The 144,179-nt window shown below is 44.6% G+C and overlaps 1 protein-coding gene across 1 annotated transcript; it reads left to right on the forward strand.

The window, feature by feature from the left end:
• Window positions 1–52,561: 52,561 nt before the first annotated feature.
• On the forward strand, window positions 52,562–108,212 carry phf24 (PHD finger protein 24). The gene is made up of 8 exons (XM_072593291.1): window positions 52,562–52,851; window positions 59,493–59,993; window positions 75,338–75,523; window positions 88,161–88,239; window positions 91,190–91,392; window positions 93,481–93,647; window positions 104,049–104,150; window positions 105,301–108,212. The coding sequence occupies exons 2-8, from the start codon at window positions 59,625–59,627 to the stop codon at window positions 105,395–105,397; spliced, it is 1,203 nt and encodes a 400-aa protein (XP_072449392.1). The 5' UTR covers window positions 52,562–52,851; window positions 59,493–59,624; the 3' UTR covers window positions 105,398–108,212.
• The last annotated feature ends 35,967 nt before the right edge of the window (window positions 108,213–144,179 follow it).

The following is a 144,179-nucleotide window of genomic DNA, read 5'->3' on the forward strand; positions in this document are numbered from 1 at the left end:
CTGTTAATGTGTAGGGGGCATGAGTAACATCCCGCTGAAAATCAATAATGAGTTCCTTGGTTTTGACAGCATTGAGATCTAGGTTGTTCTCAGTGCACCATTTTTCCAGGTCTTCCACCTGTAGTCTGTTTCGTCACCATCTGAAATTTGATCTGACTATGATGGTGTCATCAGTGAACTTGTAAATGGCATTAGTCTGGTATTTGGCAACGCAGTCATGGGTATACAGTGAGCACAGTAGGGGGCTGAGTGCGCACCCCTAGGGGGCTCCAGTGTTGACTGTTAGTGATGATGAAATATTGTCCCCAATCTTCACTGATTGTGGCCTGTGGGTTAGAAAACTGAGGATCCAGTTGCAGAGAGTGGCGTTTAGTCCGAGATCACTAAGTTTAGTAATCAGTCTTGAGGGGATAATAGTGTTGAAGGCTGAACTGTAGTCAAGAGTAGGATTCTTACATAGCTATTCTTGGTGTCAAAATATTCTAAGGAGGAGTGAAGGGCAAGTGATATGGCATCTGACATGGATCTGTTGGTCCGTTAGGCAAATTGGAGTGGGTCAAGAGGAGTGGGGAGGCTGGAGTTGATGAATGTCATGAGCAGCCTTTCAAAACGCTTCATGACCATCATGGTTAGGGCCACTGGGTGGTAGTCATTGGGACACGCTGTGTGGGCCTTCTTAGGCACAGGGATGATGTTGTAGAATACAGGTTGGAGTAGGATCTCTACCAACACCCAGCCAATGGGGATACATCCAAGGCCAATAATCCAGGTCCAGGGGTTAAAGAGTCCCTCAGCTCAGGTCAGAGGCCAGGGGTGGGATTAGCAGCACAGATCTGGGGCAGCATGAGGCCAATGATTTCTGCCCCAGCTCATCACCATCTGCTCAACAGAGATTGGTCCGAACTGTTGGTCCTACCAGTAACATCCACTTCCTTGCATGGGAATGCTTAAAAGAAATTATAGAATTATAGAACTGTCTGATAATATGGGGCGGCAAGGTGGCTCAGTGGTTAGCACTGTTGCCTCACAGTGCCAGGGACCCGGGTTTGATTCCAGCCTTGGGTGACTGTCTGTATGGAGTTTGCACATTCTCCCTGTGTCTGCGTGGGTTTCCTCCCACAATCCAAAGATGTGCAGGTTAAGTGAATTGGCCATGCTAAAAGTCAGGGGTAAATATAGGGGAGGAGGAACAGGTCTGGGTGGGTTACTATTTCGAAGGTTGGTGTGGACCTGTTGGGCTGAAGGGCTTGTTTCCATGCTGTAGGGATTCTATGAATGATAGAACTTTGCAGTACAGTCAGAGGTCATTCGATCCATTGTGTCTGTACTGGTTCCTGCTGGAGTTAACCAGCTAGTCCCATTCTCCAGCCCTACATCTGTAGTCCCCTGAGAAAGTTCTCCAGAGAGCATGTTATAAAATAAAATGTCCACAATAAGGGTGTGAAATGACTGTCTGACTGCGTCAAACCATAGAATTTGGCTCCAGGATGAGATAAGAGGAGCCAGCTAATGCCCAGCTGTAAAGAAGCCAGGGACAGCCATGATTGATAGCTTGTCTCGCATTCCACATCATTACTTTGCTGTCTACCCATTTCTCTCTCAAACCTATACATCTAACTGTCTGGTGATACATATTGCTATTGATCAGTCCAGCACTCAAACTGTCTTTTCCTGTGTTCATTAATTTATCTAGATCTCTATCTATCTACTTTTCCACTTATTCAAGTTATTGCATGGGATGTTGGAGTTGCTGGCTGGGCCAGCATTTATCCCCGTCCCTAATTGCCCTGGAGAAGGTGGTGGTGAGCTGCCTTCTTAAACCGCTGTCAACACTGTGCTGTAGGTAGACCCACAATTCCCTTAGGCAGGGAACTCCAGGATTTTGACCAAGTGGCACGAAAGGAACAGCGATATATTTCCAAGTCAGGATGGTGAGTGACTTGGAGAGGAACTTGAACATAATGGTATTTCCATGTATCTGCTGCCCTGTCCTTCTAGATTGAAGTGGTCATGGGTTTGGAAGGTGCTGCCTAAGGATTTTAGTGAATTTCCGCAGTGCAGAATGTGGTCCCCTTGTTCAAGAAAGGGAGCAGGGATAGCCCGAGTAACTATAGGCCAGTGAGTCTCACTTCTGTTGTGGGCAAAGTCTTAGAGAGAATTGTAAGGGATAAGATTTATGAACATCTGGATAGGAATAATGTGATCAAGGATAGTCAGCATGGTTTTGTGAAGAGCAGATCATGCCTCACAAACCTTATTGAATTCTTTGCCTGGCATGGTAGGAAGATCGTATGAGGAAAGGCTGAGGCACTTGGGGCTTTTCTCATTGGAGAAAAGAAGGTTTAGGGGAGATTTGATAGAGGTGTACAAGATGATTAGGGGGTTAGATAGGGTTGACAGTGAGAACCTTTTTCCGCTAATGAAGTCAGCTGTTACTAGGGGACACAGCTTTAAATTAAGGGGTGGTAGGTATAGGACAGAGGTTAGGGGTAGATATTTTACTCAGCAGGTTGTGAGTTCATGGAATGCCCTGCCAGTAGCAGTGGTGGACTCTCCCTCTTTATGGTCATTTAAGTGGGCATTGGACAAGCATATGGAGGTTATTGGGCTACTGTAGGTTAGGTAGGCTTCGGTCGGCACAACATCAAGGGCCGAAGGGCCTGTACTGCGCTGTATTTTTCTATGTTCTATGCATCTTGTAGATGGTACACACTGCTGCTACTTGAGCATTGGTGGTGGAGGGAGTGGATGTTTGCGGATGTGGTGGCAATCAAGGGGGCTGTTTTGTCTTGGATGGTATTAATCTTCTTGAGTATAGTTGGAGCTGTCCCCATCCAGGCAAATGGGGAGTATTCCATCACACTGCTGATTTGACCCTTATAGATGGTGGACAGGCTTTGGGGAGTCAGGAGGTGAGTTACTCGCTGCAGTATTCCTAGCGTATGACCTGTTTTCATAGCCACTGTGTTTATATGGCAAATCCAATTCAGTTTCTGGTCAATAGTAACACCCAAGATGTTGATAGTGATGGATTCAGAGACAGTAATGCCATTGAAATTCAAGAGATGATGGTTATATTCTCTCTTGCTGGAGGTGGTCGTTATTAGATATTTACACATTAGACCACCTGTTTCATTATTTCCTCTATCTGACCAGCATCCAGCAACATAGATATCAGTCATCTTCTTATCTGAATTTAATGCCTATTTGGTTGTCTGGCCATCCTCAATCGGATATGAACTGAAATCATTGTATGTAATAATTATTCTTTAGGTCATAATTACAACTCCTCTTCTACAAACAATGGCTTCTTATTCTTTATAAAAGTAAATTACTGCGGATGCTGGAATCTGAAACCAAAACAGAAAATGCTGGAAAATCTCAGCTGGTCTGGCAGCATCTGTAAGGAGAGAAAAGGGCTGACATTTCGAGTCTAACTGACCCTTTCTCTCTGTCACTTTGCACCATCACCATTCCTTTGGTCATTTTATCAGTCCTGGCTTCTCCCTGATTACACACCCTCCTTTTCATTCCCCCTCAGAACCCTGATCCCTCATTCTGCATTTTGTACTCACATAATACCTCCTCCAACTTTTTGACTTCCACTGAATGGCCATGACCTAAGACACAGCTCTGCTTTTTCTCTCTTTGCCTGATCCTGCCTGATCCTCTGAGCATTTTCCCTTTTTAATCCCCAATCCAAGAGGCCTAGGAGAGTTTTGTAAAGTGAAGATGGCAGTGTCGCTGAACTAGAAATCCAGAGGACCAGAACAATGGGGGATTGGGTTCAAATCTCACCATGACATGAGATGAATTTAAATTTAATTGAAGGCTATTGAACTTGAAATTGCTATTGATACTGTTTGCTGTAAACATCAATCTAGTTCACAAACATTCTTTAAGGAAGTGGGCGGCACTGTGGCACAGTGGTTAGTACTGCTGCCTCACAGCGCCGGAGACCTGGGTTCAATTCCCGCCTCAAGCAACTGACTGTGTGGAGTTTGCACGTTCTCCCCGTGTCGGCGTGGGTTTCCTCCGGGTGCTCCGGTTTCCTCCCACAGTCCAAAGATGTGCAGGTCAGGTGAATTGGCCAGGCTAAATTGCCCGTAGTGTTAGGTAAGGGGTAAAATGTAGGGGTATGGATGGGTTGCGCTTCGGCGGGGCGGTGTGGACTTGTTGGGCCGAAGGGCCTGTTTCCACACTGTAAGTAATCTAATCTAAATCTGCCATCCTTACCTGGTATGGCCTACATGTGACTCCAGACCCACAGCAATGTGGGCAACTCTTAATTGCTCTCTTAATATGGATGGACAATAAGTGTTGGTCTTGCTGGCGTCACTTGAAAGAATAAAACATTTAAAAATGCTGCATCGTTTTGTAAGTTTTAAGTTACTTATGGATAAAGATAAGGCTTGCCCCCAGGGTGAAAGTGCTAAATTGAGGGAACAATTCTAGGCAGGAACTCGGGAATGTAGATTGGGAATGGGTGTAAATCCACATCTGACATGTGGAAATCTTTGAAAGGGTACAAAATTATGAGGGGCATGGATAGGGTAAATAGGCAAAGTCTTTTCCCTAGGGTCGGGGAGTTCAGAACTAGAGGGCATAGGTTTAGGGTGAGAGGGGAAAGATACAAAAGAGACCTACGGGGCAACTTTTTCACACAGAGGGTGGTACGCGTATGGAATGAGCTGCCAGAGGAAGTGGTGGAGGCTGGTACAGTTGCAACATTCAAGAGGCATTTGATTGGATATATGAATAGGATGGGTTTGGAGGGTTATGGGCTAGGTGCTGGCAGGTGGGATATCTGGTCGGCATGGATGGGTTGGACCGAAGGGTCTGTTTCCATGCTGTACATCTCTAGGACTCTATGACAGTTGATCAGAGTTCAGGACCAGCATGTTCCTGTGAAAATGAAGGACAAGATTCATGAATCTTGGATGACAAGAAAAATTGAGAGCTTAATCAAAAAGAAAATGCAAACTCAATAGAGATAGAGCCCTTGAAGAATACAAAGATAACAGGAAAGAAATCAAAGAAAGAATTAGAAGGACATAAAATGTCTTTGGCAAATAGGATAAAGAAAAATTTCAAGACTATTTATACATATGTAAGTCGCAAAAGGGTAGCAGGGGAAAGGGTACACAAGGACAAAGGAAGGAATTGATGCATGGAGCCAGAGGAAGTGAGTGAGGTCCTTCAGAATACTTTACATCAGTATTCACAAAGGAGAAGGACATGGTGGATGATGAGTCTCGGAAGGGACATTTTGGTATTCTGCGGCATGTCAATATAAAAAAGGAAAAGGTGTTGGATGTTTGGAAAAGCATTAATGTAGTCAAGTCCCCAGGGCCTGATGGGATCTATCCCAGAATGCTGAGGGAGGCAGCTCAGAAAACCGCTGGGGCCTTGTATGAAATCTTTATTGACAAGAGAGGACCCAGAGCCCTGGGGAATAACCAACATTGTTCCTTTGTTTAAGAAGGGAAGCAGGGATAATCCAGGAAATTACAGGCCAATGAGCTTCACATTAATGGTAGAGAATTACAGGAGAAAATTCTTAGGGACACGATTTACTCATACTTGGAAAGATGTGGACTTATTAATGATAGGCAGCATGGTTTTGTGCAGGGAAGGTTGTGTCTCATAGATTTGATTCAGTTTTCTGAGGAAATGATAAAGGTGATTGATGAAGACAGTTTATGAAGTTTAGTAAGGCCTATGACAAAGTCCCTCACAGCAGGCTGATACAAAAGATTAAGCCACAGGGGATCTGTGGTGAGCTGGTAAGATGGATGCAGAACCAGGTTGATCCTAGAAGACAGAGAGTAGAGATGAAATGGTGGAGATGTGTGACCAATGGTGTTCTGCAGGGATCCCTATTTTTTGTAATGTATATGAATGAATTGGAGAATAATGTAGGTGGTCTGATTAGTAAGTTTGTGGATGACACAAATGTTAGGGGAGCTGTGGATAATGGAGAGGATTGCCAGAGAATACAGTGGGATATCGATAGGCTGGAGGCTTGGGTGGAGAAATGGCAGATAAATTTAATCTGGACAAATGTGAGGTAATGCACTTGGAAGTTCTAAGGCAGGAGGGAAGCACACAGTAAAGGGAAGAACACTTAGAAGCATTAATATACATAGGAATCTAGGTGTACAGATCCACAGTTGCCTGAAAATGGCCATGCCAGTGGATAAGGTGGTCAAAAAACATATGGCATGCTGGCCTTCATTGATCAGGGCATAGAGTATGAACATTGGCCTGTCATTTTGTAGGTTTGGAACATTGTGTACAGTTCTGGTCACTCCACTACCAGAAGGATGCAAAGGCTTTGGAGGGGATACTGAAAAGTTAGCAAGCATTTGCCTGGTTTGGAGGGTATTAACTATGAGGAGAGGTTGGACAAACTTGGCTTGTTTTCACTTAAATGTCAAAAGACAAGAAGTGACCTGATGGATTTTCAAAGGGAGGTTAAGAAATTGATGTAGTACTGGGTCAGATGTAGGCCAGACTAGGTCAGGATCTAAAAATTATGACAGGCACAGACAGAATGAATAGAACATAGAACATAGAACAATACAGCGCAGAACAGGCCTTTCGGCCCTTGATGTTGTGCCGACCTGTGAACTATTCTCAGCTTGTCCCCCTACACTATCCCATCATCATCCATGTGCTGATCCAAGGATTGTTTAAATCTCCCTAATGTAGCTGAGTTAACTATATTGGCAGATAGGGCATTCCACGCCCTTACCACTCTCTGCGTAAAGAACCTGCCTCTGACATCTGTCTTAAATCTATCACCCCTCAATTTGTAGTTATGTCCCCTTGTACAAGCTGACATCATCATCCTAGGAAAAAGTATTTCACTGTCTACCCTATCTAATCCTCTGATCATCTTGTATGTCTCCATCAAATCCCCCCTTAGCCTTCTTCTTTCCAGTGAGAACAGACAGAAGTTTCTCAGCCTTTCCTCATAAGAGCTTCCCTCCAGACCAGGCAACATCCTGGTAAATCTCCTCTGTACCTTTTCCAATGCTTCCACATCCTTCCCGAACTATGGGGACCAGAACTGTACACAATATTCCAAGTGTGGCCGCACTAACGTTTTTTATAGTTGCAGCATGATATTGCGGCTCTGGAACTCAATCCCTCTACAAATGAAACCTAACACACCATATACCTTCTTAACAGCACTATCCACCTGTGTGGTAACTTTCAGGGATAGCCGGGATCTTTTTCCCAGGGTAGAAATGTCAATTACGAAGGGATAAAGTTTTAAGGTAATGGGGGTAAGTTTAAAGGAGATGAGAGAAGCAGGTGTTTTATACAGAGGGTGATAAGTACGTGGAATACTCAGCCAGAGGAAGTGTTAGATGCAGATACAATAGCAATATAAGATATATCTTGACAAATACATGAATAGGCAGTGAATGGAGGGCCATGTAGAGGCAAAAGATTTTCACTTTAGGAAGGCATCATGTGTCAGTGCAATGTTGGTAGACCAAAGGGTCTGTTCCTGTGCTGAATTGTTCTCTGTTCTATATGAAAGCAAGTACTTGTCATTTCAATTGAAATTAGATTCCCTATAGTTTTGGAAACAGGCCCTTCAGCCCAACAAGTCCACACCAACCCTCCAAAGAGTAACCCAACCAGACTCATTTCCCTACATTTACCCCTGACTAATGCACCTAACACTATCAGCAAGTTAGCATGGCCAATTTACTGGACCTGCACATCTTTTGGAATGTGGGAGGAAACCAGAACACCAGGAGGAAACCCACGCAGACACAGGGAGAATGTGCAAGCTCCACACCGGCAGTCACCGAGGTGAGACTCCAACCCAGGTCCCTGGTGCTATGAGGCAGCAGTGCTGCCCTCATGTTGTGTTGTGAGACCTGAATTAGCATTAGCATCTTTCAGGAACTGAATCCACAATTTAAACGAGAACCCCCGTCCCTTCCCGCCCCCAGACAACTAACAACACTTGGGCCAACCTTAATCTCATTCCTGAATGGACAGGCCCTCTCTAGCTCCAGCCCTCCCAGCTGCTGGTTCACTCTGGGTAAGAGCGATTCTATCTCCCACCTTTCCAGAGATTTGGGAGCCTAACTCTATTTCAATGAGGCTGAATTTGGTTCAGGTCTCAGTAAAGCACATGCGCAGGAGATTCCTTCTATCCTGGCCCTGTGATCATGCCAAACTCCAGCACCCCTGACACATTACCCCCTCTTTGCTACCCATTCTGATGCCAACTTCCCAATGGCTAGTGAGTTGAATCGTTTTTCCACAAATGACTTTTTAAAAAGTATTAATGTCTTTTCACTATTTATCAACGTTTTCTTATTATTCTGCGGGATGTTAGTGCCGCTGGTCGGATCAGTGTTTATTGCCCATCCCTAATTGCCCTGTGAGCTGCCTTCAAGAACCACTTCAGTTCATGTGGTTTCTGAAGCAGCTTGATGTAAACTCTGTTTCTCCCTCCATTTATGCTGCCCGACCTGCTGAGTTTCTCCAGCGTTCTCTGTGTTTGTTTCAGATTTCCAGCTTCTGCAGGATTTTGCTTTTATTATGATGGGATTTGAGCTCATTTCTTTTAGGGAAGGACATCTGACATCCTTACCTGGTCTGGCCTACATGTGACCCAGTCCCTTAACGATTTCTTAACCGCCCTCTGAAATGGCATGGCAAATCATTCCATCCAAGGGCAATTAAAGATTTGAGTCAAATGAGGACCTTGCCAGTGACATTGACATCCCACAAAGGAAGGAAAAAATGTGGGGGTGTATTCCTTCAACCGGTCTGGCACCTGATACGATCCCTTCCTCAATTCCAACCATCCATCAGCTCACACTGGTACTGTCCATGGTGCTGAAACCAAATCTGCCTCCATTGGAACAAGGTCAAAAATCACATAACACCAGATTATAGTCCAACAGGTTTATTTGAAAACACAAGCTTTTGGAGTCTCGCTCTTTCTTCAGCTGTTAGCTATTGTAACAAACAGCAACAAACAAACAAAGGATTTGAAAAACATTCCATGTCCCTCTGCTCCAAACTTCTCTTCAGCGTTTTACAACCAGCACTAATTGCCAGGACACTCACCTATTATCGAGCTCAAATAGCAAACAGCCCATTAAGCTTGGAACTTTGACAACAAAATTGTTTCATTATTTATCACTCATGTGGCACCACATAGATTTGCTCCTGATGGATGACCTTCTCTAAAATAATGAAAGGGTCTGATGGAGTGGACACAGAGAGAACGTTTCCTAGTGTTGGGAAAAACAATGATCATAAATTGACAGCACAAGATGGTCGCCATGAAATCCAATCGGGAATTTAGAAGAAACTGCTTCGCCTGGTGAGTGGTGAGAATGTGCAGCTCCAGGGAGTGGATGAAAGAGATGGAAGAGGTACATTTTAACGGGAAACGAGATGAATATCTGAGGGAATGAGGATGAGAAGGTAGGTGGGAGTGGTGCTGGAAACGCACAGCAGGTCGGGCAGCATCTGAGGAGCGGGAAAATTGATGTTTTGGGCAAAAGGTCTTCATCAGGATGCTGCCCTTCATTCCTGATGAAGGGCTTTTGCCCAAAATGTCGATTTTCCTGCTCCTCAGATGCTGCCTGACCTGCTGTGCTTTTCCAGCACCACTCTAGTCTAGACTCTGATCTCCAGCATCTGCAGTCCTCATCTTTGCCTATATAGACAGGGGAAAATGGGAGGATGTTGGAGTGGAACACACACACCAGGCTGGAGTAATCGAATGGCCTACTTCAGCAGTATATCTGATTTCATCCTGTGTTCAAATAAGACTTCCCAAAAAGTAAGGTGCCTGGGTTTAGACTCACTTTCCCTAAGATACCAACAAAGTGCTCAAGTCCATGAGACCCCCTCTATTGCCTCAGCATCACCTACATACTCGGGTTTGGGGGATGCAGTAGGTGTGGTCTCCAACACTTTTCCAGGTAACCCATTCAAATTGATTGTGAATTCACTGCCACCTGATTAGGACATGTACAAGCTATAGAGTGAAGTAATTCACCCTCAAGGTATGTCATCTTTCATACTCATTGCAAAAGGATCAGAATACGAGAGTAAATAAGTCTTACAGCAATTCTGCAGAGGTTTATTGAAGCTGTACTTAGTCTTATGCTTGAGGAAAGAGAGATTTGTTCGAGAGGAAATGCAACAAGTGGTCACCAGCCTGGGTGCCTGGGATAAAGATAATTATCCAGTTAAGAGAGCTTGAAAATAGAACTGCACAGCACAGAAACAGGCCCTTTGGCCAATAATGTTGTACAGATCATGACACAAAATTAAATTAATCCCTTCTGCCTACCCTTGGTCCATATCCCTCCATTCCTTGCACATTCATGCACTTATCCATAAGCCCCTGGAACTCCCCTATTGTATTCACCACCACTGCTGGCAGCACATTTCAGTCTCCTACCACTCTCTGTGTAAAGAACTTGCCCCTCACATCTCCCTTGAACTTTCTCCTCACCTTAAATACATGCCCTGTACTATTACACATGTTACCTCTGGGAAAAAGATTCTGACCGTCAACCATATCCATGCATTTTATAATTTTATTGACTTCTACCAACTCTCCCCTCAGCCTCCACCACTCCAGAGAAAACAACCTGAATTTTTCTAGCCTTTCTTTATAGCTTACAATCTCTAATCCAGGCAGCATCCTGGTAAACCTCTTCTACACCCTCTCCATAGCCTCCACATCTTTCCTGTAATGTGGCGACCAGAATTGAACACAATGCTGTAAGTGTGCCCTAACCAAAGTCTTATAAATCCGCAACATGACATCCTGACTCTTGTACTCAATTCCCCAATCAATAAAGGCAAGCATGCAATACACCTTCTGTACTGCCCTAGCTACCCAAGCTGCCACTTCAAGGAGAAGGCCTATTGCTCCCTGGAGTGGAGAGGAATGAGAAATGCTCTCACCCACGCAAATGGGACTTCTAATGGGGCTTTGACTGGATAAATGGTAAGAAACTGTTTCCCCCAGCTGGGAACTCCTGATCACAGCAACAGCAATGTTTAGTTGTATATCAGCTTTACAGAGTGAAAGGCCCAAAGGTGCTTGAGAACTTTGTGGAGATATTTGCCAGGGAGAGAGTGCAACAGATATACCCAGACTGACTGCTGGGATTCTCAGACTGTCTAATGTGTCCTCTAGAATTTCAAAGCATGAAAGCTGATTGTGTATAAAATTACAAACCTTTTACAGGGTAGATATAGATCGAGAGTTTCAGCTAGCTGGGAGTTTCGAATCAGGGGACACAGCCTCAGGGTCGAAAAGTGTGGTGGTGGAAAAGCACAGCAGGTCAGACAGCATCCGAGGAACAGGAGAGTCGACATTTTGGGGCTATCACCATTATTATCATCATGACATAAGAAGTCCCATCATTCCTGGTGAAGGACCCATGCCCGAAACATTGACTCTCCTGCACCTCGGATGCTGCCTGACCTGCTGTGCTTTTCCAGCACCACACTCTTGACTCTGATCTCCAGCATCCGCACTTTCTCCTCAAATAGCCTCAGGTTAAAGGGTTGAATATTTAAGAGTGTGATGAGGAGACATTTCTTCATGCAAAGTGTGGTGAAGCTTTGGAATTCTCTGCCTTAGAGCTGTGGAAACTCAATCATATGTTCAAGACTGAGATTGATAAATGACTAAACTTTACTTATATCAAGACATTCTTTTTCATTTATTCTTTCAGGGATATCAGTGTCACTGGTAAGACTAGCCTTTGCTGCCCATCTCTGATTATATTTAAACTGAGTGCCTCACTCGGCCATTTCATATGGCAATTAAGAGTCAACCATTTGCTGTGGGTTTGGAGTCACATGTAGACCAGACCAAGTAAGGACGACAGATTTCCTTTCATTGTGAATCAGATGGGTTTTTACAACAATTAGTGACAGTTTCATGATCTCAATTACGAAGACTAGTTTTCAATTTTAGATTTTATGAATTGAGTAGAAATATCTCTACTTGCTTTAGCAAGATTTGAACCCACATTACCAGAGGATTACAGAAATCGCTGGCAAAATTCTTCAGGGCTGGCAACATCTGTGAGGAGAAAGCAAAGTTAATGTTTCAAGCCCAGTGACTCTTCATTCTGATGATTTGAGTTTCATCAGCAATTTCTGGTTTTGTTTGAGATCTCCTGCATTGGCTATTCATTGTTTGATACAGCAGAGGATCTGCTGTGAGTCTGGATCACTGACCAAGTGAAGGTTCGCACTCGGCCATCACCTCCACTGGAACTAGGGGAGAAGAGGCAGTGGAGGGATTGAACAGAAAGATGCCAATGTAGATGTTGCTTGACTAGGAGCCAGAGTGGGTTAGTGAGCGAGGGAGACTGGAATTTGCTGTGAGGGAAAATACAGGCAACAGAGTTTTTTGGATGACCTCAAGATTATGAAATGTGGGAGACCAGTCAGGAATGCATTGGAATTGTTGTTTTCAGAGTTAATAATGGCATGGATGAGAGTTTCAGCAGCAAGTGAACAGCAACCGGTTTCAGGCTGGGGTAACGTTCCAGAGGTGGAAACAGGCAAACTTTGTGTTGTCATGAATACGAAATTCATCTCAGAGTCAAATGCAAGATCAACCTTGCCAGCAGACTGGTTTAATCTCCAATTGGTGCAAAGAAGAGGGGCATGAAAAATTACACTGTGTTCTCAGGTAATTGCGCTGAGGAGTTGCAATTAGCTCAGGAAAAGCAGAGATCCAAAGACCTATCATTATGTTTCACAGAGATAGCAGTGTGGGAGCAGGAAGAAAAGGTGACTCCCAGTTCAGTGGACAAGAATGGAAATTGAGGACCCATGGCTGGACAACAGTGGAGATGATTCCCGAGGGCATGGAAAATTGGGGAGGTGCAGGAATGTCAAACTGAGGTTAAGATTAGATCAGCTATAATCTTATTGAATGGCAGAGCAGGATTGAATAGCCAAGTAGCCTACTCCTGTTCCTTGCTTTGTTTGTAGGTGCTGGAAGTGGACGGGGAGTCATCATGTCATAGACTCTAGGTGGGTCAAGGAGGACATAGAACGGAAAAGTGACATTTATTACAGTCAACTTGGATGTCATCAGTGACTTTGACAGAACCGTTTGAGGACACGGACAGAAATCTGCTTGAAAGGATTTAAACAGAAAAGCCCGGAACAGTATTCGGTGGCAAGCCCCATTTAGCAAATTTGAAAAGGAAATGTAGGAATGTAATATAATGTAGTAATGTATGCAGGAAATGGGATGATAGTTCACAAGGACAATAAGGTTAAAGATTGTTTTCTGAGAAGAGGCAGATTCAAAAGAAAAAAATCAAACATTTGAAAAAAAGAGAACAGTGAAGCACAGAAAATAGATGCAGGAGTAGGCCATTCAGCCCTTCGAGCCTGCATCATCATTCAATATGATCGTGGCTGACCATGCAATCTCAGTATGCTACTCCCGCCCTCTCCCCATACCCCTTGATCCCTTTAGCAGCAAGGACCACATCGAACTCCCTCTTGAATATGTCTCATGAACTGGCCCCAACAGTTTCCTGTGGGAGAGAATCCCACAGTTTCACAACTCTCCGAGTGAAAAACGTTTTTCTCATCTCAGTCCTGAATGGCTTATCCCTTATTCTTAGACTGTGACTCCTGGTTCTGGAGATCCCCCAATATCAAGAATATTCTTCCTCCATCTAGCCTGTCTAGTCCCACGAGGATTTTATATGTTTCTATGAGATCTCCCCTCATTCTTCAAAATTCCAGTGGGTACAAGCCCAGTCAATCCAGTTTTTCCTCATATGTCATCCCGGGAATCCGTCTGGTGAACCTTCACTGGACTCCCTCAATAGCAACAATGTCCTTCCTCAGACTAGAAGACCAAAACTGTACATAGTACTCAAGGTGTGGCCTCACCAAGGCCCTGTATAACTGCAGAACCATTTACATTATCCCACAGAATAAAGGGGGAATACAATTTGGGTGGGAAGTTGAGGGAAAGTCTCTTCATTCTGAGGGTCATAATTCTTTGGAACTCTCTAACTCAGTGAAACTTTGATGCTCAATTGCTGAGTACATTGAATACAGAGATGGATCGGTTCTAAAGGCTAAGGGAAGGACAGGAACAGTGTGGGAATTGGTCAAGGCTCAGTCATGAGCTTGTTGAATGGTGGAACCACCTCGAGAGGATTAAAGGAATGCCACTTGGTCCAATTTTTTAGTTTCTTATGTTCCTTGCCAAGCCATCAAGAAAGATATCAGCCAACAAGCCACTCACCAAGAGCTCTTTATTGCCTCTGCAAAATCACAACATTGTGAGTACAAGCAATTAATAGATATCAATAGATGTGCTCAGAATTAACCAGTATCATCAAATCACAAAATAAATGGACAGATTTACTGTACTCAACTATATAAGGTCAAGCAGGCATTTCAATGTATTATTGTCAATTAACATTAATGAGCATTGAATATCAATTATACCACTGATCACAGTTTAATATTCTTATAACTGATGAGGTAGGGTGAAATCTCGACATGGATGATAAGTTAATGACATTCCATAGTCAGTATACCATACAAGTAAGGATCTACATACGGGAAGACTAATATTTCCATTGACTTCATACCCTTGCCCTTATGACTGGGAGTCAATGTTAGAGTCAACAGCGTTCCTGCTCTGGGATGCAATTGTTGGCTTCTGGAGCTTTAGCCGTGAGGTTATCTGCTCTACCCGGGTCTCTGACTGTGGCCATAACCAGCTTGCACACTGACAGTTCTGTCTGAGTCAAGTGGAGAGCTATCACCTTCTCTCATCTCAGCCATCTGCATAACAAAGTGACAGTTCACTCTGTCTGACAACTATTATCTGACAGAGAGGTTCAGTGGACTTGGCTGAGAGATTTATCTTAGAATCACAGCTCTACACCCACCTGTAACCTTTATTCATTGGCACCTTATCTTCCCATCTACCTCTAACCCTGCCCCCCGCCACCCCCCCCCCCCCCCACTTAACGCGCAAGTTCTCTCAGCTGCCATGAAAAGTGGCGACAGCACCTTTAGATGGCAGAATACTGCAGCTAACACTGCAAAAGGGGGTGTATGTTCAGCAGTAATCCTCTTTGCTGCTGACTGAAAGGTTCTTCCACACTGCGAATGCTCCCAGGCCAAAGGTTCACCTGAGGAACTTCACAAAAGATAAGCTGCACATTTTTAATCTGATCGGGGTCAAAGCGGGGATTGTGTCCCAATAGATTGGCTGACTCGGACCAGAAGATATGGACCAGGAGGATGTGTGATTTGGAGGGGAATCCTCAGGGAGGTGATGGTCTTCCCATGCATTTACTGCTCTTGTCCTTCTAGCTGGTAGAGGCTGTGGGTTTGGAAAGTTGGAGGAAACTGTGTGAATTGGTGTGATGTATCTTTCTGCTTCTGAGCATCAGTGGGAAAGGGAGTGAACATTGAATGTTGAAAAGAGGATGCCAATCAATCAGGCAACTTTGTACTGAGAGGTGCTGAACTTCTTGAATATTTTTGGAGCTGCACTTGTCTCCATAAGTGGGGAATATTCCATCTCACTCCTGACTTGTGCCTTGCCGATGGTGACCTGGGCTTTGGGGAGTCAGGAAGTGAGTTACTCACCGCAGTATTCCCAGCTGCTGACCTGGTCTTATCCCACTGTATTTATACAGCCGGTCCAACTGAGGACTAACAAAAGAGGTTTTATACCATCATCTTTCACTGAGTCATTAACTTAAAATGTTCAGAATGAGTTGAGATTAAAATCTTTAAGTATTAATGTTTCACTACCAGACCTTCAGTTCAATACTTGATCAATCTTTGAGCTAAAATCCCATTTCAAACATATACAAGGTAGCTCAGCACCATCTTTTCCAGAGCAGTGAGAGGTAGACAATACCAGTGGGTGCAGTTCCTCCTTGTTAAAGTCCGCATGTGAATGTTAAATGGGGCAAATTCCTCTCCAGCCGCTCCCATTATAGAGAATCTGTACCTCTCGCTGTTTAATCACACATATTGAGATTGAACAAATGAACTCTTTCCCCTTTCCCTTTAGATCAATGAGTTAGAATTTCCATAGATTAAATCTCTTCCCATTGTGCAGAATTCCAGTGATCTAGCTCATTTCCATGTTCAGCTAAATTCTATGGGATAAATGGACAATTCCATTTGGTTTTGTGAAGTGGATTCAACACCATGTTTGAACAGCATCATCTGATTAGTTGTGAATCCTCATTTGACTCTACAGGATGTACTTTCTTCTCAACTTCACCTTGAAGTGAGTGGACTATTTGTGTGTTGGATCACACTGTGGTGAGTTGTGTATGATGCTTGTTCACCATCTGTTCTTCCTGCCTACACCGAATGCCTGAATGAATTCTTAAAGAATTGCAGGAAGAGGGTTTGTAAACTCGCTCCAGTTTTGTGAAACAGAAATACATGCCACAGGTGGAATACTTGTGTGCAGTTCTTCTCTCCACACTATCAAAATTGCATGATTGCACTGGAGAGGATACAGAGGATTTTGCCTGGGATGAAGAAACTCAGTTATTAGGAGAGACTAGGGTTTGTTATCAGCAGGGGAGGCTGGAGGGCAGGCACTGATTGAGGGATATAAAATTATGAGAAGCATAAATTGGTTAGACCGCGAGAATCGATCCCCGTGGCAGATGTGTTTGAGACGAGATGTCATAAGTTTAAGGTGAGGAGCAAATGGTTCAGAGGAGATATGAGAAAGAATTCTTTTACCCAGAGGATGGTAGAAATATGGAATGAGCTGCCTGAGATGGTGGTGGAGGCATTTGAAAAAATTTCCTAAAGCACTTAAAATGCCAGGGCACAGCAGGTGCAAGGTTTTATCAAATGCAGGTAAATGGGATTAATGTAGTTTGGGGTTAGTGCGTCAGTATAGACTTGGTGGGCCGATGGGCCTACTTCTATGCTGTATGACTCTATTTTCACCTAAATCAGAAGTAGGAAAAGGCCATTTGGCCCTTTGAGCTTAGTCCGCCATTCAATATGGTCATGGTTGATCCTCTACCTCAATGTCATATTCTGTCCAAACTCCTTGATGCCTTTAAAATCTAATAATCTACCTCCATTTTATGACCTGGCCTCCACAGATTTTGATGCTTGAGAATTCCACAGGTTCATGACCCTTTAAGTGAAGAGATGTTTCCTCATTTCAGTCCTAAAGAGTCCACCTTAATTCTGAGGCTGTTACCCCTTGGTTCCAGACTCCCCCCAAAACCAGGGGGAAAACATAAAACAAAGCAGCAATTACTGGAGAAATTCAGCAGGTCTGACAGCATCTGTAAAGAGAAAAAAGAACCAGAGTTTACATTTTGAGCCCAGTGTCCTTTCATGATAGAACTCAAAATGTCAACTCTGCTTTTATTTCTCCACAGATGCTGCCAGACCAGCTGAGACGCTCCAGCAATTTGCTTCAGATTTCCAGCATCAGGAGTTCTTAGTTTTTATTTCAAAGGAAACATCGTCCTTGCATCTAGACTGCCAACCCTGTTAGAATTTTATGCAATGTAGGTCAAAGTTGGGTATTTATTTGAACACTGTCATAGAGTCCTAGAGCACGGAAACAGACCCTTTGGTCCAACTCATCCATGCTGACCAGGTTTCCCAAGGGTTAATAGTGTTTTCACACACCAATATATGTGTTGATCTAAACTCTGACAGTCACAATCTCATTGCAATGAATAACTATCAGAATTACAACAGCCAATTGCTACTGAGAGCCTGTTAGGGCCAACCTCAATCAACCTGAACCCTTAGACCATCAACAAATCTGGGGGATTTCTAGTCACTGTTGTTTCTCGCCTCACACATGGTGACGCTGAAATGAACATCATTATTACAGTGATAAGTCTACAAAGATCAGGGACTTACTCATTACTGGTATATTAACCCAGAAGAAATGTAAATGTAATAGGAATAAACCTACTTAATCTTCAGGGATAGATTCACAATATCAATCTAGGAAAGAACGTACATTGCAGTAACAACTGGGGAGAGATTCATTACAGAATAGTAATATGAAGAAACACTGATATTACTCTCGTAAATCTGTTCTAACATCAGTGGGACGTCGTGCTGGTTCTAGGAGTGTTTAATATTTCCTGGGGTGTGGGCGTCACTGGCAAGGCCAGTATTTGTTGCCCATCCCTTGGACTGGCCTTGATCTGTGGGTCTCGCTCAGCCATCTCAAGGGGCATTGCTGTGGGTTTGGAGTCACATGTAGGCCAGACCAAGTGAGCGCAGCAGATTTTCTTCCCTAAAGATGGGCTTTTACAACAATTGATAATTGTTGATGATTGGTCACCATGAGAGTAGCTTTATAATTCAGTAATTAACTGAATCGAATTTTAACCAGCTGCTAGGCCTCAGAGAGGCATCTCTGGATTCCTAGGCCAGGGACATTACTGCTTCATTATCATCAAGCAAACTTATATTTGTCTCACATCCATACTGTACATTAATCAAGAGCAAACTATGGACCGAGCAGACATTTATTTTCTATTTAACCCTATACTTATCCCTGTCCTAGAAGCTTTTAATGGGGACAGTGTAGACAGACCTTCATATTTAACCCTATGCTGGACCTGTCCTGTGAGTGTTTGTTGAGGACAGTGTAGAGGGAGCTTTACTCTGTATGAAACCCCATGCTGTCCCTGTCCTGGGAATATTTGATGGGGACAGTCGAGAGAGAGCTTTACTCTGTAACTGACCCTGTGCTTTAACTAGGAGAAAGTGAGGACTGCAGATGCTGGAGATCAGAGCTGAAAAATGTGTTGCTGGAAAAGCGCAGCAGGTCAGGCAGCATCCACGGAGCAGGAGAACCAACGTTTCGGGCTTAAGCCCTTCTTCAGGAATTCAGGAAACGTCAATTCTCCTGCTCCTTGGATGCTGCCTGACCTGCTGCGCTTTTCCATCAACACATTTTTCAGCCCTGTGCTTTAACCATCCTGCGAGTGTTTGATGGGGATAGGGTAAAGGGATTTCTATTCCGTATCTAACCCTGTGCTGTATCTGAACTGAGAATGAGTAATGGTCAATGGAGAGGAAGTCTGACTGCAATGTAACCTCTTTGTGATGAATGCTGGAGCAGATTTCTGACTTTAATCGCAATCCTTCATTTCCAAGCCTTGACATTTCTAGTTTTGAGAAGCTGCTAACTGTGAAAGGAAATGGAAGCTGCATTGACTTGAATGGTCTAGCTTTCTCCTCAGTCCTAGTGATGAAATACAAGCATTATAGTGAAACACAAGTGGAATGCAACTCATCAGTTACTTACACTTCGTCCAAGATTTTTAATCACTCTGTTAGCTTGTACAATAAGCCTGCTTAACGTGCCCCTCTTCCCATTAGTTTCACAGTAAGGCCTGTGGAGCTCCGTACAGTTATGCTACTTGATAATTGGTGGCTCTGACTTCCTACACCGTGGACCAATATCTCTAGCATGCTGCCATTGCAGAGGCTGTAGGAATTGCCCCAGTTTTGGGTAACGGTTAGTGACGGTTCCCTGGCAACATTCCTCTCCTTGCCGCAATAAAGGCCATTCAGCCCTTCCAGCCTGTGCAATTAAACTGATCTTAGCACCATCAAAGAACAACTGATTCAACCCTTCCTGGTCCCTGAAGAGGGATACTGGACTCAAAACTCTGTTTCTCTCCCGACAGACCTGCTGAGTTTCTCCAGCATTTTCTGTTTCTGTGCTATCCCCTCCTGGTGTTGCCCTTTCCTCCTGATCCTCAGCCCCCACCCCACCCCAAGCTTTCTTAGGTAGAGAAAGTTTTAGATTTCCATTTTATGGCCTGTTGTTTGTGATAAACTGGCTGTACTTGAGGATGATGACATCAGCTTATACGAGGGGGCATAGCTACAAATTGAGGGGTGATAGATTTAAAGCAGATGTCAGAGACAGGTTCTTTACTCAGAGAGTGGTAAGGGTGTGGAATGCCCTGCCTACCAATGTAGTTAACTCAGCCACATTAGGGAGATTTAAACAATCCTTGGATAAGCACATGGGTGATGATGGGATAGTGTAGGGGGATGGGCTTAGATTAGTTCACAGGTCAGCACTACATCGAGGGCCGAAGGGCCTGTTCTATGTTGTATTGTTCTATGTTCTATGTACCCCCCATTTTAAGCTCCAGCTGGGGGTTGGTATCCCTATCACTGCTCCAGAGTCAAGGGTAGAGTTGTAGTCCTGTGCTCATGATTTTGTGTTGAGCCTTTGGAAACAAAGACAGTGGGTCAGATCGCGACTGGCAGAGCTCTAATGAAGAGTCATTGCGACTCGTAACATTAGCTTGCTCTCTCTCTCTCTCTGTGGACACTGCCTGACCTGCTGGGATCTCCAGCACCTTTTTTTTTGTTTTCAGCCCAGATTCCAGCATCTGCAGTCACTTGCTTCTCCAGGATTCTTAGGGGACTTGATAGGATGGATGTGGAAAGGTTGTCCCTCCTGATGTGGGAGAGTCTTTGAGCAGAGAGAATCATCTCAGAATACGGGGCTGCCCATTCGAGCAGAAATGAGGAGGAATTTCTACTCTTTACTATAGAGGGCTATCAATGCTGGATCATTAAGTAATTACAAACCTGAGAGATTTTTAATCAGTAAGGGAATCAAGAAGTATGGAGAAAAGGCAGGAAGGTCAGGAGCTGAAGATTATCAAGTCAAATTATCAATGATCTCATTGAATGGCAGGACAGTCTTGACGGGTTCAATGGCTTACTTCTGTTGCTACGTGTTATATTCTTATTTCTTTGTTCGAGAAGTATTTTATATCTTTGCCCTTTTCACTTGATCATTTTACGAATGGGAACAGTTTCCCCCTATCCGCTCTGAGCTTTTGAAAGCTTTTATCAAACCTCCCAGTAATAAAAATAAAATCATCCATGGTGATTATGGTAATTTAACCCCTGACCCAACACAGGGGTCATGACTATCAGAACAGAAACGAAGCTTGACAACATTTATGACAACATTCCTGAAGAAGGGCTGATGCCCGAAATGTCGATTCTCCTGTTCCTTGGATGCTGCCTGACCTGCTGCGCTTTTCCAGCAACACATTTTCAACATTTATCTCGGGTTGGTGACAGAAAAGTAATTGAAGAGAAAACACTGCACCACAAATTCAGGTAGAGACTATACAGCCTGTTTGGAAATGTGGGCACTACTCAAATGAAAATTGCTGATACAATTTAAGGAGATGGAAAGATTTATTATTTGTTGAGGAATGAGCAGTTATAGGTTTAAATTCTATCGAATAAAAACTCATTTTGGACAGTGTGCAAATCAGAAGGAGTAATTAAGCATTTTTCTCATTTGAGATTATGTTAGGTTCACGTCATCAGTTGTGGGTCTAATTCCAACCACACATCATAAAACTAGAATTCATTTCTGCTCTTTTGTTCTCCAGAATCAACAACAGCGCTACCACTCACAGCAACAGCAAGTGGCTCCCCTGAGAACAAAGCAGAGGCATTGTATTCATCTGGTCAAATATTAGTCATTGAGCAGCCGGACATAACTGTCAGTTATTGTGCACACAAGTGGCACTAATCAGTTACTGAAGCAGTCAAGGACAACTCCTTTGTGATGACAGTTAATTAGGATTTTTCACAATGTGATGATCGCTCTATCATTTCACAATCACTGATATCCGAGGAAGAGAGGGTTGAATTCAGCTGCATTTGAAAGATTGGTTGCTCTCTTCCTCAGGCCACCTCCAATCCAAATACAAACTCATTCAGACCATTAGACCTAGGAGCCAAAGTAGGCCATTCAGCCCATTGAGTCTGCTCCACCATTCAATGGGATAATGTCTGATCTGATAATCCTCAATTCCACTTTCCTGCTTTTTCTAAATAATCCTTGATCACTTGACTATACTTAGTGACCCAGCCTCAATAGCCCTCTGTGGTAAAGAATTCCACAGATTCACTCCCTTCTCAGAGAAGAAATTCCTCCTGATCTCTTTCCTAAATATGTGATCCCTTATTCTGGGATTATCCCCTCTGGACCTAGACTCTTCCACAAGGGGAAAAGTACATTTTTGAAGTGTAGATGCTATTGCAATGTAGGATAAAGAGGTGCAATAATATTTAAAAAACACAATAACCAGATAAATATAAGAAAAGATGAAACATATTAGGCCATTCGGCCCTTCAGGTGTCTTTATCATTCATCAGAGTGACAGCTGATCCAATTGTGGCCTCAATTCCACTTTCCAACAACCTTCCCCCTCCATCCCCCAACCTCCACATCACCCCAAAACATTTGGGTCCCTTGTTGACCAAAATCCCATCTGCCTCAGCCTTGGTAAGATTTAATGATCCAGACATTGTTCTGTCTGTCAGAGAACTCCAAAGACTAACAGCTCTTTGTGAAAAGAAATATCTCTTCATCTCTGTCTGGATGAGGAACACTTTCTTTTGCAATTGTGCCACTGAGGTAATCACCATATGACCAGCTGCTGGGAAGATAGTCCATTCTGGTAATGTTGATGGAGTGGGATTTACTGATGCTGGGGGGAATCTCCCAGCTGCACAGTGAAATAATAACCAATGCCATAAGACCATAAGCAAGAGGAACAGAAGTAGGCCCCTCAAGTCTGCTCTGCCATTCAATAGGATCCTGGCTAATTCAACATTCCTCACATGCACTTTCCTGTCACTTTCCTTTAACCCTTGATTCTCCGATTACTCAAGTATCTATCTGTCTCAGCCTTAAATGTACACAAGGACTCTGCCCCCACAGCTCTCTGTGCCAAGGAGTTCCAAAAACTCTCAACCCTCTGAGAGAAAAAAATTCTTCCTCATCTCTGTCCTCAATTGGCGCCCCTTTATTCTGAAATTATGCCCTCTGGTCTTAGACTCTCCCATGAGGGGAAACACACTCTCAGCATTTACCCTGCCAAGCCCCTTAAGAATCCAATACATTTTAATGAGATCGCCTCTCATTCTTCTAAACTCCAACGAATAGAGTCCCAACCTGTTTAGGCTTTCCTCATAAGACAACCCTTCCATACTGGGAATCATCAAGTGAACTGTCTCTTCTCTGAACTGTCATTGTCTACAAGTTTACTACCAGAGGACCGGAGGATTGCAAATGTTGTGCCCTTGTTCAAGAAGGGCTGTAGAGATGACCCAGGTAATTATAGACCATTGAAAGATTTATAAGAGATAGGATTTATAATCATCTTGCAAGCAACAATTTGATTTCAGATAGTCAACATGGTTTCATCAAGGGCAGGTCGTGTCTCACAAATCTCATTGAGTTTTTTGAGAATGTGACCAAGCATTTGGATGAGGGTAGGGCAGTTGACGTGGTGCACATGGACTTTAGTAAAGCCTTTGATAAGATTCCACATGGTAGGCTGTTGGAGAAAATGTGGAGGCATGGGATTGAGGGTGATTTAGCAGTTTGGATGAGAAACTGGCTTTCTAAAAGAAGGCAGCGAGTGGTGGTTGATGGAAAATATTCAGCCTGGTGTGTGATTACTAGTGGTGTGCCACAAGGATCTGCTTTGGGACCACTGCTGTTTGTCATTTTTATAAATGACATAGACACGGGCACATATGGATGGGTTAGTAAGTTTGCAGATGACACTAAAGTCGGTGGAGTAGTGGACAGTGTGGAAGAATTGCAGGTTGCAGGGAGACTTGGATAACTGCAGAATTGGGCTGACAGGTGGCAAATGGAGTTCAATGCAGATAAATGTGAGGTGATTCACTGAGGGAGAATAACAGGAAGGCAGAATACTGGGTCAATGGAAAGATTCTAGGTAGTGTGGATATGCAGAGGGATCTTGGTGTCCATGTACATAGATCCCTGAAAGTTGCCACCCAGGTTGATAGTGCCATTTAAAAAGCATACGGTGTGTAAGGTTTTATTGGTAGAGGGATTGCGTTCTGGAACTGTGATGTCATGCTGCAACCATACAAAATGCTAGTGCGGCCACACTTGGAATATTGTGTACAGTTCTAGTCGCCCCATTACAGGAAGGATGTGGAAGCATTGGAAAAAGTACAGAGGAGACTTATCAGGATGTTGCCTGGTCTGGAGGGAAGGCCTTACGAGGAAAGGCTGAGAGACTTGGGTCTGTTCTCATTGGAAAGAAGAAGGCTAAGAGGGGATTTGATAGAGACATACAAGATGATCAGAGGATTAGATAGAGTAGACAGTGAGAGTCTTTTTCCTAGGATGATGACGTCAACTTGTATGAGGGGGAATAGCTGTAAATGGAGGGATGATGGACTTAAGACAGATGTCAGAGGCAGCTTCTTTACTCAGAGAGTGGTAAGGATGTGGAATGCCCTACCTGCCAATGTAGTTAACTCAGCCACATTAGGGAGATTTAAACAATCCTTAGATAAGCACATGGATGGTGATGCGATAATGTAGGGGGGTGGGAGGGGGGCTGTGATTGGTTCACAGATCAGCATAACATCGAGGGCTGAAGGGCCTGTTCTCCACTGTATTGTTCTATGTTCTACGTTCTAACTGCCTCCACAGAGATGATATCTTTCCTTAAATAAGGGGACCAAAGCTCCTGACAGTACTCTAGGTGGGGGCTCCCTAGTGCCCTGTACAGTAAGATGTCCCTACTCTTATATTCCAACCCCCTTGAACTAAGAGCTAACATTCCATTAGTCTTCCTGGTTACCTGTGTACTAGCTTTCTGTGTTTCATGTACACGTAACTCTCGAGTCCCTTTATGTTGCTGTTTTCTGCAGTTTTTCTCTAAGCAGATGGGTCCTTGGCTTAATGACTGGGCTGAACACAATGACAGGATATCCTGTGAATTCTTTAGCCCCTCAAGTTGGATACTTGAATCAGAGAGATTAGTGCTCATTAAAAGAGCTGAATTCCAGAGGTGAGGGGAGAGCGATAGCTCTTGACGTCAAGGATGCGTTCGACATAGTGTGGCATCAAGAAGCTAGACTGGAGTCAATGACCATCGGAGTTCTCTGCTGAAGAGAACAGCAGTGTCTGGGTCATTAAAATGTATCAAGGGAGAGGTAGATGGGATGTTGATCCATAAGGGAGTCAAAGGCTTTGGGGAGATGTGGGGTTTGGGGAGCGGAAGGGGGAGGGGTGTGGGAAAGTTGAATTGAGGCCACAATCCACCCCCCTCCTGCCCAATATTTCATCTGTTCTTACAATTATCTGGAGTTGGAGTCAGACCTGACACGTAGGAAGATGGTTATGACTGTTGGAGGTCAAACAACGCGCAAATCTTCAGGACCACCTCTGTCCTCCGAAACAAAACTACCTCAATTTATTCTCATCAAGACAAAGGTCCTTTAAGAGAACTGGCAGCTTTCCTGAGCATCCAGTGCTGTTGTTGCAATAATAGATTGTAATGGTTTGCATGATGTTTATCATTTGAGAGTTAAGAGCTCTAAAAGGAGAAAATGATTACCTGCAACAGGCTGCAATTACAGCTGGGTTTGGGGATGTGTTTCATATCCCATTGTTATGTAAGTTGTGAGAGTGAATCAATCAAATCAACGAAGTGGAAGAGCTTGTGTTCCAATTCCCAACCCCCCTTAGAGGAAAGAGTCTCAAAGTAAAGAGTAATTTTCCAGGTCATACTCAGAATTATTCCCCTCTCACAGTCTATTAAATGGCTCATCTCCGCCAGTTTCTTCATATAACCATCGGGGGTTTTCAAATCAAAACTCAGCAGTGAGGACTCACTTCTTACTCATGAATAAGATTCTAAGAGGATTTATTTCCTGATACCACCCTGAATGGACTCACTCTAATTTTCGGACTACTGTGGGCTGTCTTGCCCATTGTCCATATCCTGCTATTCTGAGGAAGGGTCACTCGACCCAAAATGTTAATTCTGATTTCTCCCCGCAGATGCTGGCAGAACTGCTGAGCTTTTCCAGCAATTTCTGATCTTGTTCCTGCTATTCTTCTCCATTGAAAACCAATTCCAATTCCCCAGCTTATCCTTTTGACCACATCCTCCAAATCCCAAGCTTTGGATTTTGAGGGCAGGTTACAGAAATTTGACCTGTGTCCCCAAATTCTTTTATCTTTCATCGAATGTGGCCGGCAATTTGCTGCCCATCCTCAATTAGCCCCTGAATTGAGCACCTCACTTGGCCATTTCAGAGGGCAGTTAAGATTTGGCCACATTGCTGGGGGCCTGGAGTCACATGTAGGCCGGAGTGACAGATTTCTCTTTCCTGAAGAATACTCGTAAAGAGGATGGGGCTTTTACAACATGGATGCTGCTTTCCTGGGCCCCTTTACTGTGAATAGTTTTCAGTTTATGAATTGAATTTACATTCCACCAGCTCTTATGCTGGGATTCAAACCCGGGCCCTTCGGAAGTCTCAGGATTGCTGATCCAGTGACATTGCCAGCAGAAGGTTGAGGCGTGATTCTACAAAGGTCTTGAAGCTAAGGAAGCAGAGCTGAAAGAGTATATAGAGACAAAGTCTTTCCTGTGCTGGGACAGTCCACAATAACCAGAAAATTAGAGTGACCCCAGTTGGGGTGATATCAGGAAAGTGATTTAAGAAAGTGAAAGGAGTTAAAGGAGCAGTTATTCAAAGTGAGGACAAGCTAGACTTGGCGGAGAAGGGTGGTGGTGGATCCTGATGGTTCAGGCATTTTTTTTGAGGAAGAAGTGGAGACCCCTGAGACCACCCTGATAGAAAATGGGTGTCTAAAGGGATTGCTTGTCTATGGTAAAGAGAAGGCGGCTGGAGTCCGCAAACTGGAAATTCTGAAACTGGCGTAAAGCATCAGAGGAATCGCGGATTAAGTGTGGAGGGGAGCAAAATATAAAGTCAAGAATAAGAAGGGCTGAGTCCCGTGGGACAGGAACATACAGAATCCATGGGTCAGCTCAGACTGTCCTGTTTGTGGATTTTGGGAAGGAGATAGAAATGAGTTTTGTGGGCTTGGGAGTTCACCAGAAAACTGTCATTGTAATGCTGCAGCAAGGACACACACCCAGCTCATGAGCTGCACGAGGCTGTATCTCCAGGCTCCTCTCTCTCACTGTCATAGCACTCACCTCACTCTGAGTCTGTCTGGAAGCCTGCACTGGCTTTTTGCCCCTTGTCCCTCGACCAGAGATACCAGTCTCATATTACTGCAGCCTCGCTGTTGGACATAGACACAAAATCAGGAAGCTTGTTCTGTTTGGCATCTGGTTTCACTCAAGACAAGGAAGAGAGTCTTTGCAAAGGGCATCCTGACACAATGTGTCGGGGGCAGCCTCGGACACCAGATCAGGGGCTTGAACACAGGCAGGCAACCACTCACAGTGCTTAAGAGGCCGGGTCCTCTCGACTTTACAGGTGAGGAGTGATTGTCGGTCAACATATCCCCGACCTTGACGCTTCCTGCCCCACTGGGGGCTGTTTCCTCCTGGAAGGAGAGAGAGAGAGGCAGGTTTTAAGGGAGGTGAAAATGGGGGCTGGGGTGGAGGGGTGCACAACTGATACTGTCAGTGCAGGAACTGCTTCCCTCAGTTGCACAGATTTGGAAAATTGATCAATTTCTCTTCCAATTTCAGCCCATTCTCACCTTCACCTGGTCCATCGCTGACTCCTCCCCTCCCTTCCACAGCATCTCTGTTTCCATTTCTGGGGAAAGACTGGCCACCAATATTCACTACAAACCCACAGTTACCTTGACTACCCATCCTCACACCCTGCTTCCTGTAAAGGCGCCATTCCATTTTCCCAGTTCCTCCGTCTCTGTCATATCTGTGCCAATTATGCCAACGTCAACAAGGGGATCTCCAAACTGTCCACCTTCTTCCTCAACCGAGGATTTCCCAGCACCGTTGTAGATAGGGCCCTCAGTCGGGTCTGATCCATCTCCCACACTTCAACCCTTACCCTCTCTATTCCCTCCCAAAACAACAATAGGTCCCCTTGATCCTTAGGTAAAAACAATGACTGCAGATGCTGGAAAGCAAATACTGGATTAGTGGTGCTGGAAGAGCACAGCAGTTCAGGCAGCATCCAATGAGCAGCGAAATCGACGTTTCGGGCAAAAGCCTGATGAAGGGCTTTTGCCCAAAACGTCGATTTCGCTGCTCGTTGGATGCTGCCTGAACTGCTGTGCTCTTCCAGCACCACTAATCTAGTACCCCCTGATCCTTACCTATGATCCCTCAGCCCCACAGCATCTTCCCCTGCAACCGCTGAAGGTGTAACACTTTTCTGTTTACTTCCTCTCTCCTCAGTGTCAAATGGCCCAAACACACCTTTCAGGGGAAGCAGCATTTCACATGCACTTCACTCAATCTAGTCCACTGCATTCGCTGTTCACAATGTAGTCTCCTTTACACTGGGGAAACGAAATGTAGACTGGGTGTCCACTTCATCCATGGAGCAGGAGAATCAGCGTTTCAGGCATAAGCCCTTCATCAGGAATGAGCACATGACCCTCATTCCTAATGAAGGGCTTGTGCCTGATTCTCCTGCTCCTCGGATGCTGCCTGACCTGCTGGGCTTTTCCAGGACCACACTCTCGACTCTTAGCTCCAGCATCTGCAGTCCTCACTTTCTCCTGAGCGTTCACTTCACAGAACATCTACATTCTGCCACAAAAGATCCCAAGCTTCCTGTGGCCACTTTAACACACCACCCTGTTCCCTGGCCAACATCTCTGGGTTTGCTGTAGTGCTCCAGTGAGGGTCAACACAAGCTGGAAGAACAGCATCTCATTTTCCACATGGGAAAGCTAAAACCTTCTTAACTCAATATTGAGTTCAACAATTTCAGGGTTTGGGCAACTTTCCCTGACCCCCACTTACCAGGTCTTGTTATCACATGGTCTGCTATTATACATAATCCATTGTTAGCCATTAAGAGTCCTCATTGGATCGTAGACCGACGGTGTTGTACAACACGGAAACAGACCATTTGGTCCAACTTGTCCATACCGACCAGATATTACAAATTAATCTACTCCAATTTTTCAGCATTTGGCCCATATCCCTCGAACCTCTTCCTATTCATATACCGACCCAGATGCCTTTTAAATGTTGTAATTATAGCAGCCTCCAGCATTCCCATTGGCAGCTCATTTCATACACGCACCACCCTTTGTGTGAAACAGTTGCTGCTCGGGTTCCTTTCATACCTTTTCCCCCCCCTCACCTTGAACTCATGCCCTCCAGTTTTGGTCTTTGCTTTCCTGGGGAAAAGACTTTAGCTTTTCACCCTATCCATGTCTGTCATGATTTGGTAAACCCCTGTAAGGTCACCCTTCAGCCTCCAACGCTCCAGGGAAAATAATCCCAGGACACTTTTCAAGGTATCGTTATTTGTTTCTCCAAGTTCTCTAGCATCCACTGATGCACAATACCTGTTTATTATCTCACCCGTGTCCTGCGGTTCCACACTTAGATGGTCTTGTTGATCTTTAAAAGGTTCTGTTCTCTCTGTAATTACTCTTTTGCCCTTAATGTAATTGTGCAATCTCTTTGGATTCTCCTTAACCTTATTTGCCAAAGCTATCTCATGTCCCCCTTTTGCCTTCCTGATTTCGCTCTTGAGTATTAGCAGCTATTCATTCTCCTAACCTGACCACTATCCACTTCTTTGTCTGTCTGTTTAACTGTTTTTTTTCTCCATGGGCTCCCCACCTATTGTTCACTCCTTACCCTTCCCCCCACCTTATCTTCTGCATTAATAAAAACAACCTTTTCCTAGCTACCATCAGTTCTGAAGGAGGGTCACTGGACCTGAAATGTTAACTCTGCTATCTCTCCACAGGTACTGTTGAGTTTTTTTCCAGCAATTTCTGTTTTTGTTTCAGAATATCTTCTCTGGTTGAGGAGTCTAGAACTAAGGGTCACAGCCTCAGGATAAACCATTTAGGAGTGAGATGTTGAAACATGTCTTCACTCAAAAGGTAGTGAACCTGTGGAACTCTCTACCCAGAAGGTTGTGGTGGTCATGTCATTGAATATATTCAAGAGATACATCAATTTTTAACTTTGAACTGGACTAGAAACAGCAAATCTGCCTTCTCCCACCACAGATGCTGTTAGATGTGTTGAGTTTCTCCAGCACTTTCTATTTTGTTCCTGTCTCTCTATGTTTCTTTCCTGAAGTAAGAAGTGGGGATGTTTGCTGATGACTGCGCAATGTTCACCACTATTCGTGACTCCTCAGATACTTTACAGCTGATGACCGAATGATGCCCCAAGAAGTGATGGAGGATGTGTCAGAGGGAGAAATTGAAGCAAATCTGCGTATTAGGAAAGGAATTGTGTTAGAGAAATTGGTAGGATTGAAAGCAGATAACGCCCAAGTGCCTCATTATCGACATGGCAGAGAACTTCAGCAGGTGGCCTGAGAAATCGTGAGTGTATTGGTGGTTCGTTTTCAAGATCTTTAAATTTTGAAACATTACCTACAGATTAGAGATTAGCTAGTGTAATCCCATTATTTGAAAAGGGAGGTAGACAGAAAAAAAGGGAATTATAGATTTGTGAGTGTAAGTCAAATGTAGGGAAAAAGCTTGAGTCCATTATCAAGAATTTTATAGCAGAGCACTTAGAAAACAGTGGTAGAGTCAGAAAGTCAGCACAGATTTACAAAAGGGAAAACATGTTTGACAAACCTACTGGCATTGTTCAAGGATATAATAGCAGAGTCAACTGGGAAATATGTGGATATGGTTTATTTGGACTTTCAGAAGGTTTTCAACAAACACCCATATAAGAGATTGATGTTTAAAATTAACACATATGGGATCGGGGATAGAGTTTTGAGATGGATAGAGAATTGGTTAGCAGACGGGAAACTAAGAATAGGATTAAGTGGGTTTATTTCTCAAAGGCAGGCAGTGACTAATCAGGTACCACAGGGAGTGTACTAGAATCCAACTCTTCGCAATGTAGATGAATGATTCAGCTGAGGGACCGAAACACAATATCTCACAATTTGCGAGTGTCACTGAAATAACTGCTCAGGGGCCTGTATCCATTCACCAAGTCACCCTTTATTTACGTGTAGGCAATCCATGACACTGATCCAGCTTCCTCAGGGCCATCTCTCAGAGTGAACAGAACCTCCAACCCTCCTGTTTATATCCGTCAGCCAGGGCTCATTGATTGGTCCAGGTTAACAGCCCCAATCAGGGGAATCATATTCTATGAGGTTCACCTGACTGACCTTGTTAAAATCACTACAGTCACACAGCTGGATGGAAGGGCAAGGCATAAGAAGGATGCAGAGATGTTGCAGTGTGATTTGGACAGGCTGAGTCAGTGAACAGATGCAGAACAATGTGGATAAATGTGAGGATATCCACTTGAAAGCAAAACTGGGAATGCAGATTATTATTTGAATGTCTGTAAACTGAGAAGGAGTGGGGGGGAATGTTCAACAAGATCTGGGTGTCCTTGTGCACCAGTCACTGAAAGTAAATGTGAAGGTGCAGCAGACAGTAAAGGAAGCAAACTGCATGTTGGCCTTCACAGTGAGAGTATTTGAGTACAGAAACAAGGATGTCTTTCAGCAATTATACAGGGCGTTGGTGAGGCTACACCTAGAATACTGTGTGCAGTTTGGTCTCCTTATCTGAGGACAAATGTTCTTGCTATAGAGGGAGTACAGTGAAGGTTTACCAGGCTGATGTCTGGGATGGCAGCACTGATATATGAGGAGAGATTGAGTCTTGTTAGCATTATATTCCGGACTGGAGTTCAGAAGAATGAGGGTGGGAATTTCGTAGAGACCTGTAAAATTCTTACAGGACTAGACAGGTTAGATGTAAGCAGGCTACTCTTGATGGTGAGGGTCATAGTTTAAGGATACTGGAAACATTTTAGGACTGAAATGAGGAAAAATGTTTTCACCCAGAGAGTGGTGAGCTTGTGGAAGTCACTGGCATACAAAGTAGTTGAGGCCAAAACATTACGTTTTCAAGAAAGAGGTAGACATAACTCTTGTGGCTAAAGATGTCAAGGGACATCCCTCAAAATTGTCACCCAAGTGGATAGGGTTGTTAAGAAAGCATATGGTGTTTTGGCTTTAATTAACAGGGGGATCGAGTTTAAGAGCCGTGAGGTTTTGCTGCAGTTCTACAAGTCCCTAGTGAGACCACACTTGGAATAATGTGTCCAGTTCTGGTCACCCAACTATAGGAAAGATACAGAGGCTTTGGAGAGGGTGCAAAGAAGGTTTACCAGGATGCTGCCTGGACTGGAGAGCTTGCCTTATGAAGAAAGGTTGATTAAACTCGGACTTTTCTCTCTGGAGAGAAGGAGGAAGAGAGGAGACCTGATTGAGGTGTACAAAATAATGAGAGGAATAGATAGAGTCAATAGCCAGAGACTTTTCCCAGGGCAGGATTGACTGGTACGAGAAGTCATAGTTTGAAGATATCAGGAGGAAGGTATAAAGGAGACGTCAGAGGTAGGTTCTTTATGCAGAGAGTTGTGAATATATGGAATGCGTTGTCAGTGGTGGTGGTGGAAGCAGAGTCATTGGGGACATTTAAGCGACTGCTGGACATGCACATGGATAGCAATGAGTTCAGGGGTGTGTAGGTTAAGTTACTATATTTTACATTAGGATTAAATCTCAGCACAACATCGTGGGCCAAAGGGCCTGTTCTGTGCTGTACTTTTCTATGTTCTATGTTCTATGATACTGGGGGGAGGTTGAGTCATGTCCTTACACTTCAAAGTCCGTCCACCATCTACAAGGCATAAGTCAGGAATGTGATGGAATACTTCACATGTGCCTGGATGGGGGCAGCCCCAACCACACTCAAGAAGCTTGACACCAGCCCCTTTGATTGGCACCACATCCACAAACATCCACTCCCTCCACCACCGATGCTCAGTGGCAGCAGTGTATATTATCTACAAGATGCACTGCAGAAATTTGCCAAGCCCACAACCACTTCCAACTAGAAGGACAAGGGCAGCAGATACATGGAAACACCACTCCTGCAAGTTTCCCTCCAAGCCACTCACCATCCTGACACGGAAATATATCACCATTCCTTCAGTATTGCTGGGTCACAGCCAAAATACAATTGGAATGGCAGATAAAGGAAGTATGAATGCTGCTTGCTTGTCATGAATCCCATCAGGTTCACAAATATCTTTAGGGAAGAGAATGTACTCCACCTATTCAATCTGAGTATACAAGTGACCCCAACCTTATACCACTTGGTGAAACCATGATGCTCTCTGTGTTTTTGGCACAAGCAGAAATTGAAGTTTAAGTGTGTCACTGAGAGTCTGACAACTAATAGAACAAAAAGTTAATGTGGGAACAAATTAATCATCTCACTCACTGGGTTCTGGTGAGGGTTATGTTTGGAGGGTAATATTCTACAGCTGCTATAGTAAGGTGAGAGCTGAAATGCATTTTCATGCTGTTCCCAGAGACTTAGAGTCATAAAGTCATAGAGATGTACAGCACGGAAACAGGCCCTTCAGTCCAACTCATCCATGCCGACCAGATATCCTAACCTAATCTAATCCCTTTTGTCAGCAGTTGGCCCATATCCCTCTAAACTCTTCCTTTTCATATACCCATATGCCTTTCAAATGCTGTAAGTTTACCAGCCTCCATCAATTCCTCTGGCAGCCCAATCCAAGCACCATCCTCTGTGTGAAAAAGTTGCCCCTTAGATCTCTTTTATGTCTTTCCCGTCTCACCCTAAACCTATGCCCTCTAGCTCTGAACTCCCCCATCCCAGGAAAAATACTTTGTCTATTTATCCTATCCATGCCCGTCATGATTTTATAAACCTCTTTAAGGTTACCCCTCAGCCTTTGACACTCCAGGGAAAACAGCCCCAGCTTATTCAACCTCTACCTGTTGCTCAAATCCTCCAACCTTGGCAACATCCTTGTAAATCCTTTCTGAACTCTTTCAAATTTCACGACATCTTTCTGATAGGAAGGAGACCAGAATTTCATGCAATATTCCAAAGGTGGCCTATCCAATGTCCTGTACAGCTGCAACATGACCTCCCAACTCCTACACTCAATGCTCTGACCAATAAAGGAGAGCATAACAAATGCCTTCTTCATTATCCTATAAACCTGCCACTTCACTTTCAAGGAACTATGAACTTGCACTCCATGGTCTCTTTGTTCCGTAACCAATATGTGTATAAGTCCTACTTTGATTTGCTGTCCCAAAACACAGAAGTCACATTAATCTAAATTAAACTCTATCTGCTACTCCTCAGCCCATTGGCCCATCTGATCAAGATCCCATTGTAATCTGAGGTAACCTTCTTCGTTGTCTACTCCACCTCCAATTTTGGTGTCATCCACAAGCTTAGTAATAATGCTTCTGGCATTTTTGGAACCTGGCATTGGTGTGGAAGGGTGCAATGCTGACCTGTTAAAGATTGATTCCCCAACACTAACATCCTTCATCTTGATCAGCACAGAATTCGTGTCAATTTGTCAGAAGGTAGCCATACAACAAGAAAGGGAAAGACTTGAAATCTCCAAAAACAAATCAACCAACTTACATCTTTAGTGAGAAATCTCACCAAACAGTTAAACGATTGATGAGTGTTGTATCTGGTTTACGTTAGAAAGAGAAATCTGCCAACCTTACTCAGGCTGGCCTATATGCGACTACAGAGCCCACTGTAATGTGGCTGATTCTCAATCACCTTTGGAAATGGTGCTGTTCAGTTCAAGCAAACAACTAAGAATAGGCAATAAATTCTGGGCCAGCCAGAGACACCAATATCTTGCTCTTTAATGAAAGTAAAAACTTGGTCAGACTCCGGTTTCTTCCCACAGTCCAAAGTTGTGCAGATTAGGTGAATTGGCCATGGGAAATTGCCCGTAGTGTTCATGGATGTGTAGTTAAATGCATAGTTCAGAGGAAATTAGAGTAATAGGGTAGGGGAAAGGGGCTGGATGGGATACTCTTTGGAGGGTCAGTGTGGAATTGTTGGGCCAAATGGCCCGTTCCACACTGTAGGAAGTCTATGATTCTATGAAGTCACATAACACCAGGTTATAGTCCAAAAGGATCATAAGGTTTCAGAGTGCTGCCCTTTGTCAGGTGGAGTTCACTTCACCTGATGAAGGGGCAGTGCTCCAAAAGCTTGTGATTTCAAATAAACCTATTGGACTATAACCTGGTGTCGTGTGACTTCTGAACTTGTCTTCCCCAGTCCAACACCGGCATCTCCACATCAATAAAAACTTGAGCAGTGAATGTGGAACCTATCAGCTTTTTCGTGTGTGTGTGTGTGTGTGTGTGTGTCAGTATGTCTGTGTGTAGTTGGGGGGGGGGAGAGCAGTGGGGATACTGAGGTTAAATCAGAAGGCAAGGATGAGTCCAGACCCTGAAGGGATGGAGATCCAAGTGCGAACAGCGAACTCGAGAAGCCTGCAGCGCCAATCCTTTGGCCGGATTGTGCTTTGTCAATCAAACATCTCCTCCCCCCATTTCAATGCCCCTTGCATTTCAATGACAGAAGTGGTGTGTTGTCAATGTCCCATTGATTCCATTATGCCTCGTGAATGCTGGAATAAGAACAGGCTGTTGAGCTCTGTCCAATTTATATTGAATTTGTTTTGTGCTCAGATTGTTCTCCTTCCTCCTAAAAAGCTGAAGTGCATGATTTACCTCAGGGTGTGTGCCAGCTGCTGTGACTGAGAGATTATAAATATCCGCTAAGCGTGAATAATGGCCACCTCAGGGTTTATACTGACAAATTACACACTTCAAAATGGAGGCAACACTTAAAGGGGCACTGTCAAGACAGGAGGACGAAATGCCTGATGTCCTGTCATATTTTGTACATACAATGTACAGAAATATATTAGTTCTGTAAACACAGAGGATGTCACAAATAATGTGGCTTAAAAAGTTAGGGAATGCAGGATGAAGTGAGAGGGGCGATCTGAAGAAACCAGTTATCATAGAAATGGTGTTGGGAGTTTGATGGGATTAAAGGGCGATAAATTCCCAGGGTCCAGTAATCTACTTCCCAGAGTGCTTAAAGAAATGACCCAAGAAATAATGGATGCAATGAGAGTCATCTTTCAAGATTCGATAGACTCTGGAACACCTCTTACAGATCAGACAGTAGCTAATGTAACCCCATTATTTTAAAATAAGGAGGGAGAAAACAGGGAAATATAGATTGGGTAGCCTGACTTTGGTATTTGGGAAAATGTGAGAGTCTATTATAAAAGATTTAATAGCAGAGCACTTTGAAAACAATGACAAGATTGGACAGAGTCAGCATAAATTTACAAAAGGAATTCATGCTTGACAAATCTACTGGAGGTCTTGGAGGATGTAACCCATAGAGTCAATGAAGGGCAGCCGGAGTATGTGGTTTACTTAGACTTTCAGAAGGTGTGATGATCCCTACAGGGTTCATGAGGAATCACTTATTAATATCCCCATTGAGCTTCTATGAGTTCCCTTGGTAACAGGCAATGGCCTACCCAACTTGGATTCACCACTCGAGCTCATTAATCCAGAAATTCAGCTAATATTCTGGAGACCCAGATTGTAATCCCATAGTAGATGGAGGAATTCAAATGCAAGTTCTAAAAAACACAGACCCAGCTCAATTCAATTTTGATTTAGCCCCTTGCCAATCTGCTTACCTCTCCTTCACTGTTGACAGCTTGCTTTGCTTTGCAATAGACTTGCCTGTAAATATTTAATTAGCTACACCCTATCCATGTTCTCATTTAACATCACTGGTCTATTCACTAGTGTAACACTCAAGGAAGCCATAGGGATCCGCACTGCAGCACTATATGATGGTAAGCTCAAACCTCATCACCATTGTGTAAAGCAGGACTCATTGCAGTAATGATCTTGGTATCTTGGGGTCTAGGTTTGTTTTAAAATCACCCGATTGGTTATCATTGATGGTGTTGCCATGGGATCCCTGTTAGGCTCAGCTCTTGCAAATGTCTTTGTTTGATTCCAAGAAAAACGTGCCTTTGACAGTATAGAAACATAGAAACCAGGAGCTGGAGTAGGCCATTCAGCCCTTTGAATCTGATTACCATTCAACACGATCATGACTGATCTTCTAATACAAAGCCATATTCCTGCTTTCTCCTATATCCTTCAATGCCTTTAATATGCAAAGGTATATCGATTGCTTACTTCAATATACTAATTCTGTCTCCAAAGATTTCTGTGGTCAAGAATCCTACAAGTTGATGGAAATGTTTCCTTATCTCATTCCTAAATAGTTAGTTCTGTATCTGGAACTCTGCCCTTGGTTCTAGATCTAATCCGCCACTGTTTGGGGCATATGGCTGACATACCTGGCATTACACTGGCACTGAAAACCATATAACATAAAAATACAACACCTAACCTTGCGGCTTTTGCAGATTTCCAAAGTGATGATGATGCATTTGCTATGCTTGAATTTGTAGCTTCATGTAAGAATTGCCTGACCTGTCTTAATCAGTTTTATCTTTTGCTCAAGTTTATGTTTGAAATGGAACAATCGAATAAACAGTCAATGTCTTGCTTGAGAAATCTGCCAGGGTCTTCTCCACTATTGTCTACTGGAAGCCCAGTGTCACTGGTCAATACATACCTTGGAATTCCTCCAGGTCCATATGCTATAAGATAGGCCTTATCAGCAACACTAAATACGGCTTGAGCCATTGTTCACTGAGTAAGTGAGATGCTGAAATAAGCCATTCTACAAACCACGACAGGGTTCTGGGCCCTGACAACATTTGAAGCGAAAGTGAGGATTGCTGATGCTGGAGATCACAGTTGAGAGTGTGGTGCTGGAAAAACACAGCAGGTCAGGCAGCTTCCAAGGAGCAGGAGAATCGACGTTTCGGGCCTAAGCCCTTTATCACAATGAAGCCCTTCCTGATGAAGGGCTTATGCCCAAAACGTCGATTCTCCTGCTCCTTGGAAGCTGCCTGACCTGTTGTGCTTTTCCAGCACCACACACTTGACTGTGACCTCCAGCATCAGCAGTCCTCACTTTCTACCAGTCTGGGTTCTGTGCCAGAGCCACCCAGCTCCTGACCTCATTACAGCCTTGGTTCAAACCTGGACAAAAGAGCTGAATTCCAGAGGGGAGGTGAGAGTGACAGTCCTGGACAGCAAGGCTGCATTCGACCGAGTGTGGCATCAAGGAGCCCAGCACATCCCTGCAGGAGTTCTCAGGGTAGTGTCACTTACAGGATCTGTATCCCTCTATTCCCTTCCTATTTATGTAATCATCCTGGTGTTTCTTGAATGCTGCTACTGTGACTGCTTCCACCACCTCCTCTGGCAGTGTGTTTCAGGCACTCACCCACCTTTTGTGTGAAAGCCTCATTTTGCACATTTCGTTTAAACCTACCCCTTTGCAAAAAGCCTCATGCTCGCCATTCTACCCATACCATTCACAAACTTATAAACTTCTGTCAGGTCACCCTAAACTTCCTGAATTCCAGTGAAAACAAACCCCGTCTATCCAACCTTTCTTCAAAGCCAAAATTCCACAACATCCTGGTAAACCCTTTCTGTACCCTCTCCAAAGCATCCACATTCTTTCTTAGGGACCAGATCTGTACGCAATATTCAAAGTGTGGCTTAACTAAAGTTCTGTAAAGCTGCAGCATAACTTGTCTAGCCTTATACTCAATGCCCCTTCCAATGAAGACAAGCATGCTATAGGCCTTTTTTCTACCTTCTCTTCCTGTGCTGCCAATTTCAGTGTAATGTGGACCTGCACACCCAGATCCCTCTGCATATCAATACTTCAAAGGGTACAAATCCCAGGCAATGATCATCTCCAATAAGGGATGATCTAACCACTGCCCTTTGACATTCAATGGTGTTTCCTTCACTGAATCTCCCACTATTGATTGTCCAGAAATTCAACCGGACCCACCATATAAACACAATGGTTACAAGATCAGTTCAGAGGCAAAGTATACTGCAGTGAACAACTCACCACTAAATGACCTTTAGACTCCTCAAAGCCTGTCCATCCTCTATAAGTGATGGAATACTCCCCACTTGCCTGGATAAGTGCAGCTCCAACAACACTCAAGAAGATTGACATCACTCAGGACAAAGCAGTTCACTTGATGGGTACTACATCTGCAAACATCCACTCCCTCCATCACCAACGTTCAGTTGCAGCAGTCTGTACTATCTTCAAGATGCACTACAGAAATTCACCAAGGATCCTCAGACAGCACCAACTACTTTGGCAGGGGGATGGGAACCAGAGCTCCATATCTGAGCAGGCGGTAATTGTAGATGGGGCATTAACAGAATGTAGTGAATCTATCAGGGAAATTTCTCATATGATAAAACAAAGGGGTCACTTAAAGTGTGTCTGCTTTAATGCAAGAAGTGTCAAAAATAAGAGTTATGAATTTAGAGCATGGATCAGTACTTGGGACTATGATGTTGTGGCCATAAGAGATGTGGGTTTCACAGGGGCAGGAATACTTGCTGGATGTTCCAGGGTTTAGAACATTTAAAGAGTACGGGGGGGGGGAAGACGAGGGGGTGTAGCATTGCTAATTAGAAAGTGTATCACAGCTATAGAAACGAAGGTTGACGAGGATGGTTTGTCCACTGAGTCAGTATGGGTGGAAGTTAGGAACAGTAAGGGAGCAGCGACCTCAGTGGGGGTTTTCTACAGACCCACTAATAGCAGTAGGGAGATTGAAGAACTCATAGGCTGGTAGATTTTGGAAAAATGCAGATATAACAGGGTTGTTGTTATGGATGACTTCAACATTCCCAATATTGACTGGAACCTCCTTAGTGCAGATGGTTTGAATGGAGCCATTTTTTGGGTGTTTGGTGTGTTTGGGAGGGTCTACTTACTCAGTATGTAGACAGGCCAATGAGGGGAGAGGCCACTTTGGATGTGGTGCTCAGCAATGAGCCAGGACAGGTGTCAGATCTTGCGGTGGGAAAAGACTTTGGTGACAGTGACCGCAACTGCCTCACATTTGCCATAGCCATGGAGAGGGAAAGGAGCAGTTACCAAGGGAAGATATTTAATTGGGGAAAAGAAAGCTATCATGCTATCAAACAGGAGTTGGGAAATACAGATTGGGAGCAATTGTTCCACAGAAAGGGCACAGCAGACATGTGGAGACTGTTTAAGGAGCCTTTGTTGTGAGTGATGCATAAATTTGTTCCTCTGAGACAGGTAAGATTGGATAAGATTAAGGAACCTTGGATGACGAGAACAGAGGAGCTTCTCGTCAAAAGGAAGAAGGCAGTTTACGTAAGGTGGAGGAAGCAAGGATCTAGCACAGCTTTAGAGGGTTACAGGCTTACTAGAAAGGAGCTCAAAAATGGACTGAGGAGAGCCAGGAGGGGGGAACAAAAAGGCTTGGCAGGAAGGATTAGGGAGAACCAAAAAGCATTTTACTCATACATGAGGAATAAGAGAATGATCAGAGAGAAGATAGGGCCGGTCAGGGATAGCGTAGGGGACTTGTGCGTGGAGTCTGAGCAGAAAGGGAAAGCCTTCAATGTGCTTTTTGCTTTTTTTTTCACTAAGGAAAGGGACCTTGTTGTGAATGAGAACTTTGAGGCGGTGGGAAACAGGCTTGAACAGATCGAGATTGAGGAAGTTGATGTGCTGGAAATTTTCGCAAACATTAAGATTAATAAGTCCCCAGGGCCAGACCAGATTTATCCTAGGTTGCTCTGGGAAGTGAGAAAAGAGGTTGCTAAGCCGCTGGCGAAGATCGTTGCTTCCTCACTCTCCATGGGAGTCGTACCGAAGGATTGGATGGAGGTGAATATTGAACTTATTTTCAAGAAAGGTAATAGGGGAATTACAGACCAGTCAATTACATCTGTGGTCAGCAAGGTTTCGGAAAGAATTTTGAGGGATAGGATTTATGACTATTTGGAAAAGATTAGCTTGATTAAAAGCAGTCAGCATGGCTTTGTGAGAGGCAGGTCATACCTCACAAATCTTATTGCATTCTTTGAGGAGGTGATGAGACAGGTTGATGAAGATCATGCAGTGGATAGGGTGTATATGGCCTTCAGCAAGGAATTGAATAAGGTTCCCCATGCTAGGCTCATTCACAAAGTCAGGAGGCATGGGATACAGGGAGATTTGGCTATCTGGATTCAGAATTGGTTGGCTGACAGAAGGCAGAGAGTGGTTGTAGATGGAAAGTATTCTGTCTGGAGGTCAGTGGTGTCCTTCAGGGCTCTGCACTTGGGCCTCTGCTCTTTCCACTTTGTATAAATGACTTGGATGAGGAGGTTGAGGGGTGGGTTAGTAAATTTGCCAATGACACAAAGGTTAGAGGTGCCTTTGATTGTATTGAGGGCTGTTGCAGGCTGCAGTGTGACATAGACAGGATGCAGAGCTGGGCTGAGAAATGGCAGATGGAGTTCAACCTGGATAAATGCGAAGAGATGCATTTTGGAAGGTCAAACTCGAATGCTGGATATAGGATTAAAAACAGGATTCTTGGCAGCGTGGAGGAACAGTGGGATCTTAGATTAGATTACTTACAGGCCCTTCAGCCCAACAAGTCCACACCAACCCTCCGCAGAGCAACCCACCCCCCTACATTTACCCCTTCACCCAGCACTACAGGCAATTTAGCATGGCCAATTCACCTAACCTGCACATTTTTGGACTGTGGGAGGAAACCGGAACACCTGGAAGAAAACCACGCAGACACGGGGAGAATGTCCAAACTCCACACAGACAGTTGCCTGAGGCGGGAATTGAACCTGGGTCTCTGGCGCTATAAGGCAGTAGTGCTAACCACTGTACCACCATGCCATGATCTTGGTGCTCAAGTGCATAGATCCCTCAAAGTTGCACCCACGTGGATAGGGTTGTTAAGAAAGCATATGCTGTTTTGGCTTTCATTAACAGGGGGATCAAGTTTAAGAGCTGCGAGGTTTTGTTGTAGCTCTACAAAACCCTGGTGTGACCACATTTGGAATATTGTGTCCAGTTCTGGTTGCCCTATTATACGGAAGATATGGAGGCTGTGGAGATGGTGCAAATGAGGTTTACCAGGATGCTGCCTGGACTGGAGGGCTTGCCTTAAGAAGAAAGGTTGAATAAGCTTGGGCTTTTCTCTCTGGAGAGAAGGAGGAAGAGAGGTGACCTGATCGAGGTATACAAGATAATGAGAGGTATAGATTGAGTCAATAGCCAGAGACATTTCCCCAGGGCAGGATTGACTGCCATGAGAGGTCATAGTTTTAAGGTGTCAGGAGGAAGGTATAGAGGGGATGTCAGAGAAAGGTTCTTTACGCAGAGAGTTGTGAATGCATGGAATGCGTTGTCAGCTGTGGTGGTGGAAGCAGAGTCATTGGGGACATTTAAGTGACTGCTGAACATGAACATGGACAGCAGTGAATTGAGGGGTGCATAGATTAGGTTAATTTATTTTAGATTCCTCGGTACAACATCGTGGGCAAACGTTCTGTGCTGTACTTTTCTATGTTCTATGTTCTAGCACCTTCCAAACTCATGACCACTTGTCTCTAAAAGGACAAAGGTAGCAGATACATGGGAACACCACCTCCTGCCAGTTCCTCTCCAAGCCACTCCCCATCCTGGCTTGGAAATATTTTGCTGTTCTTTCAGTGTTGTTGGGTCAAAATCCTGGGAATTCCCTCAGTAACGGCATTGTGGGTCTACCTACAGCACATTGACTGTAGCGATTCAAGAGGGCACCTCACCTCCACTATCTCAGGGAAAGTTAGGGATGGGCAATAAATGCTAGACTCACCTGTGATGTCCACATCCCATGAGTGAATAAAAAGGAAACAATGACTACCTTGATCAGATCATTTCTGACTGCATCTCATGCAAACATGCTTCAAGCCACCACTCTTGATTCTGCAAAGTGTCCAGTCTACATTAGAGGATCCTGGAGCATAAGGTGTTTCAAATGATTAAGTAACGGGTGAAGTTAGTTGTTTCACACTGTTCCTACACAGTAGCAACAGGAATGGTGCTCACCACTAACAGCATTCTGCCTATCACAGAAGTGAATATTGTGGGAAATGAATTTCATAGATGCAATGTCATGTCAGGAATGTGGACTGATGGGTCATATCAAACAGGCGGAAGTGGGTACTGCAGATGCTGGAGATTAGAATCAAGATTAGAGTGGTGCTGGAAAAGCACAGCAGGTCAGGCAGCAACCAAAAAGCAGGAAAGTTGACGTTTCGGGCAAAAGCCTAATGAAGTGCTTTTACCTGAAACATCGATTTTCCTGCTCCTTGGATGCTGCCTATGCTTTTCCAGCACCACTCTAATCTTGGTCATATCAAACAGCATGACCCATTAGCTGTTCAAAACAAGCAGTGTACAGACTGTACCGAACCAGGCAGCCCTTATAAAACTCACAATATAGTGTCTAAAATTAGACCTGATTCTGCAATTGGATAACATTTACTGGATTATCCTGAGTGTGTAAAGAATTACACTGACTACCAATTCAAGATTGTCAGTCAGACTGTCACTGTGGCGTACGTATGTGTACCAGAAGCTAAATTTATGAGTTCCCAAGGGTTCTGCTCCTTACAGTCAGAAATGTCAAATATGTCACTGTTTCAACTCAACAAAATAGGAGACAGCGATAACTTGGTTAATATCTTCGGGCAAAGCCCTAACCAATCAGAATCAACCTGCCTGGTTTAAAATCTAAACTGAGTCTGGCAGTTAATTGTCAATCCTCATTAACTGTTACATTCTCAATAGCAATATGGACCCCCTCAGAGTCCAGTTACCAACCAATCAGGACTCTCTTCATTCAGTGAAAATGTTGGTTTTCTCTGAGAATTGTCATTCTTTTGAATTGTCCTGATGAGTGCAAAATGGAAAGCTTCAGCAAAATGTGTCCTTTTTGAGTAACACGCCTTTATTTTCCATGAATGAGTCCTTAGCATAGCTGGCTATTGGGAAAAACTATTGTGTGTCTGCTGATGAGTATTATTAAATCAGCAAAACTTCAGAATTAAAGAGGGAGTCATTTGTTTGCTGTGATTGATCATTCAGTGCCTAATGATCGACTGCACTAGACAATGCAGGGTGTCAGATATTAATTTGCAAAATCAATCATTTCAGCTCACAATAGCAGTGCTGAAGAAACCAAAGCATTATCCTCTCCAGCTCTCCTTCTCCTACTGTCTCCTCCCGTCCTCCCCCCTTGCCCTGTTCTCCCCGCCCCTACTCTCCACTTCCTCACTCTCCCTTCCTCTCTTCGCTCCTCCTTCCTTTCCTGATCATCATTCACCTCCTTTCACCCCTACCCTCAACTGCCCTCCAGTCACCTCGTTTCCCTTCCACTCTCCTCCATTGTCCTATCCTCAATTTGCTTCCCTCTTTTCTATCATCCACCTCTCTCCATTCTCTCTTCCATTTCACCCTCTTCCCTTCTCTCTTACTATCCATTCCCTTCCTGTCATTTCTCCTTCCCTCTCCTGTTTCCTATCTGCTCCATTCCCCTCCCTCCTGTCCTTCTCTACCATTGGTGTGTACAGCTCCTTCATCTGCTCTCTCATCTGGATATAAAACATCCCATCACTCTACGTTGGAGAGGAGTTGTGAGGGTCTGATTCACTAATATCTTTCAGGGAAGGAAATCTACCATCCTTACCTGGTCTGGTCTACATGTAACTCTTGACCTACAGCAATGTGTGACTGGCTATTAACTGCAATTAGGGATAGGCAATAAATCCTGGGCCCGTGTCCCCCAAATCACATGAACCAATGAAAACAAATATTTTCCTTGCTGTTCTTGGCAATAGCTCTCCTTCAATCAATATCAAGTAGGAAGATTGTCTTGTGGGAGCTTACTCTGCACAAATTGGTTGCTACATTTCCTGGTGTGAGAAGTTAATATATTTATTTACATAGCATGCTTATTTTTTTTATTTATACAGCACTGTTGACACCCTCAGGGAGATCTCAAAGGGTTTTTCTGGCTGGAAAAGTATTTTTCTTTGATGCACTGTCACTGTTGTAGGAAAAAGCTGCATTCAGCAAACTCCCCCATACATAAAACCTAGATAATCTGATTTGTCAATATTAACCACATTAATACTAGACGTACAAATGCAGTGGCTAGAAGAGTAAATCAGAAACTTGAAATACTGTAGTGATTAGATTAGATTCCCTACAGAGTGGACACAGGCCATCAAGTCCACACTGACCTCCAAAGAATAACCCACCCAGATCCATTTCCCTCTGACTAATGCACCTAATACTATTGGCAACTTAGCATTGCGAATTCACCTGACCTGCACATCTTTGGACTGTGGGAGGAAACCCACGCAGACACAGGGAGAATGTGCAAACTCCACACAGACAGTGGAGACAGACAGCCCTAGGCTGGAATTGAACCTGGGTGTTGTGAGGCAGCAGTGCTGACCACTGAGCCACCGTGCCGCCCCTAACTCACCTCCTGCCTCCCCAAAGCATGTCTATTGTTTACAAGGCTGAAAATGTGTTGCTGGAAAAGCGCAGCAGGTCAGGCAGCATCCAAGGAGCAAAAGAATCAACGTTTCGGGCATGAGACCTTCTTCAGGAAAGGGCTTATGCCCGAAACATCGATTCTCCTGCTCCTTGGATGCTGCCTGACCTGCTGTGCTTTTCCAGCAACACATTTTCAGCTCTGATCTCCAGCATCTGCAGTCCTCACTTTCTCCTATTGTTTACAAGGCACAAGTCAGGAGTGTGCTGGAATACTGCCCACTTACCTGGATGGGTGCAGCTCCAACAACACTCAAGAAGATTGACACTGTTCAAGACAAAGCATTCACTCCTTCCACCACCAATGCTCAGTAGCAGCAGTGTGTACTATCTACAAAATGCACTGCAGAAAGTTACCAAAGATCCACAGACAGCACCTTCCAAACTCACAACCATTTCCATGTGGAAGGACTAGGGCAGCAGATACATGGGAACGCCACCCCTTGTAAGATCCCCACCCTGACTTGGAAATATATCACTGTTCCTTCACTGTTGCTGGTTCAAAATCCTGGAATTCCCCCCCTAAGGGCATTGCGTGTCCACCTACAGCACATGGACTGCAGTGGTTCATTAGCCAACTCACCAGCATCTTCTCAAGGAGCAGCTAGGGACAGGTAATAAACACTGGGCCGAGCCAGTCACAACAACACCCCATAAGTGAAAGAAAAATAAATGGGGGGGATAAATATTGCACTGGATATGCTGGAGAACTCCACTCCTCTCATCCCCATGGTGTGTTCTAACGAGGCATCACTGGGCTGAAACATTAACTTTGTGTCTGTCTCCACAGATGCTGCCAGACCTGCTGAGTTTATCCAGCATTGTCTGTGTTGGTTTTAGACCTCCAGTATCCACAGTGTTTTGCTTTTTTTATACTGGGGAGAACTCCCCTGCTCTACCTTCAAACAGGGATCTTTTACAGAAGGAAAATGTGGCGCTGGAAAAGCACAGCAGGTCAGACAGCATCCGGAGAGTTGGTGAGTCAACGTTCTGGGTATAAGTCCTTCATCAGAGGTGGTCCCGATGAAGGGCTTATGCCCAAAACATCGACTCTCCTGCTCCTTGGATGCTGCCTGACCTGCTGTGCTTTCCCAGCAACTTACTTTTCGATTCTGACTCTCCAGCATTTGCAGACCTCACTTTCTCCTCGGGATCTTTTATACCTATCTAACATTGAATTGAAAGGGGTGATACTTCTGATAGGCAAAAGCGAGTACTGCAGATGCTGGAAACCAGAGTTTAGATTAGAGTGGTGCTGGAAAAGCACAGCAGGTCAAGCAGCATCCGAGGAGCAGGAAAATCGACGTTTCGGGCAAAAGCCCTTCATCAGTCCACTGCACGGGGAATTGTCAGTTTGGGGTTTGGAGCTGCAGCTCCAGAATGGGTCTCCAACCCTGTTCTCTAACACAGCAGGACGTCTGCTACCCCATCAAGTCACGGCTGAATGATGACATTCTCTGCTTCTGGCTCTCTTCAAAGCTGGTGACCTCCTCAACCTTCAACTGCACTTGTCAATGTGAATAGGGTTATTGATTGAAATCCCTGAAACAGCAATGATCGCTACAGAGAGAGAGAGAGAGAGAGAGAAAGAAACATTTGGCAAACTACCAAAAGTGGGAATGTTAGCATTAAGGAGCAGAAATTCAATTTATGTTAAAAATACATCACAGTGTCACAAAGATATCATTACATTTCCTGGATGTAAGTGTTTAAATGTTTCCCATCCCAGAGATAAAGTTAAGTTCATACAATATTGAAGCTTGATGCAGAATTCTCACTGTACAGTAAGCTCACTGGCTGTACACTGGAGAGTGATGCACCTAACACCATGGACAATTTAATCATTGCCAGTCCACCTAACCTGCACATCTTTGGATTGTGGGAGGAAAACTTATGCAGGCATGTGGAGAATGTGCAAACTCCACACAGACAGTCACCCGAGACTGGAATCAAAGCCAGACCCCTGGGACTGCGAGGCTGCAGTGCTAATCACTGAGCCACTGTGTCATTTCATATCCATCATGGGACTCTTTATCCTGCCATGGTGGGATTCGAACCCAAGTCCCCAGAATGTGATCTGGACTTCTGGATTAATAGTCGGCCAATGCTTCCAATAAAGGCTTTGAAGTTAGGGGATTGGCGCAGTGAGACAGTGATTAGCATCGCTGCCTCACAGTGTGAGGGACCTGGGTTCAATTCTACCCTCATGCGTATGTCTGTGTAGAGTTTGCACATTCTTCTCGTGTCTATATGGGTTTCCTCCCAGAATCCAAAGATGTGCAGATTCAGTGTATTGGCCATGCTAAATTGCCCATAGTGTCTGAGGATATGCAGGCTAGGTAGATTAACCATGGGAAACGTAGGGTTACAGGGATGGGAAGGGGTCTGGGTGGGGTGCAAATTCAAGGGTCAGTATGGGCTAAATAGCCTGCTTCTGTACTGTGGGGATTCTATGATTGACAACACTGGAGAGAGCTTTGGGACATCCCAAGATCATGTAAGATGTTATAGAATTGCAAATTATTTGTTTGTCTATCTTTTTTTCCAATCAGTGCCTTGTGACTGTGATACAGATTAATTGTGCATCGCTTTCTGACCAAAGCTTTGTGATGTGATAGGCTGCTGCCTGGCTTTGGGAAGGATCAGGTGATATTTGAATGTTACAGTAACAGACATGGCCTACACTCTCGATTGATGAAGGTTAGTGCACTTTCACTGGCAGGGTGCCAAGTTATTCTACCTACCTTCCAGCCTTTCCTCCAGATTTCCTCATCCAAATCATCAACCCTCTCCTCACCAATCCTGGCACTCAATGCAATGCACCATCCCTACTGGGGATCGACTGAAACTTTCAAGATGAGGATTTTTCTTTGGGCCGTACTAGTGGAAACATCTTCTCCCTGTCCTCTCTCTCCAGGCCTCTCAGTATTCTGTAAGTTTCAGTCAGATCCCCCCCCTCATCCTTCTAAACTCCATTGTGTACAGACCCAGAGTCCTCAACTACTCCTAATATGAAAGCTCTTCACCTGCAGGATTATTCCTGTAAACCCCTTCTGGGCCCCCTTTAATGGCAGCACATCCTTACTTAGTTAGGGGGCCGAGAGCTGCCCACAATATTCTAAATGCAATCTGACCAGAGCCTTATGCAGCCTCAGTAGTCCATCTCTACTCTTGTATTCTGGCTGTCTCAAATTAAATGCTAACATTACATTTGCCTTCCTTACTATCAAATGACTTTGAATGTTAACTTTAAGATAACCCTTAACTAGGAATCCAAGTCCCTTTGTGCTTCAGATTTTTGAAGCCTTTCCCAATTTAGAAAATAGTCTACATTTCTAGTCTTCCTACCAAAGTACATAACCTCACACCTTCCTACTTGTATTCCATCTGCCTCTTCTTTGCCATCCTCCTAGCCTGTCCAAGTCCTTCTGTAGCCTCCCCACCTCCTAAACACTAACAGTTCTTGCACCTATCTGTGTGTCATCAGCAAACTTAACAACAATGTCCTTAGTTCCTTTGTGCAAATCATTAATGTATAACGTGAATGGTTGTGGTCCCAAAATTGACCGTTATGGAACTCCACCAGTCACCGGCTGCCATCCTGAAAAAGACTCCTTTATCCCCACTCCCATCCTTCTGCCAGTCAGTCAATCTCTGACAATGCCAGTATCTTTTCCCTAACACCATGGACTCTTTTCTTACTTAATAGCCTCCTATGTGGCACCTTGTCAAAGGCCTTTTGGAAATCCAAATAAATCACGTCTAGCGTTCTGACTTGGAAAAAGGGAAACAGAATTAATTCAAATAAATCTCTTAAAACCCAGTCAGAAACGCTGGAATTATTTTGCAGGATAGTCAGTGATGGAGGAGAAGAGATTGATTGATATTTTGGATGTGAATCACCCTTTTTTTCTGCTAAGGAAAGTTACTATCTATTTTTCCAACAATTGTCCAATTTCCTTTTGAACATTTAGAGTCATAGAGATATACAGCACAGAAACCGACCCTTCAGTCCAGCTCATCTGTGCCGATCATACATTCCAATCTGCCCTAGTCCCATTTACCAGCATTTGACCCATATCCTTCCAAACCTTTCTGTTTGTATACCCGTCCAGATCCCTTTTAAATATTGTAACTGTACCAGCCTCCACCATTTCCTCTGGCAGCTCGTTCCATACCTTCCGTGTGAAAAAGTTGTCCCTTAGGCCCCTTTTAAAATCATTCACCTCTCACCTTAAACCTCGCCCCCCCCCCCCCCCCCCCCCCCTTTTTGGACTCCACTACTCTGGGAAAAGACTTTGCCCTAATGTCATGATTTGATTGAGGGTTAATATATTGCAGTGGATTCCTCTGTTCTTTGTTGGACATTGCTTTGCTGCTTTTTGCACCTCATACCACAGAGGGTCACTGACAGTCCAGTGCATTGCTGACCTGGAGACTCCCACCCCTAAAGAGAGGCCCATGAGGGATTAGTGTCCCTCCCACTAGGCTGCAGCTGATACCCGCATAGTTGCTTTCAGTTCTGAGGTTGCTTTAAGCTTTGCACTAGAACAGTTTGAAATTACAGGATTCCCTGTTCTCCTGGGGATAATGATCAAAGGTCAGACCAAACAACGAGTCGACTGCATGGTGAATAATAACAAGATGAGAGAGAGTGTGATAAGGTTGACTGCTGCAAAGGGTGAGAAAACATCACACAGAATAACAGAGAGCGTCCAGGACTGATACAGGCCATTCAGCCCAACAGATTCTGCTGCTGTTCACACTCTACCTGAGCCTCCATCCATTCCAGTCATTCCTCTTCATCTCATCCATCAGCATATCTTTCGATTTTGTTGCTGGCTTGAAGGTTTATTGAGCTTCCCCTTATATTCATTCAATTCCATTTCAGTCGTTGAGCCTGGTTTTGACTTTTGTAGATTTTGGAATCCATCATAGGTCAATATAAAAGATGGGGGAGAATGCAACCATTTTTGTGAATGGGTTATCACTAAGCCATTCTGCTGGAACACCTGCAATACAAAGTGTATGATTTATTTATGTTCTAATATTATTTATTTTAGAGTTTGGATTTTGATCCAGTGGCATGTGGATTTGTTATTTCATGATTAATCTCTAATTATTTCTGTAGCTGTGGGGATTTCTTTTAAAACACTGTATGACGAGGAAATGTCCTGGAATGCAATGGGTTTTGTTTCCATTGAGTGAGTTTTATGAGTGAATAGAATAAACAATTGCACATTAGACTTCAGGGAAAAGGATCCAGACATTGCGTTTTAAACCAGGGGTTACGTTTATAGCTTACGGAAAGCTGTTTTATTTACAAGTTTGCAATAGCCTTAGCAGAAGTTGAATTAATTTGGAACTGAGATCTAATCATCAATGATGGAGACCCTGAAAAATCCATTGATCAAAATAGAAACCCATCTGATTCACTGATGTTCTTCAGGGAAGGAAATCTGTCATCCTTACCTGGTCTGGCCTCCATGTGACTCCGGGGCCATAGCAATGGGGTTTACTCCCAAATGTCCTCTGGTATTGTTGAGGGAGACACGCATTCAAGGGCAATAAACGTCAGTGACACCCAAATCTCCTGAAAGAATAAGTTAGAAGAAGACAGAGACTATGAATGTTTGCTTGAGGACAGAGAAGGTTCCAGAAGAGGTTTGGAAGCAAGGAGGGTCTCGATTGGGAAAACTGGGAAACATTCTGCCTTCTGGATAACAGGCAGACATTAACTGGAATCGCTGAATTGTTTCAGTGCAGAAGGAGGCCATTTGACCCATTGTGTCTGTGCTGGTTCTATTACCCAACCCCAATCTCCTGCCTTCGCTACCGCCCCCCCCCCCCCCCAACAACCCTGTACACCATTGGGCGGCACGGTGGCACAGTTGTTAGCACTGCTGTTTTACAGTGCCAGAGACCCAGTCCTATCTCAGGCAACTGTCTGTGTGGAGTTTGCACATTCTCCCTGTGTCTGCGTGGGTTTCCTCCGGGTGCTCTGGTTTCCTCCCACAGTCCAAAAATGTGCAGGTTAGGTGAATTGGGCATGCTGAATTGCCTGTAGTGTTAGGTGAAGGGATAAATGTCGGGAAATGGATCTGGGTGGGTTGCTCATCGGAGGGTCGGTGTGGACTGGTTGGGCCGAAGGGCCTGTTTCCACACTGCAAGTAATCTAATCTAATGATTTCTATCCAAATAAAAGTTCAAATAATTGGGGGAGAGGAGGAGAAAGGAACTGAGGAGTGTTGGAAGGATGGTTAGCCGCTCATATGAGGAATTTCTGACTCCCAGCATTAGGAGGAAAACCTGGGGTGGCGTTGATTGAATAGTGGTAAAAACAATGACTGCAGATGCTGAAAACCAAATACTGGATTAGTGGTGCTGGAAGAGCTGGGCTTTTGCCCGAAACGTTGATTTCGCTGCTCGTTGGATGCTGCCTGAACTGTTGATTGAATAGTCCCTGGTGGTACGGTGGCTCAGTGGTTAGCATTGCTGCCTCACAGCACCAGGGACACGGGTTTGATTCCAGCCTTGGGTGACTGTCTGTGTGGAGTTTGCACATTCTTCCCGTGTCTGCGTGCATTCCCTTCGGATACTCCAGTTTCCTCCCACAGTCCAAAGATGTGCACTTCAGGTGAATTGACCGTGCTAAATTGGTCATTGTGTTAGGTGCATTAGTCAGGAGTAAATACAGGTTTGGGGGTTGGGTCTGGATGGTTTACTGTTTGGAGGTCCAGTGTGCCTGTTTCCATACTGCAGGGAGTCTAATCTTATCCTCCACAGAACCAGCAAGGCACTGACGGGCTGAACGGTCTCATCTTGTTGCTGTAAGATTCTGCTTTGTGATCCTGGGGATGAGGGGGAAACATTACCCCAGTGTCGCCCCCTGTGAATATTCACACCGCACAGCCTGTTCAGTCAATTAGGGGATGGAGGGGTGGATCTAGCTCTTGTGAAAATGGGATCTTCCCTGAGCCGCAGTCAACGCTACTGTCAGTGAGCAGTGTCGGAGTGGGAGTGCAGGGAGCTAACACTTCATCAGTGTGTTGTGTTGCAGAGGGACAGAGGGAGGGAGGATACGTTTCTCCAATTAGAAAACGCCTCCCTCCTTTGGAATCGGTGCAGACTGACCCCCAACTTGGATATAAAACTGAAGCAGAAACAGACCAGTTCAGAACTGCCCACCTCCTGCATAATAACAGAATGGGATTTACCTTTTAATCGGGAGAAAAGAGGCAGCAGAATCACATTCGCTTGGCTCAACCCAGCAGGACAGGACAAGGAAGAGAGCTGTAAGTCAAGCTTGTGCTGTTAGATTTAACATGCATAGAATATAAATGTTTAAGAAATGCCAATTTATGTGAACAATTTTTGATTTCCTTAAGGATCTCTCTTCAGGGTGAAAGTGACAAGGTTACTTTCAACTTGGTGACTGGATCGAACTCTAAGTAAATGTCACAATCTCTAAGCCCACTCGTTAATTTAACACTGAAGTGATTATCCAGCAGAGAGTTGGCCGCGTGTATCGATTATTTATCGAACGGGCTCCCAGGAAATGAATAATGAACAGAAATATGTAACTGCTTTGAAATGGATGCTGCCCTGAGGCTGGAGCTGTCAGGATGGGTTTGGGGGCGGGGGGCAGTTCTGTAAGGCAGCCAGCAGAGGGAGATGGTCATAGTGTGGCTGGGCTAGGAGAGAGGGGGTAAGGAGGTGTGCAGGACATTGGGTGGGGAAGAGTAGGGACTGAGAAAGGGAGAGGGAGGTGGAGGAGGAGGAGAAGGGGAGAGATGGGGAAGAGATAGTGAGAGGGGGAAGACAAGAGAGAGGAAAAGACAGATAACGTGAAAGGAGGTTCAGAATGCTGTGGGAAGGAGGGAATGAGATATAGGAAAGAGTGGAGAAGAAATGGGGAAGAGGGAAAGAAAGAGAAGAGGAGGAAGAAGATGGGGGAGAAAATGAGAAGTGGGCAAATGGGGATAGGAGGGGAAGAAGGAGCGAGACAGAAATGAGGAAGGAATGATTGAAAAAAAAATCCGGCAAAGTTTAAAGAGGAAATATTGACAAGAATGGATTGCCACTCACTGGGAGAAGAGCTGTTATAAAAGAATCCCCGTTTTTGGAAAGAGCAGAAATGATTTTGAATTAAAGTGAAGCAAATCTGAGAGATATTTCTGCCCAAGTTATGACTTCACAATGTGAACAATTCTCAGGAATAAATATCCCATCATTCACACCAAGTGTTTGGAAAATATATAAATCTGAGATTAATCCACCCCAAAATATCGTAATTTTCTTTTATTCACTCATGAGATGTGGGTATCGGTGGCTGGGCCAGCATTTATTGCCTGTCCTTAGTTACCCAAGAGAAGATGGGGGTGAATTGCCTTCTTAAATCATTGGTATGCTGTGAATTGACCCAAAATATTGGTTGGGAGGGAGCAGCAGGATTTTCACCCAATGACACTGAAGCTGCAGCGATGTATTTCCAACTCAGGAAGGTGAGCGGCTTGGAAGGGAGTGTGCAAGTGGTGATGTTTCCATGTATCTGCTGTCCATGTCCTTCTAGATGGAAGAGGTTGTGGGTTTGAAAGGTGCTGTCTAAGGATCTTTGGTGAATTTCTGCAGTGCATCTTGTAGATAGTACACACTGCTGGTACTGAGTGGAGGGAGTGGATGCTTTGTGGATGTGGTGCCAATCAAGTGGCTGCTTTGTCCTGGATGGCGTCAAGCTTCTTGGGTGTTGTTGGACCTGCACCCATCCAGGCAAGTGGGGAGTATTCCATCACACTCCTGACTTGTGCTTTGTAGATAGTGGACAGGCTTTGGGGAGTCAGGAGGTGAGTTACCCATGGCATTATTCCTAGCATCTGACCTGCTCTTGTAGCTACTATGTTTATATGGCAAGTCCAGTTCAGTTTCTGGTCAATAGCAGCTCCCAGGATGTTGGTAGTCTGATTTCCCTTAATTTGTATTGCTAGGGACCAGTCAGTTTTCCTACCCTTTGCTCACAGAAATGGTTTAGGACAGTGGACCAGATTGGTAGCCACTGGTATTGGCACAAGTTCTCACTATCCTGACTAAACAAGTGTTGTTAATGCATGAGTCTGCGCTGATGAGATGTTAGACTTTTAGGGCAATTACTCGATCTCATCACTTGTGTCCTCTGCATTCCCCTCACCAGTCACTAACACACCAACTTGTATTCACATAATGCCACTCATTTAGTGAAGTGCCCAAAGGCACTTCAAACAAAATTTGCTTTTGAGCTACATAAGATGATGTTACAGATGTTCGTCCATTGTAGAGACTCTTAAAAAGAAAAAAAACACAAAGTGCTGGAGAAACTCAGTCGGTCTGACAGCCTCTGTGGGAAGAGAAACAGAGTTAACATTTCGAGTCTGGGATGACTTTGTTTCAGATTCCCAGCATCCACAGTAGTTTGTCTTGATTTGATAGTGTATCAAAACAAAGGGAAAGTGAATGCGTGAAAAGGAGAAGTGTAGAGAGGGATTTCTTGATCTCCAGCCAATCGTAAATGTTCAAGGGAATGTTCGAGGGAGTGCAGAGATCTTGGAGGGTTGAGAGGCTGGGGAAGTATACAGCGATTTTAAAAAAAGAGGGCAAGGGGATGGAGAGGTTTGCAAACCAAGACGAGAATTTTAAAATTGCAGTGTTGCCAGACCCAGAATCAAGCTATGTCCATAACTGTAGCTGACAGGTGAAATCATAACTGAAATATTGGCCTCTTTCTTGAATGGGTTGGATTACAAAGAGTTGGAGGCTGTGTAATGATTAGATAAAGGTCTATTTAGAAGCCTATTGAGAGGCAACAGTCAGCTCTGCTACCCATCATTGATCAGGAAGGAGAGATTGGCTTTGGAGTTGGCCCAATGTAAGTTCAGAAGAATGACACCTGGGTTTACTGAGCACAGGGTGCATCACATTGTGTTCAGCTCACTGTAGGAAAGTATTGTGGATCAGCTGTTCAGGCAGGTTGCCACACACCTCTGCGACAGGTGGGACTTGACTGCAGGCTGAGAGGCAGGGACAGTACCACTGTGCCCCAAGGATCCTCTGCTCGATATAGAAAGTTAACACCTTCCGAGGTTGGTGGGCAGCACAGGATGGGGGTCACTCATTGACGCAGATAACATTGTTTTGATTTGATAAGTTCCTGTTCTATTCCTATAATTCCTGTTAATGGTTTGGTTTGTTTTGCTGTTAGTGTCGGACTGATAAAATGTTAAAGTTTCATATTATAAGATTAGAAAGTTAAGTGTCACTATTAGTGACAGAGTAATGGGGTATAACATTGAAATTAACACCTGTCTGTTCAGGCAAGTCTTCATCACAGGGATTCATAGACACCCGACAGTGTGGAAGCAGGCCATTTGGCCCAACAGGTTCACACTGACCCTCCAAAGAGTAACTGTCCCAAACCCATTCCCCTACAACTCTACATTTACCCCTGACTAATGCAACTTACCAACACATCCCTGAACACCGTGGGCAATTCAGCACAGCCAACTTACCTAACCTGCACATCTTTGGATTGTGGGAGGAAACCCACCCAGACATGGGGAGAATGTGCAAACTCCACACAGGCAGTTGCCTAAGACTGGAATTGAACCCGGGTCCCTGGCGCTGTGAGGCAGCAGTGCTAACCACTGAGCCACTCACACTTGGACATTGCCATCTGTCTCCTTGTAAAACAGCTGAAGGCTCTGAGTTCAAATTTCAAAATTTTGAGAAGGGTAGAATTATAACTGCAGAAGGCAACTTGACCTTCATCGGTGGGTACATAAAGTGAGAATCTAACTAAATGGCAGACCAAACTTCAGGGCCCTCTTTCTGTTCATATCAACAGAGAACAGGAGCAAATACATAATAAGGAACAGGAATAGGTCACTCAGCCCCTCTAACCTAAGCTGCTATTTAATCACATTGTACCTGACCCGATTGCCTGCCCATCACTACCACTCACCGCCCATTTATCTTTCACCCCCTTGGCTATTGGGAATTGTGAGCTGTGTCTCAATTACCCAGCAGAGAGTTTCTGAAGTGGACTCTATTTATTCACTCAAAGGATGTGGGTGTCATTGGCTGGCCAGCATTTATTACCCATATGTGACTGCCCTTGAGAAAGTGGTGGGGAGCTGTCTTTTTGAACCATTGCAGTCCATGTTCTGTAGGTTGATCCACAATGCCATTAGGGAGGGAATTCCAGAATTTTACTTCTGTGACACTGAAGAAACAGCAATATATTTCCAAGTCAGGATGGTGAGGGACTTGCAGGGGATGCTGTCCCCATGTATCTGCTGCCTTTGTCCTTTCAGATGGAAGTGGTTGTGGGTTTGGAAGATGCTGTCTAAGGATCTTTGGTGAACTTCTGCAGTGTAAATTGTAGATAATACACAGCTGCTGCTACCCAGTGCTGGTGGTGGAGGGAGTGGATGCTTTGTGGATGTGGTGGCAGCTAGCTGCTTTGTGTTAAGGATGGTGTTAAGCTTCTTGTGTTGTTGGAGCTGCACCCATCCAGGCCAGTGAGGAGTATTGCATCGCATTCCTGACTTGTGCCTTGTAGATGATGGACAGGTTTTGGGGAGTCAGGAGGTGAGTTACTTGCTGCAGTATTCCTAAGCTGTGACCTACTGTTGGAGCCACAGTATTTACGTGGTGAGTCCATTTGCGTTTCTGATCAATGATAGCCTCTAGTGCTGGGCTTGAGAACAACAGGCACCAAGATTGAGCTCTGGGCTTTCTAATTGGGCTAAGGTTCTGCTACAGAGTGGGGTGGACATGGCAGACCAATCCCCAGCTGAGCTTCCATATGTCAACACCATTTGTAATTCCACCAGTGTCCTTCTTAATGCCCCTGGTGACAGCTGCAGTTTCTACTGTTTGTGTCCACGCCCTGAGCAGACGGTTTGGGAGTTCTAGTCTCCCATGAACACTTAAGCTCATCCTCCCAGGCTGATACGGTGGTGCAGTGCTGAGGGAGTGCCACATGAGCAGAGGCAGTGCTGAGGGAGTGCCACACAAGCAGAGGCAATGCTCTTCAAGCGAGACCGTAAGACCGCAAGGTATCGGAGCAGAAGTTGAGTTTGCTCTGCTATTCAATATGATCATGGCTAATCGTCTGTCTGAATGGCACATTGTCATTTCTTACCCATATCCCTTGTTCTCTTTAAAATATTTTTGAAAATGTATCCATCAATTATAGGGTCATATAGCAAGAAACAGACCCTTTAGTCTAACCAACCAATGCTGAACATAATCCCGAGTTAAACTCGTCCCACCTGCCTAGTCCTGGCCCATACTCTCCCAACCTTTCCTTTTGATGTACTTAGCTAAATGTCTTTTTAAACATTGTAACTGTGCCCACATTCACCACTTCCCCAGAAAGTTCATTCCAGAAACAAACCATCCTCCATGCAAAAATGTTGCCCCTCATCTTTTTTTTTAAATTCTCCCCTCTTACCTTAAAAATATGCCCCCAATCTTGAAATCCCCCAGCCTTGGGAAAGGACACCTTCATTAACCCTATCTATTGTCATGATTTTATAAGCCTTTACAAGGTCACTTCTCAACCTCCTATGCTCCAGTGAAAAAAGTTCCCAGAATTTCCAACCTTTCTTCGACAGCAACAATCTGGTAATTCACTTCTAAGCCCCCTCTTGAGTTTAATAATATCCTTCCTATAACAGAGTGACCAGAACTGTACTCCAGAAGAGCCTCATCAATGTCCTGTACAATCTCAAAATGACATGCCAACTCCTGTACTCAAAGGTCTGAGCAATAAAGGCAAGAATGCTAAATTTGTTTTAACTACCCTGTCTACCCGTCTCATAAACTTTAAAGAATTATGTACCTGAACCTCTACGTCCTTCTGTTCTACAATACTGTTCAAGACCCTAGAATTAATTGCATAAGTCCTGTCCCTGTTTGTTGTACCAAAATGCAATACCCCACATTTAGCCAAATTGAACTCCATCTGCTGTTTTTTAGCCCGTTGACCTATTTGATCAAGATCCCTTTGTAATCTTAGAAAACTTTTATTTGCTGCCTACAATGTTGGCAAACTTACTAAACCTGTTTTCTATATTCTCATCCGAATCACCCGGTCTTGAAGTAATGAAAGGACAAATGAGAGATTGACCATGAGCTGAGCTGAGATGGGGGCAGGGTGGGTGTGTTGGGTAATGCTGTAGATGTGGAAATAAGTGTCTTGCTGAGGGTGTGGACATATGTCACATTTAATTCTACACAGCACACAGGACATTCATTTGCAAGTCATTTTTGTTGTTGTTCGTTCACATGATGTGGGTGTCACTGGCTGAGTCAGCACTTATTGCCCATCCCCAATTGCCCAGAGGGCAGTTCAGTGTCAACCACATTACTGTGGGTCTGGAGTCACATGTAGATCGACCAGATAAGGTCCTGAAAGGACATTAGTGAATCAGATGAGTTGAAGAACTGAAGGAGAATCACTCTAGATTTGAAATGTTAAGACTGTTTCTCACTCCGCAGTTGTTGCCAGACCTACTGAGTTCCTCCAGCAATGTCTGATCTTAATCTCCAAGATGTTATTCTGACCTGGCTGATTTACAACAATCGATAGCAGTTACACGGTCACCATGGGTTATCTTTTTAAATTTCAGATTTATAAACAGATCCAATTCAGATTTCACCACCTGCCACAGGAAGGGTTTGAACTCACGCATCCAGACCATTAGCCTTCAGTTCCAAATTACCAATCCCATGCTTTACTACAATGTTACATCTCCCCAGAGTAAGAGCTAGGACCAGGTCTTATTTAATTGCTCTGTTGAAGAACTAGCAGAGGCGCATTGGGCTGAATAGTCTCTCTCATTGAATGATTCTAGGATGTGGAATAAATAATTACTCTCTTTCTGTTTTTTTTAAACAGGTGGCTATAATAATTTTATGATCAGTCCACAATATCGACGGGATGATGGTGTAACTGAGCAATTTGTCCAGTCTTTATAGACACATGGTGAAGTAGAGTAGGTCTTGGTGTGTGCTGCCCCTCAGACTGACTATGGGTGTTCTAATGTCCAAGAAGCAGACAGTGGAACAGGTGCAGAAGGCCAGTGTGGTGGTGTCGGCTTTCAAAGACGGGCTGAAGGACAAGGGGTCAACCAGGAACCGGGCTGAGCCACCCCGGAGCAAGCCAGAGGTCGAGGAGACCAGTCAAGGACAGGACGAGGAGCTGGCTGGAGGACTGGAGCCCAAGACCCAGGAGGCAAAGAAGAACCAGGCAGCTTGGGAGAGGCTGAGGGACGGCAAAGGAGTGGAGCCTGAGGAGCTGGAGTGGAATGACCGGGCTACTCCACCTGCCTTCAATAGGCCCAAAAGACAACTTGGAGATGACGAGTCGATTGATATTAACCTGCATGAGAAAGAGGAGGTAGGATTGGAGTTTCATTAGCCATCCCTTCCCCACTCTTGACCTCTCTGTCCTTGTTCTGCTGCATTATTTCGATGAAGGTCAATGGAAGCTTGAGGAACAGCATCTCATCTTTCAGTTCTGGACTCAACTATGATTTCAATGTTTTCAGACTGTAATTTCTGTTTCCATTTCCTTTTTCCAATTTTTGCTTTTATTTTTGAGTATTTCATTTTGTTTTTGAGCTGCAGCTGACAGTGGTGATCCTGCTGTTGCCATTCGCACCTCCTCTGTACCCATCCTTTGCTCCTTGATTTGTTCTGTTCCCATCTCTTTAACATACAAGTCGTTATTAGTTCATACAGAACCTGAGTATTTCTGGAAAGGTACATTCTTGCCAAAGCTTGCAGTTGTCAGGCCAGTTTGCGAAAATATCAATAAAGTGAAAAACCAATAGTTATATTGTATGTGAGAAGGGTGCTGATTGGTTGACAAGTGGACTGTGGGAGGGGTGTTGCCATGAGGAGTGCAGCACTTAATGATCATCGAGTCAAGTTTTGCCTGGTTTAACATTTAAACAAAACCTGACATTTAACTGTCATTATCATTTACTGCTGCATTCTCCATGGCAATGCATCTAGCAATCAGAGATGGCCATCATTTAATCTTTCCTGCCTTTCACCCTATCACAGACCTTCTATTTTGTTTGGGTTTTCCTTACTTTTATTTTGATGCTGCCTCTACGCCGACTTTAAATCTGTTACATCTCAAGCTTTCTCATCTTCCAACAATAGCGATTTATCTAAGGATGGAATGGTGGCTCAATGGTTAACACTGGTGCCTCACAGCACCAGGGACTCAGGTTCAATTCCTGCCTTGGGTGACTATCAGTGTGGAATTTGCACATTCTCCCAGTGTCTGTATGGGTTTCCTCTGGGTGCTCTGGTTTATTCCCACAATCCAAAGATGTGCAGGTTAGGTGAATTGGCCATGCTAAATTGCCCATTGTGTTTGGTGCATTAGTTATGGATAATGGGTCTGGGGAAGTTTCTCTTCAGAGGGTCAGTGTGGACTTGTTGGGCTGAAGGGTCTGTTTCAATATTGTAGGGAATCTACTCTAATCTGAAATGCCAACTGTTTCTCTCAGTACAGATCTTGCCAAACCTGCTGAGTATTTCCAGCAAATTTTATCATTATTTCAAACTTGCAGCATCCACTCTATTTTACTTTTTCTTTCTTTTTAATGACTTGGTTATTCTAGATTAGGGATTAGTGGTGCTGGAAGAGCACAGCAGTTCAGGCAGCATCCAAGTAGCTTCGATATCGACGTTTCGGGCAAAAGCCCTTCATCAGGAATAAAGGCAGTGAGCCTGAAACGTGGAGAGATAAGCTAGAGGAGGGTGGGGGTGGGGAGAAAGTAGCATAGAGTACAATGGGTGAGTGAAGGAGGGGATGAAGGTGATAGGTCAGGGAGGAGAGGGTGGAGTGGATAGGTGGAAAAGGAGATAGGCAGGTAGAAGTCTGGACAAATCATGGGGACAGTGCTGAGCTGGAAGTTTAGAATGAGGGTGAGGTGGGGGAAGGGGAAATGAGGAAACTGTTGAAGTCCACATTGATGCCCTGGGGTTGAAGTGTTCCGAGGTGGAAGATAAGGCGTTCTTCTTCCAGGCGTCTGGTGGTGAGGGAGCGGCGGTGAAGGAGGCCCAGGACCTCCATGTCCTCGGCAGAGTGGGAAGGGGAGTTGAAATGTTGGGCCACGGGGCGGTATGGTTGATTGGTGCGGTGTCCCGGAGATGTTCCCTAAAGCGCTCTGCTAGGAGGCACCCAGTCTCCCCAATGTAGAGGAGACCGCATCGGGAGCAATGGATACAATAAATGATATTAGTGGATATGCAAGTAAACTTTGATGGATGTGGAAGGCTCCTTTAGGGCCTTGGATAGAGGTGAGAGAGGAGGTGTGGGCACAGGTTTTACAGTTCCTGCGGTGGCAGGGGAAAGTGCCAGGATTGGAGGGTGGGTTGTAGGGGGGCGTGGACCTGACCAGGTAGTCACGGAGGGAACGGTCTTTGCGGAAGGCGGAAGGGGGTGGGGAGGGAAATATATCCCCGGTGGTGGGGTCTGTTTGGAGGTGGCGGAAATGTCGGTGGATAATTTGGTTTATGCGAAGGTTTGTAGGGTGGAAGGTGAGCACCAGGGGCCTTCTGTCCTTGTTACGGTTGGAGGAGTGGGGCCTGAGGGCAGAGGTGCGGGATGTAAACGAGATGCGTTGGAGGGCATCTTTAACCACGTGGGAAGGGGAATTGCAGTCTCTAAAGAAGGAGGCCATCTGGTGTGTTCTGTGGTGGAACTGGTCCTCCTGGGAGCAGATCCAGCAGAGGCAGAGGAATTGGGAATACGGGATGGCATTTTTGCAAGAGGTAGGGTGGGAAGAGGTGTAATCCAGGTAGCTGTGGGAGTCGGTGGGTTTGTAAAAAATGTCAGTGTCAAGTCGGTCGTCATTAATGGAGATGGAGAGGTCCAGGAAGGGGAGGGAGGTGTCAGAGATGGTCCATGTGAATTTAAGGTCAGGGTGGAATGTGTTGGTGAAGTTGATGAATTGCTCAACCTCCTCGCGGGAACACGAGGTGGGGCCAATGCAGTCATCAATGTAGCGGAGGAGAGGTGGGGAGTGGTGCCGGTGTAATTACGGAAGATCAACTGCTCTACGTAGCCAACAAAGAGACAGGCATAGCTGGGGCCCATATGTGTGCCCATGGCTACCCCTTTGGTCTGGAGGAAGTGGGAGGATTCAAAGGAGAAATTGTTAAGTGTGAGGACCAGTTTGGCCAAACGAATGAGAGTGTCAGTGGAAGGGTACTGTTGGGGACGTCTGGAGAGGAAAAAACGGAGGGCTTGGAGGCCCTGGTCATGGTGAATGGAGGTGTAGAGGGATTGGATATCCATGGTGAAGATGAGGCGTTGGGGTCCAGGGAAATGGAAGTCTTGGAGGAAGTGGAGGGTGTGGGTGGTGTCTCGAACGTATGTGGGGAGTTCCTGGACTAGGGGGGATAGGACAGTGTCGAGGTAGGTAGAAATGAGTTTAGTGGGGCAGGAGCATGCTGAGACAATGAGTCGGCCAGAGTGGTCAGGCTTGTGGATCTTGGGAAGGAGGTAGAACCGGGCAGTGCGGGATTCACGGACTATGAGGTTGGAAGCTGTGGGTGGGAGATCTCCTGAGGTGATGAAGTTCTGTATGGTCTGGGAGATGATGGTTTGGTGATGGGGGGGTGGGGTCATGGTTTTAGAATCCCAATGGATGAATCCCTTCCCATTCACTGCCACCATTCCAATGGATTAAACTTCTCACCACTCTCTTAGTGAAGAAATTTCTCCTCATCTCAGTCCTGAAAGTGTTACCTCTTATCCTTGAATTATGACCCTGGTTCTGAACTCTGCTCCCCATCAGGAATATCCTTCCCACATCTAACTTGTCTACTCCTGTTAGAATTTTACAGGTTTATATGAGATTCCCCCCCATTCTTCTAAACTCCAATGAATATAATCCTTGGAGAAAGTGAGGACTGCAGATGCTGGAGATCAGAGCTGAAAATGTGTTGCTGGAAAAGTGCAGCAGGTCAGGCAGCATCCAAGGAGCAGGAGAATCGGCGTTTCGGGCATCAGCCCTTCTTCAGGAAGGGCTCATGCCCGAAACGCCGATTCTCCTGCTCCTTGGATGCTGCCTGACCTGCTGCGCTTTTCCAGCAACACGTTTTCAGCTCTGAATATAATCCTAACTGACTCAATCTCTCCTTGTACGTCAGTCCTGTCATCCCAGGATTAAATTTGGGCAAGTCTTCATTGCACTCCCTTAGTAGCAATAACATCCTCCTTTAGATAAGGAGATGAAAACTACATACATTATTCTAAGTGTGGCCTCACCAATACCCTGTATAATTGCAGCAAGACATCCTTGTTTCTGTGCTCGAATCTTCTCGTTATGAAAACTAACATATAGTTTGCCCCCTTTATTGTCTGCTGCACCTTTGCGTTTACTTCCAGCAACTGGTGCACGAGGACACCCAGATCTTGTTGAACATTCCCTCCACCTCTCAATTTACAGCCATTCAAATAATAATCTGCATTCCCATTTTTGCTTCAAAGTGGATATTTTCCCATTAATCCACATTGTATTGTATCTGCTCTGCATCTGCTCACTTACTCAGCCTGTCCAAATCACACTGCAACATCTCTGCATCCTTCTCACACCTTGTCCTTCCAACCAGCTGTGTGTTATCTGTAAATTTTGAGATACTATAGAAACATAGAAAATAGGTGTAGGAGTAGGCCATAAGGTCCTTCAAACCTGCTCCACCATTTGATATGATCATGGCTGACCATGCAATCTCAGTTTCCCATTTTTGCCCTCTCTCTCGATACCCCTTGATCCCTTTAGCTGCAAGGGCCATGTCCATCTCCCTCTTGAATATAACTAATGAGCTGGCTCCAACATCTTCCTGTGGGAGAGAATTCCACAGGTTCACAACTCTCTGAGTGAAGAAATTCTTCCTCATCTCAGTCCTGAATGGCTTACCCCTTATTCTTAGACTGTGACTCCTGGACTTGCCCAACATCGGGAACAGTTTCCTGGCATCTAGCCTGTCCAGTCCCATTAGGATTTTATGTTTCTGTGAGATCCCCCCACCCCATTCTTGTAAATTCCAGTTGAGTACAAGCCCAGTCCATCCAATCTTTCCTCAATATGTCAGTCCTGCCATCCCAGGGATCAGTCTGGTGAACCTTTGCTGGACTCCCTCAATGGCAACAATGTCCTTCCTCAGACTAGGAGACCAAAACTGCCCACAATAGTCAAGGTGTGGTCTCACCAAGGCTCTGTATAACTGCAGCGAGACATTCCTACTCCAATACTCAAATCCTCTTATTATGAAGGCCAGCATGTCATTAGCTTTCCTCACCACCTGCTGCACCTGCATGCCAAACTTCAGTGACTGTTTCGCCGTGACACCCACATCTTGTTGCACCTCACCCTTTCCTAAATGGCCACCATTCAGATAATAATGTCTTCCTGTTTTTGTGACCAAAGTGTTAACCTCACATTTCTCCACATTATATTGCATTTGCCAAGTTTTTGCCCACTCAGCCAGTCAGTCTAGGTCACCCTGCAACGTCTTAGCATCCTCCTGACAGGACACTCTGCCACCCAGCTGAGTGTTATCTGCAAATGTGGAGATATTTCATTCAATTCCTTTGTCCAAATTATGACTGTATATTGTAAACAGCTGAGATCCCAGAACTGAACCCTGCGGTACCCAACTCGTCACTGCCTGTCACTCTGAAAAGGACCCATTCATTTAATCTCTTTGCTTCCTGTCTTCCAACCAGTTGTCTATCCATGTGAGTACATTACCTCTGATACTATTATATAACATACCCTTATCTAAATCACTAATATATATTGTGAATAGCTGGGCTCCAAGTATGACCCCTGTGACACCCCACTAGTGACTTCCTGGCTTTCAGAACACATTTATTCCTGCTTTTGTTTCCTGCTCACCAATTTTTTATCCATCTCAATACACTACCCTCAATCCAATGCTCTTTAATTTACACATTAATCTCTTATGTGGATTTTGTCATAAGTCTTCTCAAAGTCCAAATACACCACCCAATGGTTTCATCTGATTGACTTTACTATTACATCCCTGAAGGAGTCCAGGAGATTTGAGGAGCATGGTTTCCCTTTTGCAAATTCATGCTGATTTGTGTATGACTCTATATCACTGTTTTCCAAATGCTCTGCTATAAAATCATTGATAGTGGTCTCTGGCTACTTCCCAACTACTGACTCACTACTGATTTAGACTCACTTATTTATAATTCCCTCTTTTCTCTCTCTACCTTCGTTTTTTTTTAAAACAGAGGAATTACATTAGCTACTCTCCAATCTGTAGGAAACTGTTTGACTCTATAGAATTTTGAAAGATGATCACCTATGCATCCACTGTTCCTACGGCACTTCCCAAGTACGCTAGGTTATAGATTGTCGGGCCCTGGGAATTTATCAACCTTTAATCCCATCAATCTCTCTTACACCATTTCTCTCCTCATGCAGGTTTGCTTCCGTTCCTTCCTCTGACTAAATCGTGTGTTTCCCATCATTTCTGGTACATTACTGTTTATTTCTTTGTGAAGAGAGAACTAAAGTATGAATTTAGTCCATCAGCCATTTTTTTGTTCTCTGTTATAAATATTCCTGATTCTGACTGGTAGGGGCCCACGTTAGTGTTCATCAATCTTTTTCTCTTTACATATCTATAGAAACCTTTACAGTGAGTTCTTATGTTCCCCACAAGCTTATACTCTCATACTCGATTTTCCTTTACTGAATCCATCTCTTGGTCTTCCTTTGCTAACTTCTAAACTATCAGGTCAATTTTTTTTTCCAATTTGTATTTTGCCCTTTGAGTTCACTTTTACTGAGTCCTGTATTTCACTAAATAGGATAAATGTCAAGAAATTCTGAATAAAATTGGGAATGGGGTAGGCCGATGGTAAATTAAATTCAAAAAGAGAAAATAAAAGGATTACACAATAGCCTATGAAATCTCCTGATGCGCTATTACTGAAATGAAAAGAAAATATGGCAGATTTAAAATAAGAGTTCTGGGACCTGAAGGACAATGAATTGAAACCAGAGCTTCAATATTTTATGGCAGTGAATAAAACAACGTGAGCCAACATAGTGAGGTAATCATGCCACTTAATAAATTATTGGTGCATTCACACTTTGAGTACTGTGTATAGATTCTGTCATCACTGTGTAGAGAGGCATCTCCAAATCATGTAGAGAGGATGCAGCACTGACTGGAAGAATATAGAACATAGAACATAGAACATAGAACAATACAGCACAGAACAGGCCCTTCGGCCCACGATGTTGTGCCGAACTTCTATCCTAGATTAAGCACCCATCCATGTACCTATCCAAATGCCGCTTAAAGGTCGCCAATGAATCTGACTCTACCACTCCCTCGGGCAGCGCATTCCATGCCCCTACCACTCTCTGGGTAAAGAACCCACCCCTGACATCTCCCCTATACCTTCCACCCTTCACCTTAAATTTATGTCCCCTTGTAACACTCTGTTGTACCCGGGGAAAAAGTTTCTGACTGTCTACTCTATCTATTCCTCTGATCATCTTATAAACCTCGATCAAGTCACCCCTCATCCTTCGCCGTTCCAACGAGAAAAGGCCAAGAACTCTCAACCTATAGATCAGGTCAAGCTGAATGGTTGTGAGATTACGTCAGATCAGAGCTCTCCAAACCATAGTGTAATCCTATTATAACACTTGAAAATTAACATGACCTCTAATGCAAATGAAAGGAATTGAGCAATAATGCAGCATGGTAACAATCAAAATATAGTTATTCAAGTTCACTTACAAGATTATCTTGTGAGGGAGTGATACTGGCCCTATCTCTGGACCAGAATGTCTGTGTTCAACTTCCAATTGCCCCAGTAGTGTGTTATGGTATGTCTGAATTGATTGATTAAGAACAAAAATGATGCACATATAAATAGTGTTTTCACATTATTTTGTAAAAAAAGCTCATCACGTTATGTATTCATCAATCCATTTCTTCATCTGAGCTGCTGTGGCTCTTGGACTTTGGTCAGGGTTCCAAATTGGGGCTGGGTCTTCTGTAGATTTAGGGGCTTCACTGACTCGGCCAACATTTATTGCCCATCCCTATTTGATCTGGAGGTGCTGATGATGGGCTGCCATTTTAATCTACTTACAGGCCATTTGATGTAGCAGTATGTCTCCAAGTCAGGATGGAGAGTGGATTGGAGGGGGACTTGCAGACATCAAGTAATATTATCCTTCTGGATGGTAGTGGTTGCTGTTTTGTATAAGCAGCCTTGGTGAGTTACTGCAGTACAGTGGTAATGTAGAGCTGTTTGAGTGTTGCTGGAGCTGTGCTCATCCAGGCAAATGGGCAGAATTCCATTACGCTCCTGACTTAAGCCATAAGAAGTAGGAACAGGAGTATGCCATTCAGCCCCCTGAGCCTATTCTGTTATTCAGTAAGATTTGACATTCTTCATGTTCACTTTCCTCATTGTCATTAACTCCCCGACTGACCAAGAATTTTTTTCATTCATGGGATGAGGGCATCATTGGCTACGCCAGCATTCATTACCCAGAGGGCAGTTCAGAGTCAACCACATTGCTGTGGGTCTGGAGTCTCATGTAGGCCAGACCAGGTAAGGATGGCAGTTTGCTTCCCTAAAGGACATTAGTGAACCAGATAGGAGTTGATTGTCAGGTAAATCCTCATTCCAATTTTTTTTACTGCATTCAAATTTCATCACCGTGGGGCGGCATGGTGGCACAGTGGTTAGCATGGCTGCCTCACAGCGCCAGAGACCCGGGTTCAATTCCCACCTCGGCAACTGTCTGTGTGGAGTTTGCACATTCTCCCTGTGTCTGCATGGGTTTCCTCTGGTTGCTTCGGTTTCCTCCCACAGTCCAAAGATGTGCAGGTGAGGTGAATTGGCCATGGTAAATTGCCCGTAGTGTTAGGTGAAGGGGTAAAATGTAGGGGAATTGTTCTGGCATGGTTGCTCTTCAGAGGGTCGGTGTGGACTTGTTGGGCTGAAGGGCCTGTTTCCACACTGTAAGTAATCTGATCTGCTGTGGTGAAATTTGAATTCGGGTCCACAGAACATTACCTGGGTCTCTGGATTAACAACACGAAAAGTGTGACACTGGAAAAGTACAGCAGGTCAGGCAGCATCTGAGGAGTAGGAGAGTTGACTTTTCGGGCATAAGCCCTTCAAGCTGGAATGTGGGGTGGGGGTGGGTGGGGGGTGTAAGAGATAAGGAGGAGAGTGGGGCTGGAGGGCTAAGTAGTTGGGAGGGTGATAGGTAGATGCAGGTGGGGGGTGATGGTGATAGGTGAGAGTGGAGGGTGAAGTGGATAGGTGGGAAGGAAGATGGACAGGTAGGCCAGTTCAAGAGGGTGGTGCTGAGTTGGAGGGTTGGATCTGGGATGAGGTGGGAAGATTTGGAAACTAGTGAAGTCGACATTGATGCCATGAGGTTGAAGGATCCCAATGTGGAAGATGAGATGTTCTTCCTCCTGTGTCTGGATTAACGGTCCAGTGATAATACCACTAGACCATCTTCATCTTTTAAATACACAAGGATTCTGGTCCCTACATACCTCTCTGTGGCAAGGAGTTCCAAAGTGTCTCAGCCCTCTGAGATGAAAAAATTCCTCCCCATCTCAGTCTTAAACTGGCAGCCCTTTATTTTGTGACTATGCCCTTCTGTCTTGTAGATAGTGGTCAGGCTTAGGGAGACAAGAATTGAGTTTGTTGCTACCTGCTTCATAGCCTCTGGCCTACTCATGAAATGTGCTCATGTCCTAATTAATATATAGTCAATTGTAACCCATTGTTGAGGAATTCAGTCAAAGTAATGCTATTGAAAGTGGGGTTGGGGGGGGTGGTGGTGATAATTAAAATCACTCTCTTTGGAGATGGCCAATCCCTGGTATTTGTGTGGCGTGAATGTTACTGGCCACTTATCAACTCACTTGTTCAGATCTTGTTGCATTTGAACACTGTCTGTATCAGTATCGAATGGTGCTGAACATTGTACAATCATCCGTGAATATTCCCGTTTCTGATCTTATGATGGAGGGATGGTTATTGATGAAGCAGCTGAAGATGGTTGGGCCTAGGATACTATCCCAAGGAACTCGTGCAAAGGTAGCCTTGAGCTGAGATTACTGACCTCCAGCAACCACAACCACCTTATTGTGCGCCAGATGTAACTCCCAACTTGTACCCGGTTTAGTCAGTTCCCATTAATTCTAGTTTTGCTAGGGCTCCTTCTTGCCACACATTGCAACCTTGATGTCACTCTCACCTCCCTCTGGAATTCAGCTCTTTTGTCCATGTTTGAATTAGGTCAGGAATTAGGTCAGGAGCTGAACAGCCCTGGCAGAACCCAAACGGTATGACTGGGGATAGATCCCTGTGATTAAACATTAAAACATGGAAAAAAGTTGCAGGGGTAGGCCATTCAGCCCTTCGAGCCTGCACCAGCATTCAACATGATAATGGCTGATCATGCAATCTCAGTGTCCCACTCCCACTTTCTCTCCGTACCCCTTGATCCCTTGAGCAGCAAGGCCCATGTTCAGCTCCCTCTTGAATATACCTAACGAACCGCCCCCAACAACTTTCTGTGGGAGAGAATTCCACAGGTTCACAATGCTCCAAGTGAAGCAATTCTTTCTCATCTCAGTTCTGATCTCGGCTATCCTTAAACTGTGACCCCTAGATCTGGATGTCCCCCAACATTGGGACCATTCTTCCTGCATCGATCCTGTCCAGTCCCATCAGCAATTTATATGCTTCTTTAAGATCCCCCCACCCCCACTCTTCCAAATTCCGGTGAGTACAAGCCCAACAACAATAACAACTGAAAAAGGAGAATGAGGTGGGACTTGGTTTCATTTTCCATCAACTCTGATGCTTACATATGTTTTGATAATCTATCATTCCAGTATCAGGGCTATCACTTACTGGAAGTTTTGAGTGAAAAACCAAGATGAAAATTTTAAAAAATTCTTTTTCTGTCTTATCCTTACAGTGACTCCTGTTTGATGTCAAGAAAGCTTATACGGTTATAAAGTTGTTATATATTAACTCTCTCCTCAGAAGTTGCAAGACCTAATGAATTTTTCCAATACTTCTTTCAGATTTCCAGCATCTGCAATATTTTGCTTTTATTTGAGAAAGTAGTAACTGATATAATCAGGCAATGCTTTAAAATGATTAACAAAGCACTAGAGCATGAAGTGTGAAACAGTCCCTGGACAGGAAGAACCCAGAGTTAGATACAGAGTAAAACTTCTCCCACTCTTTCAAATAAAAAGTAATGCTGACTCAACACTAACACCCACCAAACACTCCCAGGACAAGGACAGCATGGGGTTAGGTACAGAGTAAATCTGCCTCTGCACTGTCCCCATTAAATACTCCCAGGACAAGGACAGCACGAGGTTAGGTACAGAATAAATCTGCCTCTGAACTGTCCCCAATAAATATTCCTAGGAGGGACAGCATGAGGTTAGATATAGAGTAAAGCTAATTTTACTCTTTTTAAACTGAAAGCAATAATCCTTCTACTCTCTTAAACTGAAAGTAAAGCAGCCTTTGTATTGTCCTTCTCAAACACTCCAGGACGGGGACAGCAGTGGGTTAGATACAGAGTAAAGCTCTCTCTGCACTGTCCCTATCACACGTTCGAAAATGTATTGCTGTCGGATTAAAAAATACAAATTGTTCTAGAGTCTGCTATTTCTTGGGGGTGGTTGGAGAGTTTAAATTTGTATGGCTTAAACTCTGTTTGGTGTTGTGTTGATGTGTTTAACCCTAATACATTTTGTTAAGCTCACACTGAGAGGCAATTGAATAGCTCCTGTAATTTTGAGTCTAATTTGTTACTGTAGCTCCGCAGTAGGTCAGCTGCAGGGCACTAAATGACAAAAGGCAGGCTGATACTTCCCTGAATTGGGGCCCATTCTTATGTAAATGAAAGTGACAGGAACAGGCGGGGGTGGCTCTGTGCAGTGGCAGCCTGTTGAGTAAAAGCTGACAAACGATTTGCACAGTGGGGCTGCAGACCACACTGTATTTACAACTTCCTGTTCTATATTACTCTAATTACCACTGTTCGGAGGTATGTCAATCTCTCTCCCTCAAAACACTTGCTTGCTCGAGTTACTACATCGCCCCAGATTTGCTCCACATTCCTGCAAACTGGAAAAAAAAAGATTGTGGGATTTTTGTTCTAATGCGACTGATCTGCAAGATTACAAATGTGTTCAATGGGTCCTTGAGGTTGCTCAGTGCTGGGGACTGTGAATGCTAGACTGTCACTCAGAAATCCAGTAAAGAATGCAGGAGAAACTTCAGCACCCAGAGTGGTGAGAACAGGAATATGGTGATTGGAGTAGGCCATTCAGCCCATCAAACCTACTTGCCCCACAATTCGGTTTGATCATGGCAGGTCATCTACCTCTTCCCCCATTGCAATTGCCATATCCCTTCGTGCTACTATTCTCCAGTAGACAAACTGTGGGCGCAGCTCGCAAACCAAAGAAGAATATTTCAGGCAGAGTCGCAACATTGTATACACACAGTTCCTTCAAAGTGAACTCCCTTAAAGCTAGGTAAACATATTCACCTCCGGAGATCTTTCTTGAACATGTTCAGTGTACAGAGGAAACTGGAACGTGCTGTCACGGGGAGTGGTTGAGAGGAATAACTTTGATACATTGAACTCTGTTTGTGGGAGAAAAGAGTAGAAGGATATGTTGATGGATGCTAGAGGTGGAAGGAAGCATGCATACTAGCAGGTGGGCTGAATGGCCTATGTATATGCTGTCAATAGCATGTTAGAAGACACCGGAATGGAGAGGCTGTTTTATCGATCAGAGTTGAGAGTGTGGTGCTGGAAAAGCACAGCAGGTCAGGCAGCATCCGAGGAACAGGAGAATCGATATTTTGGGAAACAGCACTTCATCAGGACCTCTCTATTTTATTAACCATTCAAAGTCACCCATTTGATTGAGAAAGAGAGCATTTGCCTTCTGATTTATTCAGACAGACTGCACGGGGAGGTGATTGCAAAATTGCGAGTTTATTGCAGGCTATTCAGCTCATCTCGTGTAGACACAAGCTTCCTCCCACCTTATTTCATCTCAAAGTAGGATGGGCATGTCGGTCACCGATGAGGTGGAGCTTGAGAGGCAGGACAGGTCCAGCGGGAAGCTGTGGGTCATGTGACTCAATGGAGTTGGCACTGTGTTGACTGGCAGGAAACAGCCCTTGTTTCTGTTCTTGACTGGCCAAAGGCCCTTGCACAAGTCCTCTGTGCCCAGTGTGATGGGGAGAACTCAAAGCAGCCAGCTGACGAGATGACACTTTCTGTTGGAGCCAAACTGGCAAAATGTTGTGAAGTTCAATGAACGCTTTCATCTAATTTAATTAAGAATTTTTAAAGGCTGATGCAATGTGTCAGTCTTACAATCTGAAAGTTTGGGGTGATGCATTGACTTTGACTTTGAGTTAATGCATTTTGATAAGGTTGTTTATGTATGTTTTTCAATTAATTTTCCAAGGTCTGTCTGTGCTGTGGAGTGATAGTATTTGGACGGCTGTTGAGTGTTGCCATCCATCTCTCTCTGTTCAGTAGCAGGATTAGTTTGCATGCTCCCCTTGCCTCTGTTAACACTTTGAACAAAGAGACAACAAAGTATCTCAGTGTCTGCACTCAGACCAGCATTGTGCTGGTGTTTTGTGGTGTGTGGGGCTGGGAGAAGACCATTTAGCCCCCCCGGGCCTGTTCTGCCATTGACTTACCTGTCTTAACTCTAGTCTCAAATACATTTGAACATCCTTGCCCCACGCAAAGTCCAATCCACTTACAATTGACCCATCGCATCAACAGATGTTTGGAAACGGTCTTGGACATGATAGGTGAAATGGCCTCCTTCAGTTGTTAATGATGGCCCATCTCCTGTACTCCATGTTCTGACCAAAGAAGACAAGCGTACCAAGCACCTTCTTTACCATCCTGTTTACCTGTGATACCACTTTCAAAGAACTATGTACCTGCACTCCTCAGTCTCTGTTTTCTACAACACTCCCCAGGGCCCTACCATTAACTGTGTAGGTCCTGCCCTTGTTTCTCTTACCAAAAATGCAACAGCTCTCATTTAACTGAATTAAACTCTATCTGACATTTAAATCAGGTAACTTAAAAGCATTCTGATTGAATTAAGTAAACCCTTCCCATTTTGCATGTTACCTACTATTCATCTGGCATCCTATCTGCTGCGGTCCTATCCCATCCCTAGCTGGCACCCGAGTACCCTACCTGCATGGCACCCCACTTACCTGGCATCCTATTCACTAGCCACACAAGCCCTACCTAATTGCTGTCCCTATCCAGCCGGCACAACTTATTTGGCACTCGATCGCCCCCCCCCCCGCTCCCTCCAACCTCCTGCCCACCCATTATGCACCACAGCCTCACTGCACTCTAACATCACTTGCCTTATGTACCTGTTGTTTGATAGAAGCTGTTAAAGTGATTGTCAGGTCCTTTAACTGTCAGAGTTCAGCCGCTGACTGCTGTGAAAGGGGGGGGAGGGGTATGGTTTACCCTGGTAGTTCTGTGCTCTGAAAGAACTATCAGCATGGGAATATGGCTGTACTGTTCTGAGGGAGACCTGGAAGGAACTCCTGTCAGAAGTGTGGAGCTCTCTCCTTCCTGAGAAAGGAAAGGGTAGAGTAGCACTCTGGTGCCAAACTAGTGTAACCCCTCACATTCTCTGCTTTAGTCTGTTAGCCTTTGTTACTTTCTCCTCTGGGTGAAAACTGGGGCTGAGCCATTGAATACAATCAAGGCTGAATTACACAGACTTTTGATTGACCAAGGAGTCGAGGGCTACGGGGATGGGGCAAGTGTGGCTAATAAGAAGGCAGAGGTAAGGCCCTAGCTGGCTCAACTCTGATCTCATAGAATTGTGTAGCAGGAATGAGGGGCCAAATGGCCTACTCCTGTTCCTAATTCATAGTTTCCGATGGATCTTTTTTATCCCAGAGGCTACTATGTCTTCAGGCTGCTACTGTCCCGCAGCCTTCAATTTTGCAAACAAGACTGACATGTGCCACTTTATTAAATGTTGTTGATAAATTCATTATCTCTGTCACTGCCCTTATCCGCCATCAGTTAGATCACTCCAGTGAGGTCCTACAGCAGAGGCTATGATCCAGCCAGATCCACTGGTACAACCAGGTATGAGGTCAGAAGTCATACAACACTAGATTATAGTCTGATAGGTTTGTTTGAAATCACAAGCTTTTGGAGTTCTGCTCCTTTGTCAGGTGGACCCACAGATTTCTCCACTATGCTCTGTATATAAACCTGTTGGACTATAACCTGGTGTTGTGTGACTTCTGACCCTGTCCACCCCAGTCCAACACCGCCACCTCCACATCATGACAGTCAGGTACGTACAATGGAGTATAAACTATCCCAACATTCATAGGTGCAGTGAAAGTGCTGTATTCAAATGATTAGCCTGAGCTTTCTCATTAAGTCCTTTCAGGAGCAGAATGGACATGACTGCCCATTGTCCAGTCCAATAGACTGAACTATAGAAGAGAAGCAAAGAGGGAAGGATGATGATAAGCACATGTTTACTGAATGAAAAATGATGATGTTGAGATATTCCTGTGACAGAATGGCTTAAATGTTCCTTGCCTTTCGACAGGTGGTCAACGATGAGATGTGCGATGTCTGTGAGGTCTGGACAGCGGATGATCTTTACCCCTGCAGGATCTGCACCCGTGTCTTTCATGATGGTTGCCTGCGGCGCATGGCCTGTCTCAGCCCCAGCAGCATCCAGGAGCTGAAGGAATCTGCCCACACTACGGTGGGCTGGAGCTGCCAATACTGTGTGAGTTCACGCTTTGTAAGGATTGAGGACTGGAGCCTGGGAGAGATGGTGGGTTCGCAATCTGGCCATCCTTCAATTTAACAGTATTTCTATTCTTGCTTTCCAGTCCCTCCCTGTTTTCACCGTCTCTTCACTAACTTCACCACCCCCTCTCAAGGTCAACTCCACTAGCACCCTCCACGTCTCTCCACCCCTGGCCTCTAGCTTATTCCCCATTTCTATCACGCCATCATTGGCAGCCATCCCTGCTGTTACCTGGTGCCAAGCTCTGGAATTCTCTCCCTTAATCTCTCCTCTTTAAAACACAGCTCTGACCCACCATCTTTTCACATGACTTGGTTAAAGTTTTACTTGGTGACACTCTTATGAAGCACTTGGGGATGTTTTACAATATTAAGGGTCTTATGGAAATGGTGTCAGTTTAGAAGTGCTGATATTTTACAGCAATTATAGGAGTGGTGAGTGGGCTTTCCACCATTCAGTGAGTTCCTGGATCATTTATATCTTATTCACGTTTCTCCACATCTTCCCTGTTTCTCAGTCTGTCATCCAGTCCAGTCCACTATGTTTACGTTTACTACAGAGTGGCTCTTACCCATCACACACTCATTGAACTCAGCTTTGAAAAGTCATATTTCTGGGCAGGACAGTGGCTCAGTGGTTAGTGCTGCTACGTCACAGCACCAGGGACCTGAGGGCGATTCCCGTGTCTGTGTGAATTTCCTCCAGGTGCTCTGGTTTCCTCCCAAAATCCAAAGACATGCAGTCTATGTGGATTAGCCACGGTTAATCCAGAGGGGCTGGGTCTGGGTGGGATGCTGTCTGGAGGGTTGGTACAAATGTGATGGGCCAAATGGCCTCTTTCCACATTGTAGGAATTCTATGATAAGCGTACAAACTTTTTTTCGTAGATTTCCTGAACTCTTCATGTGGAGAGTGTGTATTCAGTTCCTTCTCAACTATTGTTTTCAGAATATTTCACTTCATTGTTGACTTTCCAACCAGAGAAAAGGGTTTGTCACACTCTTCTTTTCAATATGTCACTTTCATTTTAAATATTAATGGGATCCTCTTCAACCTTCTACACTAAAACACATGAAAGCAACATGGGAACTTTACTCTGTATCTAAACCCGTGCTGCCACTGTCATAGACTCATACAGTACGGAAACAGACTGTGTCCTGGGAATGTTTGATGGGAACAGTGTAAAGGGAGCTTTACTCTGTATCTCACCCCTTGCTGTCCTTGTCCTAGTAGTGTTTGATGGGGGAACAGTGTAGCAGAAGCTTTACTCTGTATCTCACCCTGTGCTCTACTTGTCCTGGGAGTGTTCACTGGGAATGAGGTAGAGAGAGCTTTGCTCTGTATCTAACCCCGTGCTGTCCTGGTCCTAGTAATGTGTGGTGGGGACAATATAGACACCGCTGTGTTTTAATTTAAAAGCATAGAGGGATTTTTACTTTGTACTTAACCCTGTGCCATACCTGCCATCTGAGTGTTTTATGGGGATGGTGTATTTTTTTGTGTGATTTCCACTGGGGTGGTTAACTCTCACATTAAACATGGTGTAATGTGGTACGTGAGCCATACTCTGACAGGGCAGTCTTTGCTTCAGTTGCTGCAGAGGAAGACACTGGGCTGAGAAGGTGCAGGATGTTCTGGTCTCTGTTTGCTCTGGGCCCCTCTTCTCAGCAGCTGATGGTTTTCACTCACCACTTCCAATGAGCTTCCACGCTGTCACCTTCCAGAGGTCCCAGCTATTAGTGACTGTCCTCCAGTTGTCAGGGTCAATGTCCATCACCTTCATATCTCACTTACAGGGGTCCTTGTGGAAGGGGTATGGACACATTGCAGGAGGTTTCTCGGTAAAAGTTTGAAATCCATCCAGTGAAAGTGACTGAGCCAGTGCAGATGTTGTTCACTTTGCAATGAGTGTGTGACTGCAGGACCTTGGTGTTGGTGATCTTGTCCTGCCAAGGGATGGCAAGGACAGGTCTGAGAGCGCGGAGGGGGGAGCTGTCCAGCCTTTTCTGTGGCTGAGCACATGTTGAACAGGTTGCACATAAAATCTTTAGGGGACTTGACAAGATAGATGCAGAAAGATTAATTCCCTTGTGGAAGAGTTTAGGACCAAAGGGTGTAGTCTCAGAATAAAGGAGCACCAATTTAAGACTGAAATAATGGGGAATTTCATTTTGACTCACATACAAAGGTCTGCTCAGCCCTGGCTAATGGGAATAGGGACTCCAATATCCAACGGGACCTTGTTTTGTCAAGGTGAAAGGTGTTAGCATTGCAGATTTCAATCTATCGAACACCATGGAGCAACACTCCCTAGGAGTGTCTTTTGGTCTGTCTGATAGTTGTAAGATATTGGAATGCAATTAGTAATTGTAGGATATGGAATATGGGAATGTGTGGAAAAATTCCAAGATTTGGAGTATGATGGGGAATTGTAGGAAATGGGAATACTGTCAGTTTTGCAGTAATGTGTGTTTCTTCAATATGAATTCGCTTTAATGTGGTTGAAGAATTTAGACCGTTATTTGTAGAATGTGAACTTTCTTAACCTGTATTGGTCATAACATGATTCCAATCCATTAATTAAATATGCTGCTATTGCGTGATTTTCTCATAGCGCAAGAATGGAACTATCACATTTTATTGGAACCGACTGTATGTGCAGTAATTGTAGCACATTGGAACGGGATCAATTATTGTAGCATATAGAGTCAGAACCATACAGCACAGGAACAGACCCTTCGGACCAACTTGTCCATGCTGACCCAGTTTCCTAAACCAAACTAGTCCCATTTGCTTGAGTTTGGCACATATCCCTCTAAACCTTTACGATTCATGTAGCAGTCCAATTGTCTTTTAAATGTTGTAAATGTACCCACCTCTACTGCTTCCTCTGGCATATGCCCCACCCTCTGTGTAAAAACGTTGCCCCTCAGGTATCTTTTGAATCTTTCCCCTCTCACCTTAAGCCGATGTCCTTTAGTTTTGGACTCCCTTACCCTTGGAAAAGACCTTGGCTTTTCATCTTATCTAAACCCCTCATGATTTTGTAAACTTACATAAGGTCACTCCTCAGCCTCTGATGGTCCAGAGGAAAAAACATCCCAGCCTATCCAACCTCTCCTTAGAACTCCAACCTTCCAGCCCCAGTAACACCTTGTGAATTTTTTCTGTATCCTTTCTGGTATAACACCATTCTAGCTATGTTTAATAATTGTAGGATATGGAATTGCAGTAAGTGTAGGATTTGGAAATGGTTGGAGACACCAGATATTGCAAAGGCTATGGGCCCTGACAATATTCTGTCAACAGACTGAAGATTTGTGCTCCAAAACTTGCTGCACCCCCGCCTCCCGCTCCAGTCAAGCTGTTACAGTACATTTACAGCACTGGCAACTACCCAACAGTATGGAAAATTTGCCCTATTATGTCGTGTACATAAACAGCAGGACAAATCCAACCTGGCCAATTCCCGCCCCATCAGTCTACTCTCCATCCTCAGTAACGTGATGGAAGGGCTCATTAACAGTGCTATCTAGCAGCAGCTGCTCAGCAATAACCTGCTCAGTGACGCCCAGTTTGGGATCCCCCAGGGTCACTCAGCTCCTGACCTCATTACAGCCTTGGGTCAAACATGGACAAAAGAACTGAATTCCAGAGGGGAGGGGAGGGGAGAGGGACAGCCCTTGATATCAAGGATGTATTTGCCCGAGTGTGGCATCAAGGAGCCCTGGCAAAACTGGAATCAGTATCAGGGGCAAACACTCTTGGTGGTTGGAGTCATGCCTGACATAGGAAAATGGTTGAGGTGTTTAAGGTCAGTCGTCTCAGCTCCAGGTCATCTCTGCAGGAGTTCCTCAGGGTAGTGTCCTAGGCCCAACCACCTTCAGCTGCTTCAACAATGACCTTCCCTCCATCATAAGGTTAGAAGTGGGAATGTTCACTGATGATTGCACAATTTTCAGCACAATTCACACCTCCTCAGATACTGAATAAGTCTGTGTTCAAATGGAACAGGATTTGGACAACATCCAGGTTAGGGCTGACAAGTGGCAAGTAACATTCGCGCCACACAAATGCAAGGCAATGACCACCACTAATAAGAGCGAATCTAACTACCATCCCTTGACATTGAATGGTGTTACCATCACTGAATTCCCCAGAATCAATGTCCTGGGTGTTGTCATTGACTAGAAACTCAACTGACCTCCCCACATAAACAGAATGGTGCCAACAGCAGGTCAGAGACCAGGAATACTGTGGCGAGTTATTCACCTCCTGACTCTCCAAAGACTGTCCACCACCTACAAGGCATAATTCAGGAATGTGATGGAAAACTTCCCACTTGCCTGGATGGGTGCAGCTCCAGCAACACTCAAGATGCTTGACACCATCCAGGACAAAGCAGCCCACTTGATTGGCACCACATCCACAAGCATCCACTCCCTCTACCACCAATGCTGAGTAGCAGCAGTGTGTACTATCTATAAGATGCACTGCAGAAGTTCACTAAAGATCCTTAGTCAGCATCCTCCAAACCCACGACCACTTCTATGTAGCAGGACAAAGGCAACAGGTATATAGGAACACCACCACCTTCAAGTTCTCCTGTATCCTTTGATATCGCGGTTCAAAATCCTGGAATTCCCTCCCGAATGGCATTGTGGGTCATGGACTGAAGCGGTTCAAGAAGGCAGCTCACCCCATTTCTCAAGGGGCAACTAGAGATGGGCAATAAATGCTGGTCAGTCAGTGACAACCACATCCCACAAATGAATTTTAAAAAAGGACTGCTTGTAGTAATTGTAGGATATAGAAATGTGATCAGTAATTGTCTTACATGGAATATTTATTCCACGTTTGTGGAATCATCTGCATACCTACATTTGGTTTTTAAGATATGTCAAGAAAAGTAGGGAGTCTATTACCAACACTGGGAAACATTATTGCTCACCTCCCTCCAGGTTGAGAACAACTAGTTCTGGTCGCCGTATTATTGAGAGGATATTATTAAGTTGGAGAAGGTTCAGAAAAGATTTACCAGGATGTTGCCAGGAATGGAGGGTTTGAGTTACAAGAAGAAGCTGGGACTTTTTTCCTGGAGCATAGGAGGTTGAGGGGTGACCTTTGTCGGTTTATAAAATCATGAGGGGCATAGATATGGTGAACGACATGCGGCTTTTCCTCAGGAAGGGAGATTGCAAGACCAGGGGGAATATTTTTAAGGTGAGGAGAAAGAATAATAAGAGGGGAAATCTCTTTACACAGAGAGTGGTTGTGTATGGAATGAACTTCCAGAGGAGATGGTAGATGCAGGTACAGTTACAAAGTTTAAAAGATATTTGGATAAGTACATGAAAGGGAAATGTTTGGAGGGATATTGGCCACATGCAGGCAGGTGGAACTAGTTTAGTTTTGGATTATTGTCAGCATGGACTGTTGGCCTGAAAGTTCTGTTTCCGTGATCTGTGACTCCATGACCGTTCACTACTTCTTCCTGTCTCCCCTCCTAAACAATGTCATCTGAGCTGACATCTGCACCTTTAATCCCCTGGATTTTGAGATTATGAAGGTTATGAGAGGCTGATTGAAAGCAGTCAGCGAGGAGTGGACGCAAGGTTATAATGACTTTTGAAACCACAATGAAAGCTAAGCCCTGGATCAAATCATTTGAAAGCTGTTTAAGGTCCAGCTGATCTAGTAGCCTGGAGGTGGTGTCACCAGCAAGGACCCTGAGCTGCTGAGAATGTTCAGGAACAATAGTTGCTTCATCTCTATCACCTTTCTTGTTGCATGCTGTATGTGAGGATGGGAATGAGCTGCAAGATGAAAGTTGCATTGCAGATTAGATTTGCAGAGTGCCTGAGCATGTGTCCAGGAACCTCTGACCCACATTGTGGCACCAAAAACCTATAGATTCTGCATCTCAGTGCAAGTGAAGGCAATGGTAACCTGAGGCACTAACTCTAAGTCTTAAGGTTCAGGTAATCAACATAATCAAGAAAGCTAATGGAATGCTGACTTTCATATTTAGCTTGCTGGAGTATAAGAATGCAGAAATTATTCTGCAGTTATATGAAACCCTGGTAGACCCCACTTGGAGTACTGTGAGCAAATCTTACCGTACCTTAGGAAGTTGATCTTTGAGGGAGTACAACATAGATTTGTAAGAATGAGATACGGACATCAAGGGTTAAGTTGCGAGATGAGATTACACAAATCAAATTCTACCCTTCTAGAATTTGGAAGGGTAAGGGATGATCTGATTGAAATCTACAAGACATTTACAGATGAAGACAGAGTAGGTAAAGTTGGAGAGTCTAGGAGACATAGTCTGAGAATTAGGAGCAGACCATTTGGGAGAGATGTTAGCAAGCAATTTTACGTACAAAGTGTGGCAGATGTTTGGAACTCTTTTCCACAAATGGCTGGATCATTCGATAGTTTGAATCTTGGAAACATATATTTTTGTATGGCAAAAAGGTATGAAGAGATGTGAGCAAAAGGCAAGTATATGGAGTTAGGCCACAGATCAGGTGACACAGTGGCTTAGTGGCTAGCACTGCTGCTTCACAGTGCCAGGAACCTAGGTTCGATCCCAGCTTCGGGAGACTGATGGAGTTTGCTCATTCACCCTGTGACTGGGTGATGTGAATTGGCCATGCTAAATTCCCCATAGTGTTCAGGGATGTGAGGGTCAAGTGCGTTAATCAGTGGTAAATGTAGAGTTGTAGGGGAATGGGTCTGGGTGGGATACCCTTCGGAGGGTCGGTGTGGACCTGTTTCCACACTGTAGGAATTCTGAGTATAAATCAGTCATGATTTCATTGAATGGCAGAGCAGGCCCAAAGGGCTGAATGGCCTACTACTATTTCTAGAACATAGAAAATTATGTTGCAGTACAGGCCCTTTGTCCCTCGATGTTGCGCCAACTTGTGGAACCAAACTGAAGCCCATCTAACCTACACTGTTCCATTTTCATCCATATGTTTATCCATGACCACTAAATGTCCTTAAAGTTGGCAAGTCTACTGCTGTTGCAGGCAGTGCAGTCCATGCCCTGACCAATCTGAGTAAAGAAACTATCTCTGACATCTGTCCTATATCTATCGCCCCTCAATTTAAAGCTATGTTCCCTCGTGCTAGCCATCACAATCCACGGAAAAAGTCTCTCCCTGTCCACTCTATCTAATCCTCTGATTATCTTATATGTCTCAATTAAGTCACCTCTCAACCTTTTTCTCTCTAACAAAAACAGCCTCAAGTCCCTCAGCCTTTCCTCATAAGACCTTCCCTCCATACCAGGCAACATCCTAGTAAATCTCCTCTGAACCATTTACAAAACTTCCAATCCTTCCTATAATGCGGTGACCAGAACTATACGCAACACTTCAAGCGCAGCCGCACCTGAGTTTTGTACAGCTGCAGCATGACCTTGTGGCACCGAAACTCAATCCCTCTACTTCTAACACGCCGTATATCTTCTTATCAACCCACCTCGGTGGCAACTTTCAGGGGTCTATGTACGTGGACATCGAGATCTCTCTGTTCTTCTACACTATCAAGAATCTTACCATTAGCCCAGTACTCTTTATTTCTGTTGAGCCTTCCAAAGTGAATAACCAAGCAATTTTCCACATTAAATTCCATCTGCCACCTCTCAGCCTAGCTCTGCAGCTTATCTATGTCCCTCTGCAACCTGCAATATCCTTCAACACTATCCACAACTCTGCTGACCTGAGTGTCATCCGCAAATTTACGCCCTCATCTAGATCATTTATGAAAATGACAAACAGCAGCGGACCCAAAACAGATCCTTGTGGTACACCACTATTTACTGAACTCCAGCATGAATATTCACCATCAACCATCACCCTCGTTCTTCTTTCAGCTAGCCAACGTCTGATCCAACCGCTAAATCACCCTCAATCCCAAGCCTGCGTATTTTGTGCTATAGCCTTTCATAGGCAACCTTCTCAAACGCTTTACTGAAATCCATATACACCACATCAACCACTTTATCCTCATCCACTTGTTTCGTCACCATCTCAAAGAACTCAATAAGGCTGTGAGGTATGCCCTACCCTTCACAAGTCCGTGTTGACTATCCCGAATCAACTTATTCCTCTCTCGATAATTAAAAATCCTATCTCTTATAACCTTGTTCAACATTCACCCACAACCGAAATAAGGCTTCCTGGACTATAATTTCTAGGGTTTTCTCTACTCCCCTTCTTGAACAAGGGGACAACATTTTATATCCTCCAGTCTTCTGGCACTATTCCTGTGGACAATGACGACATAAAGATCAAAGCCAAAGACTCTGCAATCTCCTTCCTGGCTTCCCATAGAATCCTAGGATAAATCCTCAGGGATTTATTTATTTTCACACTTTCCAGAATTGCTGACACTTCTTTGCTAACGTCAATTCCATCTAGTCTCATAGCCTGTATCTCAGTAATCTCCTCGACAACATTTTCTTTTTCCAGTGTGAATACTGGCAAAAAATATTCATTTAGCGCTTCCCCATCTCCTTGGACTCCACGCATGACTTCCCACTACTGTCCTTGATTGGCCCTAATCTTTCTGTAGTCAATCTTTTATTTCTGATATACCAATAGAAAGCCTTAGGGTTTTCCTTGATCCTATCTACCAACGACTTCTCATGTCCCCTCCTGACTCTTCTTAGCTGTCTCTTTACGTCTTTCCTGGCTAAGTTGTAATCTCAAGCACCCTAACTGAGCCTTCATGTTTCATCCTAACATAAGCATTCTTCTTCCTCTTGACAAGAGATTCAACTTCTTTAGTAAACCCTCGCTTGACAACTTCCTCCCTGCCTGACAAGTACATACTTATCAAGGACACACAGTAGCTGTTCCTTGTATAAGCTCCACATTTCAATTGTGCCCATCCCCTGCATTTTCTTTCCCCATCCTATGCATCCTAAATCTTATCTAATTGCATCATATTTGCCTTCCCCCAGCAATAGCTCTTGCCCTGCGGTATTGAACTATCTCTTTCCATCGCTAAAGTAAACATAACTGAATTGTGGTCACTATCACCAAAGTGCTCACCTACTTCCAAATCTAACACCTGGCTGGGTTCATTACCCAGTACCAAATACAACATGGCCTTGCCCTTTGTTGGCCTGTCAACATACTGTGTCAGGTAACCCTTCTGCACACATTGGACAAATACTGACCCATCTAAAGTACTCAAAGTGTGGTATTTCCAGTCAATATTCGGAAAGTTAAAGTCACCCATTAACAACTACCCTGCTACCCTCGCTCCTATCCAGAATTACTTTTGATATCCTTCCCTCTACAGTTCTGGAACTAATTGCCATTAGTATCGCCTCAGCCCATGCTACCTCTGTAGACGAGTCATCAAACGTCCTTCTGCCACAGTAATACTGTCCTTGACTAGCAATGCCACCTGCCCCTCTTTTACCATCTTCTCTATTCTTACTGAAGCATCTAAATCCCAGAACCTGTAACAAACGTCTGGAATGAACCTTCCAGCTCAGCAAGCAAACCTACATCCATGGCTCCATATTCCATTACCTTTTGCATGAAGAAATGTTTCTGAGCAAGAAAATGGAGTTGAGAGCAAGATGGGATCAGCCATGATTGTATTGAAAGGCGGAACAGGCTTGAGGGGGCTGAATGGCCTCCTCCTGCTCCTAGTTCTCGCATTTGAAATTTTGCCCAGTACAGCAATGTTCAGATTGTAAATATTTATCTGAAAAGTAAGGGTTCAAACACTGACCCCTGAGGTATTCCACTTCAAACCTTGCTCTGTTTCTTGTCAATTTTGTGTCCATGTTGCGACTATGAGCTCTAAGCTGGTTTCGATGTCCATCGTGTGGCAGTTCATCAAAACCTTTCTGGAAGTTCAGATACCCACTGTATCAATCACATTACCCATATCAGCCCTCTGTTACCCCTTCAGCAAACTCAAGTGAGTTAGTTAAACATGATTCACTCTGAACTAATCTGTGCTCACTTTCCTTAGTTAGTCGCCTTCTGTTATTCAAAATCCTGGAATTCTGCTGGAATTTTCCCTGCAGTCCATGTCCTCCCTAACTACATTGTGGGTCATCTTGCTGCTGGCAGGCTGCAGCAGTTTAAGAAGGCAGCTCACCACCATCTCCTCAACTAGAGATGGATAGGAAATGCTGGCCTCTCCAACGATACTCACGCTGACTGAATGAATGTTTTAAAAAGGTTTCTATATTTTCTTTGGGAGTTTCATGCTAGTAATGATTTCTTTACTGCTGGTAATATGTGATGTAATCAATCTGTAGGATGATTTCAATCATGCATTGACTCTTTCTGTCAGTCTCTCTCTCTCTCTCATTCTCACACACACGTCTCTCTCTCTCACATGTCTCTCACGTCTCTCTCTCTCTCTGTGCCACATATCTCTCTCACGTCTCTCTCTTTCTCACATCCCTCTCTTTCTCTCTCATGTCTCTCTCTTTCTCACATCTTTCCCTTTCTTTCTCTCTCACGTCTCTCTGTTCCTCTCTCTCACGTCTCTCTCTCTCTCTCTGTGTCTCTCACTCACATGTGTCTCTCATGTCTCTCTCTCTCTCTCTCATGTATCACTCCCTCTCACATCTCTCTTCCTCTCTCTCATATCTCTCTCTTCCACGTCTCTCTTTCTCTCTCGTGCCTCTCTCTCTCTCACATCTCTCTTTCTTTCTCTTCCATGTCTCTCTCATTCTCTTTCTCTCTTACGTCTCTCTTTCTCTCCCGTGCATATCTCTCTCTCTGTCTCTCTCTCTCTCTCTCTCCCACGTCTCTCTCTCACATCTCTCACTTTCTCTCTCTTTCACGTCTCTCTCTTTCTCTCCCTGGCACCTCTTTCTTTATCTCTTTCATGTCTCTTTCTCTCTCTTTGTCTCTGTCTCTGTCTCTCTCTCTCACACTCCCATCGCTCTCACGTTTATCTTTCTCTCTCTCACATCTCTCTCCCTCTCTCTCGTGTCTCTCTCTCTCTCTCTCCTGTCTCTCTCTCTCACGTATCTCATCCTCTCTCAAATCTCTCTCTCTTTCTCTCTCTCTCACACACATGTGTCTCACCCACTCTCTCACGTCTCCCTCTCTCTGTCTCACATGTCTCTCTCTCTCACTCCCTCATGTCTCTCTCTCTCTCTCTCTCTCGTGTCTCTCTCTCTCCTGTCTCTTACTGTCATGTGTCTCACCCTCTCTCTCACACCTCTCTCTTTCTCACACGCACACGTGTCTCTCTTTCTCTCTCACTCACATCTCTCTCTTTCTCTCACGTCTTTCACTCTTCCCCATGTCTCTCTCTGTTCCACATGTCTCTGTCACACGTCTCTCTCTCACGTCTCTCTCTCACACGTATGTCTCTCTCTCTCTCTCTCTCTCTGTCTCTCTCATGTCTCTCTCGCTCACGTCTCTCTCTCTCTCTGTCTCACGTCTCTCTCACATGTCTTCCTCTCATGCCTCTCTCTCTCTCACACATCTCTCTCTCTCTGTCTCTCTCTTTCTTTCAATCACATCTCTCTATCTCATGTCTCTCTCTCTCTCACACATCGCTCTCTCTCTCTCCCGTGTCTCTTCCTCTGTCTCTCTCATGTCTCTCTCTCTTTCTCTCTATCTCACATCTCTTTCTCATGTCTTTCTTTCATGGCTCTCTCTCACATGTCTCTCTCTCACATGTCTCTCTATCTCTCTCTCGCACGTCTCTCTCTCTCTCTCTCTCTCTCTCACGTCTCTTTCTTTCACTCACATCTCTCTCTGTCTCATGTCTCTCTGTGTCTCTCCCTCTCTCACACATACACACATACACACCGCTCTTGGCTCTCGCCTCTCTCTCTCTTTCTTTCTCTCCGTTTCTCTCGTATCTCTCCCTCTGTCTCTCTCATGTCTCCCTCTCTCTCTCTCTCACGTCTCTCTGTCTCACGTCTCTCTCTCTCTCTCTCTCACACATCTCTCTCTCTCTCACACACCTCTCTCTCTCACACGTCTCTCTCTCTCTTTCTCATACGTCTCTCTCACATGTGTGTGTCTCTCTCTCTCTCATGTGTCTCTCTCTCTCACACCCACATTTCTCTCTCTCTCACATCTCTCTCTCTTGCTCACGTCTTTCTCACTCTCATGTCTCACTCTCTCTCACACATCTCTCCCTCTCTCACATCTCCCTCTCTCTCTCTCATTTCTCCTTCTCTCTCTCTCACGTCTCTGTCTCACATCTCTCTCTCTTAAGCGTTTCTCTCTCTCTCTCTCACACGTCTCTCTCTCTCTCTCTCGTCTCCCTCTCTCACATCTCCCTCTCTCTCTCATGTCTCCCTCTCTCTCACACCTCCGTCTTTCTCTCACGTCTCCCTCTCTCTCTCACACGACTCTTTCTCATACGTCTCTCTCTCTCACTCATGTCTCCCTTTCTCTCTCACGTCTCTCTCTCACTTATCTCTCTCTCTCTCTCACACTACTCTCTCTTTTTCTCTCACATGTCTCCCTCTCATGTCTCTCTCTCTTTCTGTCTCTTTCTGTCTCTCTCTCTCTCTCACACACACACACCACACATCTCTCTCTCCGTCTCTCTCTCTCACACACATCTCTCTCTTTCTGTCTCTCTCTTTCAGGATAATGTGAACCTGCTGCTGACTGATGAGGAGATGTTTAGTTTGAAGGAAGTTTTCCGACAATGCAGGATCATCCCAGGTCAGTCCAAACATCATTGAGTTGTACTGAATTCTCAAATTGACCTTTTATTTGAAATAATTTGGCAATTTGGTCACTCCAATACTTTGCACTCAGATGAAAGCAAAATGCGTATTGACAGTAACACCAACATTTTAATGTTATATCAAATGTGCTAATTATAGTTCAGGATAAAAGGGAGGAGTGTATCCTTTGATTAAGTATCTTGGGCAGATGTAAGAGGTGACTGCTGGAACACTGTAGGCAACCAGGCAATTTCACTTTGGTAGTTGGGAAGGTAGGTAGGAGGCAGAAATATCTACTACTGCATTCTGTAAATAAACTTGCAATGAAGGAAAGCAATTGCCCCAGGATTCAGACCTCACCATCTGCTTTGGGGTCGAAGTTTGAACCCAGATCCAGGCTGTTTAGTGAGCTGACATTGGCCAGTCTTTACGTTCCTTACAAATCTCTCCTCATCTAACTTGAGCTCATCCTTTCGGCACATCCTTCTTTTCCTCTCATTCATCAGTCTTTGTCTTTGATGTACCTATATTCTCTGCATCAACCCCTCTCTGAAAGAGGTAGCTGGTACCACATCCTCACCACCCTCTGAGTAAAGACCGTTTCTCCTGCATTCCCTCTTGGGTTAATCAATTTATAGGTGGTCCACATGTTTATGAATAGGTCCCACTCTGGAGTCTGCTCACAAGTCAGTTTGTATACAAATCAGAAAACAATGCAGAATAATGTAAAGCAGCCGTTTGTAAGTACAGGAACAGTTCATATGTCAGGTCTTTAAAATGCCTCTGTATGGGATCATGCCGTTTGGAAGGTGGATGTTTGTAAATCTGACACACCTAACCACACCACACCCTGCCACACCCCACCACACCCCACATACACCCCACCACACCCCACCACACACAACTCCATACACTCCACCCCACACACACCGCCCACACACACACCCCATCACACACACTCACACCACACACCCCACACACCAACCCCACACACCAACCCCTCACACACACACCAACTCCACACCCCCCCCCACACACCCCATCCCACACACACAGCCCCCACACATACTCCACCCCATACACACAGTCCCCACACACACACTCCACCCCACACACAGCCCCCACACACACACTCCACCCCACACACAACCCACCCTCCCCACACACACACAGTCCCCCCCCACATACGCGCACACACACAGCCCCACACACACCCCACCTCACACACACAGCCCCCCCACACACACCCCAACCCACACACACAGCCCCCACACACACCCCAACTGACACACAACCCACTGCCCTCACACACACACACAGCCCCCAAACACACTCACACAAACAGCCCCCCCATACACACAGCCCCCACAAACACCCCACCCTACACACATACCACACACCCCACCCACACCACCCCCCACACACACCACACCCCACCCCATACACACCTACCTTCTGTCATTGTGAAAATCGAATGAGATGCTCCAATAGTTAAGATTGTGGGTGGAAGTTTCCCTTCCCTGCTGTGCTGTGGGTAATACTGACAAAGGTGGGGAGTTATGATGAGAATGAAAAACTCAGACTCTCAACCTTGAGTTTGAGTGACCCTCAAATAGGGGGAAAATGTGGGAAGAGGGAATTGAGTTGGATGATCAGTCATTATCAAACTGAATGGTAGAACAGAGTTGAAGGGTTGAATGGCCGATTCCTGCTCCTATTTTCTCTGTTTCTGATTCTAGTGCTACCTTTATAAGGCACAAGTCTGGGCTAAGTATCCCTGAGATGTGAGGATTAATCTTGTTATGGTAGCTTAGAAATTGAAAACAAAATTTACATTTTACACAAGTTTGGATTAAAAAGCTTAGGTCAGTAACGGTGACTGTGAAATTACAAGATTGATGTAAAATCCCTTCTGGTCACTAAAATCACTGGATAAGTATTCCAGAGGACCAGGCTAATGTTTTGGGAATATTGGTTCAAACCTCACCACAGCTTCTGGGTGGACTTTAAACTCAATAAATAAATTAGTCTGGAACTTAAAACTACTCTCAGTGATGGTGACCGTGGAATTATTGCACAAAAACTGATCTGGTTAATTAATCGCCATTAGAAAGGAAATGTGGACCCACAGCAATGTGGTTAACTCTTAATTACCCTCTGAAAAGGCTGTGTGAGCTGCTCAGTAGTGTGTAAGAAGGTGGTTTACCAACATCTTCTCTGGAGACATTAGGGATTGGCAGCACTTGCAGGATAGGCCAGCAACACACACAGCCTATCAATTAGTAAAGAGAAGTCAATTTGGGTGGCATGATGGCTCATTGGTTAGCACAGCTGCCTCACAGCTCCAGGGACCTGGGTTCGATTCCACCCTCGGGTGCCTGTCTGTGTGGAGTTTGCACATTCTCCCCAGGTCTGCGTAGGTTTCCTCCCACAGCCAAAAGATGTGCTGATTAGGAGAATTGGTCATGTTAAATTGCCCATAGTATCCAGGGTTGTGCAGGCTAGGTAGATGACCCATGGAAAACGTGTAGTTGTCGGGACATGGTTGGGGTGTTGGGTCTGGGTGGGATGCTCATCTGAGAGTCGGTGGGGACATGACAGGCTGAATGGCCTGCTTTCATGCTGTATGGATTCTGTGATTCTATTCTACAAACAGCTCTGTGTAAAATGTATGGACTTTAAAATCCTAACTCTGTATGGGATCATGCCTGTGAGTACAGGTACTGTGGGTCTACTGACAGCACATGGACAGCAGCGGTTCAAGAAGGCAGCTCACCCCCACCTTCTCAAAGGCAACTAAGGATGACCAATAAATGTTGGCCCAGCCAGCAAGGTCCACATCCCTTGAACAAATGATAATAATATGTTGAAGGGAGTACGAGCAGCTGTGAAATGCATGTTTTGTGCGCAGTGAGTTGCTAAATTGCTGATTTCTGCTTTTCCAGAGTCCTGCCTGACACTGGATGATTTTCTGCATTACAAACACTACATTCACAAGCAGATCTTTGACGAACAGATGAATGAGGAGAAGGAGGAATTAGTTGTGTTGCAGTTTTCTGCTCTGGATGGTGATAAGAAGGGCCAGGTGGAGTGGACAGACTTCCTGTATCACGAGTCATTACTGGTATTGCAGAGGTTCCGATCCGAGGTGGGTCTGTTTTGGAGTTTCATTGTGTGTGGGGGGAAGAATGTGGGTGAGGGTGTGGGAGAGGGGTTGAATGTCGATGATGAGGGTGATGGGGAGTTAGTGTGGAGGATGTGGGAGGCATATGGTGTGGAAGATGTCAGGGATATATGGATATGCAGGATATGGGGGGGATATGGGTGTGGAGGATGTGGGAGGGATATATTGGTATAGAGGGTGTCAGGAATATGGGTGTAGAGGATGTGGTGGGGGGAGTTACGGGCGTGGAGGATGTTTGGGAGGATATGTTAGCACTGCTGCCTCACAGTACCAGGGACCCAGGTTCGATTCCAGCCTTGGGCAACTGTCTGTGTGGAGTCTGCACATTCTCCCCCATGTCTGCGTGGATTTCCTCCAGGTGCTCCGGTTTCCTCCCACAATCCAAAGATGTGCAGGTTAGGTGAATTGGCCATGCTAAGTTGTCCGTAGTGTTCAGGGATTTGTAGGTTAGGTCTAATAGCCATGGGCAAATGTAGAGTAGTAGGGTAGGGGAATGGGTCTAGGTGGTTCACTCTTCGGAGGGTCGGTGTGGACTTGTTGGGCCGAAGGACCTGTTTCCGCACTGTAGGGGTTTTTCTGTGTGTGTGTGTGTGTGTGTGTGTGTGTGTGTGTGTGTGTGTGTAGGGGGTAGGAGCACATGGGTGTGGAGGATGGGGGGATGGGGGGATGGGGGAATGTAGAGGCTATGAGTGAGGGGGTGGAGATGAGTCTGACGGATATGGGAGAACACGTGGGATGGGATTTGATGTAGGAGAATGTGAGACAGGGAATTTAGGGGCAGGGTTTTGGGGCGGGTGTGGGGTTATGAGGGTGGAAGGGATAGGTATCATTGAGGGTATTTCTTGATTTACATTGTTCTCTTCCAAACATCTTGAACCTTTTGATATCATCACCTTGACTTTTGCCCATTCACAGGGGGTTTGTGATTGAGATATTACAGTACATAAAGTGACTCTTTGGCCCATGGTGCCCAGGCCATTCAACAGGCACTATCTACTCTTGACCCATTTCCAGCATTTGGCCTGAAGCGTTGTGTGCTCTAGCATTTCAAATGTCCATCTAAATGTTTCTTAAATGTCTGTACAATTCCCACTTCTATCAACCTTTCAGGCAGTGAGCTCCAGATACCCACCAGCTTCTGGGTGAAAGGAATATTTCCTTAAACCTCTTGCTCCTCACCTTAAATCTGTCCCCCTGGTTCTGACCTCTCTACTGAAGGGGAAGGGTTCTCTATTATTCACTCACGGATGTGGGCTTCGCTGGCTGGGCCAACATTTATTACCTATCCCTCGCTGCCCTTGAGAAGGTGGAGGTGAGCTTCCTTCTTGAACTCCTACAGTTTACATGCCATCTTTGTTGAGACTTTGTAGTGATAGATACAACAGAGTGTCTTGCTCAGGGAGGAGTTGACAGTCAACTTCATTGCTGTGGGTCTGGAGTCACATGTAGGCCAGACCAGGCAAGGATGGCAGATTTCCCTCCCTAAAGAATATCAGATAGGTTTTTCCAATAATCAGCAGTGGTTGCATGGTCATCATTAGATTCTTAACTTCAGATTTCTTTTTATTGAATTCAAATTCCACTACTAAACCTAGGTCTGGATGAATAGTCTAGTGTTAATACCTCAAGGCTATCGCTTATAGTGTCATGGAGATGTACAGCACGGAAACAGACCCTTCGGTCCAACTCATCCATGCTGACCAGATATCCTAACCTCATCTAGTCCCATTTGCCAGCACTTGGCCCATATCCCTCAGAACAGTGTAGAAAATCAGACCCCCCACACCCCCACACCCCCACCCCCTGTCGCCCTGCTTTCTTTACTCAAAGGCAAACAACCCTAGTCTTATCCGATCTCTCTTCAGAACTGAATCGCTCCAGTCCAGTCAACGTCCTGGTACATCACCTATCCACCACCTCCACTGTAATCACAGCCTTCCGACAGACAGCATGGAATCAAAAGTCCTTTGTTCTGAGATTTTCTCCATCAGAATTGGCGACCCTCTGATACCTCACAGGCTTGATCTGGTTTTTTTTCTGGTTTTCCTTCAGAACTCCTTGCTGAGACTGCTGACAGCCAAGGAGCACGTGCGAGCTCGGAGCTGCTTCCTGAGCCTGGATCAAAACCAAACGGGCTTAATCACCGGGGCTGAGTGTAGGAGAGCACAGAATTCCTGGTTCTGCAAAAATTCCAAGGAGTCGCAGTCCTGCAATGTCAGGTGAGAATAGACATCGGAGGCTGAGTGGTGACATTATAGAGGTTTATAAGATCATGAGGGGCATTGATAAGGTGAATAGTTGTGAGGGTCATTGATAAGGTGAATAGCCAAGGTCTTTGCCCAAATGTGGGGAGTCCAGAACTAGAAAGCATAAGTTTAAAGTGAGAGGGGAAAGATTTAAAAGGGACCTAAGGGGCAACTTTTTTATGCAAAGGTGGTATGTGTATGGAATGAGCTGCCAGAGGAAGCAGTGTAGGCTGTTACAGTGACATTTAAAAGACGATGGATGGGTAAATGAATAGGAAGGCAAAATGCTGGCAAATGGGACTAGATTGATTTAGGATATCTGGTTGGCATGGAGAAGTTGGACCGAAGAGTCAGTTTCCATGCTGTACAGCTCTGTGACTGATTTTATGAAGGTGTACCTTTAATAGAGGTAGAATCAAAAAGTCATATAGTCATACAGTACAGAAGCAGATCTTTTGGTCCAACTTGTCCATGCCAACCAAGTCTTCCAAGCTAAATTAGTCCCATTTGGCCCATATCCCTCTAAACCTTTCCTATTCACGTACCTGTCCAAATGTCTGTTAAATATTGTAACTGTACCTGCCTCTACCACTTTCTCTGGCAATTCATTCTACATACAAACCACCCTCTTGATGAAAAATTGCCCCTTAGATCCCTTTTTAAACCTTTCTCCTCTCAACTTAAACCTATTCCCTCTAGTTTTGAGCTCCTCAACTGTAGGGAAAAAAACCATTGATGTTCACCTTATCTATGCCCCTCATGACTTTATAAACCTCTAGAAGGTATGTGACAGAGTGATTAGAGAACTGTAACCATGATCCAGAGACCCTGGCTCCAGTCCTACCACTACATGTGAATTTAAACTCAATTAATTAAACATATTTGGAGTAAGAAGCCAATACACGACCATAACAGGAGGCTCCCAAGCACTGAGGATGTCACCTAGACAGGAGACGAAACATCTGCAACACAAATTCCCAGCTCGGCGAACAGAACCACAACAAAAAACACAACCATAAGATGGAGCAGCTGGAGGAGGTCATTCGGCCCATCAAGTCTGCTCTACCATTCAATGAAATCATGGTTGGTCTGATAATCCTCAACTCCACTTTCCTGCCTTTTCCCCAATGATTCCCTTCCTGATTATTAATCTGTCTATGTCAGACTTTAATATTCTTAATGTCGTGGAAGAGAGATGTATTTACAGAGGAGATATTTTTAGGCCTGTACTCTCTGGAGTTTAGAAGAATGAAAAGAGATCTAACTGAGGTGTATGAGATGCAAAGGGATTGATAAAATAGACGTAGAGAGCATGTTTCCGCACGTGGTGCAATCTCGAACAGCCAAGGAGCACATGCGAGCTCGGAGCTGCTTCCTGAGCCTGGATCAAAACCAAACGGGTCATAATTTTAAGTTTCAGGGTGAGCAGATTTAAAACAGAGGTGGAGAAAATTTCTTCTCTCAAAGGGCTGTGAATCTGTGGAATTCACTACCTCAATGTGGTAAATGCTGGGACATTGAGTAAATTTAAGGACAAGATAGACAGATTTTTAATTAGTAATGGGTTGGAGGGTTATGGAGACCAGGCAGGAAAGACAGCTTGGGGGTGTTGGTGATAGGCAGTGAATGCAGGACTAAGGATGTTGAACTTAAACAAGGGAAATGAGATTGTGGTGCAGATTGAAAATGGCAGGTACGATGCTATGGGTATCACACAGATGTGGCTGTAAGGGGATTGGATCAGGCTTGGGAACTAAATATCCAAGGATACACATCCTGTCAAACAGGCAAGCAGATAGGCAAAGGAGTGGGGTTGCATTGTGTGTACAAATCTAAATTAAATCAAAAGCAAGAAGTGATAGAGTCAGAACGTGTAGAATCTGTGTGGGTGGAGTTGAGAAAACACAAAGGAAAATAAAACTCTGATGTGAGTTATGTGCAGGTCTCACGCTAGTAGCAAGATTTGGGAAGAAAATAAGTCTGGAGATAGAAAAGGCATATAAGAAAGGCAATTTTACAATAAACATGGGGGAATTCAATATGCAAGTGGAAGTTCAGGTTAGTGGTAGATCTCAAGAAAAGGAATTTGTGAAAGGTTTATGAGCTGTTCTTTGAAGCAGCTTGTGGTAGAGCCCCAATTGGGAACAGGCAATTCCGAATTTGGCGTTCAGTAATGAGGCAGCTTTGATCGGGGAGCTTAAGGTGATGGAAATCCTAAGGGGCAGTAACCATAATATGATAGAGTTCACCCTCTGGTTTGAGAGGGAGAAGCTGGGATCAGATGTAATGGTATTGCAACTGAGTAAAGGCATGAGGGAGAAGCTGGCCAGAGTTTATTGGAAGGGGAGCCTAACCAGGAATATGATGGAACAGCAATGGTAGGAGTTTCTGGGAATAATTTGGGAGACGCAGCAGAAATTCAAATCACGGAAGAAGAAACATACAAAGGAGGGGATGAGGCAACCATGGCTGACCAGGAAAGACAAGGACAGCATGAACACAAAGGAAGAAACATCCAATGTGGTGAAGATTAGTGGGAAGACAGAGGATTGGGAAGCCTTTACAAACCAGCAGAGGAATAACTATACAAAACAATGGGGTGGAGGTGGTGGTGGGGAGAAGATGAAATATGAGAGAAAGCTAGCTAGTAATATAAAAGAAGATTGCAAGAGTTTTTTTTAAATATCTAAAAGGTCAGAGAGAAGCAAGATTGCACATGAGACTGCTGAGGCTGGAGAAGTAGTATTGGGGAACAAAGAAATGGCAGAGTAACCAAATAGGTGCTTTGCATCAGTTTTCACATAGAAGATACCAACAGCATACTGTTATGGACTAGGCCAGACTACTCAAAACAGTGTTAAGCAGGCAGACCTAGACCTAACTTTGCAATTTGTTTCAGTAAGTGTCCAGTGAAAATTACCCGAAGTATGTTAGCGAGGTTGACTACTAGATTTTAAAACAGACAAAACATTTATTCACAAAATTACACAATGAAACACAAAGAACAGAATAAAAGAAACCCTACAGAACTCAGTCTATCCAAACTAGACTTAATTATGCTGTTCTAAATATACACAACAGTCCCAATAAGCAAACTCCCTGTAAAACTCAATATAAATGGAACACATGCTTACAGGTTGAAGTTGAAGGGCAGAGATAGAGTTTCCACACATCTCCCCGATGAACTTCCCAATTCAAGACTGAACTAAAACTACTCAACTCAGCTAGAGAGCTGACCACTCCCCTTTCATTATACAGGTCACTTCTAAAGCATGACCACTTTGGCCTGAAGTCTCATCTGTTTACACACAAACAAAAGGCCTCTCAAAATCCTTTTCATTTCTGTACCAAACCAAACTGATCGGAGCCTGGCCTGGTTTATTACCCCTCTGAAAAAAAAACAAGGACAGAGTCTTCTTGAGCCAAGGAACAGCTTTTAGAAAAGAAAGGATTAGTTTTGTGATACCTCCCCCCTTAAAAAAATGACCCAGCAATACCAAAAGATGGCTTCATTTTTAACCCTTCACAAACCCGGTTAGTAGTCTAAACACACATATACACTATACTAACTACAAACCGGTAAACGTGCACAACCACATGCAAATTCAGGCCGCGGCAAACCCACCACCGAATGCCTCCGTATCTCATTTGAGTCTCGATAACACATCGGCAATCACGTTTTCGTGACCTGCCACCTGCTCAATTGTCAAATTGAACAAGCTCCATCTAAACAGTCTGGCATTTTTGTCCTTAAAATTTTCCACAAATGTCAATGGATTGTGATCATTGTATACGATTGTCTCAGGTGCATTGCTGGTAATATAAACACTGAAATGTTGTTAATGCCAACACCAAGCTTAAAGTTTCTTCCTCCACCCTTGAATATTTCTGCTGATGAACATTGAACTTCCTGGAAAAATACCCAATGGGTCTTTCTATCCCCTCGTCATCCTCCTGCAGGGGCACCGACACCCACATCACTGGCATCGATAGCCACCTTGAAAGACTTTGTGTAATTGGTGTGGCTAATACTGGGGCAGTGGTTAACAAAGTTTTTAGGCTGTCAAATGCCTTTTGACAGTCCGCTGTCGATTGAAACTTCTTGCCCTTTTTTGATAATTTGGTAAGTGGGAGCAGCCACGCTGCTAAAGTTTGGCACAAACTTTCGATAAAATCCACTCAACCCCTAGAACCATTGTACTGCTTTTTCCATCACTGTGGGAAATTCCCCAATTACTTTCATTTTGGCATCTCTTGGGGCCATTTGTCCATGTCCAATAACATGACCCAGGAAAGTGATTTGGGCTTTGGCAAATTCACTTTTAGCTAGGTTTACCACCAAGCCTGCCTTCCAAAGTCGATTGAACAAGGCCGATAAATGCTGTAAATGTTCCTTCCATGAGTGACTAAAAATCACCAGGTCATCAATATACAGCACACAGTTGGATAATCCAGCAATGACCTTATTAGTCAGTCTCTGAAATGTGGCTGGAGCGTTTTTTGTACCAAATGGCTTGACTTTGAACTGATATAGTCCATTTGGCGTTACGAAAGCCGAAATTGCATTTGTTCTTTCTGACAGAGGTACTTGCCAATCGCCTCTGAGCAAGTCCAACTTAGAAATGTAAGTTGCTTGTCCTACTTTTTCGACACAGTCTTCCAACAGTGGAATTGGATATGCATCAGTCTTTGTAACGGCGTTGACTTTGCGATGGTCCACACATAACCGTTGGGTGCCATCTGGTTTTGGCACCATGACTATGGGCAAGCTCCAGTCACTGTAACTCACTTCGATTATGCCATCTTGGAGCATGTGTTCTATGTCCTTCTGAACCGGTGCCAACTTTAGAGGGTTATGCCTATAAGGATGTTGCTTAATTGGAACAGCATCTCCTATCTCTATATCATGCACAATTAGGTTAGTACTTCCCAGTTTATTTTCGCATAACTCTCCATTAATTAATTTCTCCTTAATCAATTTTAATGGTTCTCTTACTTCATGCCCCAAAATTAATTCAAATTGACCGAATTTGGTTAATTAATTTGGTGCATCTCTGATCGCAAGAAGTACAAATGGAACTCCCTTATTACACAATGAAACACAAAGAACAATATAAAGAATCCCTACAGAACTCAACCTATCCAGCTAGACTTAGTTATGCTGTTCCGAATACACACAACAGTCCCAATAAGCAAACTCCCTTAAAAACCCATTATAAATGGAACACATGCTTACAGGTTGAAGTTGAAGGGCAGAAAGAGAGAGTTTCCACACAGCTTCCTGTTGAACTTCCCAGTTGAAGAATGAACTAAAACTGCTCAGCTCAGCTAAGAGCTGACCACTCCCCTTTCATTATACAGGTCACTTCTAAAGCATGACCACTTTGGTCTGAAGCCTCATCTGTTGACATATATCCTTTTCAACTCTGTACCAAACCAGAATGATTGGAGTCTATCCTGGTTTATTGCCCCCCTGAAAAAATCAAGGACAGAGTCTCTTTGGGCCAAGGAAAAGCTTTTAGAATATAAAGGGATGAGATTTGTGACAATACCAGAACTTCAAGTGATTCAGGGGCAGAGGTGAGTGTAGTGGCCATCATTAGGAGATGGTCAATCTGGAAACAGGTCTGAAGGTGGATAAATCACCTGGACCAGAAGAGCTACACTCTCTTAAAGAGAGAGCTGAGGAGATTGTGAAGGCATTGATCTTTAAGGAATCGCTGCGGTCAAGGAGGGGGCCAGAGGACTGGAAAATGGCTAATGTAATAACCTTGTTTAAGAAGGGAGAGAGGCAGAAAATAGGAAACTATAGGCCACTTGGTCATTAATAAGATTTTGGAGTCCAAAATTAAGGATGAGATTGCCGAATGCTTGGAAATGCATGGTAAAATAGGACCGAGTCAGCACAGCTTTGTCAAGGGAAGGTTACGCCTGACAAATCTGCAAGAGATCTTTGAAGAGGTAAGAACAAATTAGACACAGGAGAGTTAGTAGACGTGATCTGTTTGGATTTCCAACAGGTTTTGACAAGCTGCTGCACAAGAGGCTGCTGAGTAAAACAAGAGCCCATGGTGTTAGGTGTAAGGTACTGGCAAGGATAGAGGATTGGTTGACTGACAGAAGGCAGAGAGTGGGGCTTAAGGGTCTTTTTCAGGATGGCGGCTGGTGACTGGTGGAGTTCCACAAGGATCAGTGTTGCAACCACAACCATTTACGTTATACATTAACAATCTGGATGAAAGAATTGAGGGCATTGTTGCTAAGTTTGCAGATGACACAAAGATGGGTGGAGGGGCAGGTGGTGTTGAGGAAGTGAGAGACTGCAGAAGGACTTGGATGGGCTCAGAGTGGAAAAGGAAGTGGCAGATGGAATACAATGTGGTCAAGTCTGAGGTTATATGTTTGGTAGGAAGAATAGAGGTCTGATTATTTTTGAAACATGAAAAGACTGGAAATCTGAGCACAGAGGGACGTGGGAATCCTGGTGCAGGATTCTCTTAAGGTTAACAGGCAGGTTCAGTCACCAGTTAGGAAGACAAATGCAATGTTAGCATTCATTTCAAGAGTCCTAGAATACAATAGCAGGGATATACTGCTGAGGCTGTATAAGGCCCTGGTCAGAGCACGTTTGGAATATTGTGTGCAGTTCTGGGCCCCGTATCTAAGGAAGGATGTGCTGGCATTGAAGAGGGTCCATTGGGAGTTTACAAGAATGATCCTGGAGATGAAGAGCTTGTTATGTGAGGAGTAGTTGAGGATTCTGGGTCTGTATTTGGTAGACTCTAGAAGGATTGAAACCTGCAGAATGCTGAGGCCTGGATAGAGTGGATGTGGAGGTGATATTTACACTGGCAGGGAGACTATGACATGTGAACGTAAGAAATAGGGGCAGGAGTAGGCCATCTGGCCCATTGAGCCTACTCTGCCATACAGTAAGATCGTGGCTGATCTTTTTATGGCCTCAGCTCCATTTACTCAACTGCTCACCATAACCCTTAATGCCTTTACTGTTCAAAAATCTATTTATCTTCGTTTTAAAAAGATTCAACAAATAGCCTCAACAGCTTCACAGGGCAGGGAATTCCACAGATGCACAACCCTTTGGGTGAAGAACTTACTCCTCAACTCAGTCCGAAATCAACTCCCCCTTATGTTGAGACTATGCCCCCTAGTTCTAGCTTCACCTGCCAGTGGAAACAACCTCCCTACTTCTATTTTATCCATTCCCTTCATCATTTTATATGTTTCTATAAGATTCCCCCCCTCCTCATATTCCAAATTCTAATGAATGTAATCCCAGTCTACTCAATCTCCCCTCATAAGCCAACCCTCTCAACTCCGGAATCAACCTGCTGAACCTCCTGTGCACACCCTCTGGTGCCAGTACATCTTTTCTCAATTAAGGAGATCAAAACTGGACGCAGTACTCCAGGTGTGGCCTCACCAGCAGACTATAGTTTCAGCATCACCTCCCTGTTTTTAAAATTCATCCCTTTTAACAATGAAGGACGATATTGCATTCGCCTTCTTAAGTATCTGCTGCACCTGAAGATCAACTTTTTGTGGTTCATCCACAAGGTCCCTCTGCACAGCAGCGTGCTGTGATTTTTCACCATTTAAATAAAAGGCCATTTTGCTGTTATTCCTACCAAAATGGGTAACCTCACATTTACAGCATGGCATTCGAGGGGAGTTTAAACAAGAGGTTTTTAAAGTAAGGTACAGGCACTTCTGAGATCTGAACCAACGGCCTACCTGTTTATCAGACAGGCGCTTTAAACAACCAAGGACCCGAGGGCACAGCCTCAGAGTGAAGGGGCGAACTATTAGAATTGAGATGAGGAGGAATTTCTTCAGCCAGGTGTTGGTGAATCTGTGGTACTCCTTGCTGCAGAGAGCTGTGGAGACCAAGACAGAGATAGTTAGGCTCTTGTTTAATAAGGGGATCAAGGGTTATGGGGAGAAAGCAAGAGAATGATGTTGAGAAACATATCGGCCATGATCGAATGGTGGAGCAGACTGTACAGGCTGAATGACCTAATTCTTCCCCCATATGTTATGGTCTTATGGGAGTTGAGGCCAAGATTACCAGGCATGGCCCAGCATGGCCTGGCACTGCGCAGCAGGGTCTGGAACAGTACAGCTTGGCCTGGTAAGGTAAGGCAAAAGAAGAATGGATACTGTGAGCATGCAGGTCGGTGCTAAGTGAGCAGTCCATCTCACTCAGTTCATTGGAAGATAGAAAATAAGAGCATGAATATGCCATTTGGTCCTTTGAGCCTGTTCCGCCATTCAATGTGATCATGGCTGACCGTCCAATTCAGTACTCTGTTCCTGCTTTCTCTCTATATCCTTTGATCTCTTTAGCCCTAAGAACTATATCTACCTCATTCTCAAAAATATTCAATGTTTTGACCTCCACAAATTTTCTGTGGCAGAGAATTCCATAGGCTCACCACTCTGGATGAGGAAATTTCTCCTCAGCTCAGTCCTAAACAGCCTATTCTGTATCCTTAGACTGTGACCCTGGTTCTGGGCTTCCCAGTTATCGGGAACCTGTTTACTGCATTTACTCTGTCTAATCCTATTACAGGGTATGGGTTTTTATGAGATCCCCACCTCATTCTTTTAAATGGGAGTGCATATAGATGCAGTCTCTCTTCATATGTCAGCCCAGCCATCCCAGGAATCAACTTCAGGGCTGAAGTGTCTGTAATTGTTTAGCACAATTTACCTACCTTTCTAATTTGCTTATTATCATGATAATCACAAGGAATAATTACATCTAATTACACTGCCACTTTACTGTGAATTTATCAATGACATGAGGGACTTACCAACACAGTCCTGCTCTAATTGTTTGCCATCTACACAATGCCCCATAGTGACTTCATTTGAAAAGCACAGCATTAATGTTTACACTGACCCTGATGCTACTCAGCTTTACCTGCCCATCACCACTGTCAGCTCCTCCACTGTTGCTAAATTATCAGACAGTGTATCCAATGTCGAGTACTGGTAAAACTGAAGCCATTGTTTTCATCCCGAGCTCTGAAATCCGTTCCCTCGCTGCCCACTCACTCTCCCTGGCAGCAGTGTGCAATTAAATGACCACCACATTGGATCCTGAAATGACCTTCTGACCTTCCGGTTGTGCCATCACTGAGACTGACCACCTGCTCCAGCTCTTCTGCTGCTGAATATCTCATCCATATCTTCATGACTTCTAGAGCTGACTATTCCAATGCATTCTAACTTCTGTAAATATACAATCACCTAAAACCGTGTCTTAAACTTGGTGCAAGACTTATTTCCCTATCACCCCTTGGGCTTGCTGACCTACACTGTTTCTCAGGCGAAAGTGAGGATTGCAGATGCTGGAGATCAGAGTTAAGATTAGAGTGATGCTGTCAGAATGTCCAAGCTCATGAGTTAGGAGCATGAATAGGTCACTTGGTCCCTTGAGTCTGCTCTGCCTTTAATAAGATTACGGCTAGTGAAGGCATTCATTGATTTCAGACCATGAACACTGTATTCTATTTTCATAGAATTCCTACTGTGCTGAAAGAGGCCATTTAGCACATACCAACCCTCCAAAAAAGCATCCTACTCAGACCCAGCCTTCTACATAACCCCACAGCTAATCCTGCACATCTTTTGACTGTGGGAGGAAATCCATACGGACACAGGGAAAATGTGTGAAACCCACACAGGCAATCACCTGAGGGTGGTGCTGTTAAGCAGCAGTGCTAACCACTGAGCCACCGTGTTACAATCACTTTGCCTCTACTCAAATAATATTGAATTCAAAATGTTAAATCTCTCTCTCGCTTTCTCTTGCTCTCGTTTTCGCTCTCGCTGTCGCTGTCTTGCTCTCTCTCTGTGTCTTTTTTCACATACCTTGCCAGACCTGCTTAGTGTCTCCAGCACTGGCTGTTTATATTAGACCTAGCCTGTTCAGGGTGTTGTCATGCAGCAATTCTTCATTCAAAGGGCAATGCAAACCTGAGGTTTGGCCTCCAGAAACCTGTTATGACTGGACTAATTGCATATTGCAAGGCAAATTTAGCTAGATAAAAATATCGACTGATGTTTCCCAAAGGCAGGAGAATAGCGTATGTGTGCAGGTTAGGGGGTCTTGTGCCACCAAGGTAGTGCATCCAACTCTGATTCAGGAGTTCCAGGTTCAAGTTGCACCTGCTCCAGAGATATGAGAATAATTTTTTTAAAAAAATGCACTAAGCTCACTGGATGATGGCACGAAGTTGAGGGATTGGATGTCCTCTACCCCTGTGGTGATTTCCCTGTCATTGCCAGTGTCAATGTTAGAATGGTAAAAACCCATCTCTCTCTCTCTCTCTCTCTTGTTGACAGCATTAGTCATGTTGGGCCCATCTCTGAGAGCAGCCCAGCCAGCAGAGGGCGTGGGAGGGCACAGGAGAAGACCCTGCTCAGCCGGGAGCAGGAGGAGAACAGGTGAGTGCTGAGACACTGTCTCTGAAACCAAATGACTGCACAGAACAAACCAACCCCCGAGTGACAGAATCCTCCTTCAAGTCAGTGGGTAACAAATAAAACTTCCAACAATAAAAAACACCCCTTTAGGAATCATCCAGTCTGGAACTCACTCCCAAGTATCTGTTATTCTCTATATACATCACCTAAAACCCTCAATTAGATTGCAGTCTGTAACTCACCCCTGGGTGTCTGTTGTTCTCTCCATAAACCATCCCTGAATCCCTTGATTAGATTCAGTCTGTAATTCACTGCTGGGTACCTCTTATAAAACAATATTAACCTTATGGATCCCACTCCTGGATAACTATTTTTAAAAAAAGCTCTGCTGTCCTGATCATACACTTAGGCTGTGGAGTCTGCACCAGCCCTCAGACCCAGCACCCCACTCTATCCCCATAACCCTGCATTTACCATGGCTAGTCCACCTAGCCTGTGGGAGAACATACAAACTCCATAAAGACAATCACCCAAGGCTGGAATTGAACCTAGGGCCTTTCCTTTGTGAGGCAGCAGGGCTAACTACTGAGTCACTGTAGCTCCTACTTTCTACTTCATACTTTCTCATCTGCCCCCTCAGTCCTTTTCTTTTTGTTTCTCTTTTCAGTTCTATATTGTTCTGAAATTTCTTTTTCTTTCTTTACATCTCGACCTCTCTATCTCCATCTCACTAGCTGTCTGTCTGTGGGTCAATTGATGTATCTCACTCTCTCTCTTGTGCTCTCTCCCTCTTGCTCTCGCACTGTCTCTCTCGTGCTCTCTCTGCAATTCTCCTGCCCTCCCCTCTGCCCCTCCCCCTCCCCCTCCCCCTCTCTCTTTTCTTTTTCTTTCTTAGTCTTCCTCCATATCCCTCTTCCTCTCTGTTTTCTCTTCTTTTCAGTCCTCTCTATCATGGCTTTCTGCTTCTTCACCTGTTCCTGACTGATCTTTTCTCGTCACCCGTTTGACATTTTTATACAGATCTCCTTCCGTGACAACAGGCTGTGGGTTCTGTCACCATGGATACTGTTGTAAACGAGAGACTCCTTTGAATCTGGTCTAAACCAACCAATAATTCCTAGTGTGTGACCCTGAGCAGTTTCCCTGACAGTTTTCCTGCTTCCTTTCACAGGCGTGTAGACTGGAAGACATTCCTGAGGGAAAACGCGATCTACATCCTCGCTGCTCGGCCCAACAGCGCTGCCATACACCTCCGGCCCACCATCTAACACTGAGAAGACAGGGGCATTGGTGGACAGCCCATTTGCATCCTCCCCATCCTCTCCCAATATCAACTCCCCAACCCCACTCCCCACTCCCCACCCCCTTCCACATACCCTCCCAATCTTAATCCCCACCCCACTCCCCAACCCTCCCAAATCCATTCCCACCCCCACTCCTCCCACCACCAATTTCCCACTCCCTCCCAACCCCCTTCAAACTCTCCTGTTCCCTCTCCCAACTGCCTCAATCCTCTGCCTACCCCAGTGCGCACACCTTCTCAAACCTCTGCCTACCCGATTCCTTCCCCACTCGCCACTCCCTCGCAAACCCAGTCTCCACCTCAGCAAGCTGTCAGACTGGAGATCAGTAACTATTTGAGTGAGAGGTGTGCACTGTCTTGTTGACACCTGTTCTTCACTCTCCTGAAGCATTGCTGAGTTGAATTCACCCAAATATTTGGTCCTCTATAATTCATGTACATAAAGACAGCCCGGGCAGTCTGATAGACCAACGTGTGAGGTAAATGTCAGCACTTCATGATGGGCTGTTTGGAACTGAAAAGCTATGCCATTTGACTGAGCTTAAATATTCAATAATCCACTGCAGGATATCGCTCTCCCTTATAGTCAGCCATCATATTAGTGTATTTATTGATGAAAACCAACTAATAAGCAAAGTCCCAATTTCTCTGTTCCTCCAGGTACACTCTGTACCCCCCCATTTAATCCCCCTCCCACAGCCCCGTGTACACTCTCTTCCCCACAACACTGGCCTTACCCCCCCACCCATTTAATCCCCCTCCCACAGCCCTGTGTACACTCTACCCCTATCACTGACTCGACCCACCCCCATTTGATTCCCCCTCCTACAGCCCCATATACTTTCCTCCCACCCATTACTGACCCTATGCCCCCATTCAATCCCCCTCCCACAGCCATGTGTACACTCTACCCTTATCACTGACTCCTAAGGAACATTCTGTAATATTCTCTGTGATAATTATCTGTGACAAATCATGCAGTTTATGTGAGCTCAGCCCCACTGAACTCGAGCTGAATAGCTTATGCTAGTGACACTTTGTGAGTCGAGCAGTGACTCTGTGAATCCACGAAGAGCAGTGAACAGTTACAGAGGACCCCGAAGTAATGGAGAACTCAGTTGTTATGCTGTTGGACTCAATCTTATCTTAGCCATGTTCAGAAGATCAAAGGGATCTGTGCGTGATTGGGAATTGGGTTTGATAGTGACAGGTGGAATTCAGAATAAGAGGATCACAGTGGTCATGTCCCTGTGATTACCATGGAAGGCTGTGGAAGGACAGAGGGTAATGGCTGGGGTGGAGCAGGATATTAACGGCAGACTACAGATCGTTGAAGCTTAAAAATGAAACAGTTGGGATCGAGACTTAATCTCATGTAACAGAATATAAAAACAAAGTGGTAATTCTGTTGATATCAAAGTTCACTGAGAATTCTGGGGTGCTGTGATGAATTTCACAAGTGGGAAGCATCTCGAGTCATTGGATAGAAGACAGTGTCACTGACTGCAGAACATGTCCGAGACAGGGGAACACAAACATGAAGGACTCTGGAGCATCAGTGAGCTGGCAATATCCTGATGTTTGAGAGATATTCTGACAGGGTAGAGGTGGGGCTGGTGATATTGTCGGCAGTTCATTGGGACCGTGGTTTTGTAGAACTGAAATGGTGTTTCTGAGGAGGACAGTGACATGCTGAAGGTCATAAGCACACTCTGAATTAATTTTCTATGCTATGGAGTATAAAATGGGGAAATGTAAGGTTCTGCACTTTGGCAGTAAGATTAGAGGAGATGAATATTATTTAAGTGGAGAAAGACTGCAGAAAGCAACAGCACGGAGGGATTTGGGGGATCCTTCTGCATAAATCACAAGAAGCTAGCATCTAAAAAGAGAAGCCCTATGGAAAAGGCAAATGTCCCCTTATTTAAGGAAAGGTATACTGGTATTGGAAGCAACCTAGAGAAGGTTCCCTTGGCCGATAGCAGGAATGGAGGGACCCTCTTATGAGGAGAGATTGAGTAGATTGGATTTGTATTCATGGGAATGTAGAAGAATGACAGGTGATCTCATTTAAAATATAGCACTCTTGGTGGACTTGACAGGATAGATATCGACAGTTTGTTTCTCCTTATGGGAGAGCCTACGACCAGAGGGCATCATCTTAGAATAAGGGCTCACCCATTTAAGACAGAGATGAGGAGGAGTTTCTTCTTCCAGAAGGGAGTGAATCTGTGGAATTTTTTTCCCACAGAGGGCTGTTGGGGCTGGGTCATTTAGTATATTGAAGGCTTAGAGAGATTTTTAATGGGTAAAGGAATCAAGGGTGATGGGGAAAAGGCAGGGAAAGTGCTGTTAATGATTATCATAGCAGCTATAATCTCATTGAATCGTGAAACAGATACAATGGGCTGGATGGCCAGTTTATGCTCCAATATCTTATAGTTAATGGGTGTAGTTAAGAATGAGATGTGGCCAATAGGTTATCAAGTACATGGAAATGGGCTTAATTTATTTGGATATAGGGCATCAATAAATGGAGAAGGTTTGGGTTTTTTACAGTTATGTAGCAGAGAAAATGATGTTTGAAAAGATTAATACTCAGGATATAAATTACAGGAGTGAAGGAGTGCTTTTGCAATTCCACAGCGCAGCATATGCTTGATTGATTCCTGTTTAAATCACCTCTGTGGGTGGTGAAGCTATTGATGTGATATGACTGTACATTACTGATGTATGAACCATGAAAGGATTCAGATGGAATAAAGTGATAGAAGAGCGTGTATCCCTTTACCTCATTGCTCCCTGCTGTGTCATCGTCATTATTATGTACAAACTGTCGACCATCACTGTAAAGAAGGATTTCAACTGATAATCATGAATTGTGATGACGTCGTTTACTGACAACTACAGAATTTTGAGTTCAAGGACTTGCTTTGTGCAAATATACTCCTCTTGTAAGTGTGGTGTCTTTTCAATAGACCTTGTGCTGACGCTATCCTGGGAGTGTTTGATGGGGACAGTGTAGAGGAAGTTTTACTCTGTATATAAACCCATACTGTCCCTGTCCTGGGAGTGTTTGATGGGGACAGTGTAGAGGGAGCTTTCCTCTGTATCTAACCCCATGCTGTCCCTGTCCTGGGAGTGTTTAATGGGGGACAGTGTAGATGAAGCTTTACTCTGTATCTAATCCTGTGCTGTCGCTGTCCTGGGAATGTTTGATTGGGGATGTGTAGAGTAAGCTTTACTCTGTATCTAACCCTGTTCTGTCCCTGTCCTGGGAGTGTTTGATGGGGACAATGTAGAGGCAGCTTTACTCTGTATCTAACCTCGTGCTGTCCCTGTCCTGGGAGGGTTTGATGGGGACAATGTAGAGGGAGCTTTACTGTGTGTCTAGCCCCATGCTGCCACTGTCCTGTGAGTGTTTGAACACATAGTGGCATGGGGCATGGCTGAGGTGTTAAATGAATACTTCCCATCTCTTTTTATGACAAAGGATGTTGCTGCTGCCTAGGCCTTGGTGACAAATTGCAGGGAGTGTGGGGTGGGGTGGTGCTGGTGGTAGAAGTGTTCAAAATTAATAAGGAAGAAGTCTTGTACAGATTGTTGCCACTTAAAGTTGATAAAATATTGGGACCCGATAAGATACGCCAAAAGATTTTCAAGGAACAGATGGTAAAAATTGACCATAATCTTTCATTTTGCTTGGACTCAGGACAGGTACTGGAAGACTGGAGAATTCCAAACATGACAGCCTTGTTCAAGAAAGGCTGTAAGGATAATCCCAGCAAGGACAGAGCTATTAGCTTAACTATTCGAGAAATAATTGTTCAGTATTAGTATTCACATGGAAAAAGATGTGTTGATCAAGATGACATAGCATGGATTAACTAACTTCCTGGAATTCTTTGAAGAGGTAACAGAAGGGGTCAATGAGGATAACGCAAGTAATGTGGCATAGATGGATTTCTAGAAGGTGTTTGATATAATCGCATGACTTCCTTGTGAGGAAAGGAATTGGTTGTGGTATAAAAGGAGACAGTAGAAGTGTGGATACAAATTTGTCCGAGTGACAGGAAACAGAGAGTAAAGGTCATTGGATATTTTTCAGGCTGGAGGAGGGTTTGGTGCAGAATTCCCCAGCAATTTGTATTGGGACCCTTGTTTTTTCTAATATACATTCATGATCTGGATCTTCATATGCAGGGAACAATTTCAAACTTGCAGATGATGCAAAATTAGGAGAATTGTTATCATGTGAGGAGACTAGAATTATAAAAGGACATTGACAAGTTGGTGAAGTGGATGGACAGGTGGCAGATGAGGTTCAATGTAGTGCAGTGCGAGGAGATGCACTTAGTTTGGAAGAACATTGAAAGACTATAAAACAGGAGGTTACAATACTAAAGGGAATGTAAGAGTGGAGGGAGCTGGTTGTATATGTACTCAGGTCTTTGAAGGTGCTAAGACAGATGGAGAGAGCAGTTGATAAAGCATATAGCGTCCTCAGTTTTATTAATAGGGACAGCGAGGAGGTGATGTTGAATTTGTACAAGCCAGTTGTTAGATCAAAGCTGGAATATTGTGTACAGTTGTGGGCACCACAGTGTACCACAGAAGATGTGAATGCATCAGAGAGAGTGCAGAAGCGATTTAGAAAAATGGTTCCAGGTTTGAAAAACATCACTGATGAGAATAGATTGAAGAAATTGGGATTGTTCGCTCTGAAAAGAAGGATGCCAAGAGGGGATTTGATAGAGGTTTTCAAAATCATGAGGGGGCTGAATAGAATAGATAGAGAGAAGCTATTCATACTTGTAAAAGTAAAAAAAGAAAGGGCATAGATTTAAAGTGATGTCCAAAAGAAGCAAGAATAATTTGGGGGGGAGAAAAGGCAAGGATGGTGTGAGAAAAAGCTTTTCCAGACTGCGAATGGTTAGGGTCTGGAGTGTGCTGCCTGGAAGTGTGGTGGAGGCTGGTTCAATTGAGGTACCAAGAACACATTGAATGATAATTTGGATAGAGATGGTGCGCAAGGTTATGGTGAAAGGACAGGAGATTGATACAAGGGAATAGAACTGGTGCAGGTGTGCTGGTTGGAATTGGCCTCCTTTTGTGCCATAACAATTCTGTGATTCAGAATACGACAGAGCAAAATTGGTGTTTACACTAACCCCAAGGCCGTACCTGCCTTGATGGTGTTTGATAGTAATGAAACTTAGAAAATAATAATTCAGTTAGGTACAGTCAACATGGTTTTGTGAAAGGGAAATGATGCTGCACAAATCTTTGAGGAATTAACAAGCATTGTGGATAATGAGGCACGGAGGTTTCCACAAAGTGTCACAGGAGAAGCTTGAAAACAGAATTAAGAGCCTGTTGTGGAGGTGGTAACATGTTAGCGAGTTGGAAGATTGACTAGTTAACAGGAAACAGAGTAGGCATGAATGGGTCCTTTTTTGGGTTATAGAGTCATATTGCATAGAAACAGACCCTTTAGTCAACTGATTCATCCTGACATGTCCCACTTGCCTGTGTTTGACCTATGTCGTTCCCAACCATTCCTATTCATATACTTATCCAAATGCCTTTTACATGATGTAACTGTACCTGCATTCACCACTTCCTCTGGCAGATCATTCCCAGATGAATCACTCTTTGTGTAAAAAAAGCATTGCCCCTCGTGTCCTTTTTAAATCTTTTTCCTTGCACCGTAAAATTATGCCCCTATTTTTGAGCTCCTCCACCCTACAGAAAAGTTGCATGCCCCTCGTGATTTTGTAAACCCCCTATAAGGTCGCCCCTCAGACTCCTGTGCTCCAGTGAAAAAGGTCCTAGCCTATCCAGCCTATGTATATAACTCAAACCTTTCATTCCAGCCAACATCCAGATAAATATTTTCTGAACCCTCCCCAGTTTAATAATATCCTTCCTACAGCAGGCAACCAAAAGAGGTCTCCAGAAGAGGTCTCACCAACGTCCTGAACAACCTCAACATAAGAGATTGCTGCGCCTTTGGCGATGATCTTTTTGTGCTCACAGTCCACTGGAGTAGTGCCAGATGAATGGAGGGTGGCAAATGTTATTCCCTTGTTCAAGAAAGGGAATCACAGACTTACTGGAATTACAGACCAGTAAGTCTTACGTCTGTGGTGGGCAACGTATTGGAGAGGATTCTGAGAGACAGGATTTAAAATTACTTGGAAAACCATAGATTGATTAGAGATAGTCAGCATGGCTTATTGAGGGGCAGGTCATGCCTCACAAACCTTACTGAATTATTTGAACTGAATTATTGAACCTTACTGAACAACCTCCTATACTGAAAGATCTGAGCAATGAAGACAGGCATGTTAAATGACGCCTTAACCACCCTGTCTACATGTCTCACAAACTTCAAAGAATTATGTACCTGAATCTATCTGTTCTACAACACTGCCCAGGGCCCTGCCATTAATTGGATTAGTCTTGCCATTGCTTGCTTGCTTGTTTGTTACCTCACATTTGTCCAAATTAAATGTCATCTGCTATTCTGTTGACCCAATTGATTAAGATGTCTTTGTCTTCTTAGATAACCTTCTTCACTGTCCACTATACCACTAGTTTTGCAAGATGTAACCAGTAGAGTGCACAGTGCTTAGTGCTGGATCATCCCAACCAAGCTATTTTGATGATTCAGGTGAATGGACCGAAAGCACAATAGCTAAATTTGCTGACAATGCAAAGAAAAATTGAAGAGTAAGTTGTGAAGAGGACAGAAGAAATCTGCAAAGAAGTAGAGATAGATTCAGTGAGTGGGGAAAATTGGGCAAATGGAAAATTAAGTGGGAAAATGTGAAATTTTCCTCTTTAGCAGGAAGAAAAGAAAAACAGTTTACTTTTTAAATGGAGGCAGGTTGTAGAACCACACATTACAGATGGATATGGGTGTGCTGGATATGAATCACTAGGTGAACATAGAACAGTACAGCGCAGCACAGGCCCTTCAGCCTTCAATGTTGTGCCAGCCTTTTCTAAGATCAGACTACTCTAAGATCAGACCAACCTGCATACCCTTCATTGTAATATCTTCTATGTGCTTATCTAAGAGTCGCTTAAAAGTCTCTAATGTATCTGACTGTACTACCACTGCTGGCGGTGCATTCCACTCACCCAGCACTCTCTGCATATTAACCTACCTCTGACATCTTCTCAAACCTTCCTCTAATTACCTTAAAATTATGCCCTCTTGTGATAAACGTTTCTGCCCTGGGAAAAAGTCTCTGGTTACCCACTCTATCTATGCCTCTCAACATCTTATACACATTTATTCCTGATGAAGGGCTTTTGCCCGAAACGTCGATTTTACTGCTCCTCGGATGCTGCCTGAGCTGCTGTGCTCTTCCAGCACCACTAATGCAGAATCTTGTACACCTCTATCAAGTCATGTCTCATCCTTCTTCAGTCCAATGTGAAAAACCCTAGCTCTGTCAACCTTTCTTCATAGACATGCCCTCCAGTCCAGGCAGCATCCTGGTAAACTTCCTCTGCATCCTCTCTAAAGCATCCACATCTTTCCTATAATGAGGTGATCAGAACTGAACACAATATTCCAACTGTAGTTGAACCAGGGCTCTGTAGAGCTGCAGCATAACCTTCCAGCTCTTAAACTCATTCCCCTGTTAATGAAAGCCAACGCACAATATGCCTTCTTAACAAGCCTATCAACTTGGTGGCAACTTTGAGGGATCTAAGGACATGGACCCCAAGATCCCTTTGTTGCTCCACACTGCCAAGAATCCTGCTTTTAACCCTGTATTCTGTATTCAAATTCACCTTCCAAAATTAATCACTTTACGCTTTTCCAGGTTGAACTCCATCTGTCACTTCTCAGCCCAGCCTTGTATCCTGTCAGTGTCCTGTTGCAACCTACAACAGCCCTCCACACTATCCACAACTCCACCAACCTTTGTGTCATCAGCAAACCTACAAATCCACCCTTCTATTTCCGCATCCAAGTCATTTATAAAAATCACAAAGAGCAGAGGTCCCAGAACAGATCCCTGTGGAACACTACTGGTCACCGAGCTCCAGGCTGAATACTTGCCATCTACCACGACCCTCTGTCTTCCAGGGCAAGCCAATTCTGTGTCTAGACAGTCAGGTTTCCCTTTATCGCATGCCTCCTTAGTTTTTAAATGAGCCTACCATGGGGAACCTTATCAAACACCTTGATAAAATCCATATACACCATACCCTCTTCTTAATGTGTTTTGTCACATCCTCAAATAATTCAGTAAGGTTTGTGAGGCATGACCTGCCCCTCAATAAGCCATGCTGACTATCTCTAATCAATCTATGGTTTTCCAAGTAATTTTAAATCCTGTATCTCAGAATCCTCTCCAATACTTTGCCCACTACAGACGTAAGACTTACTGGTCTGTAATTCCAAGGATTATCCCTATTCCCTTTCTTGAACAAGGGAATAACATTTGCCACCCTCCATTCATCTGGCACTGCTCCAGTGGACTGTGAGCACAAAAAGATCATTGCCAAAGGCGCAGCAATCTCTTCCTTCATTTCCTGTCGTACCCTAGGGTATATCCCATATGGCCCAGGGGATTTGTCTACCCTTTTGTTTTTCAAAATTTGCAGCACATCCTCCTTCCTAACATCAAACTGTTCTAGCATATTACTCTGTTTCATGCTGTCCTCAGAAATATCAAGGTCCCTCTCCGTAGTGAATACTGAAGTAAAGTATTCATTAAAGACCTCCCCTCCTTCGTCTGACTCTAGGCGCAATTTCCCTCCATTATCCTTCATTGGCCGTACCCTCACTCTGGCCATCCACTTGTTCCTCACATAAGTGTAGAACACTTTGGGGTTTTCCTTAATCCTATCAGCTAAAGCTTTTTCATTCCCCCTTTTTGCTCTCCTAAGTTCATTCCTCAGTTCCTTCCTGATTACCTTGTAAGATACCCAGACACAGAATTAGGAAGGCAAATAAATATTGTAATTTGCAGTTTGAGATGTTTGCAGCTGAGACCACATCTGGAATATTGTGGGCGGCATTATTTTCCATGTAATTAATTTATTTCTTCATGGTATTTGGGCATCATTGATTTGGTCAACATTTATTTCCCATCCCTCCTTGCCCTAGAAAAGGTGCCTGCTTGAAATGAGCTGCCTTCTTAGCCTTCTCTGAGATACTGCAGTCCATTTAGTGTTGAAACACCCACAGTGGTGTTAGGGAGGAAATTCCAGGATTTTGACCCAGCGACAGTGAAGGGACAGTGATATATTTCCAGTTCCGGAAAGTAAGTGGCTTGGAGCCTTGTCCTTCTAGATGGCTTGATTTAGTTTGATTTATTGTAGTCACGTGTACCTAAGTACAGTGAAAAGCTTTGTTTGTGAACAGTACAGGCAGATCATAGTATGCAAGGACATACAGATTATAGGGTGCTTCGACAGAGTGAGACAGGAGGTGCACAAACCAGGCAGCATCAGGAGGTGGAGAAGTTGACATTTCGGGTGTAACCGCGAAGCAGGATCCACATTAACAAGATTAACATTATTTAAAGTTAGGGAGTTCATTCGTCATGATAAATCTTGAATTCATCTTCATCTTCATCTTCATCTTCAATGTGAATCTGCTGATTCACATTGCCAGGGACCTGCGTTCAATTCTAGCCTCGGTGACTGACTGTGCAGAGTTTGCACATTCTCCCCATGTCTGTGTGGGTTTCTACCAAGTTCTCTGGTTTCCGCCCACAGTCCAAAGATGTGTGGGTTGGTTGGATTGGCCATGTTAAATTTCCCATAGTGTCCAGGGATGTGCAGGTTAGGTGGATTAGCCATAGGAAATGCAGGGAGGATAGTGGGATGCGATGTTCTTTGGAAAGGCAGTGTGGACTTGATGTGCTGAATGGTAGAGGTTGTAGATTTGGTTGGTGCTCGAAAGAGGCTAAGCTGTGCAGAATTCTCTCCAGCTTTAAATTTCTAATTTCACTTATGTAGCTGTTGATTGTCTCAAGTAGCTCTGGTGTGCCTTAACTATCATTAATATGTTAATTAAACCAGGAACATTTTCTCATGGTGTGAACAGTACCCATCTGTGGTTTACTGAACATGTAAGTGAGATCATCAGGGTGAACATCAGCTTCAATATGTAATTCCAACAGTTCAAAACCTGTGAAAGAGAGAAAAAGACTGAGAGTGAGAGAAAATGGCATGAGATAGAAAACAGAGAAAAAGAGCTACAGAAGAGGGGGAAGTTGAAATCGAGGAAAGGAAATGTTACAGAAATTGATAGAGAGAGAGAAAGGTGGAGGAGTGTGAAATAAGATTTGGGGAGAGGGAGTGAAAGGATGGATGCCAAGAGGATGCTTTCTCATGTGGGGGAATCTAGAATGAGAGAATTAAAATGAATTGAATTTACTGTCACGTGTACCGAGGCACAGTGAAAAGCTTTGTTCTGTGAGCAATACAGGCAGATCACAGAGTTAAATAACATAGTTAAATAGGTAAACAGAGGCAAAAACAAAAACACAAGTACAAGTGAATGCTAAGAGTTTGTGAGTCCATTCAGTATTCTACCAACAGTAGGGTAGAAACTGTTTCGAAACCGGCTGGTGCGTGTGTTCAGGCTTCTGTACCTTCTCTCTGATGGTAGAGGTTGTAAAAAAACATTGCCAGGGTGGGATGGGTCTTTGAGATTGCTGGTGGCCTTTCCTTGATGGCGGGCCTGGTAGATGGATTCTACAGACAGGAGGTTGGCCTTTGTGATTGTCCGCACCAAGTTCACCACTCTCTGCAACCGTCTCTGATCTACCAGTTGCCATACCAGGTAGTGATACATCCGAGCCGAATGCTCTCGATTGCACACCTATAAAAGTTGACAAGGGTATTTGGCATCATGCCAACTTTTCTCAGTTGTCGGGGGAAGAAGAGACGTTGTTGGGCCTTTGTAACAAGTGCGTCCACATGAAGAGTCCAAAAAAGCTTATGGATGACCACTCCTAGGAACTTGACACTCTCCACTTGTTCTGCCTCTGTGCTGTTAATGTGTAGGGAGGGGCATGAGTAACATTCAGGGATCTCGTTTTCCTGATAGAGATGAGGAGGAATTTCTTTTGTCAATTGGGATAGTGACTCACTGAGTCATATAGTACAGAGAAGGCCTTTTGGCCCATTGAATCTGAACTGACAAAGGAAATCTTTAAAATTCTGAGCTCCAAAGGCTGAGGCATTGAATATATTCACAGTTAAGTTTGGATATCTTGTATATCAAAAATCAAACATTATGGGGAGAGACAGGAAAAAAAGAGTCAAGACCACAATCAGATTAGCTATGATTTTATTGATTGGCAGAACAGACTCGAGGGGTTGAATAGCCTCTGCCTGCTTCTATTTCTTTTTGAGGGACAGAAGACAAATTGAGTGAGAGATGGGGAGAGAGGGAGACAAACTACTGTGGGCACAGGCCAATCGAATTATCATGTCCCAGTGGGCATGAGCCAAGTGCATGTGCAGTAATCTCCTGGGCAAATCAATAGCTTGGGTATTTCCAGGAAGAACCGACACATTCAGACTAAACACTCCAGAATGCTCAAAACCAGATGCTTTTATCCAAGAATTGCAATGTGAAACCAGAGACAATCATGGCATGTGATTGCTCTGTTTCGTAGAATCCTTACAGTGCAGAAGCAGGCTATTCAGCCCATTGATGCCATACCAACCTTCTGAAGAGCTTCTCACATAGATCCATGCCCCTACCCTATCCATGCATTTTCCTATGGCTAATCCACCTGGCCTGCACATTCCTAGACACCATGGACAATTTCCCATGGCCAATCCACCTAACCTGCACTTTGGACTGTGGGGGGAAACTGGGACACCCAGAGGAAACCCATGCAGACACGGGGAGAATGTGCAAACTCCTCACAGACCATCACCCAAGGGTGGAATTGAGCCCAGGTCCCTGGTGCTGTGAGACAGCAGTACTAACCACTGTGCCATCCCATTGGTGCTGTCTGCTTATGCACACAAGTGCCAGGTAATTACCATTTCCAACTAGTAGGAATCTAACCATCTCCCATTGACATTCAATGTCATTACCATCACTGAATCCTGCAGTATCAACATCCTGGGGGTTACCATGTGGGTTTAGAACCAGGGGTCATAGTCTCAGCAGACAAGGGTAGGCCATTTAGGACTGAGATGAGGAAACATACCTTCACTCAAAGAGTCATGACCCAATGGAATTCTCTATGACAGGAGGATGTGGAGGCCAAGTCACTGAATATATATAGGCAATGTTGGCAGAAGGTTGGCAAATGGAGCATGATATGAGAAAATGTGAAGTTCATTTTGGAAGAGAGAACGGTATTAGTTAAATGAAGAAAAACTACAGAAAGCTACAACACAAAGGAATTGGGTGGAGGGACCTGTGCATGAAACACACAAAGCTAGTTAGGGGTAGCAGGTAATCAGGAAGGCTAATGGAATGCTGTCCCTTAACGGAAAGTGTTTGGAGGTAAGAGTGGAGAAGTCTTACTGCAGCTGTACAAGATGCTGGTGAGACCACATCTGGAGCAATGTGAGCAGTTTTGGCTTCCTTATTTAAGAAAAGATATCATTTCATTGGACACAGTTTGGAGAAGGTTTGCTCGGGAGATCACTGACATGGCGGGATTGTCTTATGAGCAAAGGTTAAACAGGATGGTACTCTACTCACTGCAGTTTAGGAGAACGAGAGGTGATCTCTTTGAAACATATTGGATTCTTAAGGTGCTCTACAGGGTAAATGCTGAGAGGGTGTGTCCCTTCATGGGAGAGTCTAGAACCAGAGGGCATAGTCTCAGAATAAAGGGGTGCCAACTTAAGACTGAGATAAGGGTGAACTTCTTCTCTCCGAGAGTTGAGAGTCTTTGGAACTCCTTGTCTCAGAGAGTTGGGGTGGGGGGGGGGGGGGGGGGGGGGGCGGGGTGCAGAGTCCTTGTAGTATATTTACGATTGAGACAGATTTTTAATCAGTCGGGGAATCAAGTGTTATGGGGAAAGGGTAGGAAAGTGAATGTGAGGAATGTTAGATCAGCCACAATCCTATTGAATGGCGGAGGAATCCTCAGGGGCATTCTCTGGTTCCTATTTCTTATGGTCTTCTGTTCAAGAAAGAGGTTCTTAAATATTCAAGCTATCGAGGACTATGGTGTGAACATGGGGAATATAGCATTGAGTAAGAAGATCTGCCATGATCATATGGAGTATTGGAGCAGGCACAAAGGTCTGAGTGACCTCCTCCTGCTCCGTGTTTCTATATAAATACAGTGGAGAAGAACAGGTCTGAGGCTGGGAATACTGCTGAGAGCAAATACTGGATTAGTGGTGCTGGAAGAGCACAGCAGTTCAGGCAGCATCCAACGAGCAGCAAAATCGACGTTTCGGGCAAAAGCCCTTCATCAGGAATAAAGCCCTTCATCAGAAATGGACATTGGTCTACTAACCTGGACTCAGAAGTTCTGAAGGAGTTATACCAGACTTGAAACGTTCACTCTGTTTCTCTCCCCACAGATACTGCCAGATCTGCCAGAGTGTCTCCAAAATTCTCTATGGGTTTCAGATTTCCAGCATCCACTGTACAAGATGAAGGGCTTTTGCCCGAAACGTCGATTTCGCTGCTCGTTGGATGCTGCCTGAACTGCTGTGCTCTTCCAGCACCACTAATCCAGTATTTGCTTTCCAGCATCTGCAGTCATTGTTTTTACCATACTGCTGTAAGCAACTCACTTGACTCTCCAAAGGCTATCCACCATCTGCAATGCACAAGTCAGGAGTGTGATGGAGTTTTACCCACTTGCCTGGATGGATGCAGGCTCCAACAACACACCAGAAGTTCGACACCATCCAGGATAAAGCAGCCCACTTGATTGTTTCCCTGTCTAACAGCTTCAACGCTATGGACAAATCCATTTTGAGCTGGGCAGCATCAGACATTTTTTAAAAAAGTAATTTAAAGTGTTAACATAATTAAAAATTAACTAACTGTCCATAATTGAGAATTAATATATTGCTGTTCCTTCAGTGGCACTGGGTCAAACTCCTGGAACACTCTTCCTGAAGTCATCGTAGTCAAACCAGAACTTAGAGCTGCTCTCTCATAAGCAAGTGTGGTTTATCCAGATGGTCATCATGCCTTAGGTAAAGGGAGAGGTTGAGAAGGAGAGTCCTTCATGGTGAGCTCAGCCAGTGTGGAAATTGAACCCACACTGTTGGGCTCATTCAGTATTACAAACCAGCCATCCAGCCATCTGAGCAACATGACTTGCCAATTTTTATACGCTATGCTGAAGAGTGTGGGAAAGGATTACTGATGAAGAGCTTATGCTCAAATGTCAACTCTCCTGCTCCTCGGATGCTGCCTGACAGGCTGTGCTTTTCCAGCACCACATTCTTCAGCTCTGATCTCCAGCGTCTGCAGTCTTCACTTTCTCCTTGCTTTATACTCAATGAAGAAGGGCTTCCTGAAGAAGTGCTTATGCTCGAAACGTCGATTCTCCTGCTCCTTGGATGCTGCCTGACCTGCTGCACTTTTCCAGCAACACATTTTCAGCTTATACTCAATGCCCCAACCAATGAAGGCAAGCATGCCATCTGCCTTCCTGACTACCTTATCCACTTGTGTTGCCACTGTCAGAGAGCTGTGGACCTGTATGCCTAGATCCCCTTGTATGTTGAAGCTACTGAGGGCTTTGCCATTTACAATATACTCGCCTACTCCTTTAGAATTTCCAAAATCCATCACCCTGAAATTGTCAAGGATTTCTCAAATGCCTCTTAAACCTACTGCTCCCTTCCTTAGAACCATGCCCGCTGGGTATTGACCCCTCTACTAAGGGGAAACATTTTTCCCTATCTACCCTATCTATATCGCCCTCAGAACGTACTATACCTCAATTAGGCCCCACACCACTCAACCTTCTTTGCTCAAAGGAAAACTACCTCCGCCTATAATAGCAATGTACAGTGGATGCTGGAAATCTGAAACCCACAGAGAATTTTGGAGACACTCAGCAGATCTGGCAGTATCTGTGGGGAGAGAAACAGAGTGAACGTTTCAAGTCTGGTATAACTCCTTCAGAACTTCTGAGTCCAGGTTAGTAGACCAATGTCCATTTCTAAAGGACAATAGTCATCATTAGACTTATTTCCAGATATTTACTGGATTTAACTTCCAACATCTACCATGGTGAGATTCAAATCCTGTTCCCCAAAACATTACCTGGGTTTCCTGATTAATAGTCTAGTGATAATACCACTAACTCATTGTTTGGTGTGGTGACTAGAGGTGCATACCATTCCAGCTGTGGCCTGACTTAGGTTATTTACAGCTGCATCATAGCCTCCTTTATCTTGCATTCAGTGCCTCGACTAATAAAGACAAGTATCCTCCAGTCCTTCTGAACACCCTATCTACATAGAACAAAGAACAATACAACGCAGAACAGGCCCTTCAGCCCTCGATGTTGCGCTGACCTGTGAACTATTCTCAGCTCGTCCCACTACACTATCCCATCATCATCCATGTGCTGATCCAAGGATTGTTTAAATCTCCCTAATGTGGCTGAGTTGACTACATTAGCAGGTAGGGCATTCCACGCCCTTACCACTCTCTGAGTAAAGAACCTGCCTCTGACATCTGTCTTAAATCTTTCACCCCTCAATTTGTAGTTATGCCCCCTTGTACAAGCTGATGTCATCATGCTAGGAAAAAGACTTTCACTGTCTACCCTATCTAATCCTCTGATCATCTTGTATGTCTCTATCAAATCCCCTCTCAGCCTTCTTCTTTCCAATGAGAACAGACCAAAGTCTCTCAACCTTTCCTCATAAGAGCTTCCCTCCAGACCAGGCAACATCCTGGTAAATCTCCTCTGCATCTTTTCCAATGCTTCCACATCCTTCCCGATACATGTCCTGGTGCTTTCAAGGATCTATAGGCAAGCAGAGCAAAGTCCCTGGACATTGAAACTGAGCTGGATGGCAGACAATAAAGCTGAAATCTTGTTGGCTGCATCTTACTTTCAGATGAATAGTAATCGGAGGGAAGCTACTTGGTAAATGCTCAGATTAGCGTCAAAATTCTTGATTCAGTGAGCTGTGCAATTTCACACAGCAGCCCGGAGCTGCTATCTAACAGGGCAAAGAAACAGAACACAGACATGATGTTATAATTTGCAGCAATTAACAGAAGCTCAGGATCTGACAGGTTCAGACTCTCTGGTTGCGTTGAGGTTGCATTTGAAACACCCACATCAGGATTGCTCCAGAAATTGAGAGCAATAGTGAAATACAGCTTTGAAATAAGAATTCATTTGGCAAAAGCTGTATTAAGAGAGTGGGTGGACCAATATTAGATGCGGATTCTTGCACTTAATGACCATAACTTGCGATGTTAGTGGATTGATTGCGGATGAGTGACAATCTGTGGTTGCTAAGGGTGATTGCATGGTTTTAACCATTTGTTGTGTTCGGAATATGTGTTATGCAGACCAGTTCTTACAAACCCAACTCTCTACAATGTGCTGCTTTCACCAGGTCAGAATCATAGAGCTGTACAGCACGGTGACACACCCTTCCATCCAACATGTCCATGCCAACCAGATATTCTAAATTAATCTAGTCCCATTTGCCAGCATTTGGCCCATATCCCTCTAAACCCTTCCTAATCATATATCCATTCAGATGCCTTTTAAATGTCATAATTGTGCCAGCCTCCACCACTTCCTCTGGCAGCTCATTCCACACACGCATCACTCTGCGTGAAAAAGTTGCACCTTAAGTTTTTTAAATCTTTCCCTTCTCACCTTAAACCTATGTCCCCTAGTTCTGGACCTCCACCACTAACCCCCCCCCAAAGGAAAAGACCTTGACTACATACCTTATCCCTGCCCAACATGATTCTATGAGGTCATCTCTCAGCCTTCGAAGCTCCAGGGAAAGCAGCCCCAGCCTATTCAGCCTCTCCCTGAAGCTCAAATCCTCCAACCCTGGCAACATCCTTGTAAATCTTTTCTGAACCCTTTCAAGTTTCGCAACATCTTTCTAATAAGAAGCAGACCTGAATTGCACGCAATATTCAAAAGGTGGCCTAACCAATGTCCTCTACAGCTGCAATATGACCTCCAATTCCTATACTCAGTACTCTAACCAGTAAAGGCAAGCATACTAAACACCTCCTTCACTATCCTATCTACCTGTGAGTCCCCTTTCAAGGAACTATGAACCCATGCCCCAAGCTCTATTTTTTTAGCAACTCTCCCTGGAACCTGACCATGAAGCATGTAAGTCCTGTTCTGACTTGCCTTTTCAAAATGCAGCACCTCGCATTTGTCTATATTAAACTCCATCTGCCGCTTCTTGGCCCATTGGCCCATCTGATCAAGATCCTGTTGTACTTCGCTGTCCACTACACCTCCAATTTTGGTGTAATCTGTGAATTTACTAACTATATCCCCCAAGCTCACAGCCAAATCATTTATATAAATAATGAAAAGCAGTGGACCCAGCACCGATCCTTGTGGCACTCCACTGAAAACAAGCCTCCAGTCTGAAAAACAACCCTCTACCACCACCCTTTGTCTTCTACTTTCGAGCCATTTCTGATTCCAAATGGCTAGTTCTTCCTGTATTCCATGAGCTCTAACATTGCTAATCAGTCTCCCATGAGGAACCTTGTCGAACGCCTTACTGAAGTCCATATAGATCATATCCACCACTCTGTGCTCATCAATCCTCTTTGTTACTTCTTCAAAAAACTCAATCAAGTTTGTGAGACATGATTTCCCACACACAAAGCAATATTGACTGTCCCTAATCAGTCCTTGCCTTTCTAAATACATGTAACCCTGTCCTTCAAGATTCCCTCGAAAAACTTACCCACCGCCAATGTCGGGCTCACTAGTCTATAATTCCCTGGCTTGTCCTGCACCACCTTTCTTAAACAGTGGCACTACATTAACTAACCAGCAGTCTTGCGGCACCTCGCCTGTGACTATCAACGACACAAATATCTCAGCAAGGGATCCAGCAATCACTTCCCTAGCTTTCCACAGAGTTCGAGGATACATCTGATCACGTCCTGGGGATTTATCCACCTTTAAACATTTTAAGCCATCCAAAACCTCCTCCTCTGCAATATGGACATTTTTCAAGATATTGCTATTTATTTCCCTATTTTCTATATCTTCCACATTCTCCTCCACAGATGCTCATTTCAATTGTGTTCTTTGGAAGGGAACTCACTTCAACAGAATCCTGCAGCACAGAGAGTGGCCATTCAGCCCATCATGTCTGTACAACCTCTTTGGAAGAGTTTTCCAGTTGGCCTGGCTGCTACCCCACTTCCAACTGTTTATCTGATTCCTTCTTGAAACCTAATTATTGGCTTCTTTCCCAATTCCCTCTGGTTAAATATTTCTTAATCAACCTGATCAGAGATGTTATTATAATTGTTACATTTAATAAAATTTATAGTAACATCTCTGATCATGTTGAACTGCACTGTTAATTAAATCAGCAAAGTTCGCCTTGCCTTGTAATCTGTTAAAATATGAGTGACAGAGAACTCCCAAATTCTACTATTCAAAGAAAATAACATCAATTTATTTTTTTAACTCTAAAGTGAGCATTAAACAATAACTATTCACAACTCTAAGCGCCTCTCTCTTAACTGCTTACTATCTGCCTCCAACTCCATAATAATATGCTGTTCCAATAAGACACTTATTAAAATTACATCAACTTATTTTCCAAACCACACAGCTGCTGTCATCTTCTGTGACTTCACTCTTCTGGCTGTTGAATTCCCTGGGTCATCTTATCTCTTTTTACTGTGAGTATGCTTCATATTGTTATGAAGTTGAAGATGTCTACTGTACCTTTAAGAGCTGAGAGCTTACAACCAACTCAGGTATCCATTTCACAACCAAATGCTACATACTTTCAATTTTCTGCTACACTCTGGGATTGCCATGTAGTCATATACACAGTTGTTTGTAATCTCTCTGTTGAGAACACCATTCTCTCTCTCTCTGTCAAAGATACAGTGTACACCTTCAACTTGATAACCTACACCTCTAGAGCAGGTGGAAGTTGAACTCTGATTTCCTGGCTCAGAGGGAGGGACATTACTACTGCACTATAAGGGTCCATTGTCTTTCTGGTTACTGATCCTTTTCTCAGTAGAAGCAATGTTTCCTTATCTACGTTATCAACTTCCTTCAGAATTTTGAATCTTGTTGAAGTCACCTCTATCCCTTCTCAGCATCAGGGATAACAGGCCCAACTTCCCCCAGGCTTCAGAACAAATTGGACCCTCTCAGTCTTTTCTAGAAATAAAGAATTTCATTTATATATCACCTCTTGCAGCCAATTCAATTCAACCAATCACGGAGATGTCTCTAGAGGACAATGTTCAGCATGTGCTCGGTCACGCCCAGTTTGGGTTCTGCCAGGGTGACTCAGCTTCTGACCCCATTACAGCCTTGGGTCAAACATGGACCAAAGAGTTGAATTCCAGAGGGGAGGGGAGAGTGAGAGCAGGCGGGAGGAGCTAAATGGCTTATTCCTTTTGCTGTTTCTTTTGACCTTACTCTGGACTCACTTTGCCAGGGTGCAGGGGGTCACAGAGTTATTCCATCAGTAGCTGGAACGATTCAGGATTTGCTGCACCAGGATGACTAAATCACTGAATCACAGAATTGTTATGGCACAGATGGGAGCCATTTGGCCCATCATGATTGCACTGGTTTATGGGGCAACTGCTCATTCACTTGCTGTTGCTGAGCTGTTTCACTGAGACAGTGACGATTCTATTCTGTAACATTTAATTTCTTTGTGCTCACCATAACGAAGTGAAGATTTAGTGCACTTGGCAGGTCATTGATTCTGGATTAAGGAGCAGTGGCCATGCGTGAAGATGTTTTGAAGGAGAATGCTTGGTTGACTCAGTCCCTGCCACTCTTGTTCCTGGAGGGTTGTGAAAGCAGTACTTTGCTTTATTCTCTGTCAGGGGTCACCTGTCACATCCCATCTTCACGGACAGACGGAAGCTCCTGGTGTCAGTGGGAATCAGTGGGAAGTTCAGTCAGCTCCACTGCATAGACACAGCTATCTATGCTGACTCTTTCTCCCCACGACTGGGGGAGCACTGATCTGTCTCTTTCACACAAGACACTGGCTTGCTGTGAGCGACAGGCCAGACACCAAGAGTTGGAAGGTGGGTACAACCCTCTTAATTAGCTGTCAAATGGCTGGCATGGACATGACAGGCTGAATAGCGTCTGCTGTAGCCACTTGATGTTTCTGGGCTAGCTCAGTTGGCTGGACAGCTGCTTTGTGATGTACAGTGACACCAACAGTGGGCTCAATTCCCAGTACCATAGAGTCATAGAGACGTACAGCACCGAAACAGACACTTTGGTCCAACTTGTCCATGCCAACCACATATCCCAACCCAATCTAGTCCCATTTGCCAGCACTTGGCCCATGTCCCTCCAAACCCTTCCTATTCAGATGCCTTTTAAATGTTGTAATTGTACCAGCCTCCGCCACTTCTCTGGCAGCTCATTCCAAACATGCACCACCCTCTGTGTGAAAAAGTTGCCCCTTAAGTCCCTTTTATATTTTTCCCCTCTCACCCTAAACCTATGCCCTCTAGTTCTGGACTCCCCGACCCCAGGGAAAAGGCCTTGCCTATTTATCCTATCCATGTCCCTCATAATTTTATAATCCTCTATGAGGTGACCCTTCAGCCTCTGATGCTCCAGGGAAAACAGCCCCTGCCTATTCAACCTCTCCCTTTAGCTCAAATCGTCCAACCCTGGCAACATCCTTGTAAATCTTTTCTGAACTCTTTCAAGTTTCACAACATCCTTCCAAGAGGAAGGAGACCAGAATTACATGCAACATTCCAAAAATGGCAGTTTCTGTATTTACTATGATATCCCAGTCCTACGTTCATATCCATGCCCTAAGTTCATCTGCCATCCCTGTTAGGCCTCTTGCAATGAAATAAATGCAGTTTAATTTATCAGTCTACCTTATTCTCTGCTTTGTTCCTGCCTGCCCTGATTGTTTGACTTGTTTCTTTTCCCAGCTGTACCTGTCTCAGATTGATCTCTTACCTCAGTATCTCCCTGGTCCCACCCCACCCTTCCTTACTAGTTTAAAATCCTCCTGAGCTCCAGCAAATCTCCTTGCTAATATATTCGTCTCCTTCTAATTCAGGTGCAATCCATCCTTCTTGTACAGGTCACTTCTACCCCAGAAGAGATTCCAATGATCCAAAAAATTGAATCCTTCTCCCATACACCAGTTCCTCAGCCATGCATTCATCTGTTCTATCCTCCTATTCCTAACCTCACTAGCTTGTAGCACTGAGAGTAATCCAGCTATTACTAGCCTCGAGGAACTCTTTTTTAAAAAATTCCTGCTTAATTTTATATATTCTCCCTCCAGGATCTCATCCTTTTCTCTTCCGACATCATTAGTTCCAATAAGTACAATGACCTCCTGCTGGTCCCTCTCCCCTTTGAGAACATTCTGCACTCTATCCAAGACATCCTTGATCCTGGTACCAGGGTGGCAACACACCATTCTGATTTTTCACTGCTGGCCATAGTAACGCCTGTCTGTGCCTCGGATTAGAGAGTCCCTTAACACAATTGATCACTCAGAACCCAAGGTACCCCTCATTGCATTAGAGCCAGTCTTGATACCAGAAGCTTGGCTGTTCATGCTACATTCCCCTGAAAGTCCATCACCTCCTGAATTTTCCAAGACAGTGTACTTGTTTGAAATGGGGATAACCACAGAAGACTCCTGTACTACCTTCCAACTTCTCTTACCTTTCTTAGAGTTAATCCATCGACCTAACTGTATCTGTGGTTTTTCTCCCATACCATAACTGCCATCCAACACACCCCCTAGCTCTTGGTAAATTCCTCATTGCCTCTAACTGTCGTTCCAACCAATGTTCTTGGGCTGTGGTGACGTTACCACCATTACAGGCATTAGTCATGAAATTGGGATATTCGACATCTCCCAGTCATTGTTTTGGTCCAGCAATGATTCCAATTAATTGGTCTGTTCCAAAACATTGCTTTCTGCTGATTAGTCAGTTCAAGCACAATACCTACCTTCAGCAAACATGATGAACAATAGTACCCTGGGATGCACCAACATTCAGAAGGACCATAGTGTGAATGAATATTCATCCCTTAAGGTATCAAGACAGGTGGATAAAGTAGTGAAGAAGGCATATGGGATACTTACTTTTATTAGTCAAGGCACAGAGTATAAGTGCAGGGAAGAGCTGGACCTGGATAAAACATTGGTTAGGCCACAGCTAGAGTATTTTTCTTCACAGATGCTGCCTGGCCAAATGAAAAGTCACTGACTGTGACACTCTGAGACCAGGAGACTAACTTACTTCCCACTGACAGAACAAAATGTACATCGACTCCATACATACTGACATGCCAACAGCACTCTGATTGTATATCTGTGGATAGGGTTTCAGTGTCAGCTTTTTTACAGTGTGTGTGTGTGTGTGTGCGCATGAGTGAGAGTGAGTGTGAATGAGTGAGCGTGTGTGTGTGTGAGAGAGTGAATTGAGTGAGTGAGTGAGTGTATGTGAGAGATTGAGTGTGAGTGAGTGTGTGTGTGTGTGCATGTGTGTGTGTCAGGGTCAACTCCTGAGAGCGAGTTGCAGACTCACAAAATATGGAGGCATGGGATTGAGAGTGTTTTAGTGGTTTGGATCAGAAATTGGCTAGCTGAAAGAAGATGGTGGTTAGTGGGAAATATTCATCCTGGAGTTCAGTTACTAGTGAGGTACAGCAAGGATCTGTTTTGGATCCTCTGTTGTTTGTCATTTATATAAATGACCTGGATGAGGGCATAGAAGGATGGGTTAGTAAATTCGCAGATGACCCGAAGGTTGGTAGAGTTGTGGATAGTGATGAAGGATATTGTAGGTTACACAGAGACAGAGATACACTACAGAGCTGGGCCGAGAGGTGGCAAATGGAGTTTAATGTGGAAAAGTGTGAGGTGATTTACTTTGGAAGAAATAATAGGAATGCAGAGTACTGGGCTAATGGTAAGATTCTTGGAAGTATAGATGAGCAGAGAGATCTTGGTGTCCAGGTACATAGATCCTTAAAAGCTGCCACCCAGGTTGAGAGATTTGTTAAGTAGGCAAATGATGTGTTAGCTTTTATTAGTAGAGGAATAGTGTTTCGGAACCATGAGATCATGCGGCAGCTGTAGAAAACTCTGGTGTGGCCACATTTGGAGTATTGTGTACAGTTCTGGTCACCACATTATGAGAAGGATGTGGAATCTTTGGAAAGGGTTCAGAGGAGATTTACTAGGATGTTGTCTGGTATGGAGGGAAGGTCTTACAAGGAAAGGCTGAGGGACTTGAGGCTGTTTTCGTTAGAGAGAAGGTTGAGGGGTGTCTTAATTGAGATAATCAGAGGGTTAGATAGATTGGACAGGGAGAGCCTTTTTCCTCAGATGGTGATGGCTAGAAAGGGGTCATAGCTTTAAATTGAGGAATATTAGATATAGAACACATGTTAGAGGTAGTTTCTTTACTCAGAGAGTATTGGGGGTGTGGAAAGCACTGCCTGCAACATTCATAGATTTTGCAAATTTGGATAGGCAAGTGGACGAGAATGGAGCAGTGTAGGTTAGATGGGCTTCAGATTGGTTCCAAAGATTGGTGCAACATCGAGGGCTGAAGGACCTGTACTGCGCTGTAATGTTTTATGTTCTATGAGTCTCGCTGAGATGAAATTCTGAGTTGATAAATTCTGAAATGTTCTGCAATGCCATAGTCACCTCAGGGCGGCGATGTTGAGCTGTGTTGTAATGAGACGAATTCTCTCCAAGGGAAACATCGCCACCTCCTGGTCATCTCACTCGCTTCTTCAAACCTCCCAACAAAACGTGCTGCCTCACGGAGTCGAATTGCGGGTTGGGTTTGCACCGAGCCTCCGTAACCTCCACAGATTACATGTAAATCAGGAAATTCTATGTGAAAAAAAGAACCTTCACATGTCAGGGAGTGTCAAAGCGCATTCAGTAAGTAAATAAAGATGACAGCTTGGTGCACAGCAAGATCCCACTCTCAGGATATGGTCAAGTTGATGTGTTTTTTTTTAGTCATGAAGTTCAATGTGGGACTGGCCAAGATACCAGAATATTTTTAAATATTGATGGACTCCTAGACAATTCAAACTCGGAAGGAGCCCATTCAGCCCACTGTTCCTGTACTGGTCACCAAAGATCTGATGACTAGGCGAAAGTGAGGACTGCAGAGTCAAGATTAGAGTGGTGCAGATTCTTGATAAAGTGCTTTTGCCTGAAACATTCCTGCTCCTCAGAAGCTGCCTGCCCTCCTGTGCTTTTCCAGCACTACTCTAATCTTGACAAAGATCGGACGACAGCAATCCCATTTCCCAGCTCATGGCCTGCATTGATGCAAGCTACAGCAAAGCATGTGAATATCTAAATACTGATTAAACATTACCAGAGTTTCAGACTCAACAATAATTTCCGCTCCAGTCTCCCCACACCTTCTGAGTGAACGAAATTTGTTTTAACTCTCCTCTTCGCCTTCTCCCTCTTACTATAAATCTATGTCCCATGATCAGCGACCCTTCACTATTTCCTAAATTGCATTCTTATCATTGGCCCTCGTAATATATACCTGTGTCAGGTCCCCTCTCAATCTCTGCTGCTCCAAAGAAAAATCCCAGTCTATCCAATCTTTACTGATAGCTTAGTTCTTCCTGCTTAGCCAGCATCCTGGGCAAATCTCTTTTGTAACCTCTCTATTGGAAGCATATCCTTCCTATAATGTGGTGACCAGAACAGTTCTCTGGTTGTGACCTAACTAGCGTTATGTACAGTTCAAGGAGAACCTCCCTGCTCTTGTATCCTATGAGCTGAGGCTAATCAAAACAAGTATCCCATATGCCTTTGTAACCACTTCACCTACCTGCCTGCTACCTTCAGGCACCTGTGGATATGGACACTATAATCCTGCTGATCTTCAGTACTTTTCACAATCCGACCATTGATGGTGTCATCTTTTGCTTTGTTAGCCCTTCAGCAAATGCATTCTCTCACTTTTCCATTTGTCCCTGCTCTGTCTGACTGACCAGCCCATTGATATCCTCCTGTAGTTTACAGCTATGTATCTCACTATTTTACATCTTACCAACTTTCGTATCATCCGTGAATTCTTGATCATAACCTGGAGTAATTTAAATCTGAATCATTAACCACCAGAAAAAGCAAGGGCCCCAGCACTGAGTCCTGTGGAATTGCACAGTCATCCAGCAGCAGCAGAAATATCCATCTACTGTCACTCCCTGCTTCCTACCTCTCAATCAATTTTGGTTCAAAAGTGTCAATTTCCTTAGGCTCTTACTTTCTTGATGAGACTGCCATGAGGGCTCTGATCAAAAGACTTGCCAAAGCACATATAGACCACATCAAATGCAGCACCCCCATCAATATTCCGGGTTACCTCCTCAAAATATTCCATCAAATTTGTCGAACAGAGCCTGCCCTTAACAAATCCATCTTGACTATCCTCAATTCATATCTCTCCAAGTGCAAACATATTCTGTCACTAAAAGGTCTATACCTCTCCTACTATTGAGGTTAGACTGACTGGCTTGTAATTTCCTGGTCTATCCCTTCCTGCCTTTCTTAATGATGCGGACGTGTCAGTGTTGAACTGGGGTGGACAAGGTCAGAGGTCACATGATACCAGGTTATAGTCCAACAGGTTTATTTGAAATCACAAGCTTTTGGAACGCTACTCCTTCATCACCAGACAAAGGGGCAGTTCTCCTAAACCTTGTGATTCCAAATGGACCGTTGGACAATAACCTGGTGCCACGTGACTTCTTGTTTTTTTTTAAAGTGGAAAAACTGTTAGCAGCCCTGTGGCCAGAAATGATCTGAGCATTACTGGCAGAAATGTTGACATCTCTCTTACTACAGCCTGGGATACATCGTATCCAGGCTTACAGATCTAAGGCTGCTAAAACCACCAGTATGTCCTCTCATTCTCTGTCTCCCTATATTCATTTCCCTTAATATTTCAGAGTCTTGCATCCTGATACTTATCCCTATGATCCTTTTGTACAAAGTATTCATGGAAGACTGTGCTAACATGGATGTAGGTTTGCTCGCTGAGCTGGAAGGTTCATTTTCAGACGTTTCGTCACCATACTAGGTAACATCATCAGTGAGCCTCTGGTGAAGCACTAGTGGTAAGCCCACCTTTTACTTATGCGCTTAGGTTTCCTTGGGTTGGTGACATCATTTCCTGCAGTGATGCCATTTCCTGTTCTTTCTCTCAGGGGTTGGTAAATGGCATCCAAGTCCATGTGTTTGTTGACAGAGTTCCAGTTGGAATGCCATGCTGCTAGGAATTCTCGTGTGTGTCTCTGTTTGCTTGTCCTCGGATGGATGTGTTGTCCCAGTTGAAGTGGTGTCCTTCCTCATCCGTATGTGAGGATACTAGTGAGAGTGGGTCATGGCTTTTTGTGGCTAGTTGATGTTCATGTATCCTGCTGGTTAGTTTTCTGCCTGTTTGTCCAATGTAGTGTTTGTTACAGTCCTTGCTCAGTATTTTGTAAATGACATTCATTTTGCTTGTTGTCTGTGTAGGGTCTTTCAAGTTCATTAGCTTCTGTATTAGTGTGTTGGTGGGTTTGTGGGTAACCATGATGCCAAGGGGTCTGAGTAGTCTGGCAGTCATTTCCGAAGGAACTAAGAAGAGCAGAGGAAGATCACTTATGCAGTGTATTCGAAAAGTGTGGGTACCGAATGAACACAGTTGGGTGTGTGGTGCCGGAAAAGCACATCAGGTTGGACAGCATCCGAGGAGCAGGAAAATCGACGTTTCGGCAAAGGCCCTTCATCAGGAATGATGAAGGGCCTTTGCCCAAAACATTGATTCTCCTGCTCCTTGGATGCTGCCTGACCTGCTGCGCTTTTCCAGCAACACACTCTCAACTCTAATCTCCAGCATCTGCAGTCTTCACTTTCACCCAATGAACACAGTCCGCCGATTTCTCAGCAACAAACCAAAACAAGCAGCCAAAACACATCCAGAAACTGTAGCCACTCTCCTCTACATCAAAGACATCTCAGAAATGACTGCCAGACTTCTCAGACCCCTTGGCATCATGGTAGCCCACAAACCCACCAACACACGAAAGCAGCAGCTAGTGAACTTGAAAGACCCTATACAGACAACAAGCAAAACTAATGTCATTTACAAAATACTGTGCAAAGACTGTAACAAACACTACATTGGACAAACAGGCAGAAAACTAGCCACCAGGATACATGAACACCAACTCGCCACAAAGAGACATGACCCACTCTCACTAGTATCCTTACATATGGATGAGGAAGGACACCACTTCGACTGGGACAACACATCCATTCTCGGACAAACCAGACAAAGATATGTGCGAGAATTCCTAGAGGCATGGCATTCCAACCGAAACTCGATCAACAAACACATTGACTTGGATGCCATTTACCACCGCCTGAGAAAAAGAACAGGAAATGACATCACCACAGGGAATGACATCACCATACCAAGGAAACCTAAACACATAAATAAAAAGCAGGCCATAACACCAGTGCTTCACCGGAGACTCACTGATGATGTTACCTAGTATGGCGACGAAACGAATCTTCCAGCTCAGCGAGCAAACTTACATCTAGAACCTCAACCTGAGCTACAAATCCTCTCAAAACTCCGATGTGCTAACATCTTCGAGGCCACACCCACTAGCCTAATATTGACCATTGTCTTTCACCATCATCTGAGAAAGCAGTTGGGCTAATCGTATCTGAAAAACAGCTCCTGTGGTAGTGTAGCACTCTCTCAGAGCTGCATTGTGACCATCAGTCCAGTTGTTCCCAAAGCATGGAGAGAGACTTGCACACACATCCCACTAATTCAGTGATCAGAGCTGGAGAAAGTGAGGACTGCAGATGCTTGAGATCACTGATGAGAGTGTGGTGGTGGAAAAGCACAGCAAGTCAGAGCTCACCTGAGGAGCAGGAGAATAGATGTTTTGGGCAAGAGCCCTTCATCCTTATTCCTGATGAAGGGCTCTTGCCTGAAACATTGATTCTCCTGCTCCTCGGATGCTGCCTGACCTGCTGTGCTTTTCCAGCACTACACTCCTGTCAGTGATCAGAGTGCTGGGCATAGACCCACTTTTATCACCAAGTCTCCTCAGTCTGCACATTCCGTACAATCACAATCCCGAGGACAGGGAACGAGGTTGCTTCCTCAAATTAAGGAGGGGATAGCCGAAAGCACAGCCCAATCTGTCTCAGTATCAACTCCTGTATTGTCTGTGCATGTCTCTCAGTGTCACCTAGTGAGATTTAGAAACGAGCCATCGTTTCTGAGTCAAAATCCTGGAATTCCCTCCCTTGGGGTGTTGTGGGTCTACCCATAGTACATGGACTGCAGCTGTTCAAAGTGGCAGCTCACCCCAACCTACTCAAGAGCAACTCGGGATGAACAATAAGTGCTGGGTGCAGCCAGTGACGCCCCCATCCCCTGAATGACTAAAGAAATATCATTCTGGGCTGTGTGCTCTGCGTTGAGGTGGAATGTAGGAGGATGATCTCTGGAGTTCAATCCTGATCTTGTTTCTGCTTGTTACAGGGAAGTCTCATTTGCATCGACTACAGGTCACCAACCCCAGCCCCCTCTCTGTCTGCAATATACAATAAATCTGGTGTAGATTGCCTCAACTGATTCCTTAGAATCCCTTAAAATTCCGGGTTGAAAAGTGGGGAAATTGCTGAGTCTCTGGAATATTTAACACTGTGTGTTTCAGAGTGAACTGAAGATCGCTGGTTGTTATTTAGAACCCTGACAGTAGATTGAGCTCCCAGCAAGGCTTGGGGGCAGGTTCTGGGTAGGGAGCAGAGGAGCACAGAGTGACAATGTCTGAGCAATGCTATTAAGGATGGATTTACAATGATATATTGCCTGAGGGAAAATTAGGCACATTGGTACTGTAGGAAGGGGACTTGGAGTGACTAGGTGACAGACCACTGTGTATACACGAGCTAATGAGAGCTACACTGGCCGTGACACTCTGAGACCAAGAGTACACTAATTGTGTTCCCACTGACGGAACAAATGTACATCGACTCCATACACACTGACGTGAATAACACTGACTGTGTACCTGCAGGCAGCATTTCAGTGTCAGCTTCTGTACAGCCTGTGTGTATGTGTGTGTGTGTGTGTGTGTGTGTGTGTGTATCAGTGTCAACTTTTGAGAATGAGTCTCACTGAGACTAGGTTCTGAGTTGATAAATTCTGAGTGAAAAAATGACACAACAGCAAGTAATAGTCCAACAGGGTCATTTGGAAGCACTAGCTTTCGGACCGCTGGTCCTTCAGGTGGACGTGAAGCAGGACCATAAGACACAGAATTTGTAGCAAAAGATTACAATGTCATGTGAGTAAAATGATCTACTTAACAAACCTTGATTGTTGTTGTCTTTTATCTTTTAGAATGGGTTCCAGGTTTCGGTTCATTAATATGTAAATCCCAGAACTTCTTTTAAGTCACATTTTCAAGATAAGTTAAGGTTTTATAAAAAAAAGGTGACATCTCAGCTCAGACAAAATGCCTTAAAGGTGTGAGGTTAGAGTGAGTCTGTATCCCAATCTTGACTCAGACTGGTTCTGTTTCCAAAGTGGAATTTACAAAATATTATATGGATTGACTGTCTGCATTGACTGCCGATTGTGTATTTTTGAGCAAAGTAGAATGAATCTGTAAATATAATTCTGCAAACACAAATTCACCCCATAGACTTATATGTATGTGCATGTGCAGGAGAGAGAGAGAGGGGGACAGAGAGACAGAGAGAGAGAGTGTGTGCATGTGAGAGAGTGTGTGTTTGTGTGCATGCATGCACACACCCTCTCACAGGCTTATACCCCATCACACTCACGCACACAGACTTTACCAAGTTTGTATACATGCAAACACACTCTCTCTCACATGCACACACACTCACATGCACGCACAAACACTCTGTCTCTCTCTCTCTCTCTCTCTCTCCTGCACATGCACACACATATAAGTCTACAGGGTAAATTTGTATTTTGCAGAATTATATTTACAGAAACATTCTATTTTGTTCAAGAAATACACAAACAGTCGGCAGTCAACACAGAACAGTCAATCCATATAATATTTTGTAAATTCCACTTTGGAAACAGAACCAGTCTGAGTCAAGATTGGGATGCAGACAGACTCTAGCCTCACACCTTGAAGATGAAAGTGAGGACTGCAGATGCTGGAGATCAGAGTTTAGATCAGAGTGGTGCTGGAAAGGCACAGCAGGTCAGGCAGCATCCGAGGAGCAGGAGAATCGACGTTTCGAGCATAAGCCCTTCTTCAGGAATGAGGCTTGTGGGCCAATGGGGCTGAGAGATAAATGGGAGGGGGGTGGGGCTGGGGGAAGGTAGCTGGGAATGTGACAGGTAGATGAAGGTGGGAGTAGAGGGGCAATATCTGAGCTAAGATGTCACCTTTTTTTTATAAAACCTTAACTTATCTTGAAAATGTGACTTAAAAGAAGTTCTGGGATTTGCATATTAATGAACCGAAACCTGCAACCTATTCTAAAAGATGGAAGACTTAACAACAATGAAGGTTTGTTAAATAGATCACTTTACTCACATGATACTAACCGTTTGCTGTAAATTCTGTGTCTTATGATCCCACTTCACAACCACCTGATGAAGGAGCAGTGCTCCGAAAGCTAGTGCTTCCAAATAAACCTGTTGGACTATAACCTGGTGTTGAGTGATTTTTAACTTTGTCCACCCCAGTCCAACACCGGCATCTCCACATCATGGCTACCATTGATAAATTCTGAGATGTGACAGTGTCTCTGGCAGCGTAACATCGCCACCTCTTGGTCACCTTACTCTCTTTTCCAAACCTCCCAACAACATGTGCTGCCTCACGTAGTCGAAGTGTGTGTTGTGTTTGCACTGAGCCAAGAGCTCCATAGATTATGTGTAAATCAGGAAATTGCGTGTGGAATCTCAGAAAGTAAGAACCATCACAGCTCGGGGAATGTCAAAGCGCATTCAGTAAGTGAAGTAAAGATGACAGCTTGGTGCACAGCAAGATCCCACTCTCAGGATATGGTCGACTTGATATGGTTGTTTTTGTCATGATGTTCAATGTGGGACTGGCCAAGATATCAGGATATTTAAAAATGTTCATGGACTCCTCGACAATTCAAACTCAGAAGGAGTCCATTCAGCCCACTGTGTCTGTACTGGTCAAAAAAGGTCGGACGACAGCAGTCCCATTTCCCAGCTCATGGCCTGCATTGTCGCAAGTTACAGCAAAGCATGTGAATATCTAAATACTGATTAAATATTATCAGAGTTTCAGACTTAACAATAATTTCAACTCCAGACTCTCACCTCCTTCTGAAAGAAATTTGTTTCAACTTTCCTCTTTGCCTTCTCCCTCTTACTCTAAATCTATGTCACCTGATCATTGACCCTTCCACTCATTGCAAAAATGCATTCTTATCTTTGGCCCTCATAATATATACCAGCGTCAGGCCCCCTCTCAATCTCTGCTGTGATGGAAAAGCACAGCTGGTCAGGCAGCATCTGAGGAGCAGGAGAATCCATGATTCCGGCATAATCCCTTCATCAGAATGAGCTTGTGGGCCAAGGGGGCTGAGGGATAAATGAGGGGGAGGGGGAATGGGGCTGGGTAACGGGCTTTTGCCTGAAACGTCGATTTTCCTGCTCCTCGGATGCTGCCTGACCTGCTGCACTTTTCCAGCACCACTCTGATCTAAACTCTGGTTTCCAGCATCTGCTGTCCTCACTTTTGCCTGCTCCAAGAAAAACCCCAGTCTATCCAATCTTAGTTCTTCCTGCTTAGCCAGCATACTGGGTAAATCTCCTTTGTATCCTCTCTACTGCAAGCTTATCCTTCCTATAATGTGGTGCCCAGAACAGTTCTCTGGTTGCGACCTAACTAGAGTTATGTACAGTTCCGGGCAAACCTCTCTGCTCTTGTATCCTGTGAGCTGAGGCTAATCAAAGCAAGTATCCTATATGCCTTTGTAATCACTTCATCTACCTTCAGGCATCTGTAGAGACAGACGCTAAGATCTCTTTGATCTTCAGTACTTTTCACAATCTGACCATTGATGGTATCATCTTTTGCTTTGTCGGCTCTTCACGAAATGTATTCCCACACTTTGCCAGCTTGAATTCCATTTGTCCCTGCTCTGTCTGACTGACCAGCCCATTGATATCCTCCTGTAGTTTACAGCTATACTTCTCACTAGTCACCGTCTGACCAACTTCTGTATCATCTGTGAATACAACCTACATTTAAATCCGAATTGTTAACCATCACACAGCAAGGGCCCCAGCACTGAACCCTGTGGAACTGCACTGGAAACCGTCCTCCAGCAGCAGCAGAAACATCCATCTACCATCATCCCTGCTTCCTGCCTCTTGATCAAATTTGGATCCAAAACGCCAATTTGCCTTGGATCCCATGAGCTCTTACTGTCTTGACCAGCCTCCATGGGGGAAGCTGATCAAAAGACTTGGTAAAGCAATTGTCATGCGTCACTCTCATCAACACTCCAGGCTACCTCCTCAAAGTATTCCAACAAATTTGTCACTCACAGTTTTCCCTTAACCAATCCATGCTGACTATCCTCAATTCAGACATGTCTCTCTAACTGCAAACATATTCAGTCTCTTCAAAGTCTAATACCTTTCCCACCACTGAGATTAGACTGACTGGCCTGTAATTCCCTGGTCTATCCCTTCCCCCCTTTTTTAAGAATGAAATAATGTTAGCAGTCCTCCAGTCCTCTAGCTCCTCACCTATGGACATAAATAATATGAACATTACTGCCAGAACCCTCTCTCTTGCCTCAGTCTACAGCCTGGGATAATTCCTAGCTAGGCCGACAGATTCATCACTGTTAAGGCTGCGAAACATAATAGATCCCCCTCTCTTTTATTTCTCTCTCTCTCTCTCTCTATGTTCTTTAATTTTAATATTTCTCAGAGCTGCACCCTGATGCTTATATCTTTTTTCATCATACAAAGTATTCATGAAGACTATGCTCACATCTCTGAGGCCACACACACCTTATCCCCATGCTTCTAATATTGCTCATTGTCTTTTACTGTCGTCTGAGAAAGAAGGCAGGCTATTCCTGTCTGAAAAGGAAATGGCGTGTGTATTGAGGGATTGAGTATAGAAGCAAAGAGGTTCTTCTGCAGCTGTACAGGGCCCTAGTGAGACCGCACCTGGAATATTGTGTGCAGTTCTGGTCTCCAAATTTGAGGCTGGCTATTGAGGGAGTGCAGTGTAGGTAAACGAGGTCAATTCCTGGAATGGCGGGACTATCTTATGTTGAAAGATTAGAGCGACTGGGCTTGTATACCCTTGAGTTTAGAAGACTGAGAGGGGATCTGATTGAGACATATAAGATTATTAAAGGATTGGATACTCTGGAGGCAGGAAGCATGTTTCCGCTGATGGGTGAGTCCCGAACCAGAGGACACAGCTTAAAAATAAGGGGCAGGTCATTTAAGACAGAGATGAGGAGAAACTTCTTCACCCAGAGAGTGGTGGGTGTATGGAATGCTCTGCCCCAGAAGGCAGTGGAGGCCCAGTCTCTGAATTCGTTCAAGAAAGAGTTGGATAGAGCTCTCAAGGATAGTGGAATCAAGGATTATGGAGATAAGGCAGGAACAGGATACTGATTGAGGATGATCAGCCATGATCATAATGAATGGTGGTGCGGGCTCGAAGGGCAGAATGGCCTACTCCTGAACCTATGTCTATTGTCTATTGGCATTGCAGTACACTTTCAGAGCTATGCTGCAACCATCAATCCAGATGTTCCTGGAGCGTGCAGTCAGATTTGTAAACACATCACGCTGTCTCAGTGATCAGACTGCTGGGCAGTCAGCCACATTCAACACAAACACTCCTCACTCCTCACTCCACATTGCAATACATATCTGAGAATCACAATTCCAAGGACAAGGAATAAAATTGATGACTAGAATTAAAGAGGGCAGGGCAGAAATACACAGCTCAGTCTGGCTCAGTGTAGTGTCAGCTCAGGTCAAGTTTGTGTGCATGTGTGTGTCTCAGTGCCAACTCCTGTACAGTCTGTGTGTGTGTGTGTGTGTGTGTGTGTGTGTCTCAGTGTCAGCTACTGTACGGTCTGTGTGTGTGTGTCTCAGTGTCAGCTCCTGTACAGTCTGTGTATGTGTGTCTCAGTGTCAGCTCCAGTACCGTCTGTGTGTGTGTGTCTCAGTGTCAGCTCCTGTACAGTCTGAGTGTGTGTGTCTCAGTGTCAGCTCCTGTACGGTCTGTGTATGTGTGTCTCAGTGTCAGCTCTTGTACAGTCTGTGTGTGTGTGTCTCAGTGTCAGCTCCTGTACGGTCTGTGTATGTGTGTCTCAGTGTCAGCTCCTGTACGGTCTGTGTGTGTGTGTCTCAGTGTCAGCTCCTGTACGGTCTGTGTGTGTGTGTCTCAGTGTCAGCTCCTGCACGGTCTGTGTGTGTCTCTCAGTGCCAGCTCCTGTACAGTCTGTGTGTGTGTGTGTCTCAGTGTCAGCTCCTGTACGGTCTGTGTATGTGTGTTTCAGTGTCAGCTCCTGTACGGTCTGTGTGTGTGTGTCTCAGTGTCAGCTCCTGTACGGTCCGTGTATGTGTGTCTCAGTGTCAGCTCCTGTACGGTCTGTGTGTGTGTGTCTCAGTGTCAGCTCCTGTACAGTCTGTGTGTGTGTGTCTCAGTGTCAGCTCCTGTACGGTCTGTGTGTGTGTATCTCAGTGTCAGCTCCTGTACAGTCTATGTATGTGTGTCTCAGTGTCAGCTCCTGTACGGTCTGTGTGTGTGTGTCTCAGTGTCAGCTCCTGTACAGTCTGTGTGTGTGTGTCTCAGTGTCAGCTCCTGTACGGTCTGTGTATGTGTGTCTCAGTGCCAGCTCCTGTACAGTCTGTGTGTGTGTGTGTCTCAGTGTCAGCTCCTGTACGGTCTGTGTATGTGTGTTTCAGTGTCAGCTCCTGTACGGTCTGTGTGTGTGTGTCTCAGTGTCAGCTCCTGTACGGTCTGTGTGTGTGTCTCAGTGTCAGCTCCTGTACAGTCTGTGTGTGTCTCTCAGTGTCAGCTCCTGTACGGTCTGTGTGTGTGTCTCAGTGTCAGCTCCTGTACGGTCTGTGTGTGTGTCTCAGTGTCAGCTCCTGTAGGGTCTGTGTGTGTGTGTGTGTCTCTCAGCGTCAGCTCCCGTACGGTCTGTGTGTGTCTCTCAGAGTCAGCTCCTGTACAGTCCGTGTGAGTGTCTCAATGTTAGCTCCTGTACAGTGTGTGTGTGTGTGTGTGTGTCTCTCAGTGCTAGCTCCTGTACGGTCTGTGTGTGTGTCTCAGATGTCAGCTCCTGTACTGTGTGTGTGTGTCTCTCAGTGTCAGCTCCTGTACTGTGTGTGTGTGTGTGTGTGTGTGTGTGTGTGTGTGTGTGTGTGTCAAAACTTTGAATTTCCCCACTTCTGGCATTCTGTGTCTCCATGCAGCATGTGGACTCGAGTGGTTCAGGAAGTTTGCTCACCCTCACCTAATCAAGGGGCAAATAGGGACAGGCATAAATGCTGCCCTCGCCAGCGATGACCCCATCCCCTGAATGAATAAAGAATTATAATTCTGGGCTATGTTGAGGTGGAATGTCAGAGGACGATTTCCGGGTTTGATCCTGATCTTGTTTCTCAATGTTGCAGGGAAGTCTCACATATCTTCGATCACATGACCTCACCCCCAGCACCCTGCCTGTTTGCATATACAGCTCTGCTGGTTGTAAATTACATCGACTGGTTCCTTTGGATCGCTTCAAATTGCAGACGGAGCAGGAAGTGATCAATTACTGAGTCTCTGGAATATTTAACACTGTGCGCTTCAGGGTGAAGTAAGGATCTCTGACTGTTATTCAGAAACCTGACAGCAGACTGAGCTCCCAGCAAAGCTTGGGAGCAGGTGTTGTCGGGAGGGCAGAGGAACACAGAGTAACAATGTCTGAACAACACCATTCAGGCTGGATTTGCAATGATAAAGTGCTTGAGGGAACATGAGGCACAATTTTTTAAATTTCAATAATATACTTTATTCATAAAATTATTTTGATATCTATACAATTGGTGATGCCATACATACGTACACATTCCATTTCTTTACATACTGTGATCGGAATTAATCATTCGTATGTACAGATCTGTACAATGACTATCCAGCTAGTCTGCTGAGGCGTCAGTGGAGCGCAATTACTGCATAGGCCCCTTGTTCTTCTTAGGCAGGTAAATGTTACATGTTGGTCTTCCCCACCGCGCCTTAGTGGCAGCTGCCCCGAGCTTCAGCGCATCCCTCAACACGTAGTCTTGGACCTTGGAATGTGCCGGTCTGCTACACTCAGTCGGGGTCAGCTCCTTTAGCTGGAAGATCAACAGGTTTCGGACCGCCCAGACAGCGTCCTTCACCGAGTTGATGATCCTCCAGGCGCAGTTGATGTTCGTCTCGGTGTGCGTCCCGGGGAACAGACCGTAGAGCACAGAGTCCCTTGTTAAGGAACTGCTCGGAACAAACCTCGACAAACACCACTGCATTCCTCTCCAGACTTCCTTAGCATAAGCACATTCCAGAAGGAGGTGTGTGACAGTCTTGTCCCCCAGCAGCTGCTTCGAGGGCAGCGTGCGGTGTAGCAGAGAGTCTGGGCGTGAATAAAGGATCTCACAGGCAGAGCCCTTCTCACCATCAGCCAAGCCATGGCTTGGTGCTTGTTGGAAAGTTCTGGCGATGAGGCATTCTGCCAAATGACTTTGACAGTCTGCTCAGGGAACTGCTCAACAAGATCCACCCTCTCCTTTTCTCAAAGGGTCTCAAGGACACTACGTGCTGACCACTTCCTGATGGACTTGTGGGCAAAGGTGTTTTTCTTCATAAATTTCTCCACGAAGGACAGGTGATACGTAACGGTCCGACTACTCCAAGCGTTTCGCGGCGGCGAGAACAGGTCCATTCTTTGCAACACCGGGGAGGTGGGGGGGTGGTGGGGGGGGGCACAATGGGACTGTAGGACTGGGGTGTTTAGGTGACAGCGCTTGTGCGGAAACAAGTGCTTGACAGGTATGCTGACTGTGTTCCCCCTCAGACTAAATGTGAGCTGACACACCAGGCGTATAGTCCTTGTGTACACAATGGGAGTAGGGTGCACAAACTGTGTTCACACTGAGCGACCAAGTGTACACAGACTCTATCATCACTGACATAGCAGTAACACTTTATCTGTGTATATGCACATGAGGGTTTCAGTAATAGCTGAGTGTGTATGTGTGTCTGTGTCAGTTCCTGTACCGTCTGTGTGTATCTTGGTATTAGTTTCTGTATGGTTTGTGTGTGTCTCGGAGTCACCTTCTGTGAGTTGGAAATATATTACTATTTCTGAGTTGAAATCCTGGAATTCCCTCCCTAATGGCGTCATGGGTCTACCTACAGCACATGGACAGTAATGAAGGCAACTCTCCCATCTCTTAGAGTCATAGAGACACAGAGATGTACAGCACAGAAACAGATCTTTTGTCCAACTCATCCATGCCGACCAGATATCCTAACCTAACCTAACCTCGTCCCATTTGCTAGTATTTGGTCAATATCACTCTAAACCCTTCCTATTCATATACTCATCTGGATACCTTTTAAATATTGTAACTGTACCAGCCTCCACTACTTTCTCTCGCAGCTCAGTCCATACATGCACCACCCCTTTGGTGCCTTTTAAACCTGTCTCCTCTCACCTTGAACTTATGTGCTCTCATTTTGAACTCCCCTACACTGGAGAAAAGACCTTGCTTATTCACCCTATCCATGCACCTCATGATTTTGTACATCCCTACATGTTCACCTTCAGCCTCCGATGCTCCTGGGAAAACAGCCCCAGCCTATTCAGCCTCTCCCAAAAGCTCAAACCCTCTAACCCCGGCAACGTCCTTGTAAATCTTTTCTGAATCCTTTCAGGTACAACAACATCCATCTGATAGGAGGGGGACCAGAGTTTGATACAGTATTCCAAAAGTGGCCTCATTCTTCTCAAGGGGCAAGTGAGGACATGCAATAAACACTGGGTCCAACCAGTGATGCCCCCATCCCCTGAATGAATAAAGAAATATAATTCAGGGCTGTGTGCTCTGGGTTAAGGTGGAATGTAGGAGGATGATCTCTAGAGTTCAATCCTGATCTTGTTTCTGATTGTTGCAGGGAAGCCTCACGTTGTACCAATTACAGGTCACTAGCCCCAGCCCCCTCTCTGTCTGCAATATACCACACAGCTGGTGTAGACTATCTCAACTGATTCCTTAGAATCCCTTAACAGTCTAGGTTGAGCAGAAAGTGGGGAATTCCCAAGTCTTTGAGATATTTAACAATGTGTGTTTCAGAGTGAGAAAGTTGCTATTCAGAACCCTGACAGCAGACTGAGCTCCCAGCAAGGCTTGGGAGCAGGTTCTGGGTAGGGGGCAAAGGAATACAGAGTGACAATGTCTGAACAATGGCATTAAG

The sequence above is a fragment of the Chiloscyllium punctatum genome, chromosome 2 (genome assembly GCF_047496795.1).
Source record: "Chiloscyllium punctatum isolate Juve2018m chromosome 2, sChiPun1.3, whole genome shotgun sequence".
Classification (NCBI taxonomy): domain Eukaryota; kingdom Metazoa; phylum Chordata; class Chondrichthyes; order Orectolobiformes; family Hemiscylliidae; genus Chiloscyllium; species Chiloscyllium punctatum.

Excerpts from the sequence above, each read along its gene's own strand:
- phf24 (XM_072593291.1), top strand. The coding sequence starts at position 59,625 with ATGGGTGTTCTAATGTCCAAGAAGCAGACAGTGGAACAGGTGCAGAAG. Across the intron at positions 88,240-91,189 it reads ACAATGCAGGATCATCCCAG|AGTCCTGCCTGACACTGGAT; the intron begins GTCAGTCCAAAC and ends CTGCTTTTCCAG. Across the intron at positions 93,648-104,048 it reads TCGCAGTCCTGCAATGTCAG|CATTAGTCATGTTGGGCCCA; the intron begins GTGAGAATAGAC and ends TCTTGTTGACAG.